Source organism: Leuciscus leuciscus, assembly GCF_965113295.1.
Source record: "Leuciscus leuciscus genome assembly, chromosome: 10".
Classification (NCBI taxonomy): Eukaryota; Metazoa; Chordata; class Actinopteri; order Cypriniformes; family Leuciscidae; genus Leuciscus; species Leuciscus leuciscus.
In genome coordinates this window covers 17,357,301-17,501,479 of record NC_138734.1, presented here as the reverse complement: position 1 = coordinate 17,501,479, position 144,179 = coordinate 17,357,301, and the positions used below count along the sequence as shown (strand labels likewise).

Sequence of the window (144,179 nt, the reverse complement as noted above, 5' to 3'; positions counted from 1 at the left end):
CTCCGTTCCCTGGACTCAGGGAACGAGGGTTACCATACGTAGCCGAGACGTTTTTGGCTGCGGATTCGGGTGACCGAGCTCATCCACTTACTCTAAAGCAGTCAGACTCTGCCGGGCGATAACAGCTCGGGGTGAAAACGGCTAACGTGGTTTATCAAGTTAGTGGTATTACCTCCTGCATATTCTATTTGTGCGTGACATGAGCGTACACAGCGCGTGTCTTCTGCAGGTCGTGCTTACCACGTTGTTCATAAAAGCCGAAATGTGCCCAGATGTTGGCTTTTAAAGTAGTTGGAGCATTTTTAATTTTCTCTCACTCGCGTCTCACCTCCCTCTGCCATTGTATGCTACCGCAACAAAGCACGTACGCGACAAATGACGTAAGAAAAGCGTCAGTACATTATAACCGGTTATGGTCTATTACTGAACCGATACCGAATCGTCCTCGTCTGCATCGCGATGCATCGTAGAAACGATTAATTTTGACACCCCTAATGGCTGGGCACTTGTATGACACATCAAGGATATTAAGAGGCTAAAAGCAGGTTTAAACATTGCCCCATTGAAGTCAACAGGGTGCAAATTTTTAAAAGAGGATAACACGGTGTAGGCAACACCAATTTTTGTCGTTGTTCTCTGTATTGACAGCACTCCAAATTTTAAGAAAATGAGCTCAATGTTAAAATTGACCCGAGTTCTCCTTTAAGGTTGCACTAGTTACATGGATTATTTAAACAATGTTTTTACTAGCTTTCTGGGCCTTAAAAGTTGCAAAGACGTTGCTGTCTATGGGTGGTTCAGAAACCTCTCAGATTTCATCAAAAATATCTTAATTTGTCTTACAGGTTTGGAACGACATGAGGGTGAGTAATTAATGACAGAATTTTCACTAATCCTTCAACTGAAAACAACTTGCACTGACATATCTTAAAATATATGACTGCCACTGTTTTATCTCAAGATGCACACCAGTAATGTTTTTTTTTTTTATGATACATTATTATAAAAGCTGCTTAAATACCCTAATTTTATTAAGGCCTAGACCTGGCTTAAGCTAAGCCCTGTATGGAAACCAGGGCCATATTGTTCATACCAGTAGTCAACATAATAAATACTGTCAAGTCAAGGTTAGTGACACAATTCAGTCTAATATATATATATATAAAAACACTAATTAAGAAAAACATATTTTGCAGTGGGGTGAGTAAATGATGGCTTTTCATTTTAGGTTTCATCTACCCCTTTAATGTTTACATACCAGGAAATAAGTCGTGGACTTTCTGGCAAATGTAGATTGCTGGACATCAGCGACGCAAATTCCTGAAACAATTTTTAAAAAGGACAGCACAACCTTGATCAACAGAACCAAAACATAAAACATATTACAAATTAATGAGATTTGCTTAATAATCTCTACTTATCTGCTTGAAGGATAACACCGTCTAACTTCTTTGAATTAGGGAGTAGTTGTAGGACCATGGGATGGCAATCAGGAATAGGCCCACTACATTTGAAAACAGCATTAGGAACATGGATTTTCATGTGCTAGCAAAATTCTGACAACGATTCAAAAGTACGATCACAGACCTGACAGAATTTGACAGCATTTTTTTTTACCACATAGACTATAACTGTAAGACTACTTAAAAGCACTCACATTAACAATGGCCATCAGATTACAAAGCCTAAAACGAAAAAAATATATATCAAATGCACGTCATGCAAATAGCATGGTAAAGGTTGCCTATTATATGAAATGTCGAAGTTAACGTTACTTGGTAAACAGGTGAACAGAGTCAGTGAATTGCTTGCGCGGCCACGGTAGTAAACCGCGTTCGCAAAATCAAACCAAATAACGTTACGTGAAAACAATGTAGAAATGCGAACGCAAAAAAAATAAATAATAATAACTTATATATTGGCTTACCGTATCACTCAGTTGAACAATTCTCCATCTTCTCAAACTCTAAATCCCACTTATCGTCACGCGCAGATTATTCAATGACAAATTCTTCCATCCGTCCTCAGGTAGCTGCTACCTTTAACGTCGTCCATTTTCTGCTGCGTCACAGGCAACTAATGTTTGAAACATGAACCGAACCGAACCTCAAAAAAGCTTTAAAATTGCTCACAGATTCGCAGACATTGTTTATCTTGATAACAGGAATGATTATTTGTTCAGTTGAATCCCGCTGACAAAACAAGTTTGCCTGTTGTAGCTGCCTAACGTTACTGTCTGCTCGCATGACGCATCACATTTGAACTGAATTGAGCGCGAAATAAATCAATCCCACAATGCAATGCCCTTTCAGTCAGTATGAGGGTATGATCCTATATAACGAATTTATCAGGACGAAAACAGAAATGTGCTGTATATTTACAGCTGTTCTGTAAAAGATACAGCTTAATACTGTATTATGGAAATACAGTACAATTCTGTAAGAAATTCGTTGTAAATTTACAGTAAAGGGTTACAGTGTATGTTTACATACATTTATTAAATATGTGGAAAACAAATATGTATGTCACATATTTATAATTAATGTTGTCCATATATGCGAGAAACCAATACTATACTGTAATATATGCAGATATATGGTATCATATATGGATGAACTCAAATATTTTCTTCACATGTTTGTTCATATATGTTGCAGGCATATATTGTGTTCTCAGATAAGTCAAATATATGTATAGATATATGTTGCAGGCATATATTGTGTTCTCAGATAAGTCAAATATATGTATAGATATATGTCATGCTATTTAAAATATAAGTACATATATGGCCATATATTACATTTTTGTATGGGTGTATAAGTTACTATACAAACCAAAGGACAGGCAATGATTTTCGGGCTACAGATGGCAGAAATAATGCTTGTCTCTTCTGTTTTTGTTGCAAAGATCTACTTATGATCTACTTATGATAATAATAGTAATTTAAATAAAAAATAAAAATCTAAATAATATAATTTTATATATATGATGACTTCAGATGCAAAAGCCTCTAAGTACCATCTGAAATTTTCTTCTAAAAGAGCATTTTTATCAAGCTTGTATGTTTATGTTCAGTTATTTCACTTAAATGGCAATGAAAAGTACCTATTAATTGTCATTAAAGTGAAATTACTGAACTTAAATATACAAGCTTGCAGGGCTGGACTGGGACAAAAAATCGGCCCGGGCATTTTGGCCCAGACTGGCCCACTATATGATCATAAACACCACCCATCTTTGCACGCCCTTAATTATATGCATACCAACTCCTATTCCTTAAAACCACTAATGCCATGTAATGAGTGAGTATAGGAACGAGTGAAAATTTGACATTTATTAATTAATACAGTTGAACTATACTCCGCAGTGATGAATCCTAAAACAAGCTATAAGCTGCAATGGCATAGCAATACCAGTGTTTCTCACAGGATTTTTGGTAAAACTGTGGTGGGTGGACCTTGGTTCTTCTAGGGGGGTCCGGGGGTAAACACTTCTCATTAAATTTCTAGTGAATTGCGGTAATCGTCTTTATATACTGTCTATGTAATCGTCAACTATGCAATGTGGAAATAATCTGTAACTGGGTTATGGGTTCCTACACTCGATCATGACATAGCTTAAGTGTTTTGAAAGTAGTTCTGCTTACCGCAGGCTCTACACTTTCTCATCTCTCTCCTGATCCTCCTCACTATCATCATCATCACTGGAGCTGATGAAGGGCAGAAAACATATATTTTGACACATTTTACAGTGTCTGCTTTAAGGGCCTGGTTCTATTTTTTCACGCTATTTCTCTGCACAATCCTTGCATTTCTTCTCCATCTCGCAGACTATTTTGACAGATACACACTGACACTGCTGCACGCTTGCTCACTCGTTTAAAGTTGTGATTGGGCCAGCCCAGTGTCAATCAAGAAAATAACCAATGGGCCGCTGATCTACGTGTTTCATGGGCTGGTCTGTCAGAAAAAAAAAACTAACACTGACTTTTTTTGACCACTGCATTACACCGGCACAAACCCAGCACCGCCAATTAAGCAAAACAAAACAAAACGAATGGGCCGCCGATGTACAAATTTTATGGGCCGTAAAAAAAATTTAAAAATAAAAATAATAATAAAAATTATGTATGAGTATGAGATGTATCGGCCCAAAAAGCACGTCGGCCCACCGGGCAAATGCCCGATGGCCAGTCCAGCCCTGCGAGCTTGATAAAAATGCTTGTTTTAGAAGAAAATTTCAGGCTTTTGCATCATTAAGTCTTCATATATATACAGTGAGGAAAATAAGTATTTGAACACCCTGCTATTTTGCAAGTTCTCCCACTTAGAAATCATGGAGGGGTCTGAAATTGTCATCGTAGGTGCATGTCCACTGTGAGAGACATAATCTAAAAAAAAAAATTCCAGAAATCACAATGTATGATTTTTTAACTATTTATTTGTATGATACAGCTGCAAATAAGTATTTGAACACCTGAGAAAATCAATGTTAATATTTGGTACAGTAGCCTTTGTTTGCAATTACAGAGGTCAAACGTTTCCTGTAGTTTTTCACCAGGTTTGCACACACTGCAGGAGGGATTTTGGCTCCCTCCAAAGATTCTCTATTGGGTTTAGGTCTGGAGACTGGCTAGGCCACCGCAGAACCTTGATATGCTTCTTACAGAGCCATTCCTTGGTTATCCTGGCTGTGTGCTTCGGGTCATTGTCATGTTGGAAGACCCAGCCTCGACCCATCTTCAATGCTCTAACTGAGGGAAGGAGGTTGTTCCCCAAAATCTCGCAATACATGGCCCCGGTCATCCTCTCCTTAATACAGTGCAGTCGCCCTGTCCCATGTGCAGAAAAACACCCCCAAAGCATGATGCTACCACCCCCATGCTTCACTGTAGGGATGGTGTTCTTGGGATGGTACTCATCACTCATCAAAAAAGTTCTATTTTGGTCTCATCTGACCACATGACTTTCTCCCATGACTCCTCTGGATCATCCAAATGGTCATTGGCAAACTTAAGACGGGCCTTGACATGTGCTGGTTTAAGCAGGGGAACCTTCCGTGCCATGCATGATTTCAAACCATGACGTCTTAGTGTATTACCAACAGTAAACTTGGAAACGGTGGTCCCAGCTCTTTTCAGGTCATTGACCAGCTCCTCCCGTGTAGTTCTGGGCTGATTTCTCACCTTTATTAGGATCATTGAGACCCCACGAGGTGAGATCTTGCATGAAGCCCCAGTCCGAGGGAGATTGACAGTCATGTTTAGCTTCTTCCATTTTCTAATGGAAGAACAGTGGACCATTTTTCACCAAGCTGCTTGGCAATTTCCCCGTAGCCCTTTCCAGCCTTGGGGAGGTGTACAATTTTGTCTCTAGTGTCTTTGGACAGCTCTTTGGTCTTGGCCATGTTAGTAGTTGGATTCTTACTGATTGTATGGGGTGGACAGGTGTCTTTATGCAGCTAACGACCTCAAACAGGTGCATCTAATTTAGGATAATAAATGGAGTGGAGGTGGACATTTTAAAGGCAGACTAACAGGTCTTTGAGGGTCAGAATTCTAGCTGATAGACAGATGTTCAAATACTTATTTGCAGCTGTATCATACAAATAAATAGTTAAAAAATCATATATTGTGATTTCTGGATTTTTTTTTTTAGATTATGTCTCTCACAGTGGACATGCACCTACGATGACAATTTCAGACCCCTCCATGATTTCCAAGTGGGAGAACTTGCAAAATAGCAGGGTGTTCAAATACTTATTTTCCTCACTGTATATATAGGCCTATATGATCCGAAGTAACTAGCTACCTGAGTAGTTTTTTCATTGGATACTTTTTTACTCTTACTCAAGTAAATATTAAGATTATTACTTTTACTTTTACTTTGAGTAAATATTTCTATAAGTACTTGTACTTTTACTTGAGTAAAGTTTTTGGATACTCTACCCACCTCTGGTCCTTGGCAGCGTGGAGACTGCAGTGGGCTAAATCCAAGTCCTAGTGGACTCTAAAACATCCGATGAAGAACAAGCCGAAACAAACTCGGGCAAAAGTTCGAGGCTCAGGCACTGGAGGCAGAAATAGTCCGGTTGATCAGGAACTGGATAGAGAACTGCACAGACAGGGAGACAAGGTGAAACAGTGAAAAAACCTGAGAGGTACCTTGAACAGCAAGCAGCTGTGTACTCCGCACTGACAGAAAAGACCCTCAAGAAGAATAAAGAAATAAGCACGTTGTCTGACCAGGATCTGAAAATAGCAGAGGATGTACTTGAGGTTCTTAAACCACTAAAAACCATCACAACACTGATGAGCACTGAATCCACACCTTCAGTATCAATGATCCTCCCCCTCCAAACCACAGTCCTCAACTCTATGGCACCCAATGAGGAAGACAGTCCAACTGTGAGAGAAATCAAGGCTGCCATCACAGAAAACCTGAAGAACAGATACTCTGCTTGTCATGACTTCCTCCACAAATGCACAGTTCTTGATCCGAGGTTCAAGGCCCTTCCTCATGTGGATGATGCCTGTCGTGACAGAATCTACAACAACCTCATCACAGAGATTGCAACCATGGAAGAACAGGTATTGTGTTAATTTGCTTGTGTGTAAAATATCTTCATTGTATAATTTGAAATACTTGCTGCTTTGAAACAATCTGCATTGTTAAAAAAGCTTATATAAATTAAAGCTGCAAGCAGCATTTATCGGGGTTCAAGCAGTTAAGGCCTTTAAGGCCTTTAAGAAGAAAAGCATCAAAAGTTATTAAGTTTTATTTAGCAAGCATTTAACCACTGACATACATAATGGAAAATACCATTTACAGCCAATACAGGCCATTTAACATAGGAAATATGTGACCATGGACCACAAAACCAGTCTTATGGGTAATTTGTTTTAATTGAGATTTATACATCATCTGAAAGCTGAATACATAATCTTTCCATTGATGTATGGTTTGTTAGGATAGGACAATATTTGGCCGGGATACAACTATTTGAAAATCTGGAATCTGAGGGTACAGAAAAATCGAAATATTGAGAAAATCGCCTTTAAAGTTGTCAATTTCTATTGGCGATATTGCTGCATCCATTCACAAAAATAAATGTTTTATATATTTATGGTGGGAAATTTACAAAATATCTTCATGGAACATGATCTTTACTTAATGTCCTAATGATTTTTGGCATAAAAGAAAAATCTATAATTTTGACCCATACAATGTTTTGTTGGCTATTGCCACAAATATACCCGTGCAACATAAGACTGGTTTTGTGATCCAGGGTCACATATATGGTTTTCAAAGCTTTTTGACAGTTATAGCACCTTTTTGCCTGAGTCTTCTTACAGTCTTGCCTGATCTCCACCACTTTTATTAGTAGTTCTCAAAGTGTGCCCATATATATGTGTCAAATTTGTTGTAAATATGTAATTTTGATAAGGAGTTTAGACAATTATTTCAGTGGCGTAACGAGCCAACACAGGGCTCTTAAGTAGGATAATCAAGGCGGGCCCCTTGATGACGCAATTGATGACATTGATGACGCAATGTCCGCGAGTAGGCTACCATGAATAGGGCAGGATATGATCATACACAGCATATAAGAGATGAGATGACTAACAAAATCAGGAGGAGCCTACGCTCACCAAAAAAAACACAAAAAAAACCACTGCTGACAGCGCACCATAACACATTGTTAGGCCTAGGTCCAAATACATAAAAAAGATGCTCTCTTACATTATAGCGGTATTTTCCGGGCTTTCCTATGTGCAACTGCAAAGTTGTCCCACAAAGCAGTCAGGAAAGTTAGTAGATTAACATTGGAGGATTTAAATTTGAAAAACAAAGTGTACTGACGTCTTAGCACTTTAAAACAACATTCCTTTTATGTTCATTCATGCTTATTTTAATGCTATAAATTAACTAGAAGGAAGAGATGATTGGTTCACGAGGAGCTTTAACTGAGTCTCAAGTCTACAGCGATCTGTCAGACACATTAAAGAGTCACAAAACAGTATTTATTGTTTAAATGTCTCTAAAAAATGACTACATTTGAAAGGTGAGACTTTTGGCGCTTTTCCATTACCAGTACCAGCTCAACTCGACTCGATTCGACTCGACTCGACTCGGCTCGGCTCGCTTTTCGCTCCGTTTTCCATTGCAGATAGTACCTCCACAATAGTACCTGGTCGTCATAGCGACGCCGCAGGAAACTGCTGTGACTTAATCTTCTACGCGAGATACATCCGCTGCCACACACACAGGACAATGGAGGAAATCGAGTGTATGCTGTTTTTGGATGTTTTTGTTTTTGCTGTTTTTTATTCAGGATACTCCGTCTGGCGCGTGCAATGATGACGCAGTGAATAGTGACGATTCTCTCTGACCAGTCAGCAGTCTGCCGTGTTTTCACGTCACATTTTAGTATCGCCTCAGCTCGCCCCAGCTCGCTTAGAACCTCGCCGGAGGTGGTACGAAAAAAAGTACCTGGAAGCAGGTACAGGTACAACTTTTACACAGTGGAAAAAGTACACTGTGTTACACTGTGTAGTGGAAAAGCGCCATTTGTTTCATATCAAAAGTACTTGTCTGTCAGCGCGCAGTCTCCTCTCTGATCCGCATTGTATTTTTCACTGCGTGAGAACTTGGTGTGGTGTGAGAGTGGCGTCGCTTGTCAGACATAGCAACAGTAACTAAAGTGGGCGGGTCTTTGCGAATGGTCATTGACAGTATGGACGGGGATTCGCCAGTCCCAATTCAAAACAAATTTCATCACAATCCATCATTGTTCGTTTCAAACATGTGAGAGCATCAAAATGATCCATGGGTGAAATTGATTGGATTTAATTAATTTTTTGTCAGTTCCTATCATAATTTTAACATTTTGGCGTTATTGTTTAGCTATTGTTTAGCTATGTTGTCAAATTTCCTTTGTTTTTTTGTTGTTGTCTCGATCGGACTAACAGCTTTGAAGATAAACACAATTTTTTAAAGCTCTAAATGACACTTACAAAAACCATAAGGCGAAACCTGGCATGTTTGGTATTGTTGGACTTGGCAAGGATTCAGGAGTCTTAGGAGGTCACTCCTGTGAAAAAACACTGGCATTGTGCCAATGACGAATACTGAGTTTTTTGAGATACACCAATGTTCTCATAGACTATCATGGCACCCTGGACAAAGACACTGCGTGCCAATTTTCAGTAGACTAACAGTTGGGTGCGCTTATAGCTATTTTCATGATTTTTTTCACTGTTATAGCGCCACCAAGTGGCCAATTGTCACGATTTTTTTCATGTCAACTCAGATTGAGCTTATGAACGTGTCCCAAGTTTAGTGAAAATATCTCTTTCCGCTCACAAGTTATAACCATTTTATAGTGCCACCAAGTGGACAATTGTCATGTTTTTTTTTTTTCACGTGACCTCAGAATGAGCTCATGAACATGTGTCCCAAGTTTTGCGAAAATATCTCTTTCCGTTCACAAGTTATAACCGTTTTATAGTGCCACCAAGTGGCCAATTTAAAAAAAAAATTTCAAGTGATCTCAGATTGAGCTCAGGAAGATGTATCCCAAGTTTAGCAAAAAAATATCTTTCCGTTCACAATTTATAACCGTTTTAGTAAAAGTGGCCCTGGTGCCATCAAATATTTTGGTTCCCCTTATCGACCGTTAATTGAAATTTTGAATTTTTTGGATGATTATTGATTGTCAGACTCCAGAGAATATTCTTGCAGTGGTTTGGTTCCGATCGGGCCAAAAACCTAGGAGAAGTTCGCAAAAATAGGTTTTTCCAAAAAATGCAATTTACTCGAAATTGGCGCCTGCAGGGCGAGCAAATCGGAGATAGCCATTTTGCCCGCCTTGGGCCAAGGATTCCAACGATATAAGACACTTGATCCTGGGACAAACGGTCTAAGAGTTATGAGCAATTTTGAACTTTTGGTTGCTGTAGCGCCACCTATGGGCCAATCGGTGTCATACTCTGATAGATTGTCCCCAAATTGAGGCCTACCATCTGGCCAGGTTTCACGTCTCTAGGCCTTACGGTTTGTCCTGCACGATGCGTTTTACGAATCCTTACAATTACAATAGGGTTTCAGCATTTCATGCTTGAACCCCTAATAAAGATGACAGTGCCAGTAGTAGTTAATTAAAGTTTTGTCATTTTATTTTGTAGAGTGAGGAGGCCACAGCAGTTAGTTCATCCCCAGTGACAGGACACCCAGAGGCATCATCTCCTCCTGTCAAGAAGTCAGCCATGGCTGAACTGTTTGGTGAACTCTTCAAGACTCAGGTGGGAAACAAGCCTACTTTGCAGCTGGTGAAGGAAGAGGTTACCTTATACAAGGCTGTGGACTGCATTTCAATGGATTCCAACCCACTTGAATGGTGGAGGACCAATGAGCCCACATATCCTCATATTGCCAAGTTAGCAAAGCACTACCTTGCTGTACCAGCTACCTCAGTCCCTAGCGAGAGGGTATTTTCTACAGCTGGAGACATTGTAACTGCCAGCAGATCTGCCCTTTCCGTAGACAATGTGAAGTAAATTTTTTTGACAAAAAACATGAAAGTTGAATGAATCTGAGCAGGCCTTCAGCCTGGAGCTGTTCATGCTGCACTTTAGACTGTGGAAAAGTTCTTAAAAATCTGAACAGGTCTAAAAACTGAAACTGTTGATGCTGCACTTTACACTTTGGAAAAGTTATATATATTTTTTAAATATGAGCAGGCCTACAAGCTGGGATTGGTAATGCTGCACTGTAATCATAGTTATTTATTTATATTTTTCATTATATTTTATTATGTGATATTGGTTTGAGACTGAGAGTATTTTATTTAGTGGAGAACTTTGCAGCAGTATTTTATTTCTTATTCTTTTTTTATTTTATATATATTTTATTATATTTTATTAAAAAGTGTTTAAAAAAGTGTAAACAAATTGTTAAAAAAAAGTTTATAGTAATAAACAACCTGCAGTTTAATGTTTGCATTTCTTTCCCTTACTGTACCGAAAATGAACCGAACCATGACTTTAAAACCGAGGTACGTACCGAACCGTGATTTTTGCGTACCGTTACACCCCTATAGGACACATAAACGAGCCGCACCTGCGGCTGATCTGATTGCTCGTCAGCGCAGCTGACGCCGATAAGCACCAGAACAGTACACACAGAATGAACAGTATACACAGAATGAACAGGTGAACCGTGACATTACCCCACCCCCTAGGAGCGTCTCCTGATGCTCCCAGAGGGTCCTACCTGGCGATTGTAGATTGTAATCATCGATAAGGGAGTGATCCAATATGTCCCTGGCAGGAACCCAACTCCTCTCCTCCGGACCGTAACCCTCCCAGTCCACCAAATACTGGAATCCGCGCCCCCTCTGCCTTGAGTCCAAAATACGACTAACCGAATAAACTGGCTCCCCATCTACGATTTGCGACAGTGGGGGAACCGGGGTAGGCGGATTAATAGCAGAATGAATAAGGGGCTTAATCTTTGAAACATGGAAGACGGGATGAATTCTACGGTACACCTCTGAAGCACTCGTTTGACGTGCTGAACATGTTCCTGGAGAGACGAGGAAAATATCAAAATGTCATCCAGGTAGACATAAATGAACTGGTCAACCATGTCTCTTAGCACGTCGTTGACGAGTGCCTGGAAAACCGCGGGGGAGTTGGACAGACCAAAAGGCATGACCAAATATTCAAAGTGCCCCCTGGGGTTGTTAACCCTCTGAGGTCGGCAAACGCGCCCCCGCGTTTTGCTGGATTTTCTTTACATTGTAGCACAATAAACTTAAATTACTCCGTCATTTATGGTCATACAGAAAAAAGAAATATAAAAAAAGAATCTGTGATATTTCTACTTTTGTATGTGTCCACTTACAATCAAATCAAAACATTGTGCTTTTGTAAAATAAAGAAAATAAACAGGGTGTGCGTTCTGCCTCTCCGTTGCGGTGAACTTTTTTTTCTTGAGCACGTCTATAAACTGAAACAAAACTCAGCGAATACTTGTCACACATTTATGAGCCATATACCTTTATAAACAAAAACTGAAAACAAATATTCTCTGTTTAAGTAATTTGTATAAAACCAACAGGATGTCCAGTATCTCAAACGCTTGCTAATTATTTTTAATTCGACCACGCCCACTCGCGCAAAAGAGATCCACATGCAAATCTCCACATGGAACGCGAACGCGCTCGTTACCTCAAAAACAAAACACCAAAAAACTTCACAAGTCTCTGGTTTTCGTCGAGTTTGAAAGACGTGCCGTGAGCTTACATTGGATTTACCTCAGAAGAAGAAGAACAAGAAAGATGTAAGGTAAGAAATTCTTACTTATTAGTTTATGGTATTGTTGCATAAACTTCACGTTGCAGTTGAACTGTTGCTAGATATATGGTGAATATTATAATATTTAGACCCGTGTTTACCGTTAAATACTGTTTGTGGATATCTGCTCAAACGTAGATATGTATATTATGGTAACCATAATGTCTCATATTTTGGAGCATGCTGTGCGTTTGAACGTATCATATTTTGGAGCGCGATGTTAGCATATGTCTGTTTTTTAGCAGTGTGTGTGATTATGTGTGCAAAAGGTGAATGAAATAGAGTTTTATGCATCTGTTTTAAATTTGGACAATGATGTTCTCTCGTACTGCGTAAGTCTTACGCTAGGGGAAAATCTCTTTTCCGCGAGATACTGAAGCCAAAAAATTATCCTTAATTTTGAAATAATGTAAAACACGTTGCGGCAGCATGCAGACACAGGCGAGACAGCTCGCGCGCCTATTGGCTGCCCTGCGGCAACTGCAGCAGCCTATCGATAAGGCCCTATCGTGACGTCAGCTCCAATGGGGACGCTTCGCGCCCAATACGTCACGTCCCGCCGAAACGGGCGTGGCCTTGGGCTATAAATATAGCTTCGAGAGGCTAGCTAACTGATTTTTTATCTCTTCAGCGGAGCATACGCATCGCTGGATCCTGAGAGAAGAAGCCGCGCCATTAGAAAAAGCCTTTCAGCGGGACGAGCCTTGCATCTGGAGTCGCTGGCCGCGCCGCCTTCAGCCGCCGTTCCTGCTACGCTATCCGGCGTTATATCCTTTTCTTGCTTAGTGTGTGTTCGCCGCCACGACTCACACTCCTTCACAAAAAGAGCAGAGCGTCTTTTTAAAGATGTCTCGATCCTTCTGTGGCTCGTGCCGAGCCCCACTCAGCGGCGGGGACCGCCATATCATTTGTGTTTCCTGCCTGGGTGAAGGACATGCAGCTCTTGCGCTCGCCGACGGCGGATGCCCTCACTGCGAGCTACTGCCTATGGCGACTCTGAGGACTCGCCTAGCATCCTTCCACGAGACTGCACTCCCCGCTGTGATGCCGCGCCGTAAGAAGCGCCGTGCTCAGCGGGTCCCTGAGCCTCCTCCCACCGAAAAAAGCTCGCCGGTTCGCCCGCCAGCTTCGCCGCCTGCTTCGCCTGAGTCTCTCACCCCGGGACAGTGGCCGCCGTTCGCCGCCGCTTCCGTTGGTGACGTCGAAGAAGAAGCGGCAGTTATCGAGGAGGACAGCTGCTCTATCCTGGCGTCAGGCAGTGAGGATTGGTCGAGCTCTGTGGATCTCGCCCCCTCTTCTGCCCGCGAGCCGTCAGGAAAAAGGGCCAATATGGAAGCTGAGCTGACGCGTCTGCTCACACAGGCCACACAGAGCCTCGGCCTTGAGTGGTCAGCGCCCGACGAGCCTGCACGCAACCGGCTGGATGGTTGTTTCCTGCAGGGGGACCGCATTTCGACGCCTTTAAGACCCGCCCCCTTTCTTCCTGAGCTTCACAAAGAACTCGCAAAGTCTTGGAGCGCCCCCTTCTCGGCCAGGATGCGTTCTTCTGCCTCAGCAGCATTCTCCGTGGTGGACGGTGCTAAAGGCAGAGGATACCTTTCTCTTCCTCTGGTGGAAGACGCAGTAGCAGCCCATCTTTGCCCGCCCTCTGCTGGACGGCGCTAAGACGGCGCTGCCATCTAAAGCCTGCCACACGACGTCAGCCATGCACAGTCGCGCTTAAACCACCGCTGGACAGGCTGCATCAGCGTTGCACACTATGGCCACCCTCCAGATCTTCCAGGCCGACCTTCTCCGAAAACTGGATGAGGAAGGCGCGGAAGCTATCAGCGTGCCGGATCTGAGGAGTGCTACTGATCTCGCACCGTTGCTGAGAGACACCTTTGGCTGACGCTTTCTGAGATGCCGGACTCGGAGCGCGCTGCATTCCTCGACGCCCCCATCTCTCCTGCTGGCCTCTTTGGATCGTCCGTCAAGGATTTCGCGGACAGATTCGCTGAGGTACAAAAGACGTCGCAGGCCATGAAGCATTTTTTGCCGAAGCGCTCTAGCTCCGCAACAGGCCGCTCTAAACAGCCGTCTGCTCGGAGCTCGCACCCGCAGCCTCCACCCCCCACCGCCGCCTCACAGCGTCGACAGGCCGAAGATTGACATAAAGCCCGAGGCCTCAAAGTCTTCCTAGCCCGCCTAGGAAAGCGACGGTGTTCAAGTCCCGCTGCGGCCAGACTTCCACCAAAACTTCTCGCTCGTTCAGTTCCAGAAAATGCGACTGTTCCAGTATATTCTGCAGTAAACAAGTTGGTTACACTGCCCGCTTGCCTGCACACAAACGCCATACAAAGAGTGTATTTTCTGGTGTTCCGGCCACGGCCGATGGTGTTATGAGTGTAGTAAAAATGCCCACTGCCCAGTGCCCATTCCTACACACAGACACAGCCCGCCCCACAGGGCTCGCGCACATAAAATCGACTCATGTCGGTTGCGCACTAAATGTAGTGAACGTGCCCACATCCCAGTGCCCACAAACACTACACACTGCATGTCTCTCGGTTTCTGTGAAAACGAAACCAACACACATACAGTCGGCTCAGGCCGCCCGTGTTTTCAGTGCAAATGTGCTCGCTGTCCCGCGCCCACATTCACTCACAGACATGACGAATCCCACGGGTTCCCCCCCGCTCGCCATCTCTCAGCTACCCGCCGTGAGAGAGTCGAGCGCGGGCGGACTGCCCGCTGTTGTCAGCGCGCCACCGCCTCGAACGCTGCAAGTGCGGTGTCTATATTACAGCATACCGAAGCTCTCCGGCCGCCACTATGTCACGGCCAGAGCCCAGATCTCATTCAACCTCTAGCTATCCATGCAAATGCATGGGCAAAGCTTCCCGGGGTATCAGAATGGGTGCTGAACATTATAGAAAGAGGCTATTCGCTACAGTTCGCTCGACGCCCCCGCCGTTACGCAGCGCGAATCGAAACCACGGTAGAAAAGGAAGAAGCACATCTACTTCGTGCCGAAATTGCGAAACTGTTGAGCAAAGGGGCCATAGAGCCTTTATGTCAAGCTCAGAGCGAAGGGGGGCTGTACAGCAGATATTTTCTGGTACCGAAAAAAGACGGGGGTCTCAGACCCATTCTGGATCTAAGACAGCTGAACAAAGCGCTTTCAAAACGCCGGTTCAGAATGCTCACGACCAAGAAAATCCTCTCGCAAATTCACCAGGGGGACTGGTTTGTGTCAATAGATCTGAAGGACGCGTATTTTCAAATACAAATAGCGTCACGTCACAGGCGATTTTTGAGATTCGCCTTCGAGGGCCAGGCATATCAATACACAGTCCTACCGTTTGGCCTGTCCCTAGCACCCCGTACATTCACGATGTGCATGGACGCGGCCCTCGCTCCCCTGAAACTACGGGGAATGCGAGTTTTGAACTACTTGGACGATTGGCTGGTTCTAGCTCAGTCTCATTCAGAGCTCATAGAACACAGGACCATATTACTCGAGCACCTCGAGAATCTGGGTCTCGAAGTCAATTGGGCGAAAAGTTCACTGTCTCCCAGTCAGAGAATATCTTTTCTGGGCACAGAACTGGACTCGCTGTCTATGACAGCTCAACTATCGCCGCAGCGCAGACTGGTTTTTCAGCGCATGACGGAAACCTTCCGCCGCGGAGCTATAGTCCCGCTCAAACAATTTCAAAGGATGCTGGGTCTCATGGCCGCAGCATCAGTAGTTCTTCAGCTGGGTCTGCTTCGCATGCGCCCGCTGCAGTTCTGGCTAAAAGCGCGAGTACCGCGCCGAGCGTGGACTCCTGGTCTTTTTCGCCTCAAGGTCGATAAGAAATGCATCTCAGCACTGAAACCTTGGAGAGCGACCGACTGGTACCAGTCAGGTGTAAGCCTGGGGACTTCCTCGAGTGTGAAGGTGGTGCCTACGGACGCCTCCACCTCGGGATGGGAGCGCTGCTCGAGGGCAGACCGTTCTTCGGCCAGTGTTCAGAACGGGAAAAGCTTCTGCACATAAATTGCCTGGAAATGATGGCAGTCGACAATGCGCTGAGGCGCTTTCGTCCCCAGATAACAGGACACCACGTCTTGGTCCGCTCGGACAACATGTCAGTGGTAGCCTACATAAATCGCCAGGGAGGCATCACATCCCGAAACCTTTACAGGTTGACGGAACGCCTCCTGGTATGGGCTCAGCACAATCTGCGCTCGCTCAGAGCAGCGCATGTGCCTGGCCACCTGAACGTGGGACCAGACAGACTGTCCAGGAACAATGTTCCAGCAGGGGAATGGTCTCTACACCCGCAGACAGTCCAACTGCTGTGTGAGACATTCGGCAGAGCAGAAATAGACCTGTTTATGTCTCAAGAAAACGCTCACTGCCCGGAGTTTTTCTCCAAGAGCAGGGATGCGCTGGCCCACATCTGGCCCCGCTGCCCGCTCTATGCTTTTCCCCCCGTCGCGCTCCTACCTCAGGTGTTAGAGCGGATCAGGGAAAACGGATGCTCAGTGCTACTAGTGGCTCCGTTCTGGAAGAACCAGGCTTGGTTCCCAGTTCTGATGCAGCTGACGAGTGCTGCCCCATGGCCAATACCAGTGAGGAGGGACCTCCTCTCTCAGGCCAGGGGCTCGATCTGGCATCCTCGCCCGGAGCTTTGGTCCCTACATGCGTGGGCCATCAACAGGTACCCACTGATCTCCCACAGGGAGTGTTAAACACGATCATGAAGGCTAGAGCCCCCTCTACGAGGCGGCTCTATTCCTCAAAATGGTCTGTGTTCTCTAGCTGGTGCACAGAACGCGGCTTTTCACCCCAAGACTGTGGACTGACGGAGGTTCTCTCCTTCCTACAAGAGCTACTGGATGAGGGAATAGCCCCATCCACGCTCAAAGTTTATGTGGCGGCTATAGCAGCGTTTTCTAAACCAACGCTTGGCCAGTCACTTGGAAGGAACGATCTGGTCATTCGCTTCCTTAGAGGAGCTAAGAGGTTCCCATCAGTTCCCATATGGGACCTTTCGACGGTCTTGGAGGCCATGAAAGGTGCCCCATTCGAGCCGATCCAATCAATAGATATCAAACACTTGTCCCTCAAGACAGTGTTTCTTCTGGCTCTCGCTTCAGTAAAGCGTATAGGGAACTTACAAGCGCTCTCAGTGAGCGCGACATGTATAGAGTTTGGGCCAAATGACTCGAAAGTCATACTCAAACCGAGGCACGGGTACGTTCCTAAATCCCTCAACACACCGTTCAGGGCTCAGGTGATTTCCCTGTCCGCCCTGCCGGTCTCTAACGAGGAAAAGGACGCCAGCTTCCTTTGCCCGGTCAGGGCATTAAGGGCTTATGTGTCTCGCACGTCTGTTTTCAGACAGACAGAGCAGCTCTTTGTTTCATTCTACGGACGCTCTAAGGGCCTTGCCGTGTCGAAACAGAGCCTATCCAGATGGATAGTCGATGCTATAGCGCTGGCTTATACCTCTAAGGGCTTGCAGTGCCCATTAGGTGTCAGAGCGCACTCCACGAGAGGTATGGCCTCGTCGTGGGCTTGGTCTAGTGGGATTGCCTTGCAAGATATCTGTATGGCGGCAGGCTGGGCCTCCCCGTCTACATTTATAAGGTTTTATAACCTAGAGGTTCCCGCTTTGCAGGCTAAGCTGCTTTCGGTCCAAAAAAAAAAAAAAAAAAAAAGAATCGGTACTGTCTGCCCCTATGTTTTCGGCCCAGAATACTGAAACTGCTTGAGCAAACGCTCGCTGATTGGTCGCGCATCTCTATGGGCAGTGTGTAAGACCCACTATATTGGTCAGTCCAGGCCGGGGGTCGCCCTGACTGTATGAAACATTATCAGTATAACTGCTCCTTATAGGATGTTATATTTTTACAGGAATGATGCTATTCTAGCCACTCTTTCCTGGTCTCTCTGTGAGTCCCTTATGACATGTACTATATGAGCCCGGGCACTTGCCCTTGGGACTTTTGGTGCTGGATCTTAGCATGCACGGCGTTTTACTTACGCAGTACGAAAGAACCTCTCGTAAGAGAACGTACTCGGTTACTAACGTAACCTCGGTTCTCTCTAGAGAGGGAACGAGTACTGCGTATCTTGCCATGCCTGCACATGCTCTGGTTCGCTCCGGCGATAAAAAACCAGTTAGCTAGCCTCTCGAAGCTATATTTATAGCCCAAGGCCACGCCCGTTTCAGCGGGACGTGACGTATTGGGCGCGAAGCGTCCCCATTGGAGCTGACGTCACGATAGGCTGCTGCACTTGCCGCAGGGCAGCCAATAGGCGCGCGAGCTGTCTCGCCTGTGTCTGCATGCTGCCGCAACGCGTTTTACATTATTTCAAAATTAACCCTCTGGGCGCCACGGTCGAGTTTACTCGACAAGATGCGGCACTGAATAAAACGGCCGATTTTGTCAAATAGGGTGTCAAATTTCGTTCGACCTCCCCTCCACTAGTTGGCAGACATGTCATACTTCATCCCCGACTCAAAAAAAAGTCATGCTTCTATACAAAATATTCGAGCTAGAGCGCATTGAATCAGTGCGAACAAAAGCGGAGCTAGTGTGCGAGTGAGCCATTTTATCAGAGCAATATTGTCAACGTCAGCGAGTATTTGCATTAGATTATTATTATTATTATTATTATCTAATGGCATCAATAAAGCTTACCCGCAATGAAGTGTTGGGTCTTCTATTCGCGGACACTGATTCTGAAGGGAAATAACGTTATCTGCCTTCAGAAAATGACGGTGATTCTGAAAGTGAAAGTATAGCCCTACACCAAGCACAAACGGTGAATCCTTTGCCCAATATAACGTTAGATGGTCCTTTGCCCAATGTCAGTGGTGGGAACAATGTTTCCCGGGGTCGGAGTGTTCATCGCGAAGTTAGCAGGCGTGTTAGTGTTGTGGGGAACGAGGCGGCCGCGGGAGATTTTTACCGCGCTAGCCATGGTGACCGTGTGCCTCTCCGCAATCGCGGCGACAGTATTGTGGTGGAGACTTTGTCTAATGCCACTGGGTATGTTAGACGAGGTCGAAGTATTCATAGGACAGTTAGGGGGCAACGTGGAGGCAGGGTGGGGAGTCGCAATGACAATGACAGTAGTCCGAGCTGTGCACACTCGGCGCGCGCGCGAGGCAGATCTGGCCGCGCCCGCGCTGCTGCTCGTAGCAGGAGAAGAGGCGATGTGACACGGGGCAGAGGGGCTATTATGCATAGTCTATCGCAAGACCACACCATGAAACACTACAAGAATGTCACCTGGATGAATAGGGAGTCATTATCTCTACAGCAAAAGCCCTGCAACAATTGTTTTTGTCTGCCATTTATTACACTGTTGATTTACTATCTATTTCCCTGACCATTTAGTAGTGTACAATATGTGTTCTTTTTTGTGTGTTCATGTCCTTGTGATGTGTGCCTCTTTGTCAGCTAAAAAACAAAAAAACAACCAAATAAACATCAACAAAAAACATAAAAATTCTATAATCCAAGATGACCGCCACCATATGACGTCATAATATGCAAATTAGATGGGAAAATGTAATCCCTACATAAACTTTGGGTCATCCTTAATATTTCTCTAATTTACAGAAAGTCTCTATCTTTTATCACTTTTAAGATATAGCCTTTTGAAATTAAGATGTCAAAATCGAACGTTTTAGGAAAAAACCTCTGGCGCCTAAAGGGTTAAGGATAATTTTTTGGCTTCAGTATCTCGCGGAAAAGAGATTTTCCCCTAGCGTAAGACTTATGCAGTACTCGTTCCCTCTCTAGAGAGAACCGATGTTACGTTAGTAACCGAGTACATTTTCACATTTAGGCCTCGTTGACACTGCAGGTCTTGATGCCCAATTTTGATTTGTTACCTTTATCCGATTTTTTCTGAAACATCGCGCATGCTTAAAGGGTTAAATTCTCTTGCACAGATGGCGGACGTGAAATATGCTTGATGCTAGCTCTGCGATATATGCGAAGTTCGCCAAACATCATCATGATTTTGAGGGGGAAGGAGGACAAAAAGTGCCATCATTGCACATATGCTTCAGTTATTGTGTGTGAGAGAGATCTCAGGACTGGTGGGAGCATATTGTGTTTAAATATTGGCTTTAACGAGGAGCAGTGGGTCCGAAATTTTGTTGTGTACAACAATATGTTGTGTCAACGTTTTTTCACATTCCTCTCCTACGACGACACAACGTTTCGTCGGGCCATCCGTCCCTTTGCAGATGCACGTCGGGGTTTCTCTCGTCATTAAACCGCGGAGACATTGCCTAATGCCTCAGAAAATCCGATCTGCCTGTTTACATGACAGTCGCATTGACACATATCCGATTTATTTCCAAATATGAATGAGGCCTGAAACCGATCTCGAAATATCCGAATGCATGTGTTTGTTTCCTGTTTACACTGTCATAGAACACATCCCCAGCAAACACATTTACGTTGTGGCAACGTCTGTGGCACATTGCATTTCTGCTATGGCAACGTCGCTGTCTACGTGCTCGGAACATTGTAACAACGTAGAATTGTAAGACGCCACAGGGCTGTAGCAACGTTGTTGCACGACATTCAGCAACTGAGAGATGACGTTCTGACAATTTTTTGTTTTTATGCTTGATAGGCCTATAGATATCCCCCATTTAGCATTTTAGGTTTTGAGGTTAATTTTTAATTAGTCAGATGTTAGATAATTATATAGTTTTTTTTAAATATTGTTTATCCTTATTATTATTTAATGGGGCTATCAGTAAATTAGTCTAATTATAATCAACACCTGCAAGTGTACACTTTGAAGAGTAAAAATTACAGAAGGTTACGTTAATTCAACTTTATTAAAACTAACTGCATATATGGTAATCAAATTGCACTTCCAAAAGTCATACATTTGTATAAAAAAAAAATATATAAAAACCCCCGAAATAAATGAATATACATATTTCTTTTAAGTATAATAAATAAAACATAAAAAGCAAAGATCAGAACATTTAATGAACAAAACCGGTTCTGTACATGGCAGACAGTAGTCGAAAGCCAGTCGAAAGCCGGGCGATAAAGTTCGGTAAACGGAATCAGTCCAGGAAACATCCACAAATCCAGAGGAGCAAAGAAACGAATGAGACTAAATAGCAGACAAATGAAATGAAAAACTAAACGGTGCAAGTGAGGCTACATTAGTCACATTATTAGAAAATGAAGTTGTAGGTTGTGTTTGAATAATTACGTATCTTATTTAGCTGAGGTAAATAAAACGCAATACTCACGTATCCTTGCTCGATGAAGAACAAGACAACACAATGAGCCCAACGGGCGGTTGAAATTTAAAAGTCTGATTTTCGCGCTTCAGGGCAGTGACGAGTACATATGTAGTCCAGTGGTTGTCAAGACACCGTTGGCACAACCTTAAGCAATGGCCCTGAAGGTGGTTTAATGTCAACATTGTGACAACGTTGTAACAACCTTCACCACACAACGTATTTATAGCAACCTTTTGGCCATGTTGATAAAACGTTGTTAGAAGGTTGGGTACGTTGTGCCAACGTTCTGTGTTTGCTAGGTCGGATCTGTGTCACATATGAGCAAAAAATCGGAATTGGTTCACATTTCACTGACAGTGTAAACGAGGCCTTAGAAATAAACTCTGTGTTTTTATTGCAGGGATGAATTAGTTTTAAGTGCTGCATAATGACAAATATTCACAGGAGAGTGCACTCGCTAACACTTCACTCAAGGAATTCACACAATGCACAAAAACGATTATGCTAATGGCCAATAAAATAGCACTCTAATCATTTATAAGCAGAACATGCAACTGTCAGAGATTTTACAAAAAATTGTTTAGCTTTAATGAATGTAAACTTTATGCCATATATTAGGCTATGTTTATAGACTCTACCTCTTTTTTTTTAATGGTGTGTTGCAAGATTTATTTATAAATATTTATACATTTATATTTATATATTTATTTGTCGACACAATGACAACTATTCAGCAAAATGTCATCTATTTAATGTTGCTTCAAATAAAGTGAACCTGGTTGGTTGGACTTCCATGTCTTATGGGGAATTTTTCCATAGACATTATGATTTTTATACTGTGCAAACTGTGTATTTTTGCCCCTAACCCTAACTCTAACCCTAACCACAACAATCACAGAAAACATTCTGCATAAAAAAAAAAAAATTCCTCATAGAGACCAAAAAAAAAAAAAAAAATCCCTACAAGGTCAAAAATTACTGGTATTACTATCTTTGAGGGAACATTTGGTCCTCACAACATAGGGTTTACCAGTACCACACACACACACAGACACTCAACTACACGCACTCCCCCGTCCTGGCCAGTCTGTAGTCTTGAAGCCTAGGGGACCGGGTAAACACTTTATTTGCAATTTCCTCAGAATTTACATCTGTAATGTTGCTTGTACACACATAGAGACAAATACTAACACATTCCAGCCTACATGTGATGTAGTGACGTTATTTTTAGCATACCAACATAGCAGGGTTGTCTGATATATTTGTGGCTGGAGTGGGTTCAGGGTCAAAAGAATCCAGTGGGTTAGAGGATTTGCGTATGTTAAGAAAACTAACATGTATGCATAAAACAGTGATAGTGCTTGGCTCAGTTCAGCCAAACACAGTCTGTGTCTTAGATTCTTTGTCCATGCATCTAAACATTACTGCTGCTGGTCTTTTCATTTTTAGTTTAATTACTTTGAGCCTGTTGCAAATGTTTTTTTTTGTGTGTTTTTTTTTTTAAACATGAACTAACAATGAGCAATACGTCTGTTACAATATTTATTAATCTTTGTTAATGATAATAAATAATGACAAAAAAATTTTCATTGTTAGTTTGTTAGCTCAGGCCCATTAAATAATATTAACAGATACAGCAATTAATTTGTGTATTATTGAATTAGTACAGTACATGTTTAAATTAACATTAACTGAGATTAATAAATGTGGTAACACTTTAGAAATATAGCTGCAAGCAGCCATTACCGGGGCCAAGCAGAATAAGACGACAAGACATGCCAACATGTCTGAAAGTGTCAGACCAACTGCAACAATGAGCAATTAAAGACATTTAAAGAGGATTTTAGGCAAAATGCCTGAAAAATCATAGAAACAATCATTAAAAATATGATTTAATGGATTATCATTTTCAACCAATAGGTGGAGCAGTTACAAAACTGAATAGTGCTATTAGCATCATGCCTCAACTTTGCTGCTGCGCTATACGAAAACGGTTTCGTCTATCGACACGAAATCCATAACTTCTTGTCTGCACGGTCTGGAGATGATACGATTCGATTTTGGTGGAAATCGGACAAACGGTCTAGGAAGAGTTCGAAAAAGTAGGTTTTGACTGAAAATCAAGATGGGGGACAGGAAGTTCGGCCAAATAAGGAAAACTTGGTATATATGTTCTCGGCTTGACCCAAGGAATATATTAAGACCAGTGGCATTTCAATAGCCAGATTTATTCAAAAGTTAATAGCCTTTTTGGAAATGTTGTTATAACTTTTGACCACTAGGTGGCGCTGTTTCGAAATATTTTGAGTACCTTCAGGGGATGGTGTTGTTGGCACATTCTGAGTTTCGTAATATTACACCAATGCATTTGTTTAGTATAGCATTTTATTTCACAAAACTGTATTGAAGTCAATGGGAATTTCATGTTTTGTTCAATTATAGCGCCACCAAGAGGCTCAGTCCCACAATTTTTTTTATGTGTCCTCAGAGTGAGCCCATACATATTTGTTTCAATTTTGGTGAAAATATCACAATTCGCTTCAGAGTTATAGAAAAAACACGTAAACAATGACTGACACATGACTTTGATTGGATTTTACTACCTCTTACTATCAATTTTTTCGCATTTGGGCATTGGCGTGAAGCTATCGACATTATGTTTCCAAACTTCTGACGGTGGTTTCGTCTCGATCGGACTAGCGGTTTCGAAGATATCGGCAAATGTTTTTTAAGCGCTAAATCACAACGCTACACAAACCGTAAGGCGAAACCTAGCATGTTTGGTATCGTAGGACTCGGCAAGGATTCAGGAGTCTAATGAGATGAGTCTTGTGAAAATAAGTCGACCACACCCAAAGTTATAAGCATTTGGAAAAAAAATTACCACTAGGTGGCGCTGTTTCGAAACTTCTTAGGCTCCTTCAGGGTATTCTGCTGATGACCCATACCAAGTTTTGTAACAATCCGTTCATGCGTTCTGCAAATCTGTAGCTGTAGCACAACGTAAAATTTGTTTGCGCGGTATTCGAGAACGGTTTGACGAATCAACACGAATTCCATAACTTTTTGTCGGCACAGTCTGGAGATGATACGATTCGATTTTGGCAAACGGTCTAGGAGGAATTCGAAAAAGTAGGTTTTGACTGAAAATCAAGATGGCGGACAGGAAGTTCGGCCAAATATGGCAAACTTGGTATCTATGTTCTCAGCGTGACCCAGGGAATCTATTAAGACCAGTGGCATTTCAATAGGCAGATTTATTCAAAAGTTATTAGCCTTTTTGGAAATGTTGTTATAACTTTTTACCACAAGGTGGCGCTGGTTCGAAACTTCTCACTTCAGGGTATTCTGCTGATGACCCATACCAAGTTTCGTAACAATCCGTTCATGCGTTCTTAAAATACAGCATTTTAGCACAAAATTTAAAGTGGCCGACAGCCAAAATGGCCGATATGGTAAAATTGGATATCAGTCGACTCAGCATGTTGGCCTGAATCTAACGAGACAATTTTATGATATTTGGGCAAACTATTCAGAAAATAGCCATTTTTCATATCTCCGGACCAGTAGGTGGCGCTGCGCCGAAACGCAGCATGTAGCCTCAGTTCATGGTTGGGATGACATGTACCAAGTTTGGTCTGAATCCAATAAAGCGTTGCGGAGATACAGCCTTACGTCTGTTTTCGTAAGCGCTACGTAAAATTTGTTTGTGGGTTTTTTCGAAAATTGTTAAGCGAAACAACTTGAATTCCATAAATTTTTGTCGGCATGGTCTGTAGATGATCTGGTTCAATTTTCGTGAAAATCGGAGCAACGGCCTAGGAGGAGTTCGAAAAAGTAGATTTTTCGAAAAATTCAAAATGGCGGAAAATTTCCATGACGGATCGAATCGTCTTGAGCTAGGGAATCAGAAGAAAAACGAATTTCGTTTCTAGCCCTTCTGGTTCAAAAGTTATTAGCATAAACATGAGTGCAAATTTGGACAGCTAGAGGGAATGAGTTGGAGACTCCAAATTTGCTATGGTGACTGTTCAGTCTGTCCTCTATCAGTGTGCCAAATTGCACAACTTTGCCGCAAGCGGTTCTATGGGCTGCCATAGAAGCCCAGTCGGAAGAAAAAGAAGAATTATTTTTGGTACGCCAACAGATACAGTAGGTGCCTACGCACATTCTGTGCTTGGCCCCTAATAATAATAATAAGAACGGGAACAGATACAATAGGTGCCTCCGCACCTTCGGTGCTTGGCCCCTAATAATGGTCCGTCATAAATAAGTAACAATGCAGGAAGTAATGCAGGATTTAGGAGTAGTACTACATTAACACTTCAGCTACTACTATTATCTAATATGGAAACAAGCTTAACTAATCAGTAAGTACTATCAAAATTTAGGACTAAGTGTCATGGTGCAGCTAAGCTTGGTGTCAAACAGGAACACAATGAAGACGATGAAGGTAAATCAAGACTTGTTTAATAGGACGAAAACATCACCAAACTCAACATAAACGTTCCCGTCAACCGACAATGAGAACTGAAAACACAGGCAGTTAACGTCTGTGATTTCATGTACGGATTCGGACGGTACTAACATCTCCGTGTTTAATACCGAGGTCTGTGTTTTAGCCTACATGTAGGCTAAAACACAGACCTCGGTATTAAACACGGAGATGTTAGTACCGTCCGAATCCGTACATGAAATTGCAGAAGATCATGTGTTCAGAATGCGTGGATTGCATATGGTCATATTTTGAAATTAAGTACTTTTAAAATGAAGCACTTTGAAATATAAAGTAAAACGTCCTAACGTATTTAGTGTTTTGTAAACATTTTATAAAAATTGTAGTATAAAAAAACTAAACATACATTTATCATCATGATTTTATAGAACTGGGTTCTTATAATAAACCCACTGGAATAAAAAGTTTTAACTTATATAATTTACACGTTATGTAATGAAGTGCAGAAATGAAAGTAATCTTACCTGAAACTGATATTACAATAGCCAGTCTTAACAGTTTACGTGATTTGGCTCTTCTTGTTGATTTCATTTTTTTATTTCTTCGCAGTGTACCGAACACATCTACATCCATTATCGGTGCGCAAAAAGCAGAAACTTGAATACCGGCGCGACAGCGAGAGATTGTACGGTAGTTCACGTTGACCAAAACACACAAGAAAAAAAGCGTTTTGGAAAAAAACATTTTCGGCAATCACAGACATTCGCATTCGGACGGGATTAGATTTATCTGAGGACCGCCGAGTTTGACGAAAAACAGTAGGTAATTTGCTCTGGAATTTTTACAGAGGTCGTGTGAGAAAAAGACAGACATGGCAGATTCGGACAGGATTAAAATCTCAAAGTACGTCTGTGAAACAGAAATTTCTCTAACGTCCCCCTGTGAAACTAGTCCCGTCCGAATAGGGCTTAAGACAGAAATAACAGATAATATGTTACATTATTAATTAATTATATTTATAGAATCTTAGAAATATGATGGCAATTAGATTAATGTAGTGTCGATACATACCCTTATGAATGTATGTATGCTTCTTGCTTTGGCTCTCAACGAAGGCGGTCGCATTTTCTTACCCTCCTCTCCCTTATCTTCCCTGCTTTGCTCCTCTCGTCTCGTTACTGTCTTGTACTTTGAGAGACTCTCTCCGCACTGCTCTCCAAACTAAGAAATTATGGAATTGATCAACTGGTCTCTCAACGCAATTGACACCATCTTCTCGACGAGAAGCTTGGGTTCGGGGGAACCTGACTGCCCTGCCGGAACGTTCGCAGCTGGCTACACGATGGACGCGTGGGGGAAGTGGCGGGTCGTGTGTCTGGCAGCTCTTTCCGTGGAGGACGTTGAAGATATCTACCTATTCGGAACCATGATAACAGGTTTTCTGCTGTTTGGATTAGGCACTGCCCTGGTTTATCGAGGAATTAAGAAGACGGTGACAGCTGTCCAAAGCCCCACAAGGCTGCCCGTTATGATTGAAGCAGTGGGCAGACTATGAACCACAATATGGGTAACATCATGGAGAAGCTCACAGCTTTGCAAAGGCAAATGGATCGTTTCGGAGACCCAAACGGACCAGGAGCTGTGTAAATTGGAATGCGGCTACTCGTCCCCAGACCAAACAACCACAATCTTATCTGCTTTCGGCCCCACTCTATCAGCACTGGCCTTGGCCGAGGCCGCTGCTGGAACAACAACCCCCTCTGGAGAGAGCACTGCAAAGAGACGCTCTTGCGTTCCTTCCCCGACTCCACACTGACACCTGCTGATTGTTGACTCTGTCTGGGACCTGATCAAGGTTGTCTCCATGGCAACTGCTGTGTTTCGCTATGACACCCTGCGGACTGAGGCACCTAGATTGGGATGCCAGCCGTAGCGACTCTTCAGGCCCACACATACAGAAACTCTTACATAGATACAGATATGCAATCACCAACCCCCAGCCCCCATCCCACGCCTTCGACGCTTTTTACCACCAGTCTGACAGGCGGGTCTGTGACCAGCGCCGAAATGGCTGCAGGACCGGATGGCTGCTTGCCTGTGCTGGGTTACCTCCAACCCCCCTGTCCCCTCCCCTGTTGCAAGTCTTGTGTGTTCATGTTGTGTACTGATTATGTGCAAATGTGCTGAGGTGTTTTACTGTCCCCAAACTGTACTCCCTATTGGAACATAGTCTGGGGGTTGCCTTTTTTTTCTCCTCAACTCTCCTCATGTTATGCTGTATCTCTTAATAACTTCAGGTCGGTCCTAAATTGCATTTCGTTGCCTTGTACCTGTACTTGTGTAATGACAATAAAGTTGAATCAAATCAAATCAAATGTGTATGTACAACTGGTAAGCGCAGCTGGAAGAAAACAAAACTAGAGGTATTTCACATTTCATGGAAATAGAGCTCGATTGCATACAGAGAGGCCTTAAAAGCTGCTAGATCTGCTTATTTTTCAGCCCTATTAGAAGAAAATAAACAAAACCCTAGGTATTTATTTGAAACAGTGGCTAAACTAATGAAAAATAAAGCTTCAAGCCCAGAAGTTTACAAGCAGCAGAGCAGTAATGACTTTATGAACTTCTTCACTTATAATATTGATAACATCAGGGAGAAAATTATTATTATGCAACCGTCTACTACAGTATCGCATCAGGCAGTGCATTGTAGTCTCCCTAAGGAAAAATTTGATTCCTGCATTGCTATAGAAGAGGAAGAATTCGTTAAACTCGTTAAATCATCTAAATCGACAACATGTATGTTAGACCCTATACCGACTAAGCTACTGAAAGAGATGCTTCCAGAGGTCATAGATCCTCTTCTTAATATCATTCATTCATCTTTGTCATTAGGATACGTACCAAAAACTTTTAAGCTGGCTATGATTAAAACGCTTGAACCTGGGTGTGCTCTTTGATAACAATCTTTCATTTTAACCCTCTGGGGTCTGAGTGGTTTTTGGGGTCCTTGAGATGTTCTGACATGCCCTGACATTTGTGCTTTTTTCAGTTGCTTATAAACATATTAATGGCAAAGGTATAATTACACTCTATTTAGCACAAACAGGGCTACCATAATATGTGAGCAACATGCATGTACATGTTTGTATTTTTGAGAGAATAATGTTTATGCATGGTTATTGAAAAAACTAAAAACTAAAGTTTCTGAAATAAGGCCACAAAACACATACTAAATATGTGACAATAAGACTTTTGAGTAATGGATGTCGTTGCCTAGAGTTTTTTCTTCAAAATGATGTGAAAATCATCCTGCCCTTATCATTCACATAATACAATACATTGATTTAAATCTTGTAAAACACTTTTTGTTTGTAAAGGCAATATGCGCAAGGGGCGTCAACAATTCAACAGCATCATGCATATGTAGTGGTTCACACCTGAGGAGACAATGGGGCCTGCATACTTAATGAGCCATTCATTCAGGTGTGTCACCTATAGCCACAAGAAAGAATGCAAGAGCAATTATATATATATATATATTCTACCAAATTGGTTCACAATTGGAAGCATGTCAATTTATTTTTATATTTTTTTTTTCACAAATTTTGCTTGCAAATTGTATAATATCCAAGGAAAACATGTCTAGTAATTGTGCAGTTAATTCTCATACTGTATTTTCAGTTTTGGAATATGTATCATCTCCCCAAATTTGTCAATAATAAAACACAATAAAAATGATTTAAAGAAAAGGCTTATATTTACCTTTTAAAATTTGTTTACATCTACCTTGTAAATATATATTTTTTTATTTAAAAGGTTGCAATTACAACAACAATTGAAGTGTAATCTGTCTTTGTAAAAACTAAAGTATACATTTTATCATGCATATTTCAAAGTTAAGGATTCATTACTTCGAATATAGCCTACATTGACAAAACATACTATATTTAACATATTAGCAAAAATTGGCAAACAAAAGCTTATTTGAGGTGGCAGATATTTTACAGTAAAAATGTATAATCTATCCAAAACTAATCAACGAAATGTTGTCTTTCATTTTTCTGTAACATAAGTCTTTCGTTTTTATTATAAGGAATATAAATGTTAATTTGCAGTTTAATACGTTGCTTATACAAATACATTTTATTTAAACATATTTCAGTCGATTTTTACTCAGTATAGCAAAATAGTTTGCTAAAAGCAGATCAGTCATTCATTCACACACGCAATTCAAATTTAAACTGTCTTTTTGCGAGCTGTGGTAAACAGCGCGCATCTCTGCCGTTCATTCATTCATTAACAGAAACCCGATTCACGTGAGAAGGAAAAAAACGTACTATTCCTCAGCTCGCTCCTCGATATACCCACACTTCTGAGGTACATTTTCCATTATTATTATTCCTCACAGCGCTGCGAGACGGTGTAAACAAGTAATGATCTGAATAAACTTGTGTTTTCTCAAGCTGATATGGGGGCGTTCACAGGTTTGCGTGGATTACCTCAATCATTTGCGTTTGAATAGCGCGCGCTCTCCGTGGGCGGAGTCACATTACATTTGAATGAGCTGTAATGAGCTCGACTGGAATCGCTCTCTTTTAATACAGATTTCACAAGATGAGAATTTTTTTTATATATATAAATTACTTCATTTAAAAGAAGAGAATTCAAGATTCATGCCTGTGTGTCTGTATGCCTGTTTGACTGAGTATTCGCTGAGTTATTGTTCATTTTCGGACGCGTTTCAGAATGGACTTCACTGGCAGAGAGAAGGCAGAACTCGCTTCGTGTTTATTTTTCTTTATTTGGCAAAAAGCACAACACTTTGTTTTTATTGTGAGTACACACAAAAATAATACACATTTAACAGAATCGATTGATGTATGAAACTCCTATGGAAAATCAAAGTCAACAGAGTATTTATGAGTTTCTTTTACACTGATAAAAAAAAAGCGAGCTGGTATCGCCGGCGATACCGCCGACCTCAGGGGGTTAAAGTCACGTGTCTAGTATCTGTAAAACCACATTTTTCCATCTTAAAAATATATCTAAATTACGTCATATGCTCTCATTGACAAAGGCGGTAGATCCTTTTCCTATTTAGCACCAAAACTTAGGAACAGTCTTCCTAACATTGTCCGGGAAGCAGACACACTCTCTGTCAGTTCAAAGCTAGACTAAAAACACATCTCTTTGACCTAGCATACACATAACACATTATATACTTTTATAATTCAATGTTAGGCTGCATAGATTAGGTCAGCCGGAACCAGAAACACTCCCCATAAATCCTGATGTACTCGTTACATCATAAGAAGAATGACATCTACGCTAATATTAGTCTCTCTATTTATCCCGAGGTTTACCGCAGTCTGCCGTATCCAGGCCGTATCCAGATCTGATGAAGGACCTGCGCCTGGACGTGACGACAACGCAGTCCTGAAGTGTCAACTAGTCTCTCCCCTGTGAAGGCTCCCCTCCCTTTACCTCTCTACAGATAATTCGGGATAATTCTGGTTCGTGTGGCTACGCAGAAGCGATACAAATTCTGTATTATACATTTTAAGGCCAGACAAGTAGTTTGTTGAGGGTTGATTTGTAGGGAAGGACTACACGCCTGCACATATATTCAAACGTGCATACCTATAGACTGAACTCGTAATGTGCATGTGCACGGCATCAGCGTTTTCGCGTTTGCATTTTTTGAAGTTTGCGCAGAAAGAACAGGGTGTCGTGTTAGCGGCCCCTAAGTTAATAACTAATGATCGTTGTGACGGAAGTGAATCAGTCAAAACTAACTTTAGCTGGACAATAACTTTATTCTAGAGCTGCTATAAAGCCAAAACAATCTCTGTTACTTTAATTTATTACTATTACTGTTACTATTACTGTATAATAATACTGTATCCATTCAAGGGTATAATATGATTAATATGACAGACAAATCTAAACAATGGATTAGTTTTGGCTGAGAGATATCTTCATTTAGCCTCGGGAAAACGACCTTAGGGGAGGAACAACTATAAACAATGAAGGATGCCCCCACTTGTTGGCACACTCTGCAGGCACTCTGTATGACTGTATGACTGTTGACCTTTTCTTGCAAGAAAATAAATAAACTTTAAAGACAATTGGTACATGTGTGTCTCTTATTCAGTAATAGAAAATTGTTTGCCACCACAATTTGGCGTTGTCGGCAGGATACCTTGGTTGTATCTCTTGGACCCGAGAGTGGACGGTGTTTGGCCACCTGGACTGAGCAGTTCCAGCCCTACCTCGCAAACTTGAGAGAGAGGGGAAGACCACAAGGGCCCAAGAGAGACACCATTGGAATTATCAAAATAACTGAAGTGGCGTAAGCTGAGACTGGTAAGAGACAAAATCTAAATTGTTATTTAACCCTCTGGGGACCAAGGTGTTTTTGGAGCCCTTGAGATGTTCTGACATGCCTTGAAATTTGTGCTTTTTTCAGTTATTTATAAACATGTTAATGGCAAAGGTGTAAAATCACTCTATATAGCACAAACAGGGCTACCAAAATATGCGAGCAATGTGTATGTAGATGTTTGTATTTTTAAGAGAATAATGTTTATGCGTGGTTATTGGAAAAAATAAAAATGAAAGTGGCTGAATTAAGACCACAAAACACATATTAAATATGTGTCCACAAGACTTTTGTCTAATTGATGTTGTACCTTTGAGTACTGGCTTCAAAATTATGTGAAAATAGTCTTGCTTTATCGTTCACAAAAAAAAATACATTGATTTAAATGGTGTAAAACAGGTTTTGCTTGGAAAGCCAATATGCGAGGGGGGCGTGAAGGAGTAGTTTACACCTGGGATGTCCCACCCACTCTGCATAATGACTCTGAATAGCCATTCATTCAGGTGTGACACTGACTGAGCCACAATGCAAGGACAATGTATTTAGAAGAATACTTATATTGACCATTTAAGATTTCGCTTACATCTATCTTGTAAATATGTTTAGCTATTTTATTAAAAATGTTACAATTACAACAATAATTACAATTTCAACAATATTTCAAGTGTACTCTTTCTTTGTAAAAAAAAAAAAGAAAGAAAAAAAAGATTATAGGCCTACATTTTATCATATGTATTCATTAGTTTGAATATAGCTAACAATGGAACATCTAACATCTTAGTCTATGACTTTATTTTTGACAAAAATAGTGTGACTAACGCCTGACTAACGTTGTTTTATTGAAATATCAGGGCATATAAATGTTATAATGCTTATACAAATACATTTTATTTCAACATATTCCAGTCGATTTTACTCGATTTTACTCATCTCAGTAGGCTATCAAAGCAGTTTATTCTTTCACACACAGACGCGCGATTCATATTTAGGCTAAACACTCTTTACAAATATGTACCCTTCATTCATCTCACAGAAACGCGAGTCATATTATAGAAATGCGATTCATCTTTTTGCGGTTTACATAGGCCTACACTAACGTTATTCCATAACGTTATTCCACACTTGAGAAAAGAAAACAACCTACCTCACTCCTCAGCGCGATCTGCTGCTCATATCAGGAGATATTTCTCCTCATCAGCACTGTGGAAACTTTTCTCCATAAAGGCTATAATGTCTCACTCGCGACGCGCTTTGTTTACAGCTGATGTGGGCGTTTCACAGATCTGAAATGGTTCTCGGAATTTGCATTTGAAAAGCACGCGCTCTCCGGGGAGTGGTCACATTACTGTGAATCATCTCGTAATGAGGTCGACTGGAGTCGCTCTCTTTGTATACAGATTACAGAAACTAAGAATATTTGTTTTTTATATAAATGACTTCATTTAAAAGATGCGATCTCAAGCTTTATGCCCGTGGGTCTGTTTGCCTGTTTGACTGAATTTTCGCGGAGTTATAGATAATTTTCGAACGCGTTTCAAACGGGAGTTTACTGACAGAGAGAAGGCAGAAATCGCATCATGTTAATTTTTCTTTATTTGTCAAAAAGCAAAACACTTTATTTTTATTGTGAGTATACAGAAAAAAAATAGAAACTGAACAGGATCGATTGATGTATTACACGAAAATGAAAGATCAAAATTAACAGAGCATTTAGTGTTTATTTTCATTGCTAAAAAAAAAAAACGAGCAAAACGCGTGGGCGCGTTTTTGGTCCCCAGAGGGTTAAACCTGTTTGAGAGGGATTGACTCATGATGGTCAAGGGAACACTGTGGTGGACTAGTACAGATTACTAGTCCAGACCAGTACAGATTATTAGTATGGTGGGTTCAGTTAATCCATGGGGGTGTATTGGGGGAAACCTCAAGGGTCTGTTTGATCAAATTTGTGAGCAAGTTGTGAGTGCTCACCTTTTTCAATTGAGGTAAAAATGTATCTCTCTAGAGACGTCTAGAGTTATATAGGGGCGCCACGGGGAAAAAACACAGAAAAGAGGGACCATCATGGGGAAATCTCAGAGTAAAATGCGCAAAAAAGATCAATATGATAAACCGTTGTTTGGTCTGATGAAAAAACATATGGGAAAAAATGTTTGAAGGGTATTGAAAAGTTAATTAAATACCATGATTTTCCTAGAGAAGGAACTTTAAGTGTCACTTGGCTGACAGTAGTTCAAGACCCTGTTGTAGAGGGACATGAATAACAGAAGGACTGTTGTGTGTGTGAGAAACGTGTGTGTGTGGATTATAAGCCAACAATATTGTGCTGGTTAGAAGAGGCAGAGTGCAAAAAAAAAGTCGAACTGCCAGAAGAAATAAAGTGTTTACTTTTTCATCCAGTAAATGGATGCATGACATTAGATATCTAGAGAACTTAAATTTATATGATAAGGATTGAAGGAGCAAGCAGCTATAATGCTGCCTGTGCGACTTGGGGATTGAGATATGAGATATATAATATTTTGATTTCTGGAAAAAAGTAGAGATAAGTGGAACTGAGACAATAATGATAGTACTTGTTGAATCTGCAGACTAACCATTTGATAGATGAAAATAAATATAGTAGGAAAAATTGATGTTATGAAATAAAAATTTGTGGAACTATTTATAAATAACTGTGCTTTACAAAAAGCAAGTAAAGGAAATTGTCAGTTGGGAATAATTTCCCCTGACAAGTGTGACTAAAGTTAAACAGAAACTTTGTGAAAACCCCCTAGAATATGTTGAGCGTTTCCGTGCAGCTTATGAAAATTAATGTGCTGCCAGTGATAATGATGAAGATTATGCTTTGGCTATTGTGATTGAATCCGCCACTGGTGGACTGTCAAAAGAAAACAGAGAAATGCTTATCAGCTCTGTTTACATTCCTGATTGGGACACACTGCTTCAAGGGTGTGCAATAAGTTGGAGCCGTTTGCAAGCTCATAATGATCAAACTATAAGTAGATCAAACTATAAGTAGATCAGTGTTTAATATTACGATAATAACGTTTTCGTCTGAGAAAGAATAAGAGTTAAAAATAAGGTCAAAAGATTAAGGAAATCTATAAAAAATCTTTTTTATAAGTGAATGGTTAAATACAGGATGATGTAAAATGACAGACTATGAATCCAACATAGTTGGTGAGTTGGAAAAATTTATGAAAATTATGTTTATTTGAAAACGCATGTCATTTCTGGCAAAGATGTCTTAAGTTGGGCTAGAGTTAAAAAGATAGTAGAATAAAAATGACAAGTTTATGAAAAGACAGAGCTCCAGTCCTGAATGCCTCAGAATCTCTCTCTGTCATTCAATGCCAGCTTAAAGCTGCTATCTAAGCCTGTGTCATAAGTGATAGTAAGCTCTTTGTAGTAAAGCACAGTGTTTCAGTTGAAAATCATAGACACGGAGATGTTAAAAGAAATAATGTTACAGGATTTTATACATTTAGAGGGCAATTTGTAAATGTTTTAAAAGTAAAACTGAATGACTTTAAAGAAGTCTTTAAAATAATAATGCAGACCTTAAAAGATAGAAGTGACATTTTTGACTAGTTTATTTTAGGACCAGTAACTTCTTTGAGTTTGAGTGTTTGATGTGTGTTTGATGCGGGTACTATGTGTTTGAGTACCCGAATGACCCTAGGAGCTTTGTTGTCTGGGGCTATATGCCCCTGGTAGGGTCTCCCAAGGCAAACAGGTCCTAGGTGACGGGTCAGACTAAGAGCGGTTCAAAAACCCTTTATGATGCCAATAAATTCGAGGACCGTGACGTCGCCCGGCATGGCGCAGCCGGGGCCCCACCCTGGAGCCAGGCCTGGGGTTGGAGCTCGTATGCGAGCGCCTGGTGGTCGGGCCTCCCCCATGGGGTCCGGCCGGGCTCAGCCCGAAGGAGCGACTTGGGGCAGCCGTCCCGTGGACCCACCACCTGCAGGAGGTGACACCTGGTGACACCAGTGACACCTGGAGTGGCGTTGTAACGTAAATGTAGTGATTCTGACAGGTCAATTTTAGCTCAAAAGGAATTATTAATTAATTTACAGGGAATTCGAAAGAATCACTTATTACGGCCGAGCAAATGACTCGTCCAGGGTTCATTTGAACCGGCCGCAACTATCAGCTCTGCAGCGGATATAAATATCCATACTAGTAAAACACTATTTATTAGCAAGGTAACTTAGATCACCAGTTTAAGACATTACATTCGTAAGCACATAACACAAGTAACACTTCTCTTTAAAATACAAACAAGACTTTATTGATTATTCTAACACATAAAACTAATATCTAACACAAACACACGCACACACATTCATACGAGTTGCAGAAAGAAAGAGAGTGAGGAAAGAATGAGTTTTAAGAGTAAGATGATGAAATCCCAAGTTTCTATATGCACTTCCTAACATTGTCCGGGAAGCAGACACACTCTGTCAGTTCAAAGCTAGACTAAAAACACATCTCTTTGACCTAGCACATGACCTGAACGAACCATCAATCATTAATTTAACCCTTCTATCGTTTCTTAGGTGGGTTATTAAATCTATATCAATGCACCAGTTCAGTTTAAGAGTCTGGAGGCTACTTGCTTGTCTTTGCTTTTGGGGATTCCCTTCGTCGGCGTGAAAGGGGTTTCCCAGGTTCATTGGCTGATGTCTCCTCGTGCCTGGATATAGATGTCTGGGGCGGCCAATCACGTGGTGTGCTGGCGGATGGATGGAAAGTCTTTGAAGCTAGAAGCAGGCTTTGCAGTCGAATCGTGGACCGAAACTTTGCCGCAAAACTTAGCTTAGAACCGAGACTCACAACGGAAAAGAAAAGAAAACTAAGAAAAGAAAGAAAATTGAGACGAGAGTAGTTAGATGGCTTGAATGAAGCTGTTTAACCCATGTTCTTCTGATCTTGATTTGGGTTATTTTGTCTGCTCGTTTACATGGTTACTTGTCTGTCTGGTTACTCCGTCATGGCTTCTCCATGATCGTTTTTGAATCTACTTTTTCTTTATCTATCTTCTTCTGCCCAAGCTTTGTTCGGGTCCTAAGATTTTAAACTCAAATGTTTGTCCAGCCTCCTGGATGAGTTCTGACCAATTAAACACTGTCTTTATTTGAGATGTGGCATTTTCTTCACTTCTCATCGTAAATCATGCGTTATCTGTGATCTCCTTACTCTACAGCTCTAGCAGAGAGTACAGAGGCCACAGTTTAGACATCATTACTATTATAAGAATACGAAACATTTTACACAGATTTAAATCAAGCCATCTTTTGAATTAAGAACATACGATCATACTGATAGGAAACAAGACACACTTTCATTCAAACATCTAATAGTTATAACAATTGCATGACTTATATGGGATCTAAGCATATTAGACACACATATAGGTTGTAGACACAATATAGAATTATGTAGTTGAACGATGTTTGATTATAAGTCCATCAATAATTGTTTTGGGATGATTTTATGTATTGTTATAGGTAAAAGTCTCAGTCTCTGTGGTTTTAAGAGATTTCAACCTTGAGGTCATTCAGAGTTCCTTAAGAAGAAGGAGGTCTGTTTTGTATATCTGTCGTGGGATCAAGCAACCTCGGCCGTTATCTTAAAGAATCCTGCTGAAGATACAACCAAGTCTCCTGGTCTTCGCTTCTGAGTTTCCTACAGTATCTGTCGGTCTTTCTGTTATCGGCCTGCTAAAGCAAGCTTAAACAAAATAATGATTATGAACTAAAACAACCCAGCTGACTTTTCTAAAATCAAATGAAAAATGAACAGACATGCTTTGAAACTGGTTTAGAGATTATGTAAAATTAGGTAAAAATGTTAAGTAAATATTTGTTTGAATATGAGTTAATATCAAAAAGCGAACATTGAAAATGAGCAGTTAACCCCCTGGGGTCGGCGGTATCGCCGGCGATACCAGCTCGCTTTTTTTTTATCAGTGTAAAAGAGACTCAAAAATACTCTGTTGACTTTGATTTTCCATAGGAGTTTCATACATCAATCGATCCTGTTAAGTGTGTATTATTTTTGTGTATACTCACAATAAAAACAAAGTGTTGTGCTTTTTGCCAAATAAAGAAAAATAAACACGAAGCGAGTTCTGCCTTCTCTCTGTCAGTTAAGTCCATTCTGAAACGCGTCCGAAAATGAACCATAACTCAGCGAATACTCAGTCAAACAGTCACACAGGCACACAGGCACGAAGCTTGAATTCCCTTCTTTTAAATGAAGTAATTTTTATAAAAAAACAAATATTCTCAGTTTATGTAATATGAATGAAAAGAGAGAGATGTCAGTCGTTCTCATCTCAGCTCATTATGTTTTAATTTGACTCCGCCTACGGAGAGCGCACGCTATTCAAACGCGGGGCGTATTTGGGGCTATCCTGCAATCCTGTGAAACGCCTACATCAGCTGGATAACACACTCCGCGAGTTCACTTTCAGACTCATGTACTTTACGACGCTGTGAGGAATAATACTATCTTGATAATAATCCTGGAAAATTTACCTCAGAAGTTCTGGAAGTTTCATTTCGAGGAGCAACAGACCCGGCTGAGGAATAGGTCAGTTCTATGCTTTGTTCTAATCGCAAGTGTCTGTACACGCAAAAAGACTGTTTAAATATGAATCGCGTTTCTGTGTGTGAATGAATGAACGCACAGATGCGTGCTGTTGTGTAGCTACTACAGCTGGCAAAAATACTGTTTCAAAATGAATCGCGTTTCTGTGTGTGAATGAATGAACAGCTTTTACCAAACTCTATTGCTATACTAAGATGAGTAAAAATCGACTACAAAAATCGGATAGATTATAAAGTTTTTACTGTAAAATACTGCCACATCAAATAAGCTTATAATGTTGCCAATTTCTGCTCATGTGTTAAATATATATATATATATATATATATATATATATATATATATATATATATATATATATATATATATATATATATATATGTTTTGTCAAAAATAATGAACTAAGATGTTATAGTGTTTGTTCCAATGAAGGCGATATTTAAACTAATGAATCCTTAATTTTGAAATACGTATGATAAAATGTATTTTTACAAAGAAAGATTACACTGGAGATATTGTTAAAATTTGTATTGTTGTAATTGTATAACCTTTTTAATAAAATAGCTAAAATATATACACGGATAGATGTAAACAAAAACTTAAAAGGTCAATATAAGCCTTCTCTTTAACTAATTTTTTATTGTGTTTTATTAGTGACACATTTGGGTAGAGAATATATTCCAAAACTTTCTGAAAATACAGCATGAGAATTAACTGCACAATTACTAGAAATGTTTACCTTGGATATTATACAATTTGCAAACACAATTTGTGAAAAAAACAACAACAACTGTGTTTCCAACTGTGAACCAATTATATATATATATATATATATATATATATATATATATATATATATATATATATATATATATATGTATGTATGTTTGTGTGTGTATATATATATATAGTCCTTGCATTCTTTCCTGTGTCTCAGTGACACACCTGAATGAAAGGCTCATTATGGGTGTGAACTTCTCAGGTGTGAACCACTATATATTCATGATGGTGTTGGATCGTTTACGCCCCATCCGCATATTGACTTTCCAAACTAAAAGTGTTTCACAAAATTTAAATCAATGTATCGTTTTATGTGAATGATTAGGCAGGATGATTTTCACATCATTTTGAAGAAAATAATCTAGGCGACGACATCCATTAGTCAAAAGTCTTATTGACACATATTTAGTATGTGTTTTGTGGCCTTATTTCAGAAACTTTAGTTTTTAGTTTTTTCAATAACCATGCATAAACATTATTCTCTCAAAAATGAAAACATGTACATACATGTTGCTCACATATTATGGTAGCCCTGTTTGTGCTAAATAGAGGGTAATTACACCTTTGCCATTTATATGTTTATAAACAACTGAAAAAAGCACAAATGTCAGGGCATGTCAGAACATCTCAAGGACCCCAAAAACACCTCAGACCCCAGATGGTTAACATATGTGTGTCTAGTATGAGTATGTGTGATGGTGACAGCACTTTATGTCTTGTATGTGTTAGTTTGGGGTACTATTATTTTGAGATTTTGTGGATATAGTGTCATAAACCTCTGGAATGAGTGTTTTATCATTACAGATGGGTTAAGTGAAACAGCAAAACTTTAAAGAAGCTGATAATTCAGAGTCAAGCTGATGAAATGATCTTGCAGAACATGGGACGAGTTTTAAATGGATTAGTTATCCAGCTCTGTCTGCTACTGGTAATTATGACTACTTTTGTAATTTATGATGTTGATTTGAATTACTCTCTGGATTTAATACGTTAAAGAGTATTTATATAAATTGTAAATCCATTATGGGTTAAAAAACAGTTGTCTAAATTCAACTGAGGGTCTAAATGTAAATAGTCAACTATTTGTAATCAGAGTGATAAATGTAAAATAATAGACTTGACGGCAGAGAAAAAAATTGGCTAAGTCACCATAACATTTTTCAAACTGAGCCCTCACATTTTATGAAAAGAGGAGGATGGGAACATCATTGTTGTTTGACTATCCTTGACTATGTCTGTACACCACGACCTGACCGGATAGACACAAGATTTGAAAACTGTGAGAATATGTTGTTTGTAGTTGGCTGTACCTTCAGAGACAAAACAAAAGGCCTGAATCGAGCAAGATAGGCAGTGACCACTGAATTTGAAGTATTAGTCTTAGGGCTGTTGTCCTAAAATTATTCTGCTTAAGCAGCTGAGTGTGTGGCTTTAACTGAAGCCTGAAAATTAATGGCAGGAAAATGCATGACGATTTAAAAACTATTGTTTTTCGTTTGTGGTTGCTCATGATTTTGGGGCTGTGGTCAGATGGATCTTTCATGCTGGGTTAATATCAAATTTGCTGGATGCTATTTTGTTGCCTGATCGAATTTCTATTTGTAAATGTGCAGCGCATACTAACAAAAAAAGAAAGAAAAAGATTTCATTTCTAATGGAAATGGCATGGCAGACGCAGCTGAAAAACTGCTGCCACCCAACCGAAGGAGATTATGTGAACCATGTTATCTGAAAGTAACCTTGATTTTTCCTTGACTCCTTACAGAGCATGCAGTCTTTTAATTAAGACACAGAGTAGTCTGTTTTGCTGCAGTATTAAATAAGCGTTTGGTTTAGTGTTGATGGCAAACATTGTTTACCGAAACATTTCTTCAACCACTATGATAAATGATGCATGGGTTGGACCATGCATCAAAAGGGGGATGATAACTTTTGTTTGGAAAACCCATTGATGTGAATGGAAGGGGTTAAACAACGAGTGCCATCAACCGAGTTGTGTGAACATGACATGTTGTAAAGAAATGTCTTCTATCCTACCTAACATTTATGTTTAGGTGAAAGCAGCTCAAGGAAAAGCAGCTGATACACCACTGCACAACATCAAACCTGGAGATTTATTAAGTTATTTGGGGATTATGAAAATCTGACCGTTCTTGTTCAAATTATAACAATTTTGGTGTAGTAACAAGGCTAATGAGTATTTTACAAAGTTTGGGTTTATGTTCATTTATGTTTTATTTTATGTTCTATTATTTATTTATTTTCATGTGGGCTATTCTGTGTTGGAAAGAGCAAACATCTCTGAGAATGATTTGACAATGATTAACCCTCTGGGGTCTAAGGTGTTTTTTGGGGTCCTTGAGATGTTTTGACATGCCCTGACATTTGTGCTTTTTTCAGTTGCTTATATTAATGGAAAAGGTGTAATTGCACGCTATTGAGCACAAACAGGGCTACCATAATATGTGAGCAACGTGTATGTACATGTTTTTATTTTTGAGAGAATAATGTTTATGCATGGTTATTGAAAAAACTAAAAATGAAAGTTTCTGAAATAAGGCCACAAAACACATACTAAATATGTGTCCACAAGACTTTTGACTAATGTATGTTGTTGCCTAGAGTTTTTTCTTCAAAATGATGTGAAAATCATCCTGCTTAATCATTCACATAAAACAATACATTGATTTAAACTTTGTAAGACACATTTTTTTTGGAAAGGCAATATGCGTGGGGGCATGAATGATCATGAATAATGCTGTGGTTCACACCGGAGAGGACAATGACCTGCATAATGAGCTGCATAATGAGCTGCATAATGAGCCTTTCATTCAGGTGTATCACTGAGAGTACCACAAGTAAAGAATGTGAGGACTTATTTTGAATGAATGCAAATTGTATAATATCCAAGGTAAACATTTCTAGTAACTATGCAGTTAATTCTCATACTGTATTTTCAGAAAGATTTGGAATATATCCCCTCCCCAAATGTGTCACTAATAAAAAACAATAATAAATAATTTAATGAGAAGGTTTATATTGACCTATTAAGATGTTGCTTAAATCTACCTTGTAAATATATGTTTTGCTATTTTATTATACAGTTTTCACATATAAATCAACAACAATTACAATTTTAACAATATTTCAAGTGTAATCTTTCATTTTAAACAAACATACATTTTATCATACGTATTTCAAAGTTGAGGATTCATTAGTTTGAATATTGGAACAAACACTATAATAACATCTTAGTTGATAATTCAATATACCTACTTTATTTTTGACAAAACATCACATACTATATATTTAACATATGAGCAGAAATTGATGAACAAAAGCTTATTTGATGTGACAGTAGTCTTTTTTACAGTAAAAACTTTATAATCTATCCAAAACTAATCACCGAAATCTTGTCTAAATTTTGTCTGTAACATATCGTTTTTATGATATATTAGCATGTTCATTTGCAGTTTAATAAGTTGCTTATACAAAGACATTTTATTTCAACATATTTCAGTCGATTTTTACTCATCTCAGTATGGCAATATAGTTTGGTAAAAGCTAAACTAGTAGATGTGTTCATGTAACAATAACATGTTTACTGATGTAAACATGTTACTAATGCAAGTGTGAATGAACGGCACAGATGCCCGCTGTTGTTTACTACAGCTGTAGTAAACATCTGTGCCATTCATTCATTCACTCACACACAGACACACGATTCATTTTTGTCTTTTTGCGGTTTACAGACACTACTGCATATCACGATTAGAACAAAGCACTTAAGAATAAAGAACTTACTATTAACAACCCTCAGCTGGATCCGTTGCTCCTCGAAGTGAAACTAAACCAGCACTTATGAGGTAAATTTCCCAGGATTATTCCTCACAGCGAAGCAAGACGACCTAAAGTACATGAGTCTGATTAAAATTGCTGTGTTTTATCGAGCTGATGTGGGTGTTGACACGTTTGCATGGATTGCCTCGGATCATTTGCGTTTGAATAGCGCGCGCTCTCCGTGGGCGTGTCACATTAGCACATAATGAGCTATAATGAGCTGAAATGAGAACGACTGACATCTCTCTCTTTTCATACATATTACATAAACAGAGAATATTTGTTTTTATATAAATTACTTCATTTAAAAGAAGAGAATTTAAGCTTTATGCCTGTGTGCCTGAATGCCTGTGTGACTGAGTATTCGCTGAGTTACAGTTCATTTGCAGATGCGTTTCAGAATGGACTTCACTGACAGAGAGAAGGCAGAACTCACATCATGTTTATTTTTCTTTATTTAGCAAAAAGCACAACACTTTGTTTTTATTGTGAGTATACACACAAAAAAATAGACACTTAACAGGATCGAATTATGTATAACACTTATATGTAAGATCAAAATCGACAGAGTATTTTGAGTCTCTTTTGCACTGAGAAGAAAAAAAGCGAGCAGATCACGTCGGCGTGATCGCCGACCCCAGAGGGTTAATGTTGAAATGAAACAAATTAGAGATGCTGTCATAAAGAATAGATTACTGTTATACATGTTAACTGCTGAGAAAGGAGGAGTGTGTAAAATGTTGGGATAGATCATGTTGTTTTTACATTCCAGACTATAGTGACAACATAACCAATATTATTGAGAACATGATAATGGCTGTAAAAGAAGAAAAGTGATAACTTATTGGTTTGAATGGTTCACCAACCTCTGGGGAGGGTGGGGCTATTGGATATGTCATACAATACTGCCAGTGATAAAAATGGGATTTCTGGTGTTGATGTGCCTACCATGTGTAATGCAATGTATTTCAGCTTTGGAAATGAGACTGGTGACAAAAACAATCTCATACCAAATGCTTTGAATGTCTAATATGTAATATGCATTTGACACTGTCGATCACAACATACTTCTTGACAGGCTGGAAAACTGGGTGGGGCTTTCTGGGATAGTCCTAAAATGGTTCAGGTCATACTTAGATGGGAGAGGTTATTATGTGAGTATAGGAGACCATAAGTCTGAGTGGACATCCATGACATGCGGAGTCCCTCAAGGCTCGATTCTTGCGCCACTCCTGTTCAACCTGTATATGCTCCCAATGAGCCAAATAATGAGAAAGAACCAAATTGCTTACCACAGCTATGCAGACGACACACAGATCTAGTTAGCCCTATCGCCTAACGATTACAGCCCCATTGACTCCCTGTGCAAATGCATTGATGAAATCAACAGTTGGATGTGCCAAAACTTTCTTATCACACCAGTCCTCAGGTCTTTACACTGGCTCCCAGTTAGATTTAGGATTGATTTTAAAGTATTATTACTGGTATATAAATCACTTAATGGCCTAGAACCTCAATACATTGCAGATATGCTCACTGAATATAAACCCAACAGATCACTCAGATCATTAGGATCATATCAGCTAGAAATACCAAGGGTTCACTCTAAGCATGGCGAGTCGGTTTTTAGCTATTATGCCAGCCGCAACTGGAACCAGCTTCCAGAAGAGATCAGATGTTTCTAAACTGTTTTAATTATTCTTATTTCTTTTTATTATTTTAATTTCTTCTATGTAAAGCACTTTGAATTGCCATTGTGTATGAAATGTGCTATATAAATAAACTTGCCTTGCCTTGCCTCTAATGATGAGGATCAATTTAATGATGTATGTCCATAACAAACGAAATTTGATTATGACACAACCAGCAGAAGTTACAGTGAAATTGATTTAAGATGTGTGGGTTTTTTTCCTACTATGAAAATCTGTACTATTTCTTGTTTATACTAAGGCGACTGCGGGTCTGATTTTATGTCAGGAGTGCAATAACAGTGTTTATTTATTTAGCCCGGCTTCAGATAAAGTATTTGCTTGCTTGCTAAATACTTAAGGGACTATCCCCATAAAAATAAAAATAAAAATAAAAAAACAGCCTAAGCTTTCTTCTTTTAAAAACCTTATTTCACAAGTTTAAGAGGGTGATAGACACTTAAATGCAAACATATAGAACATATTACATTTCTTCCACAATTCCCCTCTTTTTATCATTCATTGATAAACAAAATAATAATACACCAAATTTAAGTCATTACATCACACTTATACTCTTCATCTCTGATTTTCGTATAAATGATAGTTATTAATTAGTAATTCTTTATAATTTGTCATAGTTACCTATTAGTTTGTAATTATGGCAATCTCATTGAGTAATTATTGATTACCTAATAAAGAACTATCTTAGTGTAACATATTATCAGTTATTTCTGTCTTTCTGTCTTAGTTTCACTTTCATGGACACTTTGTTTCTATTCAGTCTCCTTTGTTCTAGTCACTGCCAGTCTTTAGTTGTCATGGTAATTAATATGATTTTGTTATTCTGTCCAGCTGTAACGAGTCCACTGGAGGTGAGTGTAGACGAACCCAAGTGCAGTTTTATTTAAATCCAAATATGAACAAAATTAAAACTAAACAAAGACATGACGTGACTTCCTAAACTTAAACATGAACAGAAACTCACCTACAGCGGTTACACAAACAATACTTGACAAGAGACAAATGGAAACATGAGGGCTATTTAAACACAAAGACTAATGACTTAACAAGACACACCTGGAAGCAATGTACAATCAACCGATGAGATCGTGACACATGAAACAAGGGAACCATTCAGAACATACACATGAGACTAGGGAAGCACATGATAAACCAGGAAACCATGACTAAATGACAGGAAGGCAAATGACGTGTTGGCCCAGGAAGGGTTTCCGTTATTGCATTATACACTGCATTTCAGTCAGCTCAGACGGCATACAGACGGTGTTTGACGACGAGACTTTAAAGCCTCTTTTTTGGATCGGGGCAAATTATTACCATCCAGTAGACCTCGCAGACACCAAAGGTCTGAGCTGGAGGGAGGCCTGCAGAGTGTGACAACGAGTGGGGGCATCCTTCATTCTTTATAGTTGTTCCTCCCCCAAGGTTGTTTTCCCGAGGGTAAATGAAGATATCTCTCAGTCATAACTAATACATTGTTTAGATTTGTATATCATATTAATCATATTATACCCTTGAATGGAGACCCTCTGTCTCGGTCATATTTAGTCACACATTAACTTTTGTCAGGTCATATACAAGGACATACACATACATACATTCATAAGGGTATGTATCGACACTAAATGAGTCTAATTACCATCATAGTTTTAACTATGACAAATTATAAAGAATTACTAATTAATAACTATCACAAGATTAATGGTTCTGAGATGTGAGCAATTGTCTTTTTTACTCTCAACGTGGTCATAAAATGCATCACTAATAACTCAAGTGTTATCTAGTCACTATACAGGAACTGCTAGTGATCTGGACCATTATTTTAAAGTAAAAAAGTTGTCTTATGTTAAGTGTTGTTTTACTCATTTTATTCATCATTAAAGTCTATTTAGAGAATTCCTATCTGTGCGTGTTGCTTGTCCAGAAACGTTACACTCAGGGCAATTTTCCTCATTATTACATGCACATTCAAGCAACTAAGCAAAGTGTGTTAGGTCAACAGATGGCACGAATGCAATTCAGAGAGTACTACATTAAAAAGGTATGGGAAAGTATTGCATCATTATTATAATTAATTAATTAGTTATGATATAATATACACTGACACTGCTATTAATGTTTATATATGTTATGAAGACTTCAAATGCAAAAGCCTCTAAGTGCCATCTGAAATTTTCTTCTAAAATAAGCATTTTTATCAAGCTCGTATATTTAAGTTCAGTAATTTCACTTTAATGACAATTAATAGGTAGTTTTCATTGCCATTAGAGTGAAATAACTGAACATAAAGGTAACACTTTATTTTGATGGTCCCTTTTGAACATTCTGTTGACTATAAGTAACTTTGCAACTACATGTCAACTAACTCTCATTAGAGTATTAGTGTACTGTCTGCTTAATATCTGATAACTCTTTATTGTGATGGTCCTCCAACAGACACTCTACTGACTATAAGTAACTTTGCAACTACATGTCAACTTATGCTAACCCTAACCCTACCAGTCTACTAATACTCTACTAATACTAATGAGAGTTAGTAGACATGTAGATACAATGTTACTTCTAGACAACAGAATGTGTTAAAGGGACCATCAAAATAAAGTGAAACCAACATAAATATACAAGCTTGATAAAAATGATCATTCTACAAGAAAATTTTATGATAAAGGCGTTAAACGTGACTTGATTCAGTCTGCCTGTCTGTGTCGTCGTCGCCATGCGTGACGCGCCAGCAGCAGCGCGACAACAGTCAAGCAGCGCAAAGTCTCTCACCTCAGAAAAACGGACTTTCCTGTCCTCTCAGCCGCTATACTGCAGGAGCGCGCACTCTTCAACTGCACGCGCAAATGCGGCGGAGCGCGCTGTATCACTTCACTAAAGTCATACGAGAATGCAACGTCGTAAATTAGTAAGTTAAGAAATAAAAGTAAAATACCAATAAATTACGTTATTGGTACGCCATGTGTGTTGCTATTTATCAGGAGCAGTTTCCATGTTTCTTTACCAGTCCTTCTAAGTATTGTGTATCACCATGGTAGCCTAATTGTTGTTTGTTTCCATAACAAAATGCCACTTACTGGTCATTTTGTATATTTTTATATGACTGTGGTGGCTCATACCAAGATTGTATTAACAAAAACTAGTTTGGGACTGCTATTTAATAGCTTAACCTTGCAGTGCCTACTGTCTATCAGTATTTGTCATATTCTTAAACATTTTTTTGTTAAGTAAAGGGGGACAGAACTTGTGTGTCAACAATTTTTGTGTAAACAAATGTATTATAATAGGCTTATATAATTCCTAAAAAGGTGGGTTGCGGCTTGATGACCATGGGGAAATGTGGGTCCCATAGCCAAACTATTCAAAACATCATTCAATGTTGTGATAATCGTAATTAATAATCACAATTACAATTTCAAGGGAATAATCAACAATTATCATTTTTGTCATAATCGTTCAGTCCTACCTATTAAAATAAAATGTGAATGCATTTGACAATAATTTGTGTTTTACTTGTTTGTTTATATCCATAATTAATTGATACCTGATTCACTTACAATAATTTTTGTCTAAAAAGTCACTGAATCGATTTCAAGTCACTGAATCGTTTCGGATCGTATCGTTCTAAATGAACCAATATCGTCCTTGAATCGTATCGACAACCATGAATCGTGAATCGAATCGAATCGTTGTTAAAACGAATCGTTACACCCCTAATATATATATATATATATATATATATATATATATATATATATATATATATATATATATATATATATATATATATATATGTATATATATTAGGGCTGGGGGAATTAATGCGTTAATCTTTGCGATTAATTTGAGATGTTTAACGCGTTAAAAAAAGATAACGCAATTAACGCAGCACTTTTTTTTTTGCCTCGTTTTAATGACTTTCTGTTGCGGCTGCTATTTCGAGTGTGCCGAACCAAGTCACCCTGTCATTGTTGCATGTCGAAATGAATCAATTCCAAGACGTGCATAGTTTGATGGGTTCGTTTAATCTTGTTCACTGCTTACATTAACTCAGCACTTATCAAGTTCACCAAAAACTCTGCGCGCGTTCACAACACTACTCAAAAAAAACTCTTCCTCTGTTTCTAGTCCACGCCCGCCCCTCTCTTCCGTGGGCGCCCCCTCTCCTGTAGGATCGCTATCACATGCCTGCTTGAGCATCACTCACTATAACTTAATGCATTTGCACCAACATTGATTTAAACACATTTCCTGCATTAACCCCATCATAAATTTAGAATACATACGAACTAAGTGAACAATAAAAATAAAATAAAGACATTTGGGGGGGGGGGGGGGGGGGTACTCTCTCTCTAAACATTAACATTAGCATTACAGGGAATGTTATTATAAACCCCACACTCTCCCCTCCGAAAATTAATGCTGTCTCAGCATTCCATAGTTCCCAGAGTCTCTGTTTTCAACACAAGAGCAAAGAAGTACATAAGGGAGTCAGTCTCTATACTTGATGCTAAGTAGTCTTGAAACTGTCTTTGCATGACATCTATCTCCCATTTCATGTCATCTGCTGAAGTAGACACCACTGGCCAAATGATGTCTGAAACATTGCTCCGTCATGGGACGGGCCACGCATCAAGTGCTGAAAGGTTGCAACCGTAAACATACTCTATGCTCTATCATCATCTTTTAGCAATCTATGTGCCAATGTCTGTTTACTGGTACTTTATGTGTATTAAATTAAACATAATCCCATTCACTTTTTCTTAATTATGAACTTATGAACTGTGTTTTTACTAACTTGTATAGTAACTATGAAATCAAATTACTCTGTGTGTAATAGAAGGCGTGCCTAATGTATCATATGTCAGTGTTTTTGGTGGATGTTTTTGTCTGAAAGGATACTTTCTTTGTGGCAGGTGAGTTGCAGCTGGGCTGACGTCGTCTGCCTCATCGGATGATGTCTCCTGTCTCCCTTCTACCATCTCATTTTCATCCTCCAATTCATCTGCAGGCTTCTCTGAGTTTCTGTCCTCTTCCTCGCACATTTCCATGGGCAGTACATGCTCGCATTCTGGCTCTTGGTCCAATTCTCCTTCTGTTGCCCCTAATTGGAACTCATCCTCCTCAGCTCTTGGTCGGCTTTTTCTCTCTGCGTGTTGCTGTATCGGCAATGTCGTCCAGCCTCTCCAGTCATCCTCGTCCTCGGAATCCTCTTCCATCTCAGCCTCCACTTGATGTGTGTCCTTTTTCCCCTTTGCCGCTGTCACTTTCCCCCTTGATTGAGTTTTATTCCTGTTCTGCTGGTCAACAGGTAGGAAGTCGCAAGGCAGCAAAAAGTTTCGGTGTAGGACCCTCGCTTCGCCGGGGCCACGTTCCGGCTTAACCACATAGACTGGGCCGTCTGCATACTTCCTCTCCGTCACAACATGCACTCGATCCTCCCAGTACGACCGGAGTTTCCCCGGACCACCTCTTTCTCCCCGATTTCTCACCAAAACTCTGTTTCCTGGCTGGAGATCTGCTCCATATATCTTCTTGTCGTAGCCTTGTTTTGCTCTCCTCTGCTCTTTCTGAACTGTCCTTGATGCCAATTCATATGCCTCTTTCATGCGTTTTCTCCACTTGGCAGCATAATCACTATGCGACACTCCACTCTCCCTTGGCTTCAGGCCAAACATTACATCAATGGGCAGCCTCGGGTGTCTGCCATACAAAAGGTAATACGGGGCATAACCTGTCACTTCACTGCGCGTACAGTTATACGCATGGACGACCTTGTTTAGAGAGCTTTTCCAATCAGCCTTGGCTTGACTCGGCAGAGATCTCAGCATTGACAGCAACGTTCTGTTAAATCTTTCCACCTGTCCGTTTCCAGCCGGGTGGTATGGAGTCGTGCGGGAGTGTTGGATATCACAGATTTCCTCCATGTGCTCAAACAACTTGTTTTCAAATTCCCTCCCTTGATCGTGGTGGAGTTTAGTAGGGAATCCATATCTGAGAACAAAGTCGCCATAGATCTTTTCTGCTGCTGTCTTTGCAGACTTATTTTTACAAGCATACGCTTGGGCGAAGCGTGTAAAATGGTCCATTATCACCAGGATGTATTCGTAGCCACCCTTGCAGCCCTCTAGATGCAGGAAATCCACTGATACCAGTTCGAAAGGGTACGTTGTCACTAAATTGACCAATGGTGCTTTTGTCACTTTATTTGGACGCTTGCGTTTCAGACAGCTACACACCTTGGTGACATAATGTTCCACATCGGCCTGCATGTGAGGCCAATAGAACCTGTCCCGGATGAGGCTGAGTGTGCGCTCCACTCCCTGGTGACCCATATCCTCATGAAGCTCCTTAAACACCAACTGGCGGTATTTTCTGGGCAGTACTGTCTGGGTGCGTCTCGCTGATTGTCGACACAGTACTCCTTCCTCATCCACAACTAACCTGTTTCTCTGCCTATACAGGACAGTCAAATCATCACGACGGTCTCGTCCCACCAACTTTGGCCAACGTTCTGCCAGCACGTACTCCCGCACCTTTCCAAGCACTGTATCTTTTTCTTGGGCTCCTCTTAGTTCCTCAGGGGTCACTTTGGTCTCTTGTGTTGCTCCTTGATCCTGCTCTGCCTCAGAGCAAATTGTAGCTAAGGTGATTGGACACATCCAGGGCTCCTCTTCCTCCAGCTTTAGGATAAGTGAATCTGTGACAGCAGCTATGACTCTTGGACTGGCCTCCTGCGAACAGGTCTGCATGTATCTCTCCATGTCCAAAGGCATCCTCGACAGTCCATCAGCATCCCGGTGTACGCGGCCTGGTCTATACTTGATGGTAAAATTGTAGTCAGCCAACTCTGCTATCCATCGGTGGGTGGTGGCATTAAGCTTGGCCGTGGACAGAACATACGTCAACGGGTTGTTGTCCGTATAGACCACAAAGGAGGTTGCGTGATATAGGTATTCACGGAATCGTTCACAAATGGCCCATTTCATCGCCAAGAATTCCAGTTTCCCAGAGTGCAGATGGTAATTCTTCTCTGGAGCTGTTAGAGTCCGTGACCCAAAGCCAATGACCACCAGTTTACATTTTTGCCTCTGGTATAGTACGGCCCCCAGTCCATCTTGTGATGCATCACAATGTAAGATGAAGGGCTGTTCAAAATCAGGGTAGCCTATGATTGGAGGGTGAAGCAAGAACTCAAGTAGTTGGCTGAGGACAATCTGATGTTGTTCTGTCCAAGCTATAGGCCGACTGGAATGAAGTTGAGCTGGTTTTCCCCCTTTACCTCGACCCTTCTTACCGTTGTCATCTTTACTGCTTGTCCCCTTTCCTGAAGGCGTCCCTGTTGACAATAGTTCATAGAGGGGTCTGGCAATTTGGGAAAAACTGGGAATGTACGTGCGATAGTATGATAGGAACCCCAGCAGTTGTCTCAGATCTCCGACCGTCTTAGGCTTACGGTCTCTTAGTGCTTGCACGGGTGCAATTTCCTTGGGGTCCATAGTGTATCCCCCTTTAGAGACTATTTTCCCCAGGAACTTTACCTCAGCCCTGAACAATTCACACTTCTTGGCTGTAAGCTTCACTCCATGAGCTTGATAGCGGCGTAATACTTCCTTAACATCACGGAGATGCGCCTCAATAGTCTTACTATGTATGAGGTTATCATCTAAGTATGGAAGGCAGGTGTCATCCCTGAGTCCCACTAAACACTCCTCCATACTGCGCTGGAACTCGGCAGGGGCAGAGGACAGCCCAAAGGGAATTCTGACCCATTCATAAAGGCCCCACGGTGTTATGAAAGCTGTGTATGGTCGACTGCCCTCCTCCACAAACCCCTGATGATACGCCTTCCCCTGATCCAGGACCGAGAACCATGTACTTCCACATAAACTGTTTAGCATGTCCTGTACCCGTGGGATAGGGTGACGGTCTGGGATGGATTTGCGGTTGAGCTCCCGGCAGTCTATACAAAGACGTAGACTACCATCTTTCTTTCGGACACAGACGATCGGAGATGCATAGGAGGAGCGAGACTTCTGAATCCATCCTTTATTCAAAAGGTCTTCCACATATTCTTTCACCTCCTTGTGTAGTGGTTTTGGTACGGAGACATACGTACGCTTTACTGGTGTCGTGTCACTCAATCTGATTCTCATTTGGAGTGACGGGATGCACCCCACATCGTTCTCATCCTTTGAAAATGCTGCACACTCCTCCCTCAGCAGCTGTTTAACTTTTCTCTGTTGCTCCGGGGTGAGATGGTCAATTGACACTGGTGGGTCCCACAGTTTTCCATTAGTATCCTGTCCTGTGTTGTCAATCTCATTCAGATCTTTCACCTCACGGATTATCATGTCGTTACCTTCAGCGACCATTACTCCCGCCGCCACCACATCCTCCCCAATGTCATTCCAGTCTGCCTTCACCGTAGCGGGTTTGGTGTCTGCTGGATAGATGGACCTGACTTGCTGAACTCGTCCTAGTACAGTGCGGGGAGCAAGCATGATGTCCACATTGCTGATGTTGGTAACTGGGATGTGAACTTTTGTCAAGTTTCCCCTCTGAAGACTGATTACCATCTTAGTTACATCATGTCCCTCAGGCCACTGTGGAATAACTTCTGGTTCAAACAAGACTTCCTGCTTTGAAACCAGAGGACCAGCCCTCACCCTACATTTCACCGTTTTTGTCTGTCCGGCAGCAACAACTGTATTAACCCGTCCAACTTTCACTATTCCTTCTTTTCCAACTTGGTCCCCATTCTGCATCATTCTAATCAATACCACAGCTTTTTTGCAGTCACAAGAGAAAGCTTCCTTTACCACTTCTGGAATGATATCCGGGTACTGCTCCATTCCCTTTGTCACCAGCTGCTGAATAACATTATAGCCAATAATTGGAGGCTGCCCCACGCCTTGCTCACTGGAGAGAAGCACGGGTACCAGGAGTTCTGCCTGGGCCCCTCTTTTTGGCCCAAGTTGAAATTTCAACTCCACCCATCCTGAGAAAGGTATATCAGTTTGGTTTGCTGCTCGTCCAATGAGTGTTTCACCTTCGTCCAGCAGCTCACTTAGGCTGCGTGTCGCAATGTGGGGGAAGCAAGTATTCTTCCATTCCTCATTGATGATGGTCACCTGCGACCCTGTGTCCCAGAGCGCCTGCACAGGCACGCATTCAAAGAAACAGTCAACCATACATCTAGGACCAATGAGGTTCTCCAATCTTGGGTGTCGTTGGAAAGGAATGTGGTTGGTATAGGTGGTAGCTCTAACATGCTCTGTTTTTCCTCTTTGTTCTAACTCCGCCTCCAGCTGTTTAATTCTTTGTCGCAGGAGCTCTTGAGTTTTCTCTTGTGGGTCACAATAACTCAGAATGGAGGTCGAGCTGTCTGGTCTCATGGAATGAACAGATATTTTTACATCGCTTCTGCCCTCTGCTGGATTCTTTGGTGCTCTACATCCCCGGGCGGCATGACCCACAACTCCACATCTAAAGCAGTGCTCGCATCGATCCTCTTCACCTTTCTCCTGACAAGCTCTGCATCCCTTTCTGTAGCTGGATCTTCCCTTGACTATACGCTCAGGTGGGTTGTTTTGTCCTTTTCGGAGTTCCGCAACTTCCTCTCTCAGGAGTTTCACCATCTCATATAACTCGGATTCTCTCCGCCCCTCCGCTGCTGGTGTTTCTCTGCTTTTCCGTCGGACAATATCACTTGACTGTTCCTGAACCAACACTTTGGCGGTCATTTCATCCTGCGTGCATGGATGAGCCTGCATTTCTGGACACAATTTGTGTACTTTTGCTACTTTACTTCCTGTGTTCTTCTTTTGTTTATTTAGTCTCTCTGTCTCATCCCCGGCTGCTTCATTCATTTTGTTTATCAACATTTCATCTGAGATTTTTGAATCGTCCAGGTACGGCCTCATCTGAAATTTAATATGATCACTGATCAAACCTGTGCCAACCGAGCGTAGAAACTTCTTCTGAATGTGCTCTGTACTGAAATACTCGCCACCTTCTTCACAAGTGCGCAACAGTTTTTCTATTAGCTCAATGGCTCTGAAAAGGAAGGCTTGTGGTGATTCATTGGCACTTTGAGTGATGTTCAACAATTTGTAGTACAGGTCTGTAGAACTGTCCTCCTTGAAATGTCCCTTCAGTATTGTTTTCAGCTGTGAAAGAGTGAGATCTCTTTTAATTTCCAGCATATTGCATAGACTCAATCCTGGGCTGATAGCTTTTATTACTGCTTCAATAATTTCTGCTTCACCGTGGCCTCTTCTCAGCCCTTTGTCAACCTGGTGCATTAAATTGGTGAATGACAGTTTATCTTTTTGCCCACTCTCTCCAATCTGACCGCAGACTTTGAAATCCCTCCTCACAGTGACTTCAGGGGCCATGCCAATAAATTCTTGCTGTTCTAGAGGCTGTTTTTTTCCTATCTCACCCTCTTTCACTTTTATTTTTCCCATTTTATCTCTCATCTTCCCATTTCCAATCTGCAGTTCAGAGGGATTTTGCTGTGAATCCGCCTCATTCACCACATCCTGTTCAATCCGCGAGCTGTCTGTTTCGAATTTATTGCTGCCGCCATTTTCCTCATCCTCGTTCTCTCCCTGCGCCTCCATGAACGAAAACATTGAACACAAATAGTGCTTCGCTACGTCTTCTTCCTCCCTATCAATCGCGGCATCAATCGACTCTGTAATCTTTCTGATAAGTGCGCGCCTAGTAGAGACATTTGCGGTAGGGATTTTGTTACAATCACATACCTCCTTCACTTGGTCGAGCGTCAACAGCCACAGTCTCTCCGTTACACGTTCGGCTAGAGCTTCCAGATCCATCTCACGCTGCTGGTATGCATCCGCTTACTCGGCCGAGACTCTCCGCTCTCTCGCGTGCTCACGGTGTTCCCTCCCGTGATCCCTTCGGCTCGCACTTCGTCTCGCACTCCGGCTCGCACTTCTTACAAATCCCAGCGGTGCCTCCAAGTTTGTTGCATGTCGAAATGAATCAATTCCAAGACGTGCATAGTTTGATGGGTTCGTTTAATCTTGTTCACTGCTTACATTAACTCAGCACTTATTCGCAGTTCACCAAAAACTCTGCGCGCGTTCACAACACTACTAAAAAAAACCTCTTCCTCTGTTCACATGCCTGCTTGAGCATCACTCACTATAACTTAATGCATTTGCACCAACATTGATTTAAACACATTTCCTGCATTAACCCCATCATAAATTTAGAATACATACGAACTAAGTGAACAATAAAAATAAAATAAAGACATTTGGGGGGGGTACTCTCTCTCTAAACATTAACATTAGCATTACAGGGAATGTTATTATGAACCCCACATCATGATGGAGAAGTACAAGGATGGAGTTTTAGGAGGAATGTTTGCATTTAAAAAGTTGCCTGATGGCGCGTTTGACAAAACAAAGATGCTGTGTACAATTAGCAAAGCTGAATTCAAATACCATACCAGTTGGTTTGAAGCTGGATGCACCGAATTTTCGTTTTTTGGCCGAAAGAGAAAAAAGGGCGAAAATATAAGCCAAATATATGCCGCCCATCCGTGTTCTGCGATCAGGTTTCACGAGCTGTTTTTTTCCGCTCCGTGTGTGAGCAGCGCTCTCCGTTCTGTGTGTATGTGTCGGCGCGCTGCGCTCTCTGCTCAATGTTCCGCTCCGTGTTTGCGCTGCGTGTTCTGCTCCGTCGTTCACGGCCCAAACGCTCCAATCATGTACCGATCACGCACTGGGAAAGCAAAGTCCGCTCAAATAACATGAAATTTCTCTGTAGTAGACTTCTGTTTGCAATAGCTCTACTGAGCTGGTATAGTCATGCTGGGCAACAATGGTAAAATGACCTGCTCTGATCACATGCTCTGGTAATAATAGCTTTGTAGGACTATATTTTATTTTGATAATTAGTAAAAATTATAATAATAATAAAAGTCTGTTAAATGTATTATGTTGATTGATTATTGAAAAAGAATAATATATTGATATATTGATGTTTAAAATTATTTTAATTTAGGGCTATTTTCTGTTCCTTTTTTTTCCTGTGTTGTTTAATTTAATTAGGTGATTCTAAGTTTAAATATTGATGATTATGAGCTTGGGGGAAATGCAATTAATTGCAATTAATTACAGTAAATTGTGCAATTAATTAATAAAAAAAATGTAATCGATTCCCAGCCCTAATATATATATATATATATATATATATATATATATATTAGGGCTGGGGGAATTAACGCGTTAATCTTTGCGATTAATTTGAAATGTTTAACGCGTTAAAAAAAAATAACGCAATTGACGCAGCACTTTTTTTTTTTGCCTCGTTTTAATGATTTCCTGTTGCGTCTGCTATTAAAAAGGCCGAAATATGCCGTCCCGCCCCTCCATGTTCGGCGGTCAGGTTTCATTCTCGGGCAGCTTTCATGAGCGGGTCTTTTCCGCTCGGTATGTGCGTCGCGCTCTGTGCTCCGCGTATATATATATATATATACAGTACAGGCCAAAAGTTTGGACACATTACTATTTTTAATGTTTTTGAAAGTGTATTATACTTTAAATTATCATTTATTTCTGTGATGAAAAGCTGAATTTTCAAGATCATTACTCCAGTCTATCACATGATCCTTTAGAAATCATTCTAATATGATGATTCATTATCAAAGTTGGAAAAAGTTCTGCTGCTTAATATTTTTTCATAACCTGTGATACTTTTTTAGGATACTTTGATGAATAAATAAAATAAAAAAATAAAAAAGAAGCAAATGTTTTAAAAATAGAAATCTTTTGTAACAACAATATACACTACTGGTCAGTAATGTGGGGTCAGTATTTTTATTTTATTTTATTTTTTTGAAATAAATCAATACTTTTATTCAGCAAGGATGTGTTAAATTGATAAAAAGTGATAGTAAAGAAGATTTATATTATTAGAAAATATATTTGTTTTATTTGGAATAAATGCAGTTCTTTTTAACCTTTTATTCATCAAATATATTAGGCAGCAGAACTGTTTCCAACGCTCATAATAAATCAGTATATTAGAATGATTTCTAAAGGATCATGTGATAGACTGGATGTCACATGTGACACTGAAGACTGGAGTAATGATCCTGAAAATTCAGCTTTGCATCACAGAAATAAATGATAATTTAAAGTATTTTTGATCAAATAAATGCAGGCTTGATGAGCAGAAGAAACTTCTTTCAAAAACATTAAAAATAGTAATGTGTCCAAACTTTTGGCCTGTACTGTATATATATATATATATATATATATATATATATATATATATATATATATATATATATTTATATATATACTTCCTGTTGTGTTTAGGGCTACGCTCCAAGATACTTTTTTGTAGGTATTGGGTCATTACATGTATGTACCGAATTTCATACCTGTACGTGAAACGTAGAGCCGGGCCAATAATGTAGGGGGGGCAATTGAGCCATTTTGCCCCACCCAATTCTGAGACCCATATCACACATTTTCACCACTTCTGAAGCATGTGCAAAGTTTCATGAGTTTTCGAGCATGTTTAGGCCCTCAAAAAAGTGATTCACTTTGGAGAAGAAGAAGAAGAAGAATTAAAGCTGCAAGCAGCGATGAAAAGGGCCCCCGCACCCGTGCCACCGCCACCCGGTGGTTTTAGGAAAACAGAGCACGGTGAGCAGTATGTAATGATAATAAATATAGGAGGACTATGTCAAAGTAATTTGTATTTGCCACACTTCCTGCTACCAGCAGGTGGCGCTATTACTATAACCAAATATGAGCATGGTCATGTGTTCAGGACAGGACTCTTATCAAACATGTGAAGTTTGGGGCAGATTGGACATTGTATGCCTGAGTTACTGAAGGCTGTCTGTGGTTGCCTAGCAACATCGGAACTGCAAGCAACATTAATATTGAACTTATCTGATCATGCATAAATCACCAAAAGGCTGAAATTGGGTGTACATTTGTCAGGCCGCCAAGGGCACACCCTTCGACGAAAACTCAAGATCTTCGCAATTTAACGTTGCAAAGGCCTTAAGATTACACTCACCAAATTTGAAGAGGATCAGATCAAAACTGTAGGAGGAGTTTGTTAAAGTACAACATCAGGAAATGGCAAAAACTGCACAAGTCTGAGAGGAAGTTCAAAATAGCTGACTTCCTGTTGTCTTTAGGGCTACGGTCCAAGATACTTTTTTGTAGGTATTGGTTCATTGCATGTATGTACCGAATTTCATACCTGTACGTTAAACGTAGAGCCGGGGCAATAATGTACGGGGGGCAATTGAGCCATTTTGCCCCACCCAATTTTGAAAACCATATCACACGTACCTTTTCACCACTTCTGAAGCTGGGGCAAAGTTTCATGAATTTTCGAGTATTTTAAGGCCCTCCCTAAAGCGATTAATTTTGGAGAAGAAGAATAAATATAGCTGCGAGCAGCGATGACGGGCCCAAGCCAGTGGCACCTGGCTAAAGTTGCCTTTAGGGTAACTTTAGGGGTGTGGGTGCCACCGTCTTGGGCCCAACATTTCATACCTGTATATATACGTATATATGTGTCTATTTATATGTATATGTATATCGTCGCTGTCGGGCGGAAACCTCGTATGTCCAAATTTGGTCAATTTCATATTTTTTCACAAATCGATGCTATTGGTCAGTCCCCACGTGGTTCTGTTATTTTTACAAATTATTAACCAATCTAAAGTGTTGAAAATAGCTTGAGAGCAAATCTCGTAACTCCATTGGACACTTCAACTGTCTGAGAATCCTCGTAACTCCACCTCTTCTTCACTCCGCGGCGGGAGCCTCGCGGCATTTTGTCTCCTCAGGATTGAAACTCGCAACGATTAAGAAACCCTCATAGAGCAACACGTAAAGCAAGCCTTAACTCTGATTTTATCTGTGTTAAACTATGATATCAGTTATTGATGTATTTTAAATGTCTACGTATTACTATGCTTATTATTAGGCTTATTATACTTGTGCATTGAAGTTTTAAAATGTATCTAATATAATACTTGAATTAAATTAAATGTTTTGGATACAGGCTTTAAATTATTGTTTTTATTATTATTTTACTGACTCGAAGTTGGCACTGTGCATGTAAAATACCCCAAGTAGCAGGTTTTATTTATGGGAGAAAAAGGGTCTGTCTACTGGCGCCAGTAAGTTAAGCCTATTTTTGCATAACTCTGTCTGTTTTTTAGACAATAACGAGTGAAAATAGTTAGGTTAGATACATTTGAGTAGGCTTGTTTTGTTAAAAATCGATAGCTGTAATGCTTCGGTGCAGAAGGAAGCCTGTGAGCCACGAAGGTAAGTTTGCATGCAGATTAGGCAAATTTCCAACTATTAGACAACGTTAGTCAGCTCAACATTTTTTGTTCTGCTTCACTTATAGCTCTTAAACCTTTAAAATGGAGTTTAGGAAGATGTATGTAACCACAGTCGTTAGCTTTGGTTAACTATTGAAGCCTTTTCTCTTGTCAAAAGGCTCAACGCGACCGCCGATTTTGTTTGCGTGCAGATATTAATTTCCGCCTATTTTAGACAGCCTAATATTTTGGTATTGCATCACTCATATCTCTTAAACGTTTAAAATTGAGTTTAGGAAGATGTATGTAACCACAATCATTAGATTTGAATAGCTCTTAAAGCCTTATCTCTTATCAAAAGGCTGAACGCGACCGCAGACTTTGATAAACACTGCTGGCAGCAGCGACGTCTGTGTCCGTACCATACTAATCAATGACAGCGTAACCTCGTATCTCCCTGCTCCCAAGTCATAAATCTCGTATCTCCGATTAAACATGATTTTAGGGAAATGTTGTGTTAATGTTGGTATACAACAGTATATGATAGCAATATAAGGTATAAACTTTAACGATACAATGTTTAATAACTCAAAAAATAAGTTTTTTTAATTTCCTGAAAAATAATGGTTTTGGAGATACGAGGATTCCGCCCGACAGCGACGATATGTATGTGTGTATATATATATATACACATATATATGTAGTTTGACAAGAGTTTATAGTTTGATAAAAGGACAATGTTGTGTTTTATTGCGAGTGTTCACTCACATTCCAAAATCGACGGAAAAAAATCATCCTCTTCAGACGCGCAAAAATGTGCTTGGAAACATCACAGTGGAGCGGTGCTTACCGTGAATGGTGCAAATTGTACTACTGACTATTTAAACAGAGCAGTGTAATTTTTATATGGTAGGTTGACTATTTTATTTTTATATTTTATTAAGGCTATACTGAACAGGCTGCAATGTCAAGATTGCAATGTTGGAATATGTTGTGTGTGTGAGGCACGGGCGCGATCGAACAGTGGAAACATAAAAACATAGGCTACTCCGTTATTTTGTTCATAGAGGACATCATTCAAACTGCAAAGTGTTTACTTATATTTGTTTACACTCGCAATAAAACACAACATTGTGCTTTTGTAAAATAAATTCATGCAATCCACCCGCGAAATGGGGCTTATTTTAAAATGAAACTAAAATGCTCACGGCTGCACAGGCATTCATAATGCGTCCATGGCGAGGAACGAGCAGAACAGAGTCAACGTTTTTTAGTTCATTCCTACTTCCTACCTAATTAATTGAAAACGCTCGCTCTACTCCGCACCATTATCAATGTCTGTGTGGACGTCCGTATTTTACTTTCGCTTTTAAGTAAGCGATTTAAAAGCGCCCAGCGCTGTCACACGTCGATTAACCGGTGGGAAAAAATTCCCACAGTCACATCCCTAATGTATATGTAAATACAATAGGCCTACCTGATTTTGAACACAAGAGGGCAGTATAGCACTATGTATTACTTGATTTATTTAATTTTTGGACTAAACAACCATTCTGGCTGTTTTTAAACTTAAACATAATTTTTTAATTGAAAAAAAAAAGAATAAAATGGGTTTAGTTCTGATATTTCTATGCGTTTATATAGAAATAAATGGTGTATAATTACATTTTTAGAAGATATGAGGCTTTTAGTGTTTCCTTTTTTGACATTACTTTAATCCCGCCATAGCAAAACCGTTTGAGATATTTATTATCCGTTCACAATTTAGCATCTTTAATGTATTTTCAACATGTTGAAAAAGTTTGGTGGGAATGAAATAAACCACTTAAGAGGAGTGGGTAAAAATTCAGAGGCTGATTTTGCAAAGAAATCCACATTCAAACCAAAATATCTGACTTCCTGTTGGTCAGAGCTAATGACTGTAAATTAGAAAGTTGTCCGGCTCGATGAGACCAATATACGTACTGAGTTTTGTTACTATAGGTAAAACTAACCCCCCCCCACTTTTGTCAAAAGCATTTTGAAAGTGACACACTTCCTGTTGCCAGTTTGTGGCGCTATAACATTGACTCACAATAGTCACATCCATGTGATCGGCCTCTTACAGCAAACACACTGCTGAAGTTTCATCAAAATCAGTTAATGTATGCTGAAGTTATAATACACTTACTGTGTCCCTTATTCGCCATAAATTTGTTTCCTCGACACGGCCAAAGCGTTCGAGATATCAAAAATCTGTCCGCAATTTAGCATCCTCAATGTCTTGACTTCATGTTGACCGAGTTTGGTGGCGATCGGATGAATTTCCTACGAGGAGTATTTCAAATTCCCCAGCAAGCGTTTTCCAAACAACCCATAATAGCCGACTTCCTGTTGGGCTGACGTAAAACTTAGAGCACAAAAGTTGTTCGGCCCGATGAGATCTATATGTGTACCGAGTTTCATATTATTACATGCAAGTGTGTTTGATTTATGGACAAGTGTTCGGATCCCATTCCAGGGGGCGCAGTCGAGCCCCCCTGCCACGCCCGGGTACCAGCTTCAGCCCGGCCCTAATGGCCACGGGTTCTGACCTGTGTGCAAAGTTTCAAGAGTTTTCGAGCACGTTAACCCTCTGGGGTCTAAGGTGTTTTTGGGGCCCTTGGGATGTTTTGACATGCCCTGACATTTGTGCTTTTTTCAGTTATTTATAAACATGTTAATGGCAAAGGTGTAAATTCACTCTATATAGCACAAACAGGGCTACCATAATATGTGAGCAACATGTATGTAGATGTTTGTATTTTTAAGAGAATAATGTTTATGCGTGGTTATTGAAAAAAATGAAAGTTGCTGAAATAAGACCACAAAACTCATATTAAATATGTGTCCACAAGACTTTTGACTAATGGATGTTGTCGCTTCGAGTTCTGGCTTCAAAATTATGTGAAAATAGTATTGCTTTATCGTTCACATAAAACAATACATTGATTTAAATTGTGTAAGACAGGTTTTGCTTGGAAAGCCAATATGCGAGGGGGGCGTGAAGGAGGAGTGGTTTACACCTGAGAATACAATGTCCCACCCATTATGCGTAATGACTTGCATAATGAGCCATTCATTCAGGTGTGACACTGACTGAGCCACAAGAATGAATGCAAGGACAAAAGATATATTTAGAAGAAGACTTATATTGACCATTTAAGATTTTGCTTACATCTATCTTGTAAATATGTTTTGCTATTTTATTAAAAAGGTTACAATTACAACAATAATTACAATTTCAACAATATTTCAAGTGTACTCTTTCTTTGTAAAAAATTATTATAGGCCTACATTTTATCATATGTATTCATTAGTTTGAATATAGCCAACATTGGAACAGCTAACATCTTAGTTGATGACTTTATTTTTGACAAACATAGTATTTTATATATATATATATATATAGAACATATGAGCAGAAATTGCTAAACAAAAGCTTATTTGATGTGGCAGTATATTCTACAGTAAAAACTGTACCCAAATCTAGTCAACAAAATGTTGTCTTTCATATTTCGCCTGACTGTAATGTTGTTTTTATGAAATATTAGGGCATATAAATGTTAATTTGCAGTTTAATACATTGCTTATACAAAGACATTTTATTTCAACATATTTCAGTCGATTATTACTCATCTCAGTATAGCAAAGCTTTTTACAAAGAATGAGAGGAGATTCAAAGGTTTTGTCTTTCAATCTGTTTTATTGTAATTCCTCTATGTGGAGGAACTAAATGTTCTAAATTTGCTCTAAGCAAATCAAATGTGAGCAAAATAAAAACATAATCAGTCGCCTATAAACAAAGCAATTGTGAGCGATAAATAAACAAAAGTAAAGGCAGGTATCTCACAGTAAATGCTTATGCCCCGTTGATGCGGGCTCTAAGCAAATCAAATGTGAGCAAAATAAACAACCATGTCAACATCAGTCTCTGTTTTCCATGCCAGAGTGGACTGCCTGTTGCTTGCCTGCTGGTTAGCCTTGGCTCTCTTCAGGACAGGTGCTTGGACAAGTTCATTGTCACATCTGTAAAAAAACAAAACAAAACACACTGTGAGCATACTGATAACACAATCAAAGATATTTTATCTGTGGCAGTATTTTAGCATGATAATCAGTGTCATAAGCTAATCAAAACTGAGTGAAATATATTTAATATACAAATATGTTTAGAGAGTAATAGCCTATCACATTGAAAAAGTTTGTTTTTCCTGTCTGTATCCCCAACAGTAGCTGTAAAAAAGTTTGTAATCTTTGGCAGCGTTGCCAAATACTTATCGGCATCTTTTCGCTTTTTTCTTTTATTTGAGCTGGGTAACTTCGTTTCATTTTGTTGATGAACATCAACAAATGTTCGTTTTCAACATTCTAAAAACCATTTTCGTGTTTAGACTCATCTTGCTTCGTCTCTGTTTGTGTACTTCCCAGTCCTCCTGTCACTGCGTGTTTATCTTTCGCGCTGCGCACCGTTACAGACTAGTCCATTTCATTGTGAAAGTCGGGGGTGTATGTGTAGAGACGGATAACCATGAACTGGACATTTTAACTACTACTTCAACGTTTCAACGTATTAAGAATATTAATACAATTTACCATGCTTTTGAAGTGTTCATGATGATAAGGGGCTTTTTTTTTTTTTTTTTTTTGAGGTTGGTTGGGGGCCCCCCTACTACGACCGCTGGTAGGGGGCCCCAAGCAGCCGCCTACCTATGCCTCTATGTTAAGACCGCCACTGCATGTACACATGGTACCCAGAACCCAAAAATGTGAGGTCTAAAAGAGATGTTACAGCATCATATGACAGTCCATGGCCTGTGGGAAAGTTGTTCTTTCCAGTGTACACAGAAAAGTCCACAGTGTATCCATTCGATGAGTCTGCAAGAACAAACAACTTGAAACCCCACCTGGTTGGCTTGGCTTTCATGTACTGCGTCATACCTGTGTGTGCTTTGCATGCCACCATTCTTTCATCCACAGCTAAGTTTCTTTTAGGATGATAGATGGATTTATAAGCATAACGGATAGTGTCCATGAGAGGTTTGACCCTGAAAAGACGGTCATGTTCAGTTGTGCCCCTCTTTCTGTCATTATCCATATCTGCATCTGGGTGAGTCATGTGCATATTCCATGAAATGGTGCGGTATCTGTCCCGGGACATAACTGTAGCTGGAAAGGGTACGGAGAAAACACTGCTTTGCCGCCAGTAGTCGCTGATGGAGCTCACCTTCACCATGGCCATGTAAAAAAGCAGCCCAATGTATCTGTACATCTCACTGATGCTGATATCTGTCCATTTATATTTGCTGCCCTTTGCAGTTGCCTTGGCAGCCTGAGCATTGGTGTTGTGGCACAGAGTTGACACAGCACTTTCTGAAAAAATTGTTTGAATAGATTCATGGGTGAATGTGAGTCAACAGGGCTCAGTTGCGGTCCAGTTTCCCGTGCAGGATGGAATCGCACAGTCTGTGGAACCATGTCAACATCAGTCTCTGTTTTCCATGCCAGAGTGGACTGCCTGTTGCTTGCCTGCTGGTTAGCCTTGGCTCTCTTCGGGACAGGTGCTTGGACAAGTTCATTGTCACATCTGTAAAAAACAAAAAAACAAACAAACACGTGAGCATGCTGATAACACAATTAAAGAAAATGTATTATCATTATCAATCACTAATGGCCATGGATTTGTCATTTCACTCAAGAATAGGTAGGCTACTTTTATATTATGACGCTGTAAACACAATTAGGCTACATTTCATCTGTAAAATATTACGTCTATGCACTTACTCAGTATGATTCTCGATCGCACTGAGAACTGAACGACACCTGCGTGCCCCTCTGCGGGGTGCTGGAGAAGGAGAGCTTGATCCAGACACATTCCTAAAAAAACAACAACAAAATAAAACTGTTAGCATACATTATTCAAAGTAAACTGATAAGCAATTGATGGTTATGGATGCACAATGTTTTGTTGATGGGCCATAGGATGGAGAAATATCTATTTATGGGCCGTAGACCGTGTCACCGCGAGTATCTGTTGATGGGCTATATACACCGCACGCATTTAGTGACGCACGCAATGAACGGATCGTTCGCGAACGACACATCGCTACATTTAAAAAAAGTTACACCTGTATTCACAAACATCTGTGCATAAGGCAGTATTGAAGCATGATAAACACTGTCATAGGCTAACCAAAACCGAACATTTATATACAAATATAATGTATTTAGACAGTATCACATATTTTACCAGAGGCTGAAATATATTTGCACTAAATCACATTACACCTAAGCAGATATTCACAAACGTGCTACATTACGCATAAGGCAGTATTTTAGCATTTTAACCAGTGTCATAAGCTAATCAAAACTGAGTGAAATATATTTAATATACAAATATGTTTATATAAAGAGTAATATCACATTTAAAAAAGTTTACACTTGAGCGTGTACACGAATGTTAGGGATATTGTAAGGCAATCGTTCCTGTAAGATGTCAAAAGCTAGCCAAAACTAGGCAAAATATAGTCTGAAAATTCATATGAGTTCTATATTATCAGAAAAGGAATTATATAACAGTAAACAACTTACTCCGAACTTGTATCCTCAGCGGGATCAATTCGCTCTTGAAAATGCTGCCGTTCGTCGTCCGAGTTGCAATCTTCCTCTGAGGAAAAGGTGAATTCTTCCTCGCTGTCCAGAATCATCTGAAGGGCGTCTTTACCGGAGAAGCGTGCCATCCTCGGAGCGCGATGAACTATCAGTGAATCTGATGAAGAGACTGTGTTTTTATGGCATTGATCGGGGGGCGGGTGCGATGCATAGATCACCTAAACTATTTACCATGTGAATAGCGCCGGGGGCGGGGCGGCCTCAGCTCATTAAATATAATGAAGGGAGAACGTAAAAATGGTTCCTCTCCTTGCTTTCAAATGGATTACATAAGCTGAGAATATTTGTTTTTTATATAAATTACTTAATTTTAAAAGAAGAGAATTCAAGCTTCATAAAGACATATTTCACGTGTCAGCCGACCTCAGGGGGTTAAGGGCCCCAAAAGTGCCTGAGAAGTAGAAAAAAATATATAGCTGCGAGCAGCGATTATGGGCCCAAGCCGGTGGCACCGCAATCCCGGTGCCTTAAGGTAACTAAGGCGCCTAAGGCCTTTAGGCGGTGCCGTCGGCTTTGACCCTTCATCGCTGCTCGCAGCTATATTTATATATATATAAATACAAAAGACAGAAACCTTATTACCTTATTCTGATTTTATGATACACTCAAAATATTCCACAACAAATCGTTTAATATTAATGTAAAAATAAAAACGAAAGTAAGCAGTGTTGGGCTCACGTAATCCTCTCATTAGAATCAAAATGTTTCAACATTTGCGATGTATTTGGATGCTAAACTATTCTTTATTATAGGCTTTGTACTTCACTCGTGTTCCAATATCGACAGAAAAATCATCCTCTTCACACGCGCAAAAATGTGCTTGGAAACATCACAGTGGAGCGGTGCTTAACGTGAATGGTACAAATTGTACTACTGACTTTTTAACCCCCTGAGGTCGGCTATCGCGCCGGTGCGATAGGCTCATTTTTTTTCAGATCAGTGCAAAAGAGACTCAAAATACTCTGTTGATTTTGATCTAACATGCTTGTGTTGTACATCATTCAAAACTATTAAATGTCTTCTTTTATTTGTGTACACTCATAATAAAAACAAAATGTTGTGTTTTTCGTAAAACAAAAAAAATAAACATAATGCGCGTTCTGCCGTCTCTCTCAATGTGAAACTCATTCTGAAACGCGACAGAAAATGAACCGTAACTCAGCGAATGTTTGTCACACAGACTTGAAACGCATGTCTATACAATGCTTGGAGTCTCTATTTTTAAAGTATGTAAATGATATAAAAAACAAATATTCTCTGTTTAAGTAATCCGTATGAAAGCAGCGGCATGTACAGTTTCTCAAACGCGTCCTAATTAACTCTAATGTGACCACGCCCACGCACGCACGAGCGATTGACATGCAAATGATCCACGCGGACGAACACAGAGCTGTAAACGCCCTCATTACCTCAAAACAAAGAATCAGAGACTTCGGTAACTTACTCCTCTGCTTTTCATCGAGTTTGGAAGACTGTGTTTGTGCTGTGCTGTTTCACTTGGATTTACCTCAGAATAATTAGAAGAACGCGATTTGAAGATGAGACTTTTAAGGTAAGACATGTTAAACTGGTGGTGCCAGATTAAAATGTATGTTATGAAATGAGATTGGAGTAAAAACATGAACTAAGCCTAATATCGTACATGTATATGTATCTATATATTACGGAGCCCCTAAAGGGACGTGGTGGTGAAAATTTTTGGGGATGGGAGAATTTTATTTTTTTCAAATCTTTTGCGTTCCCTCGCAAAAGTTTTGCGTTCTCCCGAGAAACTTTGCGTTCCCAAGCAAAAGTTTTGCGTTCCCTCGCAAAGATATTTGCGTTCCCACGCAAAACCTGTTTTGAGCTCGGACAGACACGTCCTGTTTAATGTCCCGCTGGCAGTGTTTCAGAGCTCCGTACGTTAATGGAGCGTTTATAGTGTTTGAACTTGGACTCAAATATAAAGAAATGCGGTCAGTGCTTAACTAAAGGAGTTCAGTGAAGTTGGCATTTGGCAATATTCACATAGGCTATTCGAATTTCCCTATTCTTGAGCTAAACGTTGTTGAAACACAAACAACACCTATTTATAATCACAGTAACCTAGACAACGAGCGGCAAAATTACGTCATTTGTATGGTCTGGTGTTCAGTCTAAAACAAAACAGTTGCGTCAAGTATAAATGCCTCGTCTGTTTGAGGCTCGCGCTCCGGTGCCAGGCGAAAGTATAAACAAAAGGTTTAAGTCAGCGGTTGTTTTACAGACATTAATATAAGGCGCCAGATCCATATATAAGGCGCTCCGGATTATAAGGCGCACTGTCGTTTTTTGAAAAAATTAAAGGCTTTTAAGTGCGCCTTATAGTGCGGAAAATACGGTAACCCCAAAACGACTACAGCATCAACTCACAGTAGAATAATCATTAACTTCAATGTTACAAACTGTAGTGCCACCCAATTCAGTTTCAATGGTGACCCACTGGTCATACTACACTGCTTTTGCACATTTTATATTATGAAAAATATTCAATAACTTCACTGTAACACACCAAATTTAGTTCACACATGACACATCACTGCTCTAATGTTGGTTATAGGCCTACAACAAATAGTTCTTTACACAAATTATATTGGTAGGTAGGCTATACGCAGCTTTTGCATTATATTTGCTTACTGAATTTGATGGCATTACACTGTAGCCTACACTGTATGTAAGCCTACACTTCACAGAGTGTGAAGTTATTTAATATTTATTTATTTCTAAAAAGGGTGAAGTTATTGCTTTTATTTCATAATAAATAATCATAAAAATTCTGCATTTTTGATCAAACTAAGTAATGTAGTATAACCAGCAGGAGAGCAGTGATGTGTGAACTGAATTTGGTGACAATTCTGCACATTTTATATTATTAAACATATTCAATAGCTTCACTGTGACACACTGTACTGACCGTACAGTGTGTCACAGTGAAGCTATTGAATATGTTTAATGATATAAAATGTGCAGAAGGGTTTTGAGATTTGCACTTTACAGACGGCCCCTTATTTGGACTTGAGAATTGGGTTATAGCTCGTTGTCTAGGTTACTGTGATTGTAAATAGTTGTCGTTTGTGTTTTAACAACGTTAAGTTCAAGAATAGGGAAGTTCGAATAGCCTATGTGAATATTGCCAACTTCACTGAACTCCTTTAGTTAAGCACTGACCGCATTTCTTTATATTTGAGTCCAAGTTCAAACACTATAAACGCTCCATTAACGTACGGAGCTCTGAAACACTGCCAGCGGGACATTACAACAGGAAGTGTCTGTCCGAGCTCAAAACAGGTTTTGCGTGGGAACGCAAATATCTTTGCTTGGGAACGCAAAAGTTTTGCGTGGGAACGCAAATAACTTTGCGAGGGAACGCAAAAGTTTTGCGTGGGAACGCAAAGTTTCTTGGGGGAACGCAAAAGTTTTGCGAGGGAACGCAAAAGATTTGAAAAAAAAAAAACTCTCCCATCCTAAAAAAAATTCCACCACCACGTCCCTTTAGGGGCTCCGTAATATATAGACAGAAACATGTTGAAATGTGAACTAGACTGGTAGGCAACCTTTCAGTGCTAAATGTATACATGTTCGACACGAGGATGTTTTTATATTCTATAATAAAACACAGCATGATAAAAGTAGGTTAGTATGAGTGTATACTATGGTGAATAGTGATGGCCGGTTCGTGAACGAATCGTTCTTTTGAACCGGTTCTTTTCAGTGAACCGGTTGAACCAGTACACTAAATCGGACTGAATCGTTTAAAACAGTTCGCGTCTTGCGTCAGTGCTGATCAATCAATAAATAAAAAGTTACTCACTTTTCATTCCTGACAGTCCCTCCGACTTGAAATAAAAAATATCCCGGAGAAGAATATGTTACTCCAGTAACTGAGACATGTTATGTTGTCCTGAGAGAGAAGTGATGAGCATTGACCCAGCACTTGAGCACGAGCAGCTGAGCAGAGCATACATAGACTAACTGAGCATGCGTAAACAACACAGAGGTGTTCGACTCGGTCGGTGTATGACATAAAAGTATCGCGAGAGCAATTACAGAGCAGATAGGCTCCATATGCCTTCTAAACGCTCTCGCGGTATTTTGATGTCATAGCGCTCGGTCGGACTCGGTCTGCGAAATCGAATCACCACCACACCAGTACATACACACTCACTGACTGAACCATAGGACTGAACCGAAAACTGTTTCTTTCGGACGCGTCCGACATACTCACGCCTGGTTCACACCGGACGCCGAAGCGGCGCGGAATGGAAAATCACGCGCGGTCCGGCGCCTGCCTGTTCACACCAGACGCGTATTCTCCGCGGCGGTCGACAAGCGCTTCGTTGTTGTTTATTCAGAGCTATTTTTTACATCATGGGTAAGTAAATAACCTCATAAAATGAATACACCATGTTTCTGTAACCAAGAAGTTTGTGGGACATTCTACCAGAAACGTACATTTCCACTTTAAAAAATCTTGGGGAAAAAAATATATTTTTCTTAAATCTGAACGTTGAGACATATGGAGGACATGTTAAACTATGAGAAACACATATCATCCCATCTCAGCATGTTTTTATGATTAAATAAAATACATTTTTATACGCATTTCACCCCTAAAATGTCAGGCCCTGTCACAGACAAATTTGTATATGTTAGAATGGTTTCCTAATGAATTTCTTTGATACAGATAGCATTTTCTTATTGATCACATGTCCCTGATTGTATCTAACATGGTTTTATAATTCCTTTAAGAAATATAAGTAACTTTTCGGTCAACTGTAGTACACAAAATCACAGAATACCCGCAGGCACTCATATAGTTGTAAAATAACTACCTTTACATAGGAGATTTTTATAAAAACATAGTAGTGGATATATACCCCCACCTTCATCTACACAGTTAAAGAGATTAATTAATTAATATTTCCTCAAATAGTACACTTTTATCATAATTTCCTGTGTGACAGGACTGACCATGGCGTGACAGGACTGACGGTACTGTGACAGGACTGACTTTATGGATTTTGATGATGCAGAAAAAGTTATGTTTTGTGTTCTTTATTTAAGTTTTGATTGGCATTTCTTTTTTAAATTATTATTATAATTTTAATGTTAAAGTAATATTAGACTATGGTAAAATTCAGCCAAGGACATACATAATATTGCCAAAAGTATTGGGACAGCCCTCCAAATAATTGAATTTAGGTGTTTAAATCACTTCCATGGCCACAGTTGTATAAAAATCAAGCACCTTGGCCTTCATTTTACTATTGCATGCGTTAAATACATAACATATGCAATAAATGTAATAAAAAAGAACAATAACATTAATTTGTAAGGCCGTGTCACACAGGAATGTGACAGGGCCTGATGTGACAGGGCCTGACGGTTGGCCATTGTAAACTGCCATTACTCAGCCTGCTAGCATGCTAGCATAAAAACTGTTAACATGCAAGCAAGGAATTTCAATAACCTTTTTAGACATGTTTTGGATTTAAAACATTTTCATTATTTTCTGGAATGTTTAACCGTGACAGGGCCTGACCCTTTAGCTCGTCTTCCTAAAAAAAACATACAAAAACAAGCTTAAAATCATACAATTCAATGAAACAATTCAGCCTTAATCAATGTAAGCTTCACCTGGGTCAAATGATGTCACTTCCTCTGAGTGATACCCTTAAAGGTGTATTTCACACATTTTATGTAGAGTTTTATGTAAACGTGACAGGACTGACCAAAACATGGGGACAGTTGTAAAATAGAATTTATTTGTAGAATTTATATATAATTTTATGTTTTTGATCAGTTGATGTGAATGATAACAGCTTAAACTTGTTATTGATGAGTTTTTTTTTTTTAAATAACAGTTTGTAGCATAACAAAACTATGAAAGCTGTAGCTCCAATTTGGCTGAGGACAAGGGCATGGACAGGATTTGTAATTTTCAAAAGTGTTTTTAATAAAGAAAAAAATATCTGAGAACCTAATGAATGACATATTCCTTTACAGAACAACTCACAGAAATCAACTATGAGCCAGTTTTAGAAATTTTTGGATGAAATACTTTTTTATTCACTGTAACAATTCAAGGACAGATAATGTACGTTTCTGGTAGAATGTCCCTTGTACACTTCTTTTATTAATCCATTGTCGAGACACACACGCAGCCAGAGAGAGAATATGGTAGACAGTTTTTTTCTTTGTTTGTTTTCATCTTTCTAGTCTGTTTAGATACACAAATATGATCGCATTTGTCACTCGCGGTATTTTAATTTGAAAATTGCTTTTATTTTGACAATTGACCGGATGTCTCGTGTTTCTTGGTGTGACTTCCTGCCGGAATGGACGCGAATCACTCGCGGCTCGCGCAAAAAATAGACCAGACGCCGAAACTGGCGCTCCACGGCGCGGGCCGGCCGCGGCATTCCGCGGCGCTCCGCGTCTGGTGTAAACGACACCATAGGTTAACATGGGCGCCGAAAGGAAGCGGCCTCCGTTCCGCGCCGCTTCGGCGTCGCTTCGGCGGCCGGTGTGAATGGGCCGTGAGAACCGATGAGCTGAAACACAGTAGAGCTTAGATTCTCTGCCCGAGCCCGAACCCGGACTCGACCCGACCCGACCCGACCCGCGGGCCGGGCCGCAATATTTTTTTTCACAGGATGGTAGGGGAAGGTCCCGCCCTTTTCGCCTCTGATTGGCTAGAAGGGCTCTCCTCCGATTGGTTATTTGATTTGGCCGAAACGTCATCTCACGTTCATGCCAAACTGTCGGTTAGTCTGTTTTGATCGTCTTTACCGCGCTATATGTGCGTGTCTTTTGATTTATATTCCAAGTACACAATTGTGGGGAGGTGGGGGGGAGGCTCCTTCACTTCTTCTATGACCATCATGGTCCACTACCATATCAATCAATCCCCACCGTGATCGCCAAGTGCAACATGTGTTGTGCAACACACATACAAGGTCTAAACATGCGACAAACTTATTATCAGTAGGCTACAGAATATCTCATTGTTATTATTTATCCAAAAGAGAACTGTTTTGATCAACTCCCAAAAGTTAGAAGTAGTGCACTGAAATACCATTCTAATTACTAGTAAAAGTAATACCTTTACAAGAAGCCTATTGCCTATTTCATAAAATAATGATTTGGTTTATTTTTAGATTTCATAAGACCTGGAGGTAAGACCCAACCCTCTCATATACTGTATAAACAGAAACCAATTTTCCATTATAGTCTATGGTAGTCAGTGTCAAATCAACACAATTACTTGGAGATATGTGAAAACTGAGCAATCTTTAAGGAGCATATTATTAAAATGTTCCTACAGTGAAAATAGGTGTTGACTTGTATTGTAACTGTAATTATATTTTTTCACAATATCATAAAAATTATCTGACCCCCCCCAAAACTGATATTTTATTCGAACTATGCATTGCCTGGGTTTAAGATGTGTGCAATACAATAAAACGGCACTATTTTGCCCAGCTGTGTGCACTGTGCAGTGCAGTGCACTATTCTAGACTAATGAAAACTAGTGATGCATCATCATGCTCAGCTTTGACTTAAGGTCCATTAAATAATACAAACAATTACACAGAGGGAACTAGGTATGGAAAGCAGTAAGACATGTAATGCCTATTGTACACTGCAGTGGAATAACATTGACAACCACCTCTAACAAATAGGCTACAAGTTTTCCCAACCAGCAAATAGGCTTAGAACAGCAGCACAATTAACAGAACAGTCAACAGAGTTCATTAAGGTTCCCTGAGGTGACGAGAGATGTGTTGGTCCTAACTTGTATCCTGCCTGCTCAACAGAAACTATTTAATGAAACTATTACGTCCAAATTATTACCAAAGTAAAGTCACAGGCATGAACATTTTTTAATAGGCTATCACAGATGAATGAAGCCGCAGTCAGCCAATTGTAGTAAAGACACCACAGTATGATTCAAATATGACATATTTTATTTATTGTGAACCTAAGTGCTAGTAATAGACAATATTAATGCATGTTAAACATACTAGTAATTATTGTGTTATTATGTTATTGTAATTGTGTGTGTGTGTGTGTGCGCGTCAGAGTGACTTTATTTATTAACGTTTATTTCTTGCTGTGTTGGCTACCTAAGGACACAGAAGTAGAGACACACTGGGCAAGGGAGTGTGGTGCCAGTCTTCTTGGCAGTGCACCACTCCCCTCTTTCACCTTCCCATAGTTGTGTTCCCTCCAGGCTCTTTTTGGAGGTCTACCAGTGATGAGCGCCCGTCTGCCCCCCAGCGGAGTCTTACGACGGGCAACAGCTGTAGGCTGCACGCCTATTTGTGTGCTCATTTGCAGACCCTTTCTTGCCTGCATTCTGATGTTCCTTGCAGCAGCACTCCTCATCTTCCCAAAGGTAGACAATGCTGAAATCAGGCCGCTGTCAGTAAGAATGGACTCGTAGGATGAGACAAGGGATTGTATTGGGGCTTGGAAGGTCTCATCATTTTGAAGCTTGTCCACAAGGTCATTAAACATTGATCTGAGACGACCTTTGAGATGCTCACGTTGAGATGACGCTTCAGTTCCAGAGCCGTCTTGTGGTGTTCCAGCTTGGGTGCCTTGGGTGGGAGTGGATGTTCCAGCTTGGGTGTCTTGGGTGGGAGTGGATGTTCCAGCTTGGGTGCCTTGGGTGGGAGTGGATGTTCCAGCCTGGGTGCCTATTTCTTGGGTGCCTTGGGTGCCTATTTCACAGAAACACATGTTAATTTCAGATCCTGGCATGTGATTGGAAAAGGATAAAGACGTAAAATACTACAACATATGGCCCACTGTTCTGTTCAATTAGTTGGCCTTCTGAAAAGTACTCACTTGCAATGAGTGGAACTGTTGGGCAGTCTTTCTCCATCTCAAACTGCAAGCCCATAAACCAGCTGTCTGGTACGTCAAGCTTTCCTTTTTGGACAGACAAGATAGGAGATACAAAGAGCCATGATTATACGCAGCATCATAAATCAAGTGCACTGGTGTGGTGTTTTACATGCACAGTCACACACAGGAGAAGTTGAGATTTGAACTGCTGACCCTTCAGGTACAGAACAACCTACCAACTGAGCTACAGTTGCCCCTCTACAAGTAAGCTGCAACAAACAAGCTAATTACCTTTCAGAACAAGCAATCTAATACCTGTGGCCATCTCATAGAAGGACTTCTTTGCCGTGAAGGATGTCACTGGAAGATGGTGGCCTCCCTGCAGCTTGAAGGCCTGCGTTACAGAGTGTTGGTGTTTGCAAAGCGCCCCATTGTTGCCAGCTGGGCAGGTGCACATCCCCATGGAAATGTTCACCAGATAAACGCCTCCTTGTTCACTGGGAACAGTGTAGTTTGATTCATCTTGCTAGAATATGAAAAAAGAGATAGATGTTGAAAATAATATTAGAAAAGGTTTTTTTTGTAAATCACAAAAATGATAAGAGATTAACGAAAGCTAGAAACAATGGAGGGTATTGAGACACTGAAATACGATCCCTTCATTGCGTTACAAAACCCCTCACTAATGCTTCTAGGTTCTAAACTCACTGGTAGTAAAATGAACACACACCTTGAATATTCTGTCAGGACTGAACAACTGTCTGTTGAACTTGAACTTCCGCTTCACAGTCCTTCCGTTTGCTACATCGAGGAGTCGCCTGATGTAGTATGCCTCCAGTCTGGTGCAAATGAAGTCGACCAGTTGAGTGACATTGTAAGCCTTCAACCTGTAGGGAAGGCAATAGAGAACAGAATGGTTTCGGAATTTGACTTGTATCGACAGAAGAAAATCTGAATCACGAAAAATGAAAAGATAAAAAGCATTTACCATGCCTCCGTTGCTAATTCCAAAACGTCATTTTAGAGTTAGTAACGGAGGTTTGAGCCACTGATAGCAGACTAATGCTGGGGACACACGACTAGCTGACACATTCTCTGACTGTTTTCGTCGACTGCAGCAGATTTTAAACACCGACTTTGAAACACGCGTTTGGGCATGATCAGTCATAAGTATCAAATTACATTCATAACCGGCCGTAAAGTGTGTCCTCGGCTTTATGCAGTTATTAATGCAGTTATTAGAGAGAGATGTTGCAAAGCATGTGCGTCAATATTATTATTTATTTATTAATTCAATTCGTTTTATTTAATTCGTTCATTAATTTAATTCGTTCATTCTTTTTTTTCTATTGACAGATGACAGTAGACTAACCAAATAAATGAAACACAAAGCTCTTTTAACAAGTAGGCCTATCAATAATTATTTATTTGTTATATTATCTGCAATAAAAATCCGTGCTGCAGGACTATCCATTTATTTAGCCTATATTCAGTTTAATTTTCTATTGATTATAGATAGGACTATATAGCCTACTTTATTTATTAAAATTAAACTGCATGTTTCCATTGATTTTGAAGCTAGACATTGAAAATTGCAGATCAAGCGCATGGGGCTAAATGTTTTTTCTTTTTATGAATTGTATCCTATTTTACGTTATTACAGTTAACTACGCGAAGTGATATGGAACTGTAATGCGGTCAAGACCTGCCTGGAACTACTTTAGCCGTGCGTTTCCCTGAAAATAATGCACACCTTAGAACGTTCGTCAACCAGTCAGATTCAAGCATTCAACGGCCCTGTTGCAAGTAATGGTGTGTGTGTGTGTGTGTGTGACCTTCAATAAAGTTTTAAAGTTTTATACATTTTTATCCCTACCTGTGGAAGATGCTGTCTTTCAAGACCCTCATGGCACTTTCAACAAAATTATTTGTGTCATTGCCCCGCGTTGGAAGGCCCGTGCGTAGACAGATAGCCCAGTCCTTGCGTTGGGCAAACACTGCCGTCAAATGGTCCCGGTACTGTTGGTGCTTCAGCACCGCTGGGTCCTGGAGAGCCTGGTGGTAGGAGGCCTCCAGCTCCTCTGGTGACATGTCATACACCATTTTTTTGAAGATATCCAGCAGCCACTGCCGGTCCCCCTTCGGCACCTGTGATGAAAATATTAGATCAAGTGTCTTCATACATTCTAGTAAGACAGTTAATTTAACACATTCAAGCAAAGATATTTGCTGAGAGAACAGTTGGGGATTTTAAACCAATGTTAGAATTTAAACTGACTAAATATAATAAAACAATATGAATTTCTCTGACAAACCCCATGGTGACTGTCCCAGAGCCATCTCCACATGGCCTGGAGCACGTGAAAGACACAAAGGAGGGAAGTGGTCTGCGGAAACACATTCTGCAGTGCCTGTCGCAGGGCTTTGCAGTCATCGGTCATGACAACTTTTGGCCCTAGCACTCCTCTTCCATAAAAAGCATCCCCTGGTAGTATAGACTGCAGCAACTTGAGTCCCGCTGCAATGGTGTTTTGGGACTCAGATGTTGTGACTATGACTCCCAGTGGCAACCCACCTGCAGCCGAATGGGTTAGCAGGAGGAATATTCGGCTATTCATTCGGTCGCAGTTTCCTGACAGAAAAGAACAAATGTTATTTAGCTATACAAGTTTTTAAAGTCAAATTAATGTTTTTAAAAAAGAAGGGATTGTGGAGAATAAAGAAAAAAATAAAACAAAAATCTTCAGTCCCACAATGTGTTAGGGTCCTCTGAAAATGAGATCCAAAATGATTTTTCAGACTGGTGAGGTCTGCTGTCAAGAGCCTATGATGGGTACATGGAATATGTATATACCTATTTATACCATGGTCTGGGTGAATACTCGATTCTGATTGGCTGCAGGGTGTCCGTTAAAAAGTGATAGAGGACACCTAAATAAACCGTCAGGCGTAACCAAGGAAACCAAGTTATTGTTTGTAACTTGTAACTTTAGATTTCGATTGTAAAACTAATTAAAATATAAACTAATGTTTTAAAAATGTGTTATTTGGCAAGTGACCATGGTATAAGCGGGTTAATGCCCTTCGAGGTGTCTATTGTCAGGTGTTAATCGACTTCGGCGGAGGCAACCGTCCTCCGCTGCGCGTTGGATGGTTCACGCCTCGCCGTCGTCCATTAATACCTGACAATGGACACCTCGTTGGGCATTAACCCTTACTTAACTAGTAACACAAGAGAGGTTATCTCAACATGAAACATAACACTGCTACCATTGTTGCCTTCAGGACAAACCTGATGAATCCATAAAAAGCATTTCTCCACTGTGTCTCTCCAGTCTGTGTATCCTCTTCATGACTGGAGTGCACAAAGCGATGACTGTTTGTCCGTCAGCGGTGGACTCCATCCGCCCACATGTTTCACACTGTTCCTTGTTGTAAACCTCCAGACGTTCCTGGAGGTTTTCAAGCATGGCATCCCCAGATGAAGCTCCATACTCCCGCTTAAAAATGGAGTAGTATAATCTGTAGAGGCAATACATAACAAACATTTCTAGTGGGGACAGAGTATAGCAAAGCCTTATTTAACAGCTCCTCAACTGTCAATGTGTTATGGTTATAGCTGCACGTGTGCTCAAAATCGAGACGACTACATTTCCTACCACTGTGTACCACTGCTATTCACCAGATCTTTGTTTTTGAATAAGCAAATAAGACACTGACCGGTAGCAGAATTGGACATCAGGACAAATGGACCTATCTGCAAAGGCATACACATATGAATCACTCTTCTCCTCCTGGAGGTCATATTTCAGGGTGTTTAGGGCTGAGGAGGGTGAGTGCCCACTCTGAAAAAGTTTCTCCAGCTTCTCCACGGTCTCTCTGGCCACATCCCCACACCTGTCGTCTCGTTAAGTCCTTGTTTGTCTGAGTGTGCTCACCTGTTCCTCATGTTCCTAGCTCCCTTTATATGTTCGCTCTTTCCCTCTTGTGTTTGCCAGTTCGTTAAATGTTGTACTTCAGAGTACTACTGTGTCTCAGTATCGTTCCTCTTAAGTCGTTAGTGTTTTGTTGTAGAAGTTTGTTAGTGCTCTGTTTACTGCCATTGGCTCTGTCTTGTTTCCCTGTTCCAGTCCTGTCCAAGTCCTGTCCAGCAAGCAGCCCTGTTCTGAGCCTGAGATACCTGAGTGTCAAGCTGTAAGAAGTCAAGCTGTAGAAGTTCCTGTCTGGCTTTAGCTGGTTACCTCTGGTCTCACTCTGATCTGCCGTATCTTCACTCCAGCCCACGGATTCCTCATTACATCTGCTGCTCTGCTGTTGTCACTGTCTCATCTCTACCTATTGTTTGGATTGCTACCTTCTCCCACCTCGTCGTGTCATCTGTTTGTCAATAAAGCTGTTAATTGTCATCCTGCATTTGAGTCCTCCTTCACAGATCCATAACAGAACGAACTGGCCTCTACAGGACTCAGCAGGATGAGCATCAAGGTCCTGCCACCTGCCAACATGCAAGAGAGAATGGCCCGTCATCGTAGTCTCACTGCTCTTCGCCAGGATGGCTTAGGAGTTGGGGGTTTTGCCCAGATGTTTTGGACCTGGTCTAGGGGGCTAGATTATAATGATGCTGCTCTCAAGCATATCTTTAACTCCTGCCTGGATGACCCCTTGCCTGCATGGGAGATGGATTCTCTTCATATTCTGGATTTCTGGGGTTTCGTTAGTTACCTTGGTAATCGCAGTAAGTGGGGAATGCCACCAAGCCCACCTGCATCTGCCTTCAACTTTCCCCGCCTGTCTCGTCACATCTATGATCCTCCTTTGGCTTCTACGAGGAGACTGAGATCCAGACGGAATAGGGCAGTCCAGTTTACCACATCAACCTCAGAGCCAGTCAAACCAACCCCCACCACTTCTCAGAAATCCAGGTCAGTCCCAATCACTTCAAGATCTGACTCACTATCTGTTATTCAAGAGACAGCTAAGTCAACTGCTGTCATCTCTCAGTCAACTATGCCAATCACTTCAAGAGCTGACTCACTATCTGTTATTCAAGCTACAGCCAAATCAACTGCTGTCGTCTCTCAGACAGAAATGCCAGTTCCAGTCACTTCAAGATTTGAGGTACCATCTGTTATTCAAGACACAGTCAAATCTACTGCTATCACCTCTCAGACAATAACGCCAGTCAATTCAAGATCTGAGTCACTAACTGTTATTCAAGACTTAGTCAAATTAACCGCTGTCACCTCTCAGACAATCACGCCAGCCGCAGTCACTCCAAGATCGGAGTTACGGTCTGTTAGTCAAGACACTGTCAGATCCACCGTAGTCATCTCTCAGAGAATTGTGTCACTCCCGGTCACTTCAAGATCTGAGTCTCCTTCTGTTCTTCATGACACAGCCAAGTCAACCGCTGTCTTCCCTCAGTTAATTACGCCTGTTCCAGTCATCTCTGAGTCTGTCGACTTAACCTCTGTTTTCCCTGTTACTAACGAGAACTATCCTGTCTCTTCAGAGCCTGCTCAATCTGTTTCAGTCAGTGCTGATTCTACGAGGGTTACTGCTTCTCCGCCTGGGTTGGCCGAGTTGGCTACAGATACTACAGAAACAGCCCAGCAAGCAGTATCAGCTCGTCGTAAGAGGAAGAAGAGAAGGGTACGTGCTGAACAGTCTACATTTCTCCATTCCCAAGCCCCAGATCCAGTGGTTTGTGAGGTGTCAAGCCAAGTGAGTTCTATTCCCATGCCATTGATAAGCGATGTCATTCCCGCCGAGACAACCTCTACCAGTCCTGTTATGTTTACTGATCCCAGTCCCAAGATGCCTATTGTCATTCCTGCAGAGGCTTTATCTGAACTTCTAACTAGTCTTGTCAAGATCCTAGAGATGCCTGTTAATCCTGTCGTGTCCACTAGTCCCAAGCCTGCTGTTGAGAGGGCGTTAACTGAGCCCACCGCTGTTAATGAGCGGGCATTTCCCGAGTCCGCCGCTGCTACAGAGAGGGCGTTTCCCGTGCCCGCTACCGCTACAGAGAGGGTGTTTCCCGAGCCCGCTGCCGCTACAGAGAGGGCGTTTCCCGAGCCCGCTGCCGCTACAGAGAGGGCGTTTCCCGAGCCCGCTGCCGCTACAGAGAGGGCGTTTCCCGAGCCCGCTGCCGCTACAGAGAGGGCGTTTCCCGAGCCCGCTGCCGCTACAGAGAGGGCGTTTCCTGAGCCCGCTGATGCATCTGAAAGCGCTGTCCCAGAGTCCGCTGATGCATCTGAAAGCGCTGTTCCAGAGTCCGCTGATGCAACTGAAAGCGCTGTTCCAGAGTCCGCTGATGCAACTGAAAGCGCTGTCCCAGAGCCCGCAGATGCTACTGAAAGCGCTGTCCCAGAGCCCGCAGATGCGACTGAAAGCGCTGTCCCAGAGTCCGCTGATGCGACTGAAAGCGCTGTCCCAGCGCCCGCTGATGCTACAAGAGGTGCTGTCCCAAAGCCCGCTGAAGCTACAGAAGGTGCTGTCCCTGACCCTGCTGGTGCTACAAGAAGCACTGTTTCCAAGCCAGCTGCTCCAGAGTGCACAACCCGGGAGGGTGTCCCCGTGCACGTCTGCACAGCCCAGGAGGGCGTCCCCGTGCACGTCTGCACAGCCCAGGAGGGTGTCCCTGAGTCAGTCCCCGTGCATGTCTGCACAGCCCAGGAGGGCGTCCCCGTGCACGTCTGCACAGCCCAGGAGGGTGTCCCCGAGTCAGTCCCCGTACATGTCTGCACAGCCCAGGAGGGCGTCCCCGAGTCACTCCCCTTACCTGTTCCCAAGACCTTCCCTGACCCTACCAGCCCTGTCTTTGCCCCCAGGTCTGTCAAGCCCCCTTGGAAGCCCAGACCAGCTAGGCCAGTTCCTGATCCCCAAAGTGCCCCATATCAAGTTCCCATGTCTCCCTCAGCTCCTAATCTTTTCCCCGGTTCTGTTCCCACCTGCCATATGCCACCTTTTGTGTTCCCTGGTCAGTTTGGGACTTCCATGTCTATGCCCTTCCCTCCCCCCCAGTTGTTCTCTCCATGGTCTCTGCCTGTTTTGGACGCCTGGAGGCGTCCTTTAGAGGGGGGGTACTGTCAGGGTTCTGCCCTGGCAGCGTTGTCTGTCTTGTCTCTGTTTAATGTTTCTATGTTTACGTTGTGTTTTAACACATGGTTGTGTCTTTGTTTGTGTTTGCCATGTGCTCCTCTGTCCCTTCCTCCTTGTTTCCTGTTACCACGCCCCCTTGTTTAGTTGAGTCCTTGTTTGAGTGTTGGCACCTGTCGTCTCGTTAAGTCCTTGTTTGTCTGAGTGTGCTCACCTGTTCCTCATGTTCCTAGCTCCCTTTATATGTTCGCTCTTTCCCTCTTGTGTTTGCCAGTTCGTTAAATGTTGTACTTCAGAGTACTACTGTGTCTCAGTATCGTTCCTCTTAAGTCGTTAGTGTTTTGTTGTAGAAGTTTGTTAGTGCTCTGTTTACTGCCATTGGCTCTGTCTTGTTTCCCTGTTCCAGTCCTGTCCAAGTCCTGTCCAGCAAGCAGCCCTGTTCTGAGCCTGAGATACCTGAGTGTCAAGCTGTAGAAGTTCCTGTCTGGCTTTAGCTGGTTACCTCTGGTCTCACTCTGATCTGCCGTATCTTCACTCCAGCCCAGCCCACGGATTCCTCATTACATCTGCTGCTCTGCTGTTGTCACTGTCTCATCTCTACCTATTGTTTGGATTGCTACCTTCTCCCACCTCGTCGTGTCATCTGTTTGTCAATAAAGCTGTTAATTGTCATCCTGCATTTGAGTCCTCCTTCACAGATCCATAACACAGTGTGTGTTTTTTTTTGAGGAGCCCGTCTGCCTTGTATTGTGCTGGCATTTCATGTCAACCTTTGAACATAGAAATGCTTAATTGAAGCTCTGACTATTTAAACCATTACAAAAAGAAAAAACATGCCTATTGTACATCTTACTCGGTAGCTGTTTCGCCGAACCGTATCCTCGGTAATAGGATAGGTTTTGCCCACTCTCAAGGTCACTCTTGAGGACTGTTGAAAGTCCTCCAACCAGGCCTCTGCCTCCTCTCTGGTGGCAAGTTGAAGTTTTATACAGGCTGTAAAACCCATCTCCAATGGTGTGTAGGTGCAAATTAAATGGCAGTGCCCCTCAGGCATAAGTTGCTGTTTAAATAAATGAAATATAATGTTAGTAAATCAACCATATTATTTCAAAAGGCAAACTTACAATTATCTCTTTACTTGCATTGTAGTAGAAAAAAGTACAGGTCACAGATAATTTGTAGAGATTAGAACCTATCAACACAACGAACAACAAACCCTTACTGTAAGCCTAACCTTAACCATTCAAATTCAATAGCCTACCTCTAGATACCTGCTCTAAAACCATTTATTACTGGAGCTGTGCTCCCTGTCTGTTCATTTATACCTAATCCTAACCTCAAGATGATCCGGTATGATGTTCTCCAAGTTCTCCTTTGCACAAATATGACACCAGCGACACTTAACTTTCATGGCCACACACACACACACACACACACACACACACACACACACACACACACACACACACACACACAATAATTACTAGTAATGTTTAACATACAGTTAATGTTGATGCACTAATATTGTGTATTCCTTACCTTGAAATGGCTAATATGCTGGCCTCAGGGTTTCGGAAAGAGATTGTTTCTATAGATGATGGGACGAATAAGCACATTAGCATGACACAAAACTGCTAGCTATAGAAGATGGGACGAATAAGCACATTGGCACATTGGCATGACACAGTGGCCCTTAACCACCACATTTCTGTGTGGCTATAAGTTACTGTACAGTAGATTTACCCTCAGTGTTTGCCTCATCTAGTCTCTAGTCTCTCTCTCTCTCTCTCTCTCTCTCTCTCTCTCTCTCTCTCTCTCTCTCTCTCTCTCTCTCTCTCTCTCTCACACACACCTCTGCACCACCCACTACCACCTCTCTCTCAGCATCTCTCATCATCACAAAACTCGCTCAAACATCTAGGACTAATCTAAACACGATCTAAACAGGCTATGAAAATGTGAACTTGGAATATAAATCTGACGGCACGCACTTATCACACTGTTTACTTACATAATTCACTTCTGTTGGCGGTAAAGATGATCAGAGATGACGTTTCACGGCCAAATCAAATAACCAATCGGAGGAAAGCCCTTCCAGCCAATCAGAGGCGAAAAGGGCGGGACCTTCCCCTACCATCCTGTGAAAAAAAATATATTTGTTGTCAGTGTCACTGACAGTGTCACTGACGATTGAAAAAGGTTGAAAATCCATAGCAATCATTTTAACTAATTCCTCATCCAATTTGCTTTGTTTGACAGGGCCAATTGGTGTTCTCACAAAGCTTGTCATCTGACTTTGTCTTGTCCTTTGGACATTGGTGCCAGATGAGGATGCAGTGGCAGTAACAGAGGAGACAGCAGCCGTAGAAGCACTACTACCTGATTCTGATGCAGATTCTGTTGATTCTTGCCTAACTTGCAGAAGCAATGCAGCTGGATGTTTTGTCTGAAGATGTCTTCTGAAATTTGAAGTTGTTCCTCCTTGACCTGACAAAATATTGTTGCAAAGCTTGCACTTTGCTTTCTGGGGTCCAGCCTCATCAAAGTGAAGCCAAATACTGCTCCTCTTTCTGGAGGTCATCTTCAAAAAATGCTTCTCTTTCTACCTGTCTCTGCCTTATTGTTAGTGAACTTTGGAGTGAGAGGTGCAAAAAGAGGTGGGGCTTAAGGGACACTAAGTTCTGTAACAGTAGGCTATACAGTAGCTGTGGGGGAGGGGATAGTTCATGCCCTTTGACTTGAAGTAACCTCTGCCTTGTTGTCAGGTAACTTTGGAGTGAGGTGTGCAAAAAGAGGTGGGGCTTAAAGTACCCTAAGTTCTGTAACAGTAGGCTATACAGTAGCTGTGGGGGAGGGATAGTTCATGCCCTTTGATTTGAAGTAACACCCAGTCTCCCTTGGTAACAGGGGAGAGCCTTTAGTAGAATAAAAAGCCTAACCAAGAGATAATAGTTTGCTCTATATTCCTCTTAATATATCCTTTTAATATATAATTATTTATAATTTATCATTGGAAGTATTTTAGGCATTTACTGCAATACTGTAAAGAAAAAAACAAAATGCAAAATACAAAATACAAAAGAAAAGTTTATTGTGCTTTTCCAAATATACACACAAATAACATGGTAGCAAACAGAATATATAGCCTACTGTACACACACAATAAGTGTGTTAACATTAATGCATGACATTTTCAGGAACAGATTATAGGCATGTGCATAAGTTCGAAAGCATATGGAGCCGCCCGCGACCGCGAGCTCTCTCTCTTCCGCTCTCGCGCGAGCAGCGCCATTTTGCTATTGCACAGCGAGCGATTCTCAAGAAGAACTGTTGCAGTCTCGAAACACCAGTACACTGAACCGAAAACTGTTTCTTTCGGACACGTCCGACCACCTGAGAACCGATGATCATGAGTTTATCCTGACTGAGCATGCGTGTCGCGTGATGAACCTGGCTAGTACAGCAGAGTATGACGCACAGCACGAGGCTGAATGACGTCATTACGTGATGACGTAAACGAACTGGTGAACGAGTTTTTTGAACCGGTTCATTGAAACGAACTGTCCGAAAGAACCGGTTCGCGGAAAAGAACCGGACTTCCCATCACTAATGGTGAATATTATGTTTCATGTTTCATATTATGAATAATATGTTTGTGGATTGAGCGGCTTGATCGCTTCAGTAAATATTCTCTGCACGCGTTTGAAAAGCAAAATGCGCCAAACAATAGGCTTAATTTTTTTTTACTCAAAATGTTTATTTTCGTTATGACATTATGAAATGAGATTGAGGTAACATATGATAATCAATATATTTTTCTCTAGTGCAGTGTAATTGAAGTGTTCCTTTTTAACGATTTATAGGCTATTGTTATTATTTTATGCAGCACAGCACATAGCTTATGCCTACAAGGCACAAAAAACTTGGTGTTCATTATATATATATATATATATATATATATATATATATAATATATATATATATATATATATATATAAGATTCTGGCCCATTCTTCCACACAACTGGTCTTTAAATCTTGAAGGTTCCTTGGGCCTCTTTTATGAACTTTGATCTTCAGTTCTCTCCATAGATTTTCTATGGGATTTAGGTCAGGTGATTGACTGGGCCATTCAAGCAGCTTGATTTTCTTTCTTGGAAACCACTTCATTGTGTCCTTGGCCTTGTGTTTGGGATCATTGTCTTGCTGAAATGTCCACCCTCTTTTCATTTTCAGCTTTCTGGTAGATGGCAGCAGATTTTTATCCAGAATATCCCGGTACATTTCTCCATTCATCCTGCCTTCAATAATATGAAGTCTGCCAGTACCCCTTGCTGAAAAGCAGCCCCAAACCATGATGCTTCCACCCCCAAACTTAACTGTTGGTATGGTGTTCTTGGGGTGGTGGGCAGTGCCATTTCTTCTCCAAACATGGTGTGTAGAATGACTGCCAAAAAGTTCAATTTTGCTTTCATCTGACCATACTATAGTCTCCCAATAATCCACAGGCTTCTCTAAATGCTCTTTCGCAAACTTTAACCGAGCCTCAACATGCTTTTTGTTCAGCAATGGAGTCTTGCGTGGTGAGCGTGCATGGATGCCATGGCGGTTCAGTGCATTGCTTATAGTTTTCTTTGAAACAACAGTACCTGCTGATGCAAGGTCTTCCTGAAGTTCTGCCCGAGTGGTTCTTGGCTCTTGGAGAACTCTCCTGATTATTCTTTGGACTCCTTGGACAGGGATCTTACTTGGAGCACCTGATCGTGGCCGGTTTATGGTGAACTGATGCTCTTTCCATTTCCAGATAATGGCCCCCACAGTGCTCACAGGAACATTCAGCATTCTGGAAATGCGCCTATAACCATTCCCATCAAAATGCTTTTCAACGATAAGATTACGAATATCTACAGAGAGTTCTTTGCTTTTACCCATCATGAAGTCTTTCCTGTGTGCCTCCTAGGTAATGAGAAGCCTTTATAGGCCATCAATTAGGACTAAAGCAGCTGATATCAATTAGTACTGATAGGGGGCAGGGTTTCTCTCTCAATACTGACAGATTTCAGGTGATCTCCTGGCTTTCTTTGCCATTTTGCACCTTGTTATCTTCATGCGTTCAATACTTATTTCCTGTGTCATTTCACTTTATTTATTATGACTCAATTTGTATACTTAAATGTTCTGATTTCTTTGTATGAATTCAATATTTGGCTTGATGGCTACATCTGGTGGAAATTTTGTGTCAATAGCCCACTTAGAAATCCCCTTACTGATAAAAATGCTGATGTGTCAAATACTTATTTTCCCCACTGTATACATATATATATATATATATATTAGGGGTGTAACGGTTCACAAAATTCACGGTTCGGTTCGATACGATACACTTGTGTCACTGTTCGGTACGGTTCGGTTCGGTACGTTTTCCATAGGCTACAGCAAAAATAAATAAATGGCAGAGAAATTTCCTTGAATTAATTTTTTTTTTAATTATTATTTTGTTTAATGAAACTAACATCATAAAGTATGATTTTTTTATTTATTTTTTTTGTTGCTTTTTTTACTGAGCAATAATGGAGCTATACTTGACTCTTCTTATGAGCATATAAAACAAAACAGCTCCTTGGACAAAATGAAATGTAATATTGTAGTAGTAGGCTAGTTATAAACAAAGGTTTATTTTAGTTCAGATTAACATTTGAGGGCAGCAATTGTCTTCATAATGTCAAAATAAAACAGACGTAATGTTACTTGAAAGCATTATAGCCCACTATTCCTGACAAACTTCCATACCTTGCATTTAGTATTACTACAGCAAATCCATGGTGAATGTTGCTGATCTGTGGACACCGGCCAGTTCATTCATGGCACGATGTTTCTTCCTGGTTTCCATGTCAGCGCTGTTTGATCCGTTAATAACAGAGAAATGTGCATGTTTCTCACTAGATCTCGCAGCGATGTTATTACTTCAGTGGCGAATTCAAAAAGCATTTGAAATTCAAATGCTTTCTTTACTGGTCTGGATCTCTTAGCGCTGTGTGGTGTTGCTTGATCAGGCGCGCGCATAGGGCTCGCGAGTCCCGCTTCACAGGTCAAAACTGATAAACGGTCCAGACAAACACAATAAGAGTAGCTCAGTTTCGTTCCTTACATTGCATTTGCCAGTTGATGTTGTGGTCGCGCCAGCCTCTATAAGCGCGCTTGCCACCCGCGACGCGCCTTCATTTGAAATAACGAAATTTTGGTCGGCAGAAAAAAATGGTCCAACGAACCGTTTGGTACGTAATGCGTACCGAAAACCGAACCGAAAGCCTGGTACCGAACGGTTCGATACGAATACGCGTATCGTTACACCCCTAATATATATATATATATATATATATATATATATATATATGTGTGTGTGTGTGTGTGTGTGTGTGTGTGTGTGTGTGTGTGTGTGTATTCTGTACATTTTAAAAAGCAATTTTAACCTGAAAAATCTAAAATGTATTCCCCAAATTGTGCAGCCCTATAGTTTATCTTGATATCAGTATGTTCACAGCGTTTTTTTGTTTTGTTTTGTTTAGTTTTTTTAGGGACCAGATGCTCCACTGAGGAGTCTTCAGCATACTTCAACATTCACATAAGTCTCCGTACATGAACATGGTAAAGTGAAAAATCAAACACCATGGAAATGAAAGGTATGTACTATGTTTCAGGAATGGCACAAAGGTGTGTGACTGGTTAAGTCTCTGTCTTTAGTTCAGTGTGTTAAATAATGTGCTTTTTTTGTCATTTGTTGTGTATATTTGGATTATGTTGTGTTGTAAATAAATCCAAACAATCTAAAAGCCATTCTTTTTTAAATCTCCTCATTCTTTGTGCAAGGTTGCTCATAATGACAGGGCCTGTTAGCACCTAATAGGGCCATTATGGGTGGGTTTTTGTCTTTCTCAGGTGTGAAAGAAATTAAATATTCATGATGTCCACGCCTCTTCGCATAAAGCTTTCTCACACAAAACATGTCTTGCAAATTTTAAATCAATGTATTTTCTTATCTGAATGAGTCTGCAGGATGATTTTCACATAGTTTTGGAGCAAATATTCTAGGCAATTAAACTAAAATAAAACTAAAATGCTCACGGCTGCACGGGCATTCATAACGGTGCGCATCCACGGCGAGGAACGTTTTTTAGTTCATTCCTACTTCCATAGGAATTCATTGAAATCGCTCGCTCTGCTCCGCACCATTATCCATGTCAGTGCGGACGAACATATTTTACTTTCGTTTTTAAGTTAGCAATTCAAAAGCCCCTAGTGGTGTCACACGTCGATTAACCCAGTGGAAAAATATTCTCACTGTCACATACCTAGTATATTTTTATATAGATACAGTGGGTGGTAGTGGCGCAATGGATAAGACACATGCCTTTGGTGTGAGAGACCCGGGTTCGAATCCACTGTGAGACACCAATGTGTCCCTGAGCAAGACACTTAACCCCTAGTTGCTCCAGAGGCGTGCGACCTCTGACATATATAGCAATTGTAAGTCGCTTTGGATAAAAGCGTCAGCTAAATGAATAAATGTAAATGTAAAATGTAGATACAATAGGCCTACCTGATTTTGAACACAAGAGGGCAGTATAGCCCTATGTATGGCTAGATTTGTTTTGAACTAATACTGTTTTAAACTAAAAAAAAAAAAAAGAATAAAATGGGTTTAGTTCTGATATTTCTATAATTTTATATAGAAATAAATGGTGAATAATAAATTTTTTAGAAGATATGAGATGTTTTCTGATTCCTTTTTTGACATTACTTTAATCCCTCGCCATAGCAAGACCGTTTGAGATATTCAATATCCGTTCACAATTTAGCATATTTAATGTATTTTCATCATGTTGAAAAAGTTTGGTGGGTATTAAAAATAAACCACTTAAAGTGGGCAAAAAATTGAGAGGCTGATTTTGCAAAAAATCCACATTCAAACCAAAATATCTGACTTCCTGTTGGTCGGAGCTAATGACTGTAAATTAGAAAGTTGTCAAGCTCGATGGGTACAATATACGTACTGATTTTTTTAACTGTAGGTAAAACAAACCCCCCCCCCCCCACACACACTTTTGTCAAAAGCATTTTGAAAGTGACACACTTCCTGCTGCCAGTTGATGGCACTATAACTTTGACTCACAATAGTTACATCCATGTGATCGGCCTCTTACCACGAACACACTGCTGAAGTTTCATCAAGATCAGTTAATGTATGCAGAAGTTATAACACTTCGTTTTTCTCTTTTCTCGCCATAAATTCGTTTCCTCGCCACGGCCAAACCGTTCGAGATATAAAAAATCCGTCCGCAATTTAGCATCCTCAATGTCTTTACTTCATGCTGACCAAGTTTGGTGGCAATTGAAAGAATTGCCTAGGAGTAATGTTTCAAATTCCAGAGCAAGCGTTCTCCAAACAACCCATAATAGCCGACTTCCTGTTGGGCTGGCATAAAACTTGACCAAGGGAAAGTTGTTCGGCCCGATGAGATCTATACGTGTACTGAGTTTCATATTAATTCATGCAAGCGTGTTTGATCTATGGAGCAATATTTCAGACCCCGTTCAAGGGGGAAAAATCCCCCTCACACACACAGAGACAGAGAGAGGGCCCCGTTAAGGGCCCCAAAAGTGCCCGAAAGTAAAAAAAAAAAAAAAAATATATATATGTATATATATATATATATATATATATATATAGCTACACTAAAGGCACCGGGGTGGCGGTGTCACCGGCTTGGGCCCTCCATCGCTGCTCGCAGCTATATTTATGAGGAAAATAAGTATTTGAACACCCTGCTATTTTGCAAGTTCTCCCACTTAGAAATCATGGAGGGGTCTGAAATTGTCATCGTAGGTGAATGTCCACTGTGAGAGACATAATCAAAAAAAATTAAATCCAGAAATCACAATGTATAATTTTTTAACTATTTATTAGAACACCTGAGAAAATCAATGTTAATATTTGGTACAGTAGCCTTTGTTTGCAATTACAGAGGTCAAACGTTTCCTGTAGTTTTTCACCAGGTTTGCACACACTGCAGGAGGGATTTTGGCCCACTCCTCCACACAGATCTTCTCTAGATCAGTCAGGTTTCTGGGCTGTCGCTGAGAAACACGGAGTTTGAGCTCCCTCCAAAGATTCTCTATTGGGTTTAGGTCTGGAGACTGGCTAGGCCACGCCAGAACCTTGATATGCTTCTTTTTTTTTTTTCTTTTTTTTTTTTTTTTTTATATTTTATTGAACTTTTTAACCAGAACAAGAACAATATTAACATGACTGGGTTTTACATCATTGTTAATTACTTTTTTTTTATTTATTTTTTATTAATTCGTTTATTCCAGGCAATGGCACAAAAAAAGTACAAGATAAACAAAATATGGTTAAATCATATAGTGCAAAAAAAACAAAGAAAAAACAAAAACAGAATATACAGTATTCAAATATGACGATCAAATTCTGCCTGAAAGGGAGTGGGAAGAAGACAACTTATTTAATCCCACCCCAGTTACCCATTTAGTGATTAATATTTGAGCTTCCTAGTTACTTTGCTCACAGATTATTTACAAATGTTATATCATGGTGGCGTTACCATAAGTAACAAGTAATTTTTATAACAACAATTGATACCAACAATGTAATAGGAATAACAATGCCAACAATGGTAATGGACAATATACCAACGATAGTAATAGACAATATAGGCTACCAACGATGGTAATGGACAATATACCAACGATGGTAAGAAAACACTGAGCACATGTTAACACTAAGAGACAGAATACAACAGCAATTTAACTACAATGTAATAGAAACAAACAATGCCAACAATTGTAATGGACAATATACCAACGATGGTAATGGACAATATACCAACGATGGTAAGGAAACACTGAGCACATGTTCACACTATGAGACTGAATACAACAGCAATTTAAATTAAAGACCCTCATCTCTGTATTTTAACCAGACCCAATGTTTATATAACAGTTTAAATTGATTAATAGTTTGACATTGCTTTTGTTGCAAGTCCAGTTTGTTCCAGAGTTTCACTCCACATACAGACACACAATAATATTTACGAGTGGTTTGGGCTCTCGGTAATGAAAAATGTCCAAAACCTCTCAAGTTATGAACATGCACTGGAGTTTTAAAAAAACGTTGTAAGTTAGGCGGTAATAATTTGTTAAATGCTTTATATAAGACTATTGATGTATAATATTTTACAAGATCATCAAATTTTAGCAACTTTGACTGCGTAAACAGATTATGAGTATGTTCTAGAAATCCAACCTTGTGAATGATCCTCACAGCTCTTTTCTGTAATATAATCAGAGGATTTATTGTGTTCTGGTAAGTATTTCCCCACACTTCAACACAAAAAGTAAGATATGGTAGTACCAGGGTGCAGTATAAAGTACGAAGTGCATTTTCATCAAGGTATAGCTTTGCTTTATTTATAATTGAGAGGCTTTTTGAGATTTTTGTTTTTACTTTGCTTGTACAGTGACCATTTTTCCCATTTCCTTTCCAATTGTGGTTCTTGTAGTCTCAGGGCCCTATCTTGCACCCAGCGCAAGTGACTTTGTACACCGACGCATGTATCATTCCTATTTTGCACCCGCGCAAAGCGGACTTTTCCCTCCACAGAAGCACGTCGGTTAACTAAGAAATACACTTGCGCTCCCGGGGGCGGTTCAGCGCAAAGAGGAGGCGTGTTCCGGCGCAAACGTTCCTTCTTGCTATTTTGCAGGTTTAGAAAACAATTGCGCCACTAACCAGGAAAAAATAGTTTAAAGTCAGTGGCGCGTTGCGCATGTTATTCATAGGCTATTTTAAGGGCGCATGCTTGGCCATAATCAATGTAGCGTGTGCACAACGCGCACTTTGATTCTCTCATCTACACAGAAGCAGCAGTTTTCATTTTTGCAAATCATACATTATTACGATAGATAGATAGATAGATAGATAGATAGATAGATAGATAGATAGATAGATAGATAGATAAACAATTTATTATAAAAGCATACATCTAGCTTACACATTTACCCAAATTAACCGAAGTTAATTTGGGTGGGTTTCTCCATTTCAATGTAACTTCTCTCTTTTACGGCCGTGACGAGAGCGTTGCTCTCCTTGGCTGTGAACCGCTGCTGGCGCGCGCCTGGCAAATCCGCCGTTACAATAGCAATCCGCTATGGAAAAAGCGCATCTGCTCTTAAAGGGAATGTGAGATGACGCTCTGATTGGTTTATTTCACGTTACGCCCAAACCACACCTATGAATAATGAAGCTACTTCAGACCAACCCATTTTAGATTTGCGCCTGGCGCAAGAGTCATTTATCCCGCCGGGAAAATAGCAACAGCGCCGAGACCCGCCCACAAAGTTACTTGCGCTTTGCGCTTTGACACTTGCGTTTCAGATCGTTAAAATAGGGCCCTCAGTCTGTATGTCATTTTCTCCATTAGGAATATGTCCTCAATTGTAGTTATCCATTGCTCCTTTGATGGCACCGTAGCTTTTCCCCATTTCCTTGTGATAGATTTTTTTGCTGCTATCAACATTATTTTTACCAAATATTCATCACATTTATGAATAGTACCATCACAAAAATTACACAAATATAAAACCTCGGGTTTCAAAGGAATTCTTGATATGCTTCTTACAGAGCCACTCCTTGGTTATCCTGGCTGTGTGCTTCGGGTCATTGTCATGTTGGAAGACCCAGCCTCGACCCATCTTCAATGCTCTAACTGAGGGAAGGAGGTTTTTCCCCAAAATCTCGCAATACATGGCCCCGGTCATCCTCTCCTTAATACAGTGCAGTCGCCCTGTCCCATGTGCAGAAAAACACCCCCAAAGCATGATGCTACCACCCCCATGCTTCACAGTAGGGATGGTGTTCTTGGGATGGTACTCATCATTCTTCTTCCTCCAAACACGGTTAGTGGAATTATGACCAAAAAGTTCTATTTTGGTCTCATCTGACCACATGACTTTCTCCCATGACTGATCTGGATCATCCAAATGGTCATTGGCAAACTTAAGACGGGCCTTGACATGTGCTGGTTTAAGCAGGGGAACCTTCCGTGCCATGCATGATTTCAAACCATGACGTCTTAGTGTATTACCAACAGTAACCTTGGAAACGGTGGTCCCAGCTCTTTTCAGGTCATTGACCAGCTCCTCCCGTGTAGTTCTGGGCTGATTTCTCACCTTTCTTAGGATCATTGAGACCCCACGAGGTGAGATCTTGCATGGAGCCCCAGTCCGAGGGAGATTGACAGTCATGTTTAGCTTCTTCCATTTTCTAATGATTGCTCCAACAGTGGACCTTTTTTCACCAAGCTGCTTGGCAATTTCCCCGTAGCCCTTTCCAGCCTTGTGGAGGTGTACAATTTTGTCTCTAGTGTCTTTGGACAGCTCTTTGGTCTTGGCCATGTTAGTAGTTGGATTCTTACTGATTGTATGGGGTGGACAGGTGTCTTTATGCAGCTAACGACCTCAAACAGGTGCATCTAATTTAGGATAATAAATGGAGTGGAGGTGGACTGTTAAAAAAGGACAACACTTAAGGTGTTTGGGGTCATTTTGACCCCAAACTTTTAAAGAGCAATTGCATAAGGAAATATATTTTTTTTATATGGAAAACTATATATCTTTTTTTTTATTTACTTCTAAACTATCCATTTATGCTGTGTTTTTGTGGAAATTTTGAAGTTTTTTACCTATTTACTGCACAAATACATAACTAGGCCATAAATTGGCTCATGAAAAATGATTTTTAAAAGAAAAAATCACTTAAATGATGATCATAATTAAATATAAATAGTTTCTGGACATTGCTCTATGTGTTAGGGATAGAACACTGCCATCTAAAGGTTAGTTGAAAAACTTTATTTCTTATTGGAAAGGAATTAAAGTGCAATGGCCAAAGATATCCAATAGAGGGCCATAGAGAATCATTCATTCAACAAGCTTGTTCCATGTTGCATATGTGACATGTGTGTGTTTGTGTGTGTTTGTGTGTGTGTGTGTGTATGAGATAGAAAGTTCGTTCCACTTTGGGTTTATGCTCTAGGACCAGACCTTGATTTAAATGTAAATTTTTTTTAGATTTATGCCAGTTTTGTTTATTTTATTTGCCAATTTCTAAAAAAATACTCTCTGTTGCAGTGACATACATGTGTGTGTTTGTGTGTGTTTGTGTGTGTTTGTGTGTGTGTGTGTATGAGATAGAAAGTTCGTTCCACTTTGGGTTTATGCTCTAGGACCAGACCTTGATTTAAATGTATTTTTTTTACATTTATGCCAGTTTTGTTTATTTTATTTGCCAATTTCTATAAAAATACTCTCTGTTGCAGTGACATACATGTGTGTGTTTGTGTGTGTTTGTGTGTGTGTGTGTGTATGAGATAGAAAGTTCGTTCCACTTTGGGTTTATGCTCTAGGACCAGACCTTGATTTAAATGTAATTTTTTTTTACATTTATGCCAGTTTTGTTTATTTTATTTGCCAATTTCTATAAAAATACTCTCTGTTGCAGTGACATACATGTGTGTGTTTGTGTGTGTTTGTGTGTTTGTGTGTGTGTGTGTGTGTGTGTGTGTGTGTGTGTATGAGATAGAAAGTTCGTTCCACTTTGGGTTTATGCTCTAGGACCAGACCTTGATTTAAATGTAAATTTTTTTAGATTTATGCCAGTTTTGTTTATTTTATTTGCCAATTTCTATAAAAATACTCTCTGTTGCAGTGACATACATGTGTGTGTTTGTGTGTGTTTGTGTGTGTGTGTTTGTGTGTGTGTGTGTGTGTGTGTGTGTGTGTGTGTGTGTGTGTGTGTGTGTGTGTGTGTGTGTGTGTGTGTGTGTGTGTGTGTGTGTGTGTGTGTGTGTGTGTGTGTGTGTGTGTGTGTGTGTGTGTGTGTGTGTGTGTGTGTGTGTGTGTGTGTGTGTATGAGATAGAAAGTTCGTTCCACTTTGGGTTTATGCTCTAGGACCAGACCTTGATTTAAATGTAATTTCTTTTAGATTTATGCCAGTTTTGTTTATTTTATTTGCCAATTTCTTTAAAAATGCTCTCTGTTGCAAACACATACATTTGTGTGTTTGTTTATGTGTGTGTGTGTGTGTGTGTGTGTGTGTGTGTGTGTGTGTGTGTGTGTGTGTGTGTGTGTGTGTGTGTGTGTGTGTGTGTGTGTGTGTGTGTGTGTGTGTGTGTGTGTGTACTCGTCTATCTATCTAACTGGGGACCTTGGTGTCGTTACACACTCACTAACAGGGGACCGTCGAGCCAAGTGGGGACATTTTTCAAGTCCCCTGTTGGTCATGCTTTAAAACATGTTAAAATCAGCCAAAACACGCTCTGGTGAATTTTGTACATTTTTGACCAAGTGGGGACTTACATGTGTGTGTGTGTTTAAGTCCATACTCAGCAGCGCTCCTGTAGGCTGGAGCAGGAACTGCAGTGGCCCATTAACACACGTCGTTCACACTTCTCTATTGTCTGAATGGCTGCTGTCCTAGAGAGGCTCTGAGACTGTAGAGCTGCTGTTTAACTGCTTAGTTCAGGAGCTTTCAGTAACACTTTATAATAACTCCACGCTATTAATCATTAGTTAAGCATTAGTAAACAGTTTAATTATTTTATAAAGTTTTATAAATTAATAGACATTAATAAGCAGCATTTAAATACAGATATAAATGCTTTATTCTTGTTTTAAAACATATCTATAATGTGTTTAATAATTGTATTTTCATACTTTATTAATGATCAATTTATCATTTCTAAATAAAGTATAGGATCATTTACAAAGCAGTTATTAAGGAGTTGTCAGTGGTTCATAAGATCACTTTGAAAGTGTGAGTAAATGATTAAACTATTTCAATGTACATTCATACATCTTATTATTCAGACATAGTAATAGTTACTTAGTGTGTTAATACATGGTTTATTAACATGTATTTCTACTGTAATTCAGGTAGTTATAAAGCATTTAGTAGTGGTCAGTTCACTATTTTGTGAGCTCATCTAAAGTGAGGACTAGTTATGCCTTGTAAAGCATTTATAAAGGAGATTTAAAGGCTGTTAATATTTCTATGTTCTCTATCGCTGTGTTGTGTTGTGTTGTGTTTGTTTCCTTTTTCTGTTTAGAAGATAACTGAATCTTTAAATCTCCTTTATAAATTATTTACAAAGCATAACTAGTCCTCACTTTAGATGAGCTCGCAAAATAGTGAACTGACCACTACTAAATGCTTTATAAATCTCTGAATCTACTACATTTACTCACACTTTCTAAGTGATCTTATTAATCACTGTAAACACCTAAATAACTGATTTGTAAATAATGCTACACTTCATTTAGAAATGATAAATTGATAATTAATAAAGTATGAAAATACAATTATTAAACACATTATAGATATGCTTCTAAATCAATAATACAGCGTTTAAAGGTGTATTTATAAACTGCTTATTAATGTCTGCTTTATGAATTATGATTTATCTGTTTACCAATGCTTAACTAATGATTAATAGGATGCAGTTATTATAAAGGGTTACCATATATATTATATTTCTCATAATATAACTTCAAATTTGCTTCTTTTTTTTTTTATAAAAAAAAAGCATGCCAAGAGGGGATCTGCAACTAAATGTCATAATTATAATGTAATTATTATTATATTAAGATATTAATAATGCGACTAGTATTGGCTGCCTATTAATTAAAACATAATTTCTACTCTTAAAAAAAATCAATAGACATGTCCTTATTTTTCTGTTTCCTTTGTTTCAAGGATGTTGATGTACAGAGATAGTCAGTGTTTGAAATATTGCTCAATTTAAATGCAACCAAACATATGTCGTTCGTTACCATCCAACAGTGGACCTTTCTTGAAGATCTAATTCAAAACTTTTGAGTTGACTTGCTGCATCTGGTCATTTTGAAGAAACAAAAATTAAATCATTTTTTTCATAATATAACTTTAAAAAAATCAAAATTAAAAAAATTAAAAAAATTAAAAAAATTAAACATGCCAAGATTGAATCTCAACTCTGAACGATCTCTACCTATACAACAGTGGACTCACAATAGCCTGCAATGGAACTGTGTGTGTGTGTGTGTGTGAACAGTTAAGTATGTCTTTATTTTGTAACTATACGTTATATATATTTATATATAGGCCTTCATAGATACTTTCTATGCTTGGTTATGCAGTCCCTAACAATTTACTTGCCATTGTTATGTGCCATTGCACTCACACATACATATCTATATTACTAACAGACCAATGTCGCTCTACACTGGCCGAGTGGGGACTTGGAGCTGTGTGTGTGTGTGTGTGAACAGTGAAGTGAACTGGCAGTGAAGTCTGTCTTCATTATGTATATATAGTATATTATATATTATGCCTTTTATCATTCATAATATTATTTTTCTTATTTAACGCTTATTTTCTCTCTTCATAGATACTTTCTATGCTTGGTTATGCAGTCCCTTTAGGGTTTATAGGATTAATCAAACAGAAATAGCTCTTTAAGGTAACGATTTCAGGTCATATAGTGAGCTATATTTAGTATAGCGTAAAGCATACTTTATACAGTGAATAATGATTTTATTAATCAAAATGAACTTCGCGTCCCCAGTTGGATGGTAAAGAACGATACGTGTTTGGCTGCTTTGTACATTTCTTGCCATCACAAACACACTGTAAAGATTTTGGAGGTCAATCTCAAAATGTTATGTCGACTTGCTGCACTGAACACTTTTAGTTGGTTCAGTTGAAATATGTGAAATAGGGATGTTCATTTAACATTTTGTTTTCTGACTGAAAGCTGATGGTTGTTAACCACTCATCATCAGTTAACTGACATGATTTGAAGGTTAGATTAGAATTAAATGGACTTAAAATAGATAATAGTCTGTGACCGATTCAAATACCTCAAAAATGTAGATTTACATGTGCAAATAGCAGCATAAACAACAGAACATGAGGATTCACACATCAAGCACCCGCAGTGCTTCTGTGAACACAGTAAACCAGAATAAAACTGTATAACTGTATATATAGTAAATAGGCCAACTTAAATGAACAATTAACAAAACTAAAGTGCAATAAATAATACACGCTTTAGGGTCTGTTTACACGACATCATTTTCAACTTAAAACGTTTTGGCCGTTCATTTCAACGAAAATGCCATTTTGGGGGCCTGACAATGCAAGCTTTTGAAAACGAGTTTTTGTGAGCTCATCTAAAGTGAGGACTAGTTATGCCTTGTAAAGCATTTATAAAGGAGATTTAAAGGCTGTTAATATTTCTATGTTCTCTATCGCTGTGTTGTGTTGTGTTGTGTTTGTTTCCTTTTTCTGTTTAGAAGATAACTGAATCTTTAAATCTCCTTTATAAATTATTTACAAAGCATAACTAGTCCTCACTTTAGATGAGCTCGCAAAATAGTGAACTGACCACTACTAAATGCTTTATAAATCTCTGAATCTACTACATTTACTCACACTTTCTAAGTGATCTTATTAATCACTGTAAACACCTAAATAACTGATTTGTAAATAATGCTACACTTCATTTAGAAATGATTAATTGATAATTAATAAAGTATGAAAATACAATTATTAAACACATTATAGATATGCTTCTAAATCAATAATACAGCGTTTAAAGGTGTATTTATAAACTGCTTATTAATGTCTGCTTTATGAATTATGATTTATCTGTTTACCAATGCTTAACTAATGATTAATAGGATGCAGTTATTATAAAGGGTTACCATATATATTATATTTCTCATAATATAACTTCAAATTTGCTTCTTTTTTTTTTATAAAAAAAAAGCATGCCAAGAGGGGATCTGCAACTAAATGTCATAATTATAATGTAATTATTATTATATTAAGATATTAATAATGCGACTGATAGTATTGGCTGCCTATTAATTAAAACATAATTTCTACTCTTAAAAAAATCAATAGACATGTCCTTATTTTTCTGTTTCCTTTGTTTCAAGGATGTTGATGTACAGAGATATTCAGTGTTTGAAATATTGCTCAATTTAAATGCAACCAAACATATGTCGTTCGTGACCATCCAACAGTGGACCTTTCTTGAAGATCTAATTCAAAACTTTTGAGTTGACTTGCTGCATCTGGTCATTTTGAAGAAACAAAAATGAAATACACAATTTTCTTTTAATGTCCTTTTTCATAATATAACTTCAAATATGCAAAAATAAATAAATAATTAAACATGCCAAGATGGAATCTCAACTCTGAACGATCTCTACCTATACAACAGTGGACTCACAATAGCCTGCAATGGAACTGTGTGTGTGTGTGTGTGTGAACAGTCTGTCTTTATTTTGTAACTATAAGTTATATATATTTATATATAGGCCTTCATAGATACTTTCTATGCTTGGTTATGCAGTCCCTAACAATTTACTTGCCATTGTTATGTGCCATTGCACTCACACATACATATCTATATTACTAACAGACCAATGTCGCTCTACACTGGCCGAGTGGGGACTTGGAGCTGTGTGTGTGTGTGTGTGTGTGTGAACAGTGAAGTGAACTGGCAGTGAAGTCTGTCTTCATTATGTATATATATAGTATATTATATAGTAGGCTATATTATATATTATGCCTTTTATCACTCGTTTTGAAAACGATGCCTTTACCATCTGCATGTAAACAACATAAACGTGAATTTGTGAAATTGTTACGTCATTCCAACCCGGTCACACTAAATGCGTCTCTATAGCACACATTGTGTTTATTGTGCAATTTATACGTGCATATGATAGGCATGGGTGGGTTTAGGGTAGGTTTAGTAGTGGTGTGTAATATGTAATATGTATTATATGTTTGGTTAGGATTAGTTTTGTAGGGTGTGTGTGTATTACACTCAATAAAGTGCGTATCATATGCATGTAAAAAACAAATTTTCGCGTAAAAATTGCACAATAAACACAATGCGTGCCATAGAGATGCATTTTCATGAGATCAGGCAGGTCATGCACAAGTATATAACATGTTCACATGCGTACTTATCATCACGTGTTCACATGTTCATGAGTATTACGTGTTTGCCGGGTTTTTTTTTTTTTTGACAAAGTGAACTACTGGCCTGGCTTGCATAATACAGCCCTTTTAGTGTTTATAGGGTTTGTTTGTAAACAATGTTATAGTTGTATTTAACAATATTTTACATTTTGCACACAGGTGTGCAGTGTATTACTTTAGTTTGAAAATGACTTCTTGCATTATCTTTTTAACTGTTAAATTCTCATTCATTTCTCTTTCATTATGCTTAGATGAGGTTAAATCTTGGCTTGCTCAAAACTTTTTCTCTTTAAATGAAGACAAAACTGAGGTGATAGTTTTCGCCCCACTGATCATTTTAAGACCCCCATCATCGATTTGAGGAGCTTATCTGCATTCAGATCTACACATGTGCGGAATTGGGGTGTGCTTTTAGATGGGCCTTTCAAATTTGACAAACAAATTTCAGTAATTCAGTAATTGGATCTAGTTTCTATCAGCTCCGTCTTTTGTCTAAAATTAAACACTTCCTAACTGACAAAACACTAGAGATGGCTGTGCATGCTTTTATTACTTCCCATTTAGACTACAGCAACTCATTGTATTGCGGTATTTCCAAGTCACAAATCACTCGCCTTCAACTGGTCCAAAATGGGGCAAGCTGGGGCCAGTTGTACTGTTAGAGGGGCCAGTTTAGACCTTATTGTTGTCATATCATTTTCTGCACTGCACTATAGGCATCAACAGGCAAAATACCATGATTACCAATCATTCAACAATGTATTTGCATTGCCATTATATTTTTTAGATTTGCATTACATATTCAGAATCAGTCACATTAACTGCATTCTACGATTTTTGTGGGTTTTTTTGCAAAAAGATCAGCAAATTCATCTAGATTTAAGGCCTTTGCCCTCCTTGACTCAATACTTAGAACACCTAAATTGCTTAATCTCTCATCTGACATTGTGGACCTGAGATAGGTTTTCACCAGCTTTAGTGCATACAATATAATATACAATTAAATGATGCTTATTTTATGCGAAGAAATGTCGAGCGCACAAATCCTAGTGTAGCCTATATCTGTCCAACAGTTTATTGATCATTTGTTTCTTCACATAGTGAAGTTTTAAATTCCAGTTATTGTGCGTTTGATGCCGATTCATAGTCCTTGTGGTGTGATGCAGGCACACGGTAGCGAGTCGTTTTAAAACAGCAACAAACATAAAATACAAATACACAAAATAAAGTCATTTTATGCAAATCTACAGCCTTTTATCTACAGATCAAGCATTATAATGTGTATATATCATATTGGAGAGAGTTTTACCGTGCATATATATAACATAATATAAATTAACATTACAAAAGTTAATGATAGTACATTTCAAATACCTAAAAATTGACAATTAAGTGATTTTGTTCGAGTCAAAAATATGACTTAACATTAATGAACCAATGGTACACATTTTTTACTTTAGCAATCTTATGGGTTGTGGTCTCTCAGACATTGGCAGTAATAAAAATAAAATAAAAACATAGTTTCCCTCTGGACTTAAATTACACTTGATACTGGGTGTGCTTGTAACCTGATCATAATCTGTTATCCGACAAGATAAGAATGTAATATTCTAATTAAATTAAATTAGAATGTATGTATTTCTCAATACTTATCACTTTTTTCAAAGCTCTTCACTCCGTTGTCTTATTGATCATTTCAATTTCAGCTTCATTTGTTCCAACTTTCAGCTTCACTGCAGTTTATTTCACATTCAAAACGCATTAAAACTACCAAAACACATCATTCATGTCTCAAATTAAGTCATTCTTTCAGAACTCTAGTGAAGGTTTCAGCCAACAAACATAAATTAGATATACAAAACAAAAATACACACAAACAACAGGCAGCAATATGCACTATTTTCTGCTGTTCAGAATTCAATGCAGTTTATGTTACATGGTTCATGTTTACATTAATGTACAAACCTTTTATATAGATGGTGATGAAAATGAAAGACTAAGACTTTGTGTACGTGTTTAGCTACATCTTAATTTTTCTGATTTAAAAATATATATATTTCAGAATAATATATATCAATGTGGTATACGGTAGAAATATTACACATTTCAGTCTAGCTTAGGTTTTTTAAATAAATAACAGTCTTGGAAATAATATGTAAGCATGTGCAAATAAGCCTGTATAGTAAATCAAGTTCTGTTGGTCTTTGTGTTTAAGTGAGAAATTAATTCATTTAAATTGAAAGATCTCAATGTTTATAAGATCTTTCAATTATGTTTAACAGTTTTGAGCTTATAAAAGGGTGTATAAAAATGGGCTCTGAGTTTTGGCAGTGGTTGTGTCTAAGTGAAATATGTAGTTTGGAAGATGTAGTCACTGAATGCATTAATACAACATTGAATGACACAGACATTTGCAACACTTCTACAGTAATACCGTAGTAAAATATTTTCAGAATCTAAAAAATTTAATACTATCAAAACAATTAGATGTAGCTGAACACATACAGGTATTAATCTTTCAGTTTCATCACCATCTATAAAAAGGGGAAACTTGGGGGAAATGTGTACTGTACTGTAAACAATGACCATGTGACATAAAATGCTGTGAATTCTGAACAACAGAAAACAGCAGAAATATGTTAGAATTCTACCCGTTATTTGTGTGTTTTTTTATTTAACGTGTGTTTTTGGGGGGTAAAACCTTTTCTAGTGTTCTGGAAGAATGAGTTGATCTGAGAATGAAGTTTCAGTGCATTTTGAATGTGAAATGAACTGCTGTCAAGCTGTAAGTTGGTTTGGAGAAGATATCATGGTCTTTTAACCTGATATCATTTAAGACATCATTTAAGACTGTGGTATAAATGATTGAATGATTTAACCATAACTCATTACTATCCTTGATATTCTAAAATAGGTATTTTTCATGTGTATGTAGACTAGGGTGTGTGATATTGAGTTGTTGCACTTCCCCCCCACACGCAATTTACATATCAATGCAGGAAGGCCTTAAAGGCCAGTGTTTTTCTTAGGTGAGAAAACTGGCCAACAACCCCCAGAGTCCTGTTACCAATATCTGTGCAACTTCTCAAATACACTAGAATAAACTAGAGAAAACGCTGGGATTTACCCTGCCAAATTTATTTTGTAAAGTTTTCTTTTGTAAAAATGTATTTAAAAAATATATAAAACAAGAATTACACTATCTACTGTTCACTGCAGTTAATGTTACATTATCCACGTTTACAATACTGTACAAAAATATGAAACTGAGATTAACACTTGTATAGGTGTTTAGTTAAATATATATATATATATATATATATATATATATAATTTTTTTATTATTATTATTTTTTAGATTCAGAATTTAAATATTAGGTTTTGAACATCAGTTTTGATTAGAGAATGTAAACATCTGCAAATTGGCCTGTATAGAACATAAATGTCTGTTGGTGTTTGTGTTAAGTGAGAAATAAATACATTTTTTTTGCCAAAGCAATAATAAATGATCCACAGTTTGGCTCACATAAGCCCCGTTCACACGGAGATTCCGGAAAATACACTGATAATTTGTCCCGCGATTGTTTGATTTCTGTTCATTCACACTCCCAGGGATTTTCTGAAATCAGTATTAAATATTATAATATAATATTTAAATATAAAATCTTGTTTACTTGTTTAGCACTATGTTTACAATGAAACTAAATTAATGATTATTCCAAACACAAATAAAATGTAAGTTTCCCAATACTAAAGTCATTGTTTCAAAACTCTCTTCACACAGTGATCACACCATCCGTCTATGTGAGCTAAACTGTGGATCACTGCTTTGAAAGATGTCATTGAATGCATTTTGTTCCATTTACATTAATTATTCTTAAACACAAACACCAACAGAACTTTATGTTCTATACAGGCTAATTTGCACGTTTACATACTCTTTTTAAAACTGTTAATAATAATAGTACTGTTAAACTGTTAAAAATAACAAGTAATATCAGTAATATCACATTGAAATAGATATTCTGATTCTAAAATATAATAATATCAAAATAATTAGATGTAAGTGTTAGTCTTTCAGTTTCATCACCATCTATACAAAAGGGGAAACTTAGGAATATTTTAGTACAGTAATGTTAAAAAGTTAGTTTGTTAGTATACTTTATTGTCCTTTTTCAGGAAATTTGTCTTGGACTCAAAGCTGCATTAGTACACAACATATACATACACACACAAACCAAAAAGAGTTTAAAACTACATATATGTATAACTACATCTTGCTATTTAACATATTAATAGATACTCTAACGGTTCCTCTTACTCAGTGGGACTCTATACCGTCTCCATGATGGCAGAAGCTGATACATTGGAAATAAAACATGGCTTGAATCACTCACTATTGTCTGTGCATTTTTAAAAATCCACGATTCGTAAATTGATTGAAGTGATGAGTACTCTCTTACACCCATAACTTACATTGCAGTTTTCACAAGACATGCAAGCTGTGATTTTAATTGGACCGAAAGATTGCCATATGAAGTTTGCATCCAATAATTTAAAAGACTACCTAAAACGGCATAATGAAATAATTGCATAATTCTCTGATTTACACCAAACAGCCTAAGTCTTCTTAACAAAATACAATCGTTGCCGGAATTTTGAACAAAGATAATCAATGTTGGCTTTCCAAGTAAATGAACGATCAATGACCACACCTATATACTTATAGGTATCCACCTGCTCAATATTATCATAGATGATAACTGGGCTGTAATCAAAAAGGATCATGTAACATCAACTGCAGTGAATTATAAACAGTAGATAGTGTCATTCTTGTTTTATGAAAGCATTTTACAAAAGAAAACATTGTGTAATGCTCCTGTTGTTTGTGTTTTTTTGTTTTATGTGTGACAAAGTGTATCACTAAGTGTATGGGTGAAACCTTTTCTAATGTTCTGGAAGAATGAGTTGATCTGAGACATGAAGTTTCAGTGCATTTTGAATGTGAAATGAACTGCTGTCAAGCTGTAAGTTGGTTAGGAGAACTGAGTGAAGAGTTTTGAAAATGTACCTAAATATTGAGAAATGTCTCTTAGCGATTGTAAAAACCTTTAATTTAATTTAATTTGGCAGGGTAAATCCCAGCGTTTTCTCTAGTTTATTCTAGTGTATTTGAGAAGTTGCACAGATATTGGTAACAGGACTCTGGGGGTTGTTGGCCAGTTTTCTCACCTAAGAAAAACACTGGCCTTTAAGGCCTTCCTGCATTGATATGTAAATTGCGTGTGGGGGGGAAGTGCAACAACTCAATATCACACACCCTAGTCTACATACACATGAAAAATACCTATTTTAGAATATCAAGGATAGTAATGAGTTATGGTTAAATCATTCAATCATTTATACCACAGTCTTAAATGATTTCTTAAATGATATCAGGTTAAAAGACCATGATATCTTCTCCAAACCAACTTACAGCTTGACAGCAGTTCATTTCACATTCAAAATGCACTGAAACTTCATTCTCAGATCAACTCATTCTTCCAGAACACTAGAAAAGGTTTTACCCCCAAAAAACACACGTTAAATAAATTAAAAAAACACACAAATAACGGGTAGAATTCTAACATATTTCTGCTGTTTTCTGTTGTTCAGAATTCACAACATTATATGTTACATGGTCATTGTTTACAGTACAGTACACATTTCCCCCAAGTTTCCCCTTTTTATAGATGGTGATGAAACTGAAAGATTAATACCTGTATGTGTTCAGCTACATCTAATTGTTTTGATAGTATTAAATTTTTTAGATTCTGAAAATATTTTACTACGGTATTACTGTAGAAGTGTTGCAAATGTCTGTGTCATTCAATGTTGTATTAATGCATTCAGTGACTACATCTTCCAAACTACATATTTCACTTAGACACAACCACTGCCAAAACTCAGAGCCCATTTTTATACACCCTTTTATAAGCTCAAAACTGTTAAACATAATTGAAAGATCTTATAAACATTGAGATCTTTCAATTTAAATGAATTAATTTCTCACTTAAACACAAAGACCAACAGAACTTGATTTACTATACAGGCTTATTTGCACATGCTTACATATTATTTCCAAGACTGTTATTTATTTAAAAAACCTAAGCTAGACTGAAATGTGTAATATTTCACATTGATATATATTATTCTGAAATATATATATTTTTAAATCAGAAAAATTAAGATGTAGCTAAACACGTACACAAAGTCTTAGTCTTTCATTTTCATCACCATCTATATAAAAGGTTTGTACATTAATGTAAACATGAACCATGTAACATAAACTGCATTGAATTCTGAACAGCAGAAAATAGTGCATATTGCTGCCTGTTGTTTGTGTGTATTTTTGTTTTGTATATCTAATTTATGTTTGTTGGCTGAAACCTTCACTAGAGTTCTGAAAGAATGACTTAATTTGAGACATGAATGATGTGTTTTGGTAGTTTTAATGCGTTTTGAATGTGAAATAAACTGCAGTGAAGCTGAAAGTTGGAACAAATGAAGCTGAAATTGAAATGATCAATAAGACAACGGAGTGAAGAGCTTTGAAAAAAGTGATAAGTATTGAGAAATACATACATTCTAATTTAATTTAATTAGAATATTACATTCTTATCTTGTCGGATAACAGATTATGATCAGGTTACAAGCACACCCAGTATCAAGTGTAATTTAAGTCCAGAGGGAAACTATGTTTTTATTTTATTTTTATTACTGCCAATGTCTGAGAGACCACAACCCATAAGATTGCTAAAGTAAAAAATGTGTACCATTGGTTCATTAATGTTAAGTCATATTTTTGACTCGAACAAAATCACTTAATTGTCAATTTTTAGGTATTTGAAATGTACTATCATTAACTTTTGTAATGTTAATTTATATTATGTTATATATATGCACGGTAAAACTCTCTCCAATATGATATATACACATTATAATGCTTGATCTGTAGATAAAAGGCTGTAGATTTGCATAAAATGACTTTATTTTGTGTATTTGTATTTTATGTTTGTTGCTGTTTTAAAACGACTCGCTACCGTGTGCCTGCATCACACCACAAGGACTATGAATCGGCATCAAACGCACAATAACTGGAATTTAAAACTTCACTATGTGAAGAAACAAATGATCAATAAACTGTTGGACAGATATAGGCTACACTAGGATTTGTGCGCTCGACATTTCTTCGCATAAAATAAGCATAATTTAATTGTATATTATATTGTATGCACTAAAGCTGGTGAAAACCTATCTCAGGTCCACAATGTCAGATGAGAGATTAAGCAATTTAGGTGTTCTAAGTATTGAGTCAAGGAGGGCAAAGGCCTTAAATCTAGATGAATTTGCTGATCTTTTTGCAAAAAAACCCACAAAAATCGTAGAATGCAGTTAATGTGACTGATTCTGAATATGTAATGCAAATCTAATTAAAGCTGCAAGCAGCGATGAAAGGGCCCTCGCACTCGTGCCATCGTCACTCGGTGGCTTTAGAAAGACAGAGCATGGTTGGGCAATGTGCATTTAAGGAGGTATAGTAGTTGCTAGCATGTTTAGTATGTTTCTAGCATGCTTAGTACACAATAGTTATGTGGTTAGTACTGCATTACTGTTTTAACCATGTCAGTTTCTGTTGCCAGTAGGTGGGGCTATGTCTACATCTGAATATCGCTATGTAGATGTGTTTAGTGCAGGACTTTTATCAAACATGTGAAGTTTGGGGCAGATTGGACATTGTATGCTTGAGTTACAATAACTTCCTTTAGCATTTCTTGCATGTTTTATGATGTTTCTAGCATATTACATATTAATTTTGGGGTAGATTGGACATTGCATGCCTGAGTTACAGCAAATTCATATTTAATTGCAGTAATAGCATGCTTTAACACTTAGCTAAGTATTTGATAGCATGTTTCTAGTATGTTGCTAACATGTTTAGCAGTTGGTGGCACTTTTTTATATGTTATTAGGAGTCCAGAACAATGTTAAACATCACTTCCTGTTGCCAGCAGGCGGCGCTATGACTATATCTGAATATGAGCATGGACTTGTGTTCAGGAGATAATTCTTATCAAACGTGTGAAGTTTGGGGTAGATTGGACATTGTATGCTTAAGTTACAACAACTTTCTTTAGCATTTCTAGCATGATTTAGAACTTAGCTATGTGTTGCTAGCATGTTTCTTGCATGTTACATATTAAGTTTGGGGCAGATTCGACATTGCATGCCTGTGTTACAGCAAATTCCTATTTAATTGCAGCAATAGCATGCTTTAGCACTTAGCTAAGTGTTTGCTAGCATGTTTTAGCAAGTTTCTAGTATGTTGTTAGCATGTTTAACACTTGCTGGCACTTTTTAATGTTTTTATATGTCCACAACAGTGTTTAACATGTCACTTCCTGTTGACAGCAGGTGGCGCTATGACTGTAACTGAATATGAGCATGGTCATGTGTTCAGGACAGAACGTTTATCAAAAGTGTGAAGTTTGGCGCAGATTGGACATTGCCTTCTTGAGTAACAACAACATCCTGTTTCATTGAATTAGCATGCTTTAGCACTTAGCTAAGTATTGCTAGCATGTTTTAACATGTTTCTAGCATGTTTAGAAGTCAATGGCATTTTTAACATGTTGCTAGAACGGCATCAACGTGTTAAACATGACACTTCCTGTTACCAGTAGGTGGCGCTATTACTATAACTGAATATTCTCATGTAGATGTGTTCAGGCCATGCCTCTTATCAAACGTGTGAAGTTTGGGGCAGACTGGACATTCCGTGCCTGTGTTACAGCAAATTCCTATTTAATTGCAGTATTAGCATGCTTTAGCACTAAGCTAAGTATTTGCTAGCATGTTTTAACATGTTTCTAGTATGTTGTTAGCATGTTTAGCACATGCTGGAACTTTTGTATATGTTATCAGGAGTTCACAACAGTGTTAAACATGTCACTTCCTGTTGCCAGCAGGTGGAGCTATGACTGTAACTGAATATGAGCATGGTCATGTGTCCAGGACAGAACGCTTATCAAAAGTGTTAAGTTTGGCGCAGATTGGACATTGCCTTCTTGAGTAACAACAACATCCTGTTTCATTGAATTAGCATGCTTTAGCACTTAGCTAAGTATTGCTAGCAAGTTTTAACATGTTTCTAGCATGTTTAGAAGTCAATGGCATTTTTAACATGTTGCTAGAATGGCATCAACGTGTTAAACATGACACTTCCTGTTACCAGTAGGTGGCGCTATTACTATAACTGAATATTCTCATGTAGATGTGTTCAGGACAGAACGATTATCAAAAGTGTGAAGTTTGGGGCAGATTGGACATTCCATGCCTGAGTTACAGCAAATTCCTATTTAATTGCAAAAATAGCATGCTTTAGCACTTAGCTAAGAGTTTGCTAGCATGTTTTAGCATGCTTCTAGTATGTTGTTAGCATGTTTAGCACTTGCTGGCACTTTTTTATATGTTATTAGGAGTCCATAACAGTGTTAAACATGTCACTTCCTGTTGCCAGCAGGTGGCGCTATGACTATAACTGAATATGAGCATGGTCATGTGTTCAGGACAGAACGCTTATCAAACGTGTGAAGTTTGGGGCAGATTGGACATTCCATGCCTGAGTTACAGCAACTTCCTGTTTCATGGCGAAACATCGAAATTTGTCAGGACGCCGAGGACCCGCCCTTCGACGAAAACTCAAGATCTTCGCAATTTAACGTCGCAAAGGCCTTAAGATTACACTCACCAAATTTGAAGATGATCAGATTAAAACTGTAGGAGGAGTTCGTTTAAGTACGAGGCCTGAAAATGGCAAAAACTGCACAAAAATCTGAGAGGAAGTTCAAAATGGCTGACTTCCTGTTGTGTTTAGGGCTATGCTCCAAGAGACTTTTTTGTAGGTATTAGGTGATTACATGTATGTACCGAATTTCGTGCACGTACGTGGAACGTTGCGGGAGGCGCACTCCGTTGAACTTTTATAGGTGGCGCTATCGAGCCATTTTGCCCCGTCCAATTCTGAAACCTATATCAGATGTAAATTTTCGCCAATTCTGACGCGTGTGCAAAGTTTTGTGAGTTTTCGAGCATGTTTAGGCCCTCAAAAATGCAATTAAATGCGGAGAAGAATAATAATAATAATAATAATAAACAGAGCAATTCCAAGAGGGTCCTCACACCATCGGTGCTCGGGCCCTAAAAAATATAATGGCAATGCAAATACATTGTTGAATGATTGGTAATCATGGTATTTTGCCTGTTGATGCCTATAGTGCAGTGCAGAAAATGATATGACAACAATAAGGTCTAAACTGGCCCCTCTAACAGTACAACTGGCCCCAGCTTGCCCCATTTTGGACCAGTTGAAGGCGAGTGATTTGTGACTTGGAAATACCGCAATACAATGAGTTGCTGTAGTCTAAATGGGAAGTAATAAAAGCATGCACAGCCATCTCTAGTGTTTTGTCAGTTAGGAAGTGTTTAATTTTAGACAAAAGACGGAGCTGATAGAAACTAGATCCAATTACTGAATTACTGAAATTTGTTTGTCAAATTTGAAAGGCCCATCTAAAAGCACACCCCAATTCCGCACATGTGTAGATCTGAATGCAGATAAGCTCCTCAAATCGATGATGGGGGTCTTAAAATGATCAGTGGGGCGAAAACTATCACCTCAGTTTTGTCTTCATTTAAAGAGAAAAAGTTTTGAGCAAGCCAAGATTTAACCTCATCTAAGCATAATGAAAGAGAAATGAATGAGAATTTAACAGTTAAAAAGATAATGCAAGAAGTCATTTTCAAACTAAAGTAATACACTGCACACCTGTGTGCAAAATGTAAAATATTGTTAAATACAACTATAACATTGTTTACAAACAAACCCTATAAACACTAAAAGGGCTGTATTATGCAAGCCAGGCCAGTAGTTCACTTTGTCAAAAAAAAAAAAACCCCGGCAAACACGTAATACTCATGAACATGTGAACACGTGATGATAAGTACGCATGTGAACATGTTATATACTTGTGCATGACCTGCCTGATCTCATGAAAATGCATCTCTATGGCACGCATTGTGTTTATTGTGCAATTTTTACGCGAAAATTTGTTTTTTACATGCATATGATACGCACTTTATTGAGTGTAATACACACACACCCTACAAAACTAATCCTAACCAAACATATAATACATATTACATATTACACACCACTACTAAACCTACCCTAAACCCACCCATGCCTATCATATGCACGTATAAATTGCACAATAAACACAATGTGTGCTATAGAGACGCATTTAGTGTGACCGGGTTGGAATGACGTAACAATTTCACAAATTCACGTTTATGTTGTTTACATGCAGATGGTAAAGGCATCGTTTTCAAAACGAGTGATAAAAGGCATAATATATAATATAGCCTACTATATAATATACTATATATATACATAATGAAGACAGACTTCACTGCCAGTTCACTTCACTGTTCACACACACACACACACACACACAGCTCCAAGTCCCCACTCGGCCAGTGTAGAGTGACATTGGTCTGTTAGTAATATAGACATGTATGTGTGAGTGCAATGGCACATAACAATGGCAAGTAAATTGTTAGGGACTGCATAACCAAGCATAGAAAGTATCTATGAAGGCCTATATATAAATATATATAACTTATAGTTACAAAATAAAGACAGACTGTTCACACACACACACACACACAGTTCCATTGCAGGCTATTGTGAGTCCACTGTTGTATAGGTAGAGATCGTTCAGAGTTGAGATTCCATCTTGGCATGTTTAATTATTTATTTATTTTTGCATATTTGAAGTTATATTATGAAAAAGGACATTAAAAGAAAATTGTGTATTTCATTTTTGTTTCTTCAAAATGACCAGATGCAGCAAGTCAACTCAAAAGTTTTGAATTAGATCTTCAAGAAAGGTCCACTGTTGGATGGTCACGAACGACATATGTTTGGTTGCATTTAAATTGAGCAATATTTCAAACACTGAATATCTCTGTACATCAACATCCTTGAAACAAAGGAAACAGAAAAATAAGGACATGTCTATTGATTTTTTTAAGAGTAGAAATTATGTTTTAATTAATAGGCAGCCAATACTATCAGTCGCATTATTAATATCTTAATATAATAATAATTACATTATAATTATGACATTTAGTTGCAGATCCCCTCTTGGCATGCTTTTTTTTTATAAAAAAAAAAGAAGCAAATTTGAAGTTATATTATGAGAAATATAATATATATGGTAACCCTTTATAATAACTGCATCCTATTAATCATTAGTTAAGCATTGGTAAACAGATAAATCATAATTCATAAAGCAGACATTAATAAGCAGTTTATAAATACACCTTTAAACGCTGTATTATTGATTTAGAAGCATATCTATAATGTGTTTAATAATTGTATTTTCATACTTTATTAATTATCAATTAATCATTTCTAAATGAAGTGTAGCATTATTTACAAATCAGTTATTTAGGTGTTTACAGTGATTAATAAGATCACTTAGAAAGTGTGAGTAAATGTAGTAGATTCAGAGATTTATAAAGCATTTAGTAGTGGTCAGTTCACTATTTTGCGAGCTCATCTAAAGTGAGGACTAGTTATGCTTTGTAAATAATTTATAAAGGAGATTTAAAGATTCAGTTATCTTCTAAACAGAAAAAGGAAACAAACACAACACAACACAACACAGCGATAGAGAACATAGAAATATTAACAGCCTTTAAATCTCCTTTATAAATGCTTTACAAGGCATAACTAGTCCTCACTTTAGATGAGCTCACAAAAACTCGTTTTCAAAAGCTTGCATTGTCAGGCCCCCAAAATGGCATTTTCGTTGAAATGAACGGCCAAAACGTTTTAAGTTGAAAATGATGTCGTGTAAACAGACCCTAAAGCGTGTATTATTTATTGCACTTTAGTTTTGTTAATTGTTCATTTAAGTTGGCCTATTTACTATATATACAGTTATACAGTTTTATTCTGGTTTACTGTGTTCACAGAAGCACTGCGGGTGCTTGATGTGTGAATCCTCATGTTCTGTTGTTTATGCTGCTATTTGCACATGTAAATCTACATTTTTGAGGTATTTGAATCGGTCACAGACTATTATCTATTTTAAGTCCATTTAATTCTAATCTAACCTTCAAATCATGTCAGTTAACTGATGATGAGTGGTTAACAACCATCAGCTTTCAGTCAGAAAACAAAATGTTAAATGAACATCCCTATTTCACATATTTCAACTGAACCAACTAAAAGTGTTCAGTGCAGCAAGTCGACATAACATTTTGAGATTGACCTCCAAAATCTTTACAGTGTGTTTGTGATGGCAAGAAATGTACAAAGCAGCCAAACACGTATCGTTCTTTACCATCCAACTGGGGACGCGAAGTTCATTTTGATTAATAAAATCATTATTCACTGTATAAAGTATGCTTTACGCTATACTAAATATAGCTCACTATATGACCTGAAATCGTTACCTTAAAGAGCTATTTCTGTTTGATTAATCCTATAAACCCTAAAGGGACTGCATAACCAAGCATAGAAAGTATCTATGAAGAGAGAAAATAAGCGTTAAATAAGAAAAATAATATTATGAATGATAAAAGGCATAATATATAATATACTATATATACATAATGAAGACAGACTTCACTGCCAGTTCACTTCACTGTTCACACACACACACACACAGCTCCAAGTCCCCACTCGGCCAGTGTAGAGCGACATTGGTCTGTTAGTAATATAGATATGTATGTGTGAGTGCAATGGCACATAACAATGGCAAGTAAATTGTTAGGGACTGCATAACCAAGCATAGAAAGTATCTATGAAGGCCTATATATAAATATATATAACTTATAGTTACAAAATAAAGACATACTTAACTGTTCACACACACACACACACACAGTTCCATTGCAGGCTATTGTGAGTCCACTGTTGTATAGGTAGAGATCGTTCAGAGTTGAGATTCCATCTTGGCATGTTTAATTATTTATTTATTTTTGCATATTTGAAGTTATATTATGAAAAAGGACATTAAAAGAAAATTGTGTATTTCATTTTTGTTTCTTCAAAATGACCAGATGCAGCAAGTCAACTCAAAAGTTTTGAATTAGATCTTCAAGAAAGGTCCACTGTTGGATGGTAACGAACGACATATGTTTGGTTGCATTTAAATTGAGCAATATTTCAAACACTGACTTTCTCTGTACATCAACATCCTTGAAACAAAGGAAACAGAAAAATAAGGACATGTCTATTGATTTTTTTTTAAGAGTAGAAATTATGTTTTAATTAATAGGCCACAACGAGAATGAATTTCTTAAAGCAATAACTTTGCTGTAATGTCCACAACATAAAGCTTCTGATGTTTTATAGTGCTTTCATTGAAAGTGTTATGATATTCTGTATTATTTGTTGGTATGGAACTGCTACTGAGGTACAGAAGAAATTATTAAGAAAAGTAGTAACAAGTAAATTGTTAGGGACTGCATAACCAAGCATAGAAAGTATCTATGAAGAGAGAGCGTTAAATAAGAAAAAATAATATTATGAATGATAAGAGGATATTCTCGCCTCTGCTTCTGAACTGTTGCCGTCGGCCATCTGTATTTTTTACCCCGTTGTAGATTTAAATGGTCTTTCCTAAAAAAAAATCGTATTTTTTAATTTTTGATAACTGATGGGTTATATATATATATATATATATATATATATATATATATATATATATACAGTTACATAATGAAGGCAGACTTCACTGCCAGTTCACTTCACTGTTCACACACACTCACAGCTCCATTGCAGGCTATCAAGTCCCCACTAGTATAGATAGAGATCGGTCAGAGTTTCAGGTCCCCACTTGGCATGTTTTTTTTAAAATAAAAAAATGCTTATTTGAAGTTATATTATGAAAAAAGAGCTTAAAAGAAAATTTTGTATGTCATTTTTGTTTCTTCAAAATGACCAGAAACACTAGTCCCCTCTTGGCCAGTGTAGAGCGATAGTCCCCTGTTAGTCATATAGACGTGTATGTGTGTGTGTGTGTGTGTGTGTGTGTGTGTGTGTGTGTATGAGATAGAAAGTTCGCTCTACTTTTTATTTATGCTCTAGGACCAGACCTTGGTTTCTATGTAGAAATTTTCAGATTTATAATGGATTTACTTTTATTTTTTTGACAATTCATTTTCAATGTGGGGTCATTTTGACCCCAAACACCTTAAAAGGTAAAAAAAAAATTACACACCTTGAGAAAAACCAAATCAAGCCCAGTTTTTTTGTGCATGTTTAGATAGATTATTTAGGAAAAGTCCCAGAGTTTCATGCCCCTGAGATGAAGTTAACACTTTTAAAAAATGAAGGAAAAATCCATTGGGGTCTGTATGACCCCAAACACTAATTAAAGGTTAAAGGCAGACTAACAGGTCTTTGAGGGTCAGAATTCTAGCTGATAGACAGGTGTTCAAATACTTATTTGCAGCTGTATCATACAAATAAATAGTTAAAAAATCATATATTGTGATTTCTGGATATTTTTTTTTTTAGATTATGTCTCTCACAGTGGACATGCACCTACGATGACAATTTCAGACCCCTCCATGATTTCCAAGTGGGAGAACTTGCAAAATAGCAGGGTGTTCAAATACTTATTTTATTTTCCTCACTGTATATATATATATCAGACAAGTAATATTCTCTGTCATGTCACTTAAAAAATAATAATAATAATAATATATATATATATATATATATATATATATATATATATATATATACTGTGAATAGTATGAATTGTACTACTGACTATTTAAACAGAGCAGTGTAATTTTTATATGTTAGGTTGACTATTTTATTATTATATTTTATTAAGGCTATGAACAGGCTGCGATGTCAAGATTGCAATGCACAATATGTTGTTGTTGTTGTTGTTGTTGTTGTTGTTGTTGTTGTGTGTGTGTGTGTGTGTGTGTGTGTGTGTGTGTGTGTGTGTGTGTGTGTGTGTGTGTGTGTGTGTGTGTGTGTGTGTGTGTGTGTGTGTGTGTGTGTGTGTGTGTGTGTGTGTGTGTGTGTGTGTGTGTGGCTCAATCGAACAATGGAGACATAAAAACATACTCCGTCATTTTGTTCATACAGGATATCATTCAAACTGAAAAGTGTTTCCTTATATTTGTGTACACTCGCAATAAAACACAACATTGTGCTATTGTCAAACTATAAACTCTTGTCACACTGTAACCTACAACTGTCACCCAACCAAAATCTCTCACACACACACACACACACACACACACACACACACACACACACACACACACACACACACACACGCACAGTTAAAAAAAAAAAAAATAATTTATCCAACCCCATTTAAAAACAGTCTGTCGGTGCCATCTTTTGGACATTCATCATATTGCATTGTTTTTCATTTCTTGTCCTCAAACCGAGCACTAATCTGTTTATTTTTAAGTCACAATTCTACATTGATTAAAAAAGACAATCAAATGTCTTATTTTATACAGAAATAAATTATTTATAATTCGGATGAGAATAAAGTTAGTGTTAATTAAAATTGTAAGGAAAACAAATATATTGATCTGAAATCTACTATCATTTGCTGCAAATAGGTTGAAACAAAAACAATAGGGCCTTCGCCTTCGGCCTTACAAAAACAATAGGGCCTTCGCCCTTTCAGGGCTTGGGCCCTAATAATCAATAATCCTTAGAAGAACAATAGGGCTCTGCGTCCTTTCAGGGCTTGGGCCCTAATCAATAATCCTTAGAAGAACAATAGGGCTCTGCGCCCTTTCAGGGCTTGGGCCCTAATAAAGAATAATCCTTACGAAAACAATAGGGCCTTCGCCCTTTCAGGGTTTGGGCCCTAATAATAATCCTACCAAAAACAATAGGGCCTTCGCCCTTTCAGGGCTTGGGCCCTAATAAACGGTGCAGAAACAATAGGGACCTCTCACCATCAGTGCTCGGGCCCTAATAAGACTTTTAGTACAGAGAGCTACTGTTGGCTACTGGGCTACTGAACTGACTTCAGCTCAACAATGCTGGTAGCAGGAAGTATGGCAAATACAAATTCAAAAATACATATCCAAACCTCACATGTTTTATTGAAGTCCTGGCCTGAAGACAACAGGAAATGACTTGTTTTACACTATGATTAACTCCTTATAGAGATTTAATCAGATTAACATATATGGTCAGTCTAATCTTAAGGCCTTAGCGGTGGTAAATTGTGAAGATTTTGAGTCTTCGCTGAAGGCTGTGTCCATGGCGGCCTGACAAATTCTGAAGTTTCACCATGAAAGTTGTAACTCAGGCATACAATGTCCGATCTTCCCCAAACTTCACATGTTTGATAAGAGTCCTGTCCTGAACACATCTACATGAAAGTATTCAGTTATTGTAATAGCGCCACCTGCTGGTAGCAGGAAGTGTGGCAAATACAAATGACTTTGACATAGTCCTCCTGTTGTGATTCCAAAGAATCACCACAAATAAGGAGAGAACGAATACATTTACATTGCTGAAATCTGCACTTTATTTCACATTATTCTTTGAATTAAGCCGAAGTTCGGCCATTTACAGCTATCTGTATCGACGCGAAACATCAGGAACCACCACGCCGAACCAGAGCAGAAGAACACCCGCCAAACAAGAACCCGACAGCTTTTATAGGGAACGAAGAACCTGCGCACCGGTGCTCCCAATCATGCCGCAATCAGCCAGTCACCTGAAGACAATACAAACGCAACACACAACACACACAAAACAAGGAAGGACTGACAGGGACGTCACACCTCTTATATTTGCATAATGCCCACCGTGCTCTGTTTTTCCTAAAGCCGCCGGGTGGCGGTGGCACGGGTACGAGGGCCCTTTTCATCGCTGCTTGCAGCTTTAATTCATTATTGTTCTGCTTATCACTGTAAAGCTGCTTTGAAACAATCTGTATTGTATAAAGCGCCAAATAAATAAAGGTGACTTAACTACTGTTGAGAGAGGGGACATCAGAAATCCAAACTAATACATTTTCCTCCCCTTTTTTCATATTATTATTATTATTAATATTTATTATTATTGTATGTATCATTTTTATATTTCAAATGTATTATTCATATTTATGTTTTCAAAAATGTAAGCAAACATATCTAACCAAATATATCATTTTCACGTGTCATTTCATAAATTCTCGTACACTTTTTCTTTTTTATTATCTTGAAATGATGTAGCTGCACACACAAAAAATATTAAGTAAGCCTATGGGTTTGTGCATTCAGTGTTTTTTTTTTTCTCATCACTTTTTACTGTTTCATTAGAATCATAGAAAAACAACTTTTAACACAACTGAAAGTTTTTCATCGACAAGAAATGCAAAGACATCATGAACTTAAAAATGTAAAGCTTATCTCACAAAATTTTTTTTTCTTTTTATTATAGGCCTATTTTCACTCAAGTTATATATGGATAACACACAGGAAAGATATGCTGCTTAGAAAAAAAATTCAGGTAGGTCACTCTCATACTCCCAATAGTCCACACTGATGTTTGCTTTGCTTGAGTTGGCCCATCAAGGTTTGCCCATGTTCTGTTATTCTCCCATGTTGCATCAAAACCACATCAGGCCTCTGCAGAAAAGAAAATTCTATACTGTAATCATGGGCTGAGTTTTCCCAGTGAGACAGATTTAATCCGTTTAAACTGACTTTATTTCTGATTTATCATATAAGAAACTGCACATTTCTGGCACTGTCACTGATAGTGTTTTCCAGGCATGCAGTATAACCAACAAGGAGGCCCACCACAGGCCCACATGGAGCTGACCATTCCACTGATTTACTTCCAGAAAGTAACAAGTAACTGTGAGTGTGTATTTATGTATTTGTTTATGTTTGTTTATTTGTTTGTTTTTAAGAGAACAATATCTTGCAAAGTTCTCTTTTCGACAACTTCTTCATTTTAATTGTTTTTATTGCTGTAAAAAGCAATTAAATCTTTCTTTTTTCTTTTTTTTTTTCTTGATGTCGAAAACGTACTCGGTTACTAACGTAACCTCTGTTCTCTCTAGAGAGGGAACGAGTATTGCGTAAGCTAGCTTACGCTGCGGGAAAGTCTCCTTTCTCGAGATACTGAAGCCAAAAATTATCCTTAATTTTTTTTAAACTTTGTCAACGCAGTGCGGCAGCCTGCAGACCTAGGGCAGGCGAATCGCGTGCCCATTGGCTGCTCTGCGGCAACTGCAGCAGCCTATGGCTGAGCCTTGCGCGTGACGTCACGTCCAATGAGCGCGCTTGGCGCGCTTAATGCGTCACAGCCCGTCATTAGGGATGTGGCTTAGCGTATATAAGCAAGGAACAGAGGCTGCTTCACTGGTTTCTGTCGCATGAAGCGAAATGAGCTCGTGGCGAGAGCACGGCGGGTTACGCAATACTCGTTCCCTCTCTAGAGAGAACAGAGGTTACGTTAGTAACCGAGTACGTTCTCTTACGAGAGGTTCTCTCGTATTGCGTAAGCTAGCTTACGCTGCGGGAACACCCTTGTCAACGCCGTGCGCGCGCCCAGCATCCTGAATGAATCCCATGGGGGGGTCCAGGGAACGCGAAGCGGAGCTGGGCGGCCAAGATACCACAGTACACAAGCACATAATATGGGGCAGGGAGCGGCACAGCCGGTCCAACTAACACTTCCCACATAGTGTAGCTCAACCAGTAGAGCTAAATCCGCAACATAGCCCGCGCACAGACAGTGGGCTGGCTTACGCGAGACTTAGACTGATAGCACTTTGGCCTGCAAAGCGGGAACTTCCAGGTTGTAAAACCTAACAAATGTGGAGGGGGAGGCCCAGCCTGCCGCCGCACAAATGTCATGAATGGGAATCCCACTGGACCACGCCCACGATGAGGCCATGCCTCTGGTGGAGTGTGCCCGAATGCCCAAAGGGCACTGCAGGTTTTTAGATGCGTAAGCAGCTGCGATAGCATCAACTATCCATCTGGACAGGGTGTGTTTCGAGGCGGCGAGACCCTTGGTGCGCCCACCAAACGAAACAAAGAGCTGCTCTGAACGCCTGAAGGCGGCGGAGCGTGAAATATAGCTTTTTAGCGCTCTAACTGGGCAGAGGAGATTACTATCTGCCTCGCAGCCAGCATTCGGCAGGGCTGAAAGGGAAATGACCTGCGCTCTGAAGGGAGTGCCCAGAATTTTGGGGACGTACCCATGCCTCGGTCTGAGAATAACTTTAGAGTTATTGGGTCCGAACTCGAGGCACGCAGCGTTACTGGATAATGCGTGAAGGTCTCCCACACGTTTTACTGAAGACAGAGCTATCAGAAAAACGGTTTTGAGCGTGAGGTATTTCATATCCACAGTTTCTAAGGGTTCAAAGGGATGTGCTTTCAGTGCGTCTAAGACCAGTGAAAGATCCCACATAGGAACCGAAGGGGGTCGCGGGGGGTTCATCCTCCTCGCTGCTCTAAGGAAGCGGATGACAAACTCGTTCCTTCCTAATGCGCGGCCCGGCTCTGAGACAGAGAGCGCTGAAATGGCCGCGACATAGACTTTGAGCGTGGAGGGGGACCTGCCCGCGTCCAGTAGCTCTTGAAGGAAGCACAATACGTGCGAGACCCCACATGTCTGTGGATTAAGCCCTCTGGTAGTGCACCATTTGTTAAACACCGACCATTTAGACGTGTAGAGCCGCCTCGTGGAGGGGGCTCTAGCTTGTATGATCGTGTTCATCACCCCTTCTGGTAGATCAGCATGTAATTGTTGAGGCTCCACGCATGCAGAGACCAGTGCTCTGGGTGGGGATGCCAAATCGAGCCGTGGGCTTGAGAGAGAAGGTCTCTCCGCACCGGAATCGGCCAGGGGGCTGAGTCTGCCAATTGTATGAGTTCCGGGAACCAAGCTTGGTTCTCCCAGAACGGGGCTATGAGGAGCACTGTGTGGCGCGCTTTCCTGACTCTCTCGATGACCTGAGGCAGCAGAGAGACCGGTGGAAACGCATATAGCGGGCCGCTGGGCCATGTCTGGGCCAGCGCGTCCTCGCTCTTTGAAAAGAACACTGGGCAGTGTGCGTTGTCTTTTGACGCAAAGAGGTCGACTTTCGCTCTGCCAAAGCGGCGCCACAGCGACTGGACTGTTTGGGGGTGTAGAGACCACTCCCCAGGGGGAACGTTGTCCCTGGACAGTCTGTCGGGGCCCTCGTTCAGATGGCCAGGCACATGCGATGCTCTCAGAGAGTGCAGAGAGTGCTGAGCCCATACGAGGAGGCGTTCCGTCAGGGCGCAGAGTTGCTTTGATCTGACACCGCCCTGGCGGTTCACATAGGCCACTACTGAAGTGTTGTCCGTGCGGACTAGAACATGGTGACCATGGAGGAATGGGAGGAAGTGCATGAGCGCTTTCTCGACCGCAAGCATCTCTAGACAGTTTATGTGTAGGAGATTCTCCTGGTCTGACCAGTGGCCATAGACCGGTCTGCCTTCGAAGAGCGCTCCCCAACCTAGGTTGGACGCGTCTGTTGAGACAACTTTCCGGTGTGAAACCACTCCCATAGTCACTCCAGTGTGATACCATTCGGCTGCTAGCCAGGGCTGCAGGGCTGAGACGCAGACCTGAGTCACTCTGATTAGCGAGCCGCCGGTCGCCCAGGCTCGATGGGACACGCGCGCTTTCAGCCACCGTTGAAGCGGGCGCATGCGCAGTAAACCCAGCTGAAGCACTGCTGCAGCTGAGGCCATATGCCCCAGAATGCGCTGAAATGCTTTCAGGGGAACCCGGTTGCCTTCTTTGAAGGATGCAGCGAGGCGCTGGATGCGGCGCGCGCGCTGCTCCGACAATCTGGCCGTTATTGCCACCGAGTCTAGTTCTATTCCGAGAAAGGAAATTGACTGCCGGGGCGAGAGCGAACTCTTGGTCCAGTTGACCGCTAGACCCAGACCCTCCAGGTGGTCGAGTAGCGCTGTTCTGTGAGACACAAGTTCTGTCTCTGACTGCGCTAGAACGAGCCAATCGTCCAGATAGTTCAGAATTCGCATTCCCTGACTCCTCAGGGGAGCGAGAGCCGTGTCCATGCATTTCGTAAATGTACGGGGTGCTAAAGACAGGCCGAACGGCAGGACTGTGTATTGATAAGCTCGACCGTCGAAGGCGAATCTCAAGAATGGCCTGTGACGGGGAGTTATTTGGATCTGGAAATACGCGTCTTTCAGATCGAGAGAGATAAACCAGTCTCCTGGGCGAACTTGCGCAAGGATCTGTCTGGTTGTAATCATCCTGAACGGCCGTCTCATGAGAGCCTTGTTCAGATGTCTCAGATCTAAAATAGGTCTTAATGCTCCGTCCTTCTTGGGAACGAGGAAGTAACGGCTGTAAAAGCCTGACTCGCTCGAGGAAGGATGAACTTGTTCTATGGCCCCTTTTCGCAGCAGCTTTGCTATTTCTGCTTGAAGCAGATGCGCTGTTTCCAAACTCACTTTCGTTTCCGTCTGCGCTAGAAAGCGCGGAGGGCGACGAGCAAATTGGAGCGAATAGCCGTGTCTTATGGTGTTGAGCACCCATTCTGACGCGCCCTGAATAGCTTCCCATGCTTTTGCATGCATAGCTAGGGGTCGAATGGTCTCTGGGTTCAGATCGCCGCGTTGCGCGGGATGGGGAACCTGTACCAGAGAGGATGGGGCGGTGCGCGCGCCGCCGATGCTCGGACACGAGGGCAGAAGAACAGGGCTGGCCGACTGTGCAGATTTTAGAAGCTCGATCTCGGACGATGGAGCGTGAACTGCTGCCAAATAACCCAGGCGCGAGAGCGGCGTGGGGATAATGGTGTCTGAAAGTGGGTGCGCGTGCTCGTGAGCTGGCGCGGGATTTGCACTTATGACACGGCCAGTGTTTGGGAGCTTTATGAGGTTTGCAACCTGTCTGGCAGAGCGGGTAGTGGGCAGGTGTGAGCACAATGCTGTGGGCACATTTTCTGCACTTGATGCTCGAGCGGAAAGTTTCCGCTTTAAGAGATAGCGCTCTGGACGCGTTGCCATGGGAACCTGGTCTGTGTGAGGCAGTGAGCACACGGGAGTGGGCACTTCTCCTACACTTAATATCCCTGCGGCTTGAGCCGTAGCAACTTGAGGTAACTGAGTGACAGAGCGAGCAGCGAGTAGGTGTGGGCACGGAAGTGTGGGCATATTTCCTACATTTAGTACTCGAGCGGTGTGAGGCCGCTTTATGAGAGAGCGCTCTGAGCGCGTTACCATGGGGATTGTACATGTGTGAAGCAGTGAACACATGGGTGTGGGCACATTTTCTACACTTAAAGCACTTATACTCTTTTTGAGATTTATCTGAGTCGCCGTGAAAACGGCGTTTGTGTGCAGGCGAGCGAGTGTTATTACTGGCTCGTTGGCTGCGGTGTGTGCTGCTGCAGTAGCCTGAACATAGGGGACTGACAGAGCTGTGCGTTTTGATGGCGGTCCGGCCGTAGCGGGACCCAACCATCTTTTCCTCCTTGCGGATGCTAGGAGGACTTCGCGGGCTCAGGCTTTAACGCGATCTTGGGCCGCGGGCCCCGTGGGGGCGGCGGTCTGTGACGGCTGGTCGAGCGTGACCTGGGGCGACTGCCCTGGCGTCGCTGCGAAGCGCTGGGAGGCCTGGAAGAGCGCTGATTAGAGCTGCGCACAGGAGGCTGAGTTTGAGGGCGGCCTGTGGCTGGGCTCGAACGGCGGGGCAGGAAGAGGTTCATCGCCTGTGACGCCTTCTGTACTTCGGAGAACCGATCCACAATTCCGCTGACCGCAGGGCCAAAGAGGCCGGTGGGCGAGAGTGGTGCGTTCAGGAAAACAGCGCGCTCTGAGTCACTCATGTCAGCGAGCGTCAACCAGAGGTGTCTGTCGATGACGGTGAGCGCGGCCATGGATCTGCCGATGGCTTGAGCAGCGGTCTTGGTGGCGCGTAGCGCAAGATCCGTAGTGCTGCGCAGATCAGTTAAGGCAGACTGACCCGAGCCCTTCTCATCCAGTTCACGGAGGAGGTCGGCTTGAAGGATCTGAAGGACGGCCATTGAGTGCAGGGCGGAAGCAGCCTGGCCGGAGGCGGCGAAAGCGCGGCCGGCGAGAGCTGAGGTGGTCCTGCAGGCTTTAGACGGCAGGGCAGACTTTGAGCGTCATCTAGCAGACGGCGGGCAAAGGTGCGTTGCCACAGCTTCCTCAACGGCGGGGATACCGTTATAGCCGTTCTCGGCGGCTCCGTCCACCTGGGAGAGAGCCGAGGAGACTGGCGAGCGGAGTCTGGTGGAGAACGGAGCGTTCCAGGATTTAGAGAGCTCGGTGTGGAGCTCAGGCAGGAAGGGTGCTGACCTAGAGGCAGGCGCAGGGCGGCGGCTAGGTAGAAAGCACCCGTCAAGGCGATTGGGCTCCGGCTCCTAAGGTGGGGACCAATCCAGTCCCATTCTCTCGACCGCTTGAGTGAGGAGGCGGAGAAGCTCCGCGTCAACACTAGCACGTGATCTAGTAGACTCCAAAGTCGAGGGGGCGGAGCGGTGAGAGCCCGACCACTCCTCGCTGTCAGACGCGAGCAGAGAGCAGCTGTCAGCGGCATCATCTGCATCATCCCCCAGGACGACGGCAGTGCGGGCAGAGGCCGGCAGCTGCGCGTCGGTGAAGGGTGGGGGGGGAAGGAGAGAGCGAGGCTCGCGGGAGAGGTTCCGGCGAGCACTCAGCTGTAGCGTCCAGTTCCGGCGGCCTTTGGGAGCGACGTTTCTTCTTACGTGGCCCGGAAGAAGTGGCCGGAGAAGGTGGAGGTTCCTCGAACTTAGCGAGTCGAGCCCGTAGGGTCGACATCGGTAACTCCTCACACTGATCGCAGCCGCCCTCGGAGAGAGCGCGGGCTGCGTGGTCGAAGCCCAGGCAGAGAGTGCACACCACGTGGCGGTCTCCGTCGCTGAGCGCGGCTCTGCACGAGCCACAGGATGAGCGAGGCATTTGCAACAACGCCTCGCGCTCTTTTAGATGCAGGTGTGTCGTGGCGGACACACAAACACACAACACAGAGCAAGAAAAGGATATATATGCCGGATGGCGCAGCAGGCAGGGAAGGCTGAAGGCGGCGAGCGGCCGGCGTCCTCAGGCTGAAATCCTCGGCGTGCTGGTCGCTTGATTCGACGGCGGCTTCCTCGGAGATCAGCGATGCGAAGAGCTTCGCTGAAGAGACAGAAATCAGTGAAGCAGCCTCTGTTCCTTGCTTATATACGCTAAGCCACACCCCTAATGACGGGCTGTGACGCATTAAGCGCGCCAAGCGCGCTCATTGGACGTGACGTCACGCGCAAGGCTCAGCCATAGGCTGCTGCAGTTGCCGCAGAGCAGCCAATGGGCACGCGATTCGCCTGCCCTAGGTCTGCAGGCTGCCGCACTGCGTTGACAAAGTTTAAAAAAAATTAAGGATAATTTTTGGCTTCAGTATCTCGAGAAAGGAGACTTTCCCGCAGCGTAAGCTAGCTTACGCAATACGAGAGAACCTCTCGTAAGAGAACACCATATTTATCAAAATACAAGAGGCATAATTGGAAGGTTTATATAAAAACCATTCAAAACTACTGCCCTCTAGTGTACAAAATGCAACTCATTCATTGTTTTGCATGTCTACATTTCAACATTTAATTATGATATTTTAGTAGCAGAAGACACTAGTGATGCCAAGGATGCAAGTTTGATTCCCAGAAAATTTACACTTTTAATGCACTGTAAGTTGTTTATAATGTTAATGTCTTCAAAATGCATGATTGTGAATTATTATTTTACTGCTAGCACTATTACATAGACCTACAGTAATGGCCTTAGGTGTGACATGTTTATATAACACAATACTCTCAGGATACGTATGTTTACCACTTAGTGAGGTGATATACTCATATACCTCATATGATCAAAGCACAACTCCCCAGTGTGCAGTTGTTGACTAATTCATTATTTCCAATTTCCAGACTGCTTATTAGAGACTATTGCACACATGTACTCTCTCAAACACACACAGGCACCTCACCGGATGGACCTCACCACCAGATGGTCTTTTCATTAACCTCTGAATAAAATCCTTTTACCTGCATCAAATCACTCATCTATGACTCTCTTCTCCACCTTTTTATCCCTCAGATCTGGTTTGTTTTTAAAGTGATTTGAGCTTTGAAGTGTCCAGATGGATGGGTGTGAAAGATGTGGGAGTGAGCATGTGTACACATGATCCAGGCCACACACAACTTGTACTTGGTCCGTTCTTTTGGTGCTTGAAGTACAGGTGGTTCTCTTGGAGGTTTCTTATTTTCTGGTAAATGGTATATATTTTGTTTGTTGTTCTAGGTCCTTTCTTGGTAATTATTCAAATTATTTTTTATCATGCTAATTGATTCCATTAAGTGCTGCATGCTGCATGAATACATTACTCTGATTTGCACTTTGAGGGGATAATCATCTGGGATATAATTATTATGTGGGTTTGTGATTGCTGTACTGGGGGTTGTGTGTCATTATGCGGATGTCCCCATCAATTGCATGTATCATACTGTAGATGTTTACTCACAGTTGTGGGTGTGTTTGAATTCACTCTTTAATTAGCACTTTACTTTAATTAGTAGTTTACCCAGGGCTTCTGTCCTGGCATTAGCTGACTGCAACTTTCTATGTTCCAATAAAAATATTTGAAAGTGGTTTGTTACAGAAGGAAGGATGAAGTTGACATTTAGTCCAACAGGTCCGTCTAGTGGCATAACCTTAAGATCGAGTCTCCACACATGAGAGATGTGGGGTCTGATTCTGCTGGTGTCTTTGAAATCAGTAAATGCATGCTTGAGAGAAGTGTGAGTAAGCGATCTGGACCGAAGGATGTGTGTTTGTACTGTGTCTGATAACAGATTAACTACAAGGGTGTTGGTGTGAATGAAACTGACTGTCAAGGAAATGACAAATCAGAAGTATTAAATGGAGGCATAGCCAAAACAACAGACCTACCTCAATTCTGTGAAGAAAAAAAAAAGAAAAAAATGTAACATTTTAGTTTCCTGTTAATGTATCAATAGCTTAATCACTCCCCACCAAATATAATTTGGTTGCCTTTATAACAGAAGTGATTGTGAACATTATCATTGTTTACTTTTTAGTTTTTAATAGAGCACATGGAATTTGCATAAATATTTATATTGTATTAATATATTTTAACACCTAATTCCCATGTTGGCAAAGTTTAATTTCAGCAGCCATTCTTCAGTGTCACATGAACCTTCAGAAATTATTCTAATAGGCTTATTTTGTGCTCAATATCATTTCTTATTATTATCAGTGTTATATAAATATATATATTCCTGAACATCATATAATTGTTCTAGCACATGTCCTCATTTTAATATTATCAGGTTCAGGAATCAGAACAGAGCAAAGCTTGCAATGTGTTCCAGATCAAATAGTTTCTGTCTTGCTTTTAACCTGAATTGTACGCAATTAGGATAGAATAACATAAAGTCTGCATGATCTAATCATTAGGGTGAAGAGAAGACACATGGAAAGTTTAGCAACTCAGGACAACATTTCACAAGGCATGGATTTGCGAGACCTGACCGCAGAAAAAAGTGTCAAATTCATTAGCAGTTGCTTACACCGGCCTTGATGTGTATGATAAAAATGATAGTTTCCATGGTAACCGATAATGTGCCAAAACCAAGAGTAAGACCGGTTGCAAGTAGACTACTCTCATTTATAAATGTGGGCTGTGAAAGGTTATGCTGTAGTAGCTGACATACAAGCTTGATTATGGTTTTATTATTTTGCTTTGACCTCAAATGCTTTATATGGATACACTGGATAGGGCTGTGCCAGATGGCATATTCATTCATTTGTCTCATCAAAGGAATGACATGTCACCCATTCCCCACAATCAAACACTCCCATGTTTGCGTTCAGTGACTTCACCGTATCCATAGAAACAAGTCATTGGTGTTAGGCAGGGTGTTAGGAGGCCCTCTTATATCACGTCATTTAGAATTTCACACTTCTAGACTATACACACCGACATACACACACACACAAACTACAGATAAAACAAGGTGAACATGTGAGGAAGACATTTATTCCCTGAAATTAATTTTCACTACTGATTTCAAATGTTTTTAAAAATCATATCATTTGCCCTTAATGGCCAGTTAGAATGTGCTTCTTTAATATTATCTGTGTGTCTGTTGAGCACACATGCAGTGCTTCAGAGAGACAAAGTCAGAGAGATCCTAAAATATTTGTTTGAATATACAGAATGTACTGATATGATGAAATAGATATTCCAGTTACATATCGTGAAAAATATAAAAACTTATTTTTTTATTTCTGGTCCGGTCTCGTATCTCTGACGGAGGAGCGGAAGCATAAAAGGAGGAGCGACGACGGTGAAGGATGAGAGAGGACAGGCCTGGACTGTTTTATTTGATGTTTTGTTATATTATGTGTGTAAGGTTAAACACAAAATGAAAGTAAAGGCGGCAGCCCCTCATGGACAACTGCCGCCTTTACTTTCATTTTGTGTTTATTTATTAAAGTTGTTGATTGTTCGCCGGTTCCCACCTCCTACTTCCCTCAACATCTAACTGCGTTAGCTGGTCCTCGCCGCTGTGGGGAATCTGTGGTGCCATCGAGCATGGCTGAGCAGAGTCCGTCACCATGGACGCTCAAGGCGGTGCGCTGGAGTGAGTTGCTGGGGGGACGGACGAGCTCGCAGCCAGCCGCCCAGGTGCTGGAGGGGCGGCTGCCGTCCGTGAGGGAGCGGAGGAGTCGCCGCCGTTTGCCATGGCCCGGAGCCTGCTGCCATTCGCCATGATGGGGAGGAGCATGGAACGGGGGAGCCGTCCTGTGTCGAGCCGTCGAGGAGTGTCGAGCTGTCCACCGAGGGCTATCCAGCGCCACCGGCAGGCACCGTGGAGAAGATCGCCCAGCTGGTGGAGGACCAGATGGCAGTGCGTTGTGGGAACCGGACCAAGATTTTATTTTATTTTCTCTCTCGTCTCTGTCGCTCCTCATGCTTCAGTCTCCTTTTCTCTTGCCTCGTCTATCCATTTCCCCAGGTGCCGCGGCCGCCGTGACTGGCCAGTAGAGCAGAGTAGAGCGCAGTCTCGGGTCCCTGGCCTGCGAGGGGCGATGGGGGTATGTGGCGAGCACTTAACATGCCTAAGACTTTTGCACAGTACTGTATGACAAGTAAATTCTAATTTATAAAATTAAACTTTGTTAATTTTAGATACATTTTCATTCAAATTCATATAGTCCTTCACGTGTGAATAATAACGTGTTCTCTGTGAGAGTGCTATTATGTGATCTACAGCTAGATGAACAGATGTTTTGCATCATAATTACTGTTTTGTATTGTATTGTACAAAGACAAGAAAACAGACAAAAAATTTACCATGAAAATACTACAACAATAGTATTCTAACATTGTCATAATCTCCATATACTGCACATATCAGAAATGTACTTTCTACAGTAGACCAGGCCCATCTTATTTTTAGTTGAATGGTCTTTTTATAGAACGCACACATGGTCTGATGTTATAGTTCCAGTTCATCCTGCTGTGCTGGCAGTTTATGCACTGGCCGACATCAACCTATATAATGGCAGATGCCAGTCTGTGTCATTGAACATGTGGTCATTCAAATCTTCAGAGTGTTTCGGCATATACGGTCAATGGTATTTAGTGTAGTCTCCTGGTGCTTTTTATCATTTTCTTCTCCTTTTAATTCACATTTTCCAGTCACTATTTTCAGTACAAACTTGACATTGTCCACTAAAAAATGTATATCTGTTTATTTTTCCTTTGCCTGTATACTGTATCTGCACGTTGGTGTTGCTGGATGTTCTCCAGTGAGCATCACATAATTCTCTTCATCTATGGTGTTAAAGTTGCACACGGCAGAGGCTCTATGTGTTCAAAACCCATCTGTTTGGCAAAATATGTGTGTATGCGGCCTGCAAGACGTCTGCATGTGAAAGACTGCTGGGATGGTGAATTGTTCATCTGGAGGACTGCCCTCTCTGCAAGCATGCATGAGCCAAATGAACTACATCTCCCGCACTCTGCATCGTGTGTAATGGCATATGTTGTTGTTAGCATGCCAAGCCACCCAGATGAGCTATCCCTCTAGGCCTTCACTCACATGCACCACTCTGCGTGACCACAAGGGGGTTTGGGGTGAGGTCTGAATAGGTGACTGATTTTTAGATTAGCTACAGGGCCAGAGAAACAGCAGACCACAAGAAATGTTTTGCCCCAGCGTCTGAAGAATTTGTTTCTTGGGTGATGTTGATTCTCTGTGTGAGTGGAGAAATGGCATAGATGATTGATCGATTGCTCCTGATCAATTGCTCCTGTCTGCCTCGTTGCTTCTGCTGCTGTTGCGTTGGTTTGCGTCTGTAAGCTTTATATATCTTTCTGTTTTGAATCATTATTTACTATCATTCCTTGTTGTTTATACTGCTAAATATAACTTACTCAACATCACACATTAACCTGACATCGCTAGCTTCAATCTAAATCGTTATTGCTAGCACAACACGCTAGTAATTTGCTAGCCTGTTAGCTTGCCATCCGTGCCCTCTTTATTTATTTATTTATTTTTCTTGCGCCTTTTACGAGTCCATCAAACAACTTAGGTGAGTAGGATCAGTCAACAAACACGGTGAGTCATGTCATCTTCTCCTCTTTGCACCTCATGCAACATGTTTAGCATATCCTTCACCGTCAGCACAAGATTTACATGTGATAAATGCAGGGAGATAGTCAATCTGACGGGGAAGATTTCAGAACTAGAGACACGCATCCAAGCTTTAATCGAGGTTAATTGTAAGAGCGTAAAGGCTTTAGATACTGCTTTGGATGCGACTAGCTTATTGAACTCTTTACATTGTTCGGTTCCGGCTGAAGTACAGCCCGTGCAGCAGGGCAATGGGCTTTATGCACAGCTACACTACTTCCTGAACTTCAGCCAGCTCTTTGTTTCCTGTCTGCCATTATTGGACAAACTGATTAATCCAGGTGTGCCTGACCTCAGTAACAATAATCAGACACACCTGGATTAATCAGTTTCTCCAATAATGACAGACAGGAAACAAAGAGCTGGCTGAAGTTCAGGAAGTAGTGCAGCTGTGCATAAAGCCCATTGGGTGACTGTAAGGCGCTGTAGTCGCGGGACAAAACACCGCTCTTCCGTTCCGATTACAACTTCAAATAGATTCTCCCCACTCAGTGAAACACCCACTGAGAATCCTGTTGAATGTGCCCTAGTTATTGGCGATTCTATTACATGGAACGTGAAAATAGAGACACCAGCCACCATAGTCACATGTTTACCGGGAGCCAGAGTGCCTGACATCAAAGCAAATTTAAAAGTGCTGGCTAATGCTAATCATAAATTCTCTAAGATTATTATTCACGTCGGCACTAATGATGTTCGACTCCGCCAGTCAGAGATCACTCAAATTAATGTTAAAGAGGTGTGTGAACTCACAAGTACGATGTCAGGCACTGTAATTTGCTCTGCTCCCCTTCCTGTTCGCAGGAGTGATGAGATTGTCCTCACTCAATGGCTGGTTGTCTAAGTTGTGTCCGCAAAATAATATAGAATTCATAGACAATTGGAAAAGTTTTTGGGGCAGACCTGACCTGTTAAAAAGAGATGGTATTCACCCCTCCTGGGATAGTGCTGCTCTTCTCTCTAGTAATATGGCACATAGTCTTAGAGCTCAAACATGAATTGGGGCTCAGGTCAGGAAGCAGACAGACTGGCTAAACCGACCGTCGGCGAGCTGTCTCACGTCACCAAGGTCAGATAAATCCCATCACATAGAGCCTCTTTCACCTAGATATCATCATATAGAGACTGTGTCTGTTCCCCGAATTAGGAAATACAAAAAACTTCCAAACCCATCTAAGGGTACATTTTTTTATAAAAAACAGATATAATACAAATGAGCAAATGATAAAGCTTGGGTTGCTGAATATTAGATCCCTTACTTCAAAAGCACTTATTGTAAATGATATGATTACAGACTATAATCTAGATGTGCTGTGTTTGACAGAAACCTGGCTAAAACCAAACGATTACATTACTTTAAATTAGTCCACCCCACAAGATTACTGTTATAAACATGAACCTTATCTGAAAGGCAAAGGGGGAGGTGTTGCTGTAATTTATAGTCATATTTTCAGAATTACTTAGAAGTCTAGTTTCAAATATAATTCTTTTGAAGTGTTGGTGCTTAATATAGCAATATATAGTGTAAATGATAAATCACGTTTGAGATTTGTGTTGGCTACTGTATACAGGCCACCAGGGCACTATACAGACTTCATCAAATAATTTGCTGACTTTCTATCAGAGTTAGTATTGGCTGCCGTCCTAATTGCTGGTGATTTTAATATACATGTGGATAACGAAAAAGATGCATTGGGATTGGCATTTAAAGACATTCTTAACTCTATTGGAGTTAGACAACACGTGTCAGGACCTACTCATTGTCGTAATCATACTCTAGATCTAATATTATCACACGGAATCAATGTTGATGCTGTTGAAATTCTGCAGCAGAACGAAGACATCTCAGATCAGTATCTAGTCTCGTGTAAACTTAATTTAGCCAAGGCTGCACTCTGTGTTACAAATATGTTAGACCTATCACTTCTGCCACTAAAGATTGCCTTATTAATAATCTTCCTGATCAGTTTCATCATCTCAGCATCCCAGATAGCTTAGAAGAACTCGATATTGCGACAGAAATTTTTACTCTCTCTTTTCCAGCACTTTAGACACAGTTGCTCCGATGTGCTTAAAGAAGATTAAAGAAAATAGTCTAACACCGTGGTACAACGAGCACACTCAGCCCCTTAAGAGAGCAGCCAGAAAAATGGAGCGCAACTGGAAGAAAACAAAACTAGAGGTATTTCGCATTTCATGGAAAGAGAGCTCGATTGCATACAGAGAGGCCTTAAAGGCTGTTAGATCTGCTTATTTTTCAACCCTATTAGAAGAAAATAAACAAAACCCTAGGTATTTATTTGAAACAGTGGCTAAACTAACGAAAAATAAAGCTTCAAGCCCAGAAGTTTCCAAGCAGCACAGCAGTAATGACTTTATGAACTTCTTCACTTATAAGATTGATAATATCAGGGAGAAAATTATAACCATGCAACCGTCTACTACAGTATCGCATCAGGCAGTGCATTGTAGTCTCCCTAAGGAAAAATTATTTTCATTCATTGCTATAGAAGAGGAAGAATTCGCTAAACTGGTTAAATCATCTAAATCGACAACATGTATATTAGACCCTATACCGACTAAGCTACTGAAAGAGATGCTTCCAGAGGTCATAGATCCTCTGCTTAATATCATTAATTCATCTTTGTCATTAGGATATGTACCAAAAACTTTTAAGCTTGCTATGATTAAACCGCTTGTTAAAAAAACTTGATCCTACAGAATTAGTCAATTACAGGCCGATCTCAAATTATACCTTTTCTGTCAAAGATACTAGAAAAGGCGGTATCCTCACAACTATGTTCCTTTTTAGAAAGAAATGATATCTGCGACTATTTTCAGACAGGATTTAGGCCGTACCATAGTACTGAGACAGCTCTCATCAGAGTCACAAATGATTTGCTCTTATCATCCGATCGTGGTTGTATCTCGCTATTAGTGTTACTCGATCTTAATGCTGCATTTGATACTATTGACCACAACATTCTTTTAAATAGACTCGAAAATTATGTTGGCATTAGTGGAATTGCAATAGCATGATTTAACCCTCTGGGGTCTGAGCTGTTTTCTGGCCCTGGAGGTGTTCTGACATGCTCTGACATTTGTGCTTATTTCTGTTACTTGTGACATTTTCATGGCTAAAGTCTGATTACACTGTATTTAGCACAAACTCTGCTACAATAATATATCAGCAGCATGTATGTAAAAGTTTGTAGTTTTGAGATAATGACATTTATGCGTGGTTTGTGAAAATACAAAAAAAATGTGTCACTGAAATAAGGCCATGAAACCCATACTGATTATTTCTTCACAAGACTTTTGAAAATTGTATCACGTAGCCTAGAATATTTGCTCCAAAACTATGTGAAAATCATCCTGACTGCTCATTCAGATAAGACAATATATTGATTTAAAATTTGTAAGACGTGTTTTCTGTAAGAAAGCTTTATGCGAAGAGGCGTGATCACATCATGAATATGTATGGCTTTCACACCTAAGAAAGACAAAGACACTCCCCTAATGCCCTATTAGGAGCTATCAGGCCCTATCATTCTGAGCAACCTTGCACAAAGAATGAGGAGATTTAAAAAAGAATGGCTTTTAGATTGTTTGGATTTATTTACAACACAACATAATCCAAAGATACACAACAAATGACAAAAAAGCACATTATTGAAAACAATGATCCAAAGACAGAAACCTTTGTGCCATTCCTAAAAACATTGTACATACCTTTCATTTCCAAGGTGTTTGATTTTCACTTTACCATGTTCATGTATAGAGACTCATGTGAATGTTGAAGTCAACAGGACTCATCCATGGGGCATCTGGTCCCTGTAAAAAAAAAAGAAACTATAGGGCTGCACGATTTTGGGAATAGATTTTATATTTTTCTGGTTAAAATTGCTTTTTAAAATTCACAGAATACACACACAAATGTTTCCAATAATGTATAATGAACACCAGGTTTGTTGTGCCTTGTAGGCATAGGCTACACGCAGTGCTGCATAAAATAATAATAACAATAGCCTAAGCAGCCTATAAATCTTCCAAAATATTTCAGTAACAACTACGTTAGAGAAAAATATATTGATTATCATATGTTACTTCAAATGTTTCCATTCGTTATGATGATATGAAATGAGATTAGAGTAAAAACATGAAGCCTTTGTTTGGTGCGTTTTGCTTTTCAAACCCACAGCGTGCTCCAAAATATGATGCATTCAAACGCAGCGCGCGCTCCAAAATATGATACATGAAACGCACGGTGCGCTCCAAAATATTAAACATTATGGTTACCATATTATACATATCTACGTTTGAGCAGATATCCACAAACACAGTATAGTAAACACGGGTCTAAATATTATAATATTCACCTTATATCTAGCAACAGTTCAACTGCAATGTGAAGTTTATGCAACAATAACAAACTAATAATTAAGAATTTCTTACCTTACATCTTTCTTGTCTTCAAATCGCGTTCTTCTAATTCTTCTGAGGTAAATCCAAGTGAAACAGCAGAGCACAGCACAAACACAGTCTTCTAAACTCTATGAAAAGCAGAGTAAGTTACCGAAGTCTCTGATTCTTTGTTTTGAGGTGATGGGGCGTTTACAGGTCTGCGTTCGTCCGCATGGATCATTTGCATGTCAAACGCTCGTGCGCGCGTGGGCGTGGTCACATTAGAGTTAATTAGGACGCGTTTGAGAAACTGTACATGCCGCTGCTTTCATACGGATTACTTAAACAGAGAATTAAAAAAAAAAAAAAACATTTACAGACTTTAAAAATAGAGACTCCAAGCGTTGAATAGACATGCGTTTCAAGTCTATGTGACAAACATTCGCTGAGTTACAGGTCATTTTCTGTCGCGTTTCAGAATGAGTTTCACATTGAGAGAGACAGCAGAACGCTTTGTTTATTTTCTTTGTTTTACGAAAAACACAACATTTTGTTTTTATTATGAGTGTACACAAATAAAAGAAAACATTTAACAGTTTTGAATTATGTACAACACAAGCATGTAAGATCAAAATCAACAGAGTATTTTGAGTCTCTTTTGCACTGATCTGAAAAAAAACGAGCCTATCGCGCCGGCGCGATAGCCAATCTCAGGGGGTTAAATCATACTTATCTGACCGTTATCAGTTTGTAGCAGTAAATGAAGAGATGTCTCATCGATCACAAGTTCAGTATGGCGTACCACAAGGCTCAGTACTAGGACCGTTGCTTTTCACTCTGTACATGCTACCCTTGGGAGATATCATTAGGAAGCATGGAATTACTTTTCACTGTTATGCTGATGATACCAGCTTTATATTTCTTCACGCCCTGACAAAACTTACCAATTCACAAAATTAACGGAATGCATAGCTGATATAAAAAACTGGATGACTAGTAATTTCCTACTATTAATTCAACTGAGATTCTAATTATTGGACAAAAAACGTCCTCACGTAATATCCTAGAATACTGTCTAACACTTGATGGCTGCTCTATAAAGTCTTCGCCGTCGCCAGGAACCTGGGTTTGCTCTTTGATACCAATCTTTCATTTGAAAGTCACGTGTCTAGCATCTGTAAAACCGCATTTTTCCATCTTAAAAATATATCTAAAATACGTCATATGCTCTCATTGACAAATGCGGAACAATTAGTTCATGCATTCATGGCATCAATGCTAGATTGTTGTAATGCTATTATGGGTGGTTGCCCTGCACCCTTAATAAACAAATTGCAACTGGTCCAAAACGCAGAAGCTAGAGTTCTTACTAGAACCAGGAATTATGACCATATCAACACTGCATTGGCTCCCTATAAAACATCGTATAAATGTTAAAATATTGCTGATTACTTACAAAGCACTAAATAGTTTAGCTCCGCAGTACTTGAGCGAGCTCTTAACGCATTATAGTTCTTCACGTCTATTGCAATCTCAAAATTCCGGCCAGTTGATAATACCTAGAATATCAAAATCGACTGCTGACGGTAGATCCTTTTCTAATTTAGCGCCAGACAGAAACGGGAACGGGAAAGAACACAGGAATACTCCACAACAATCTGACAAAGACAAGATAAAACTGTGAACTTAAGTAGTCACGTTGATCAGCTGCAGCTGACGCCGCTGATGAGATGCAGCTGTCGCCGCAGATCAGCGGTAGTGATCAGTGACCATGCCCACACTTACACACATTACAACAATCACACGAGACAAGAAAGAGACAGCGAATTCATGAACCGTGACAGTACCCCCCCTCCTAGGAACGCCACCGGGGCAGGCGTATTAATGTGAGAATGAAACACAGGTTTTAATTTAGATACATGAAAGACGGGATGAATTCTCCTGTACGCCGGAGGAAGTTTGAGTCGGACTGCCACAAGACTAAGGATCTTGGTGACAGTGAACGGGCCAATGAATTTGGGAGCTAGCTTTGACCGGGAGGCTTTGACCGGTGGCAATCGGCTTTAGCCTTGGTGCACGCCCCCACCTGGAGCAGAGTCTCATGGGCTCTGTTCCATGTGCGGTGACACCTCTGGACGAAGGCGTGGGCGGAGGGGACCGTGACCTCAGATTCCAGACTAGGAAAAACTGGTGGCTGGTAACCTAAGCTACACTCAAACAGAGATAGGCCCGTGGATGACACTGGTAACGAGTTATGAGCGTACTCAACCATTGAGAGTTGCTGACTCCAGGAGGAAGGATTCTTAGATACCAAAGATCACAACACTTTTTCCAAATCTTGGTTGGCTCTCTCGGTTTGGCCATTGCTTTGGGGATGAAACCCAGAAGATAGACTGACACTCGCTCCCAGTAATTTACAAAACTCTCGCCAAAATTTGGACACAAACTGGGGTCCCCTGTCAGAAACCACGTCCATCAGGAGGCCATGTAAGTGAAAAACGTGGTCCACAACAGTCACCGCTGTCTCCTTGGCTGAAGGGAATTTGGGCAAGGGAATAAAATGAGCCGCCTTCAAGAACTGGTCCACTACGGTCAAAACGACCGTCTTTCCCTGGGAGGGCGGTAATAAAATCTAGCGCTATGTGGGACCAGGGTCTCGAAGGGACAGGGGTCGATTGGAAGTCTTACCAGTGGCACAAACCGAGCAAGCCAAAACAAAACTGTGAATGTCGCGAGCCATTAATGGCCACCAGAATCATTGCTTGACCAAAAAAACTGGTGCGGTTAACTCCTGGATGACAAGCCACGTTGGAACAATGCCCCCACTGAATAACGTCAGACCGTAATCCCTCCGGCACAAACAAACGAGTCGGAGGGCAACCGGGCGGAGGCGTTACCCCTTCTAAGGCCGTCTTGACCTTCGATTCGACCTCCCATGTGAGTGTGGAGACAAATAGGGTCTCGGGTAAAATGCACTCGGGAGTGGACGGGCGTTCGGAATGGTCAAAAATGCGCGATAAAGAATCAGGTTTGATGTTTTAGAACCCGGGTGGTACGAGAGAGAAAAATCTAAACGACCCAAAAAAAAGTGCCCACCGAGCCTGGCTGGAGTTGAGTCTTTTGGCGGTTCTGATATATTCTAAGTTCTTATGATCGGTCCAAACGATAAAAGGTACCCCCGATCCTTCTAACCAATGACGCTATTCCTCCAACGCTAACTTGACTGCCAACAACTCCCTGTTACCAATGTCATAGTTACGTTCGGCAGGTGATAAACGATGGGACAAAAACGCGCAAGGATGCATCTTGTCGTCTGTGGAAGAACGTTGGGAAAGTACTGCGCCTACCCCCACCTCTGACGCGTTGACCTCCACCACGTACTGACGTGAATGATCAGGGGCTATCAAGATGGGAGCTGAAACAAAGCAGCCTTTCAGTTTGGTGAATACAGCCTTAGCTGTATCGGACCACCTGAACGTAGTTCTGGGGGAGGTCAAGGCAGTCAGAGGAGCGGCTAGTTGGCTGAAATTGCTAATAAAACGCAGATAGAAATTGGCGAACCCCAGGAACCTCTGTAGGGCCTTACGGGAATCTGGACTTGGCCAATCTACCACAGCCTTAACCTTCTCAGGATCCATACGTACTTCCTCAGACGAAATGATGTAACCTAAGAAAGGAACAGACTCTGCATGAAAAGCGCATTTCTCCGCCTTGACAAAAAGCCCATTCTCTAGCAACCTTTGAAGCACTCGCCGGACGTGCTGCACATGTTCCTGGAGAGAAAATCAATATGTCGTCCAGGTAGACATATATGAACTGATCTAACATATCTCGCAGTACGTCATTGACGAGAGCCTGGAAGACCGCTGGGGAGTTGGACAGCCCAAAAGGCATAACCAAATATTCAAAGTGTCCCCTGGGGGTGTTAAAAGCAGTCTTCCATTCATCCCCCTTCCTTATGCAAACCAAATGATAGGCATTACGTAAGTCCAATTTTGTGAAGACCGATGCTCCCTGCAACCTCTCGAAAGCTGAAGACATCAACGGCAAAGGATAAGTATTCTTTACCGTGATGTTGTTCAACCCTCGGTAATCAATACAAGGTCGCAGAGACCCATCCTTCTTCCCCACAAAAAAGAACCCCGCCCCCGCTGGAGAAGAGGAAGGACGGATGAACCCCGTTGCTAGAGAATCAGAAATATATTTCTCCATTGCCTCCCTTTCTGGGGCAGAAAGAGAATATAACTTGCCTTTAGGCGGAGACATACCTGGCAGTAAATCTATGGCACAGTCGTAGGGACGATGCGGAGGAAGAGAAGCAGCACGAGACTTACTGAACACTTCCTTCAGGTCGAGGTACTCAGCGGGCACGTTAGATAAATCCACTGCCTCCTCCTGAAACACAGAACCAGAAACAGACGAACAAGCAGACACTAGACAGGACTCATGACATTGATTGCTCCATGCAGAAATGGAATTCTGACGCCAGTCCACTCTAGGGTTGTGTTGGGTTAACCAGGGGTGAACAAGGACAACGGGTGCTAGTGGAGAATCCATGAGAAGAAATGATAATGTTTCGGTATGGTTGCCTGATGTGATGAGGGTAATGGGTCCGGTGGTGAGTGAAATGTTAGGGAGTTCTTGACCATTGAGTGCGTTGACTGATATCTTGTGGGTAAGTGACGTGATCGGGATCTGAAGTCTGTGAGCAAGTTTTAACCCTCTGGGGACCAAGGTGTTTTTGGGGCCCTTGAGATGTTCTGACATGCCCTGACATTTGTGCTTTTTTCAGTTATTTATAAACATGTTAATGGCAAAGGTGTAAATTCACTCTATATAGCATAAACAGGGCTAGCATAATATGTGAGCAACATGTATGTAGATGTTTGTATCTTTAAGAGAATAATGTTTATGCGTGGTTATTGAAAAAAATAAAAATGAAAGTTGTTGAAATAAGACCACAAAACACATACTAAATATGTGTCCACAAGACTTTTGACTAATGGATGTTTTCACTTCGAGTTCTGGCTTCAAAATTATGTGAAAATAGTCTTGCTTTATTGTTCACATAAAACAATACATTGATTTAAATTGTGTAAGACAGGTTTTGCTTGGAAAGCCAATATGCGAGGGGGGCGTGAAGGAGGAGTGGTTTACACCTGAGAATACAATGTCCCACCCATTATGCATAATTACTTGCATAATGAGCCATTCATTCAGGTGTGACACTGACTGAGCCAGTGTTTTTATCTATCTTGTAAATATGCTTTGCTATTTTATTAAAAAGGTTACAATTACAACAATAATTACAATTTCAACAATTAAAGCTGCAAGCAGCGATGAAAGGGCCCTCGCACTCGTGCCATCGTCACTCGGTGGCTTTAGAAAGACAGAGCATGGTTGGGCAATGTGCATTTAAGGAGGTATATATAATAGTTGCTAGCATGTTTAGTATGTTTCTAGCATGCTTAGTACACAATAGTTATGTGGTTAGTACTGCATTACTGTTTTAACCATGTCAGTTTCTGTTGGCAGTAGGTGGGGCTATGTCTGCATCTGAATATCGCTATGTAGATGTGTTCAGTGCAGGACTTTTATCAAACATGTGAAGTTTGGGGCAGATTGGACATTGTATGCTCGAGTTACAACAACTTCCTTTAGCATTTCTTGCATGTTTTATGATGTTTCTAGCATATTACATATTAAGTTTGGGGCAGATTCGACATTGCATGCCTGTGTTACAGCAAATTCCTATTTAATTGCAGCAATAGCATGCTTTAGCACTTAGCTAAGTGTTTGCTAGCATGTTTTAGCATGTTTCTAGTATGTTGTTAGCATGTTTAGCACTTGCTGGCACTTTTTAATGTTTTTATATGTCCACAACAGTGTTTAACATGTCACTTCCTGTTGACAGCAGGTGGCGCTATGACTGTAACTGAATATGAGCACGGTCATGTGTTCAGGACAGAACGTTTATCAAAAGTGTGAAGTTTGGCGCAGATTGGACATTGCCTTCTTGAGTAACAACAACATCCTGTTTCATTGAATTAGCATGCTTTAGCACTTAGCTATGTATTGCTAGCATGTTTTAACATGTTTCTAGCATGTTTAGAAGTCAATGGTATTTTTAACATGTGGCTAGAACGGCATCAACGTGTTAAACATGACACTTCCTGTTACCAGTAGGTGGCGCTATTACTATAACTGAATATTCTCATGTAGATGTGTTCAGGCCATGACTCTTATCAAACGTGTGAAGTTTGGGGCAGACTGGACATTCCGTGCCTGTGTTACAGCAAATTCCTATTTAATTGCAGTATTAGCATGCTTTAGCACTAAGCTAAGTGTTTGCTAGCA

At 40.1% G+C, this 144,179-nt stretch overlaps 4 protein-coding genes and 2 long non-coding RNA genes across 6 annotated transcripts; 2 read left to right on the top strand and 4 right to left on the bottom strand.

The window, feature by feature from the left end:
• Positions 1–1,169: 1,169 nt before the first annotated feature.
• Positions 1,170–2,245, bottom strand: LOC309507890. The gene is made up of 3 exons (XR_014209286.1): positions 1,928–2,245; positions 1,658–1,685; positions 1,170–1,504 (listed from the first exon to the last, which is right to left on the bottom strand). It is a non-coding gene; the product is annotated as an uncharacterized lncRNA (long non-coding RNA).
• A 3,956-nt stretch (positions 2,246–6,201) lies between these two features.
• LOC309508164 (E3 SUMO-protein ligase ZBED1-like) lies at positions 6,202–11,423 on the top strand (the record flags this gene model as incomplete). The annotated part of the gene is made up of 3 exons (XM_082182690.1): positions 6,202–6,589; positions 10,187–10,489; positions 11,331–11,423. Exons 1-3 carry the CDS (start codon positions 6,311–6,313, stop codon positions 11,421–11,423), a joined length of 675 nt encoding a protein of 224 aa, XP_082038816.1. The 5' UTR covers positions 6,202–6,310.
• Positions 11,424–50,095: 38,672 nt separating this feature from the next.
• On the bottom strand, positions 50,096–56,540 carry LOC309507361 (uncharacterized protein). Its single transcript, XM_082181526.1, has 2 exons — positions 51,461–56,540; positions 50,096–50,548 (listed from the first exon to the last, which is right to left on the bottom strand). Exons 1-2 carry the CDS (start codon positions 56,260–56,262, stop codon positions 50,236–50,238), a joined length of 5,115 nt encoding a protein of 1,704 aa, XP_082037652.1. The 5' UTR covers positions 56,263–56,540; the 3' UTR covers positions 50,096–50,235.
• A 6,773-nt stretch (positions 56,541–63,313) lies between these two features.
• Positions 63,314–136,908, top strand: LOC309508672. Its single transcript, XR_014209662.1, has 2 exons — positions 63,314–63,390; positions 136,479–136,908. It is a non-coding gene; the product is annotated as an uncharacterized lncRNA (long non-coding RNA).
• Positions 65,533–67,662, bottom strand: LOC309508475 (uncharacterized protein). The gene is made up of 3 exons (XM_082183121.1): positions 67,374–67,662; positions 66,567–66,659; positions 65,533–66,369 (listed from the first exon to the last, which is right to left on the bottom strand). Exons 1-3 carry the CDS (start codon positions 67,520–67,522, stop codon positions 66,012–66,014), a joined length of 600 nt encoding a protein of 199 aa, XP_082039247.1. The 5' UTR covers positions 67,523–67,662; the 3' UTR covers positions 65,533–66,011.
• Positions 75,425–80,277, bottom strand: LOC309508163 (uncharacterized protein; the record flags this gene model as incomplete). The annotated part of the gene is made up of 9 exons (XM_082182689.1): positions 75,425–76,201; positions 76,329–76,412; positions 76,644–76,854; positions 77,059–77,215; positions 78,205–78,476; positions 78,644–78,960; positions 79,621–79,850; positions 80,049–80,225; positions 80,267–80,277. The coding sequence occupies 9 exons, from the start codon at positions 80,275–80,277 to the stop codon at positions 75,579–75,581; spliced, it is 2,082 nt and encodes a 693-aa protein (XP_082038815.1). The 3' UTR covers positions 75,425–75,578.
• Positions 136,909–144,179: the final 7,271 nt, after the last annotated feature.

Excerpts from the sequence above, each read along its gene's own strand:
- LOC309508475 (XM_082183121.1), bottom strand. The coding sequence starts at position 67,522 with ATGGCACGCTTCTCCGGTAAAGACGCCCTTCAGATGATTCTGGACAGC. Across the intron at positions 66,660-67,373 it reads GCTGAGGATACAAGTTCGGA|GAATGTGTCTGGATCAAGCT; the intron begins GTAAGTTGTTTA and ends TTGTTTTTTTAG. Across the intron at positions 66,370-66,566 it reads GCGATCGAGAATCATACTGA|ATGTGACAATGAACTTGTCC; the intron begins GTAAGTGCATAG and ends TGTTTTTTACAG.
- LOC309507361 (XM_082181526.1), bottom strand. The coding sequence starts at position 56,262 with ATGGATCTGGAAGCTCTAGCCGAACGTGTAACGGAGAGACTGTGGCTG. Across the intron at positions 50,549-51,460 it reads GCGTATGCTTGTAAAAATAA|AGCTGAGGAGGATGAGTTCC; the intron begins GTCTGCAAAGAC and ends AAGCCGACCAAG.